The sequence below is a fragment of the Salmo trutta genome, chromosome 7, assembly GCF_901001165.1.
Source record: "Salmo trutta chromosome 7, fSalTru1.1, whole genome shotgun sequence".
In the NCBI taxonomy this organism is placed as follows: domain Eukaryota; kingdom Metazoa; phylum Chordata; class Actinopteri; order Salmoniformes; family Salmonidae; genus Salmo; species Salmo trutta.
Genome location: NC_042963.1, coordinates 46,480,503 through 46,584,042, shown reverse-complemented (window position 1 = coordinate 46,584,042; position 103,540 = coordinate 46,480,503). Strand labels below are relative to the sequence as shown.

The 103,540-nt window shown below is 43.3% G+C and overlaps 4 protein-coding genes across 6 annotated transcripts; 3 read left to right on the top strand and 1 right to left on the bottom strand.

Annotated features, from left to right (window-relative positions):
• Positions 1-3,680: 3,680 nt before the first annotated feature.
• Positions 3,681-37,740, top strand: LOC115197534 (leucine-rich repeat-containing G-protein coupled receptor 5). Its single transcript, XM_029759167.1, has 16 exons — positions 3,681-4,091; positions 18,481-18,552; positions 19,163-19,234; positions 19,321-19,392; positions 21,251-21,466; positions 21,681-21,752; positions 26,218-26,286; positions 26,376-26,447; positions 26,587-26,658; positions 26,785-26,853; positions 28,191-28,262; positions 28,413-28,478; positions 35,106-35,231; positions 35,375-35,466; positions 35,607-35,693; positions 36,088-37,740. Exons 1-16 carry the CDS (start codon positions 3,877-3,879, stop codon positions 37,068-37,070), a joined length of 2,427 nt encoding a protein of 808 aa, XP_029615027.1. The 5' UTR covers positions 3,681-3,876; the 3' UTR covers positions 37,071-37,740.
• A 135-nt stretch (positions 37,741-37,875) lies between these two features.
• LOC115197533 (zinc finger C3H1 domain-containing protein) lies at positions 37,876-60,030 on the bottom strand. Of its 3 annotated transcripts, none has more exons than XM_029759163.1 (35): positions 59,313-60,030; positions 58,405-58,884; positions 58,065-58,249; positions 57,001-57,343; positions 56,571-56,788; positions 56,190-56,316; positions 55,891-55,985; positions 55,612-55,806; positions 55,141-55,302; positions 54,220-54,366; positions 53,954-54,072; positions 53,589-53,732; positions 51,826-52,000; positions 51,258-51,395; positions 50,352-50,981; positions 50,027-50,136; positions 49,796-49,927; positions 49,552-49,673; positions 49,301-49,402; positions 49,041-49,163; positions 48,670-48,850; positions 47,829-48,015; positions 47,356-47,547; positions 46,922-47,159; positions 46,533-46,638; positions 44,595-44,793; positions 42,631-42,725; positions 42,366-42,473; positions 42,049-42,153; positions 41,513-41,678; positions 40,324-40,424; positions 39,938-40,039; positions 39,664-39,703; positions 39,058-39,120; positions 37,876-38,909 (listed from the first exon to the last, which is right to left on the bottom strand). In XM_029759163.1, the coding sequence occupies exons 1-35, from the start codon at positions 59,860-59,862 to the stop codon at positions 38,772-38,774; spliced, it is 6,318 nt and encodes a 2,105-aa protein (XP_029615023.1). In that variant the 5' UTR covers positions 59,863-60,030; the 3' UTR covers positions 37,876-38,771. The 3 variants fall into 3 exon arrangements, with proteins under 3 accessions (XP_029615023.1, XP_029615025.1, XP_029615026.1); XM_029759165.1 differs by having other exon boundaries at positions 53,589-53,729; XM_029759166.1 differs by having other exon boundaries at positions 56,208-56,316.
• Positions 60,031-76,952: 16,922 nt separating this feature from the next.
• On the top strand, positions 76,953-88,614 carry LOC115197530 (TBC1 domain family member 15). The gene is made up of 17 exons (XM_029759159.1): positions 76,953-77,067; positions 78,507-78,605; positions 78,683-78,757; positions 79,151-79,310; positions 80,002-80,209; positions 83,462-83,564; positions 83,769-83,975; positions 84,284-84,412; positions 84,710-84,813; positions 85,060-85,154; positions 85,563-85,679; positions 85,906-86,006; positions 86,204-86,303; positions 86,592-86,689; positions 86,890-87,006; positions 87,140-87,226; positions 87,346-88,614. The coding sequence occupies exons 1-17, from the start codon at positions 77,044-77,046 to the stop codon at positions 87,547-87,549; spliced, it is 2,028 nt and encodes a 675-aa protein (XP_029615019.1). The 5' UTR covers positions 76,953-77,043; the 3' UTR covers positions 87,550-88,614.
• A 5,438-nt stretch (positions 88,615-94,052) lies between these two features.
• tph2 (tryptophan hydroxylase 2 (tryptophan 5-monooxygenase)) lies at positions 94,053-103,298 on the top strand. The gene is made up of 12 exons (XM_029759156.1): positions 94,053-94,182; positions 94,314-94,509; positions 95,390-95,533; positions 95,617-95,800; positions 98,351-98,451; positions 99,197-99,264; positions 99,499-99,695; positions 100,015-100,150; positions 100,421-100,547; positions 100,689-100,784; positions 100,854-100,987; positions 102,999-103,298. Exons 2-12 carry the CDS (start codon positions 94,321-94,323, stop codon positions 103,171-103,173), a joined length of 1,551 nt encoding a protein of 516 aa, XP_029615016.1. The 5' UTR covers positions 94,053-94,182; positions 94,314-94,320; the 3' UTR covers positions 103,174-103,298.
• Positions 103,299-103,540: the final 242 nt, after the last annotated feature.

Genomic DNA, 103,540 nt, shown 5'->3' with positions numbered 1-103,540 from the left:
AACCAGGGTCAACGCCCTGCTCAAGGGCACATTGACAGATCTCCCACAAGGTCAAAAATGGGGACCCGAATCAGCGACCAATCAGCCACTGGCCCAAGCACTTAACCTCCAGGCCACCAGCCCTCCAAGATCTCCCCCACCCCACAGTTCCCAGAGAGCTGCTCCTCAACCATCTGAGACCTCACCTCCACAGCCCCCCCCCTCAGAAAAAAAAGTTATAAAATAAAATAAATCCATTCCCCACCCAAGACCCCACCCCCCAACAACCAAAAAAATTAACAAAAGAGAAAAAAAGAGAAAGACAAAGGAAAACAGAAAACAACAATACAAGAACTCCTTAGATATGACTAAGGAGTTCCTCAGTGCAATTTTTCCATAAATAGACAGGTTGAAGGATCTTGTCTATTTCTTCTAGTTTTCTATTTAAATTCATTGTGGAGAGCTCATTTATATATTTTGTGATATGAATACCAAGTATGTCTACTTCACCGTCAGCCCATTATATAGGTAAACTGCAGGGTAATGTAAAAGTTGTGTTTTTTAAAGATCCAATACATAATATTGTACACTTATCATAATTAGGTTTAGGTCCAGAGAGTCCAGAAAAGTGATCTGGATCTTCAATGAGACATTGCAGGGATCTAGCTGGCGGACTTAATATAAAACTTGAGTTATCGGCATACATGGTCACCTTTGTTTTTAAGCCTTGGATTTCCAATCCTCTAATGTTGTTATTTGATCTGATTTTAATAGCTAGCATTTCAATGGCCATAATGAATAGATACGGTAACAGCAAACACCCTTGTTTAACTCCTTGTCACTTATACTCCCTCTCCAGCCTCTAGGTCATCAGGCTGCTGATTATCCTGCACACCTGTCACCATCGTCTCGCGCAGCTGCACCTCATGACACTCACCTGGACTCCATCACCTCCTTGATTATCTTCCCTATATCTGTCACTCCCCTTGGTTCTTTCCTCAGTTGTTATTGACTCTGTTTTCATGTTGGTGCGTTGTTTGTGTTACGTGTTTGTTTCATTTATTTATTTATTAAAACACTCCCTCCCTCAACTTGCTTCCTGACTCTCAGCGCACTAGTTACACTCCTCTTGACAATTCAAACTCTCTGAGAAGTAGCCGTTATTTACTATTTTACACCTGGGGTTGCTTAACATTACTTTTACCCATTTTATAAGAGAGTCACCAAAGTCTTACTTTATCAAAGACCTTTTCAAAATCTGCTGTGAATACCAGACTGTTAGCATGCAAGGACAGAGAGGACAACTTCAGACAGTTCAGTGGAAAGACCAGCCCAAGGTAGACCGCAGATTTAGGATAAAATTACTCAAATCCTAACCTTAACCATAAAGGCAAAGGATGGTAAATAAATACTGCACAAAAAGAGTTTGTTTTTATGTTATTTGATCAAGAAAAATATTTAATTTGATGTGGATGTTTTGTAGCTTGGCCCATAACTTTGCACCTTTTGATGTAAATGTTTGAGGACAGGGTTTTGTTCTTTCTAGATTCCATTAGAATGACAATTTCAGAGAAAGGGGCAGGGCAACAACTCCAACTATTGAATTCTGAAAGATACTGTTCTTAATTCTACAACTACCTTTTGGAGATGCTGGAAAAAAAATGTTTTTGCTGCGCTACAGAGTCTATATCGGTCCGCTAATACTAATAAAAGCCCAGTGCACTACTTTTGTGAAAAACTTAGATTTTCAAAAAATAAATATATTTTTTATTCATTTTTTTTTTGTTGATTTTTCAGGGGGTACTGCAGCACCCTCAGCACCCCTACTTCCCACAGCTATGGTGATGGGTGGCATTAGCTGCTGTAACATCACTTCCGGGGCGTCATGCACCCATTATTTTAAAGGGGGCACGAAGTACATGAGGATGGAGGGTCTGTATTGAGCTGTCTGTATCCTCCTGACTGGTGTTTCTTTTTTTTAAGAAGCTGAATATGCTTCTTTGCATCTCTGCAAAAATCTCGGTAAAAGATTGAAAGGAAAGTGAGTCTTATTCATGACATTTAATAATTGCTAGGGGAAGTCTAGCAACCTTTTTGTTTTTGTCTAGATAGTTAGACAAGCTACTCTAACTTGATTGATAGCCTGAAATGGCTTGGTAGCTAGTTAAAATGTTGGGAAATTGGGAACCTAGCTAGCTGGCTAGCTAAAGCCAACGTTGTAAATGTGCTAGGTGGCTAGTATTACAGAGAAACAACAAAACAGTTTTGTTTGAACCTAGTCCTTGTCAATGACAAGCATACCCATAACATGATGCAGCCACCACCATGCTTGAAAATGTGAAGAGATCACTCAGTGATGTGTTGTGTTGGATTTGCCCCAAACATTACATGTTGTATTCAAGACATAAAGGTAATTTCTTTGCCACATTTTTTGTAGTTTTACTTTAGTGCCTTATTACAAACAGGATGCATGTTTTGGAATATTTGTATTGCATAGAGGCTTCCTTCTTTACACTCTGTCATTTAGGTTAGTATTGTGGAGTAACTACAATATTGTCGATCCACCTTCAGTTCTTTCCTATCACAGCCATTCAACTATAACTGTTTTAAAGTCACCATTGGCCTCATGGTGAAATCCCTGAGCAGTTTCCTTCCTCTCCAGCAACTGAGTTAGGAAGGATGCCTGTATCTTTGTAGTGACTGGGTGTGTTGATACACCATCCAAAGTGTAATTAATAACTTCACCATGCTCAAAGGGACCTTACAGATAATTGTATGTGTGGCGTACAGAGATGAGGTAGTCATTCAAAAATAATTGCAAACACTATTATTGGACACAGAGTGAGTCCATGCAACTTATGTGACTTGTTAAGCACATTTTTAATCCTGAATTTATTTAGACTTGCCATAACAAAGGGGTTGAATACTTATTGATGCAAGTCATTTCAGCTTTTCATGTTTTATTATTTTTAAAAATATTCATAAAAACTTTGACATTATGGGGTATTGTATGTAGATCAGATACACAAAATCTAAATTTTTATCAATTTAAAATTCTGGCTGCAATGCAACAAAATGTGTGAAAAGTCAAGGGGTGTGAATACTTTCTGAAGGCACTTTAATCGGATTATTAAAAAAAGTATAATCAGATACATTATCAGCTAAAATATTGTAATCCGATTACAGATACTTTTGAAAAACAAGATGATTACTTCTAGCCTACTTTAAATTCAGAAAGCATGTTTGCGAGAAAAAAAAAAGCATTATGACACCGTTCAGTTTTTTTCAATAACATTCAATTCAGCACTGAATAAAGGCCACGTTTAGGTTTGTTCCACCGGAGAGTCTGACCATTATGATGACACCAAATCAAATGTTATTGGTCATATACACATATTTAGCAGATGTTATTGTGGGTGTAGCGAAATTATTGTGTTCCTAGCTCCAACCAAATGAGTTTGATGGATTAGTAACTGTAACGGATTACATTTAGAAAGTAACCTTGGTGCTGAAGAGGATGAAGAGTGCAATCTCAGACTCACCTCCAGGCAGCTCTGCTTCCATCAGGCTCTACAATTCTTTGAGAGAGAAGGCCTGCATTAAGAGTGGGGTATTTGAATACACCACAAGATGGTAGCAATCTACAGAAGTCTACAGTAGCCCACACTGACACATGGTATTAATACTGTATCGTAATAACGATACAATGTGGACTCCTCCTCCCTACTCCGCCTTTTGCCCATATCTGTCTATTATTGAATGGACTTCGTCATGATGCGCCGTGCCATGAATGTTGCTTTACTCTAGCCAGGCAAGCCATTGCAAAGAAACCAAGAGGAGACAAGTCCAACACTAGTTAAACAACTGCAAAGTGTTCTCTGAAAAACATTTCTGTGTATGGTTATTATGTGTTTTCTTGCAATTATTATGCTCACTTTTCTGCTTGGAGTGGCGGACTGCGCGGGCACAGAACGGACCGGGGTTCTTGACACCGACACCGACTGCCCGTCGCTTTGTAACTGTGAAGACGACGGCATGCTTCTGCGCGTGGACTGTGTGGACCTCGGTCTCGCGGAGTTGCCGTCAAAATTGAGCGTATTTACTTCCTACCTGTAAGTTTCAATTATATTCATAACTTGTGCTGGCAACTGTTGCGAGTGTAACACTTACTGTATTATGGATGCTCTCCATACATGTTTGCACCTGTCTTTTCGGCAGGGGATAAAAGACTAAATACCAACGCTAAAACAAGCAACCCTGCAGGTTCTCTCAGAAGTCTGTAGAGTTCTACTGTGAGGACACTCTGACCCTATCCGTGCCAGCCTTGAGTAGGATTACTGTAATGGTTCTTGACAAGAGTTGAAAGACCAAAGGACTGACCTTTTTCTGAGCCAGGTCACAGACATGACATCCAAATATCAGAACATTCACGACATACTTTTGATTGTTGATGTGTGTGTGTGTGTGTCAGTGGCGATTTTAGCATGTCATTTTTGGTGGGGCAAACTCCCAGATTTTTTTTTAGATGCATGCCAGGAAATACACTACACAACACAACACAAAACAATACATTAATTGAACTATAATGAAGACAGGCGGTGCCCACATAAAGCTGTCCCATTAGAGCTTTCTTTCCAGCACAATGGAGTGAATCCTTACCGCGACTACACCTGGCTATCAGCGGAGCCTTGTCGGGCAGCTAAACAATTCATTCAGCCTTGTTTATTGCCTTAAAAAAAAACAGCTGATATGGCTAACTTACTTAAACAAATGTGGTTTCTACTGACAATTGAGATGTACAAACTATGGCATAAGGTAATGATGAGCGGATAAGAGGCATTCTGTAATTTCGATTAAGACATTAATGAGCTAGGACGATTCTGCTGCTCTTACAGTATTCACCCTGTACACCAAATCAAAACCATTGGATAAATAAAGGGGGCATATAAGCAGACAATGAAAAGCAGGCTACTAGTTGCTTTGCACTGCTTGCAGTTAGCCACTGATTCCTTCCAAACAACTCATTGTTGAATTTGCGATTTCCAAATTGTTGTGTAATCTTTATGTCCAATGGCCGATGAGCACCGTTACGTTTTATCTATAATTTCTCTTCATTATTTCTCTTCATATGACAAGGATTAAAAAGGATTTGCCAGTAGATTGTTGACTTGATTCATGATATTGACTGCTAGCTAAGACTTTGAAAGTAAGATGTTGACAGTCCAATCAAAGATACTGTACATATGACGTGATTTGATGTCATTTTATCTGTGGCCAATGATTTTGAGCCTTACTGGAAGAGCACTTGTAATCTAACTCTATGGCAGGACCCAAAGGGCTGAAATTTTGGATGTCTACCCTTACTAAGGACATAAACTTCGCAATGACATAGTGCCCCCATGAGTGACAGAACACTGAACCAATCACGGCGCAATGCTCCTATTTTTTGCTGGCTCACCCCACCACCACAGAAGCACTGAGCTAGGTTGAAACACCTGCATTTTGGGCCATGTGTGTATGCAGCTTTATTAACTCAAAGATACATATATATATATATATATATATATATATATATATATATATATATATATATATATATATATATATTATTATTTTTTATTAAATAAAAAAAAAAAATACATTTATACTTTTTTAACATTGTTTGCAAACTGATATGTGACAAATATTAATGCCAAAATAACATGCAAAACAGTCAAGCCCCCCCCAAAATAATATTTTTATATATAAACATAACAAGATTCAACAACTGAGACATAAACTGAACAAGTTCCACAGACATGTGACTAACCGAAATGGAATAATGTGTCCCTGAACAAAGGGGGGGTCTAAATCAAAAGTAACAGTCAGTATCTGGTGTGGCCATCAGATGCATTAAGTACTGCAGTGCATCTCCTCGTCATGGACTGCACCAGATTTGCCAGTTCTTGCTGTGAGATGTTACCCCACTTTTCCACCAAGGCACCTGCAAGTTCCCGGACATTTCTGGGGGGAATGGCCCTAGCTCTCACTCTCCGATCCAACAGGTCCCAGACGTGCTCAATGGGATTGAGATCCGGGCTCTTCGCTGGCCATGGCAGAACACTGACATTCCTGTCTTGCAGGAAATCACACACAGAACGAGCAGTATGGCTGGTGGTATTGTCATGCTGGAGGGTCATGTCAGGATGAGCCTGCAGGAAGGGTATCACATGAGGGAGGAGGATGTCTTCCCTGTAACGCACAGCCTTGAGATTGCCTGCAATAACAACAAGCTCAGTCCGATGATGCTGTGACACACCGCCCCAGACCATGATGGACCCTCCACCTCCAAATCGGTCCCGCTCCATAGTACAGGCCCCGGTGTAACGCTCATTCCTTCGACGATAAACGCGAATCCAACCATCACCCCCGGTGAGACAAAATCGCGACTCGTCAGTGAAGAGCACTTTTTGCCAGTCCTGTCTGGTCCAGCGATGGTGGATTTGTGCCCATAGGCGACGTTGTTGCCGGTGATGTCTGGTGAGGACCTGCCTTACAACAGGCCTACAAGCCCTCAGTCAAGCCTCTCTGAGCGTATTGTGGACAGTCTGAGCACTGATGGAGGGATTGTGCGTTCCTGGTGTAACTCGGGCATTTGTTGTTGACATCCTGTACCTGTCCCGCAGGTGTGATGTTCAGATGTACCGATCCTGTGCAGGTGTTGTTACACGTGGTCTGCCACTGCACAGATGATCAGCTGTCCGTCCTGGCTCCCTTTAGCGCTGTCTTAGGCGTCTCACAGTACGGACATTGTAATTTATTGCCCTGGCCACATTTGCAGTCCTCATGCTTCCTTGCAGCATGCATAAAGCACGTTCACTCAGATGAGCAGGGACCCTGGGCATCTTTCTTTTGGTGTTTTTCAGTCAGTAGAAAGGCCTCTTTAGTGTCCTAAGTTTTCATAACTGTGACCTTATTTGCCTACCATCTGTAAGCTGTTAGTGTCTTAAAGACCGTTCCACAGGTGCATGTTCATTAATTGTTTATGGTTCATTGAACAAGCATGGGAAACAGTGTTTAAAGCCTTTACAATGAATATCTGTGAAGTTATTTGGATTTTTACGAATTATATTTGAAAGACAGGGTCATGAAAAGGGACGTTTCTTTTTTGATGAGTTTATATATATTATATGCCCCACCTGCCCTGAATGACGGGTCACCACTGGTGTGTGTGTGTGTGTGTGTGTGTGTGTGTGTGTGTGTGTGTGTGTGTGTGTGTGTGTGTGTGTGTGTGTGTGTGTGTGTGTGTGTGTGTGTGTGTAAATACACACATGCTGATCTGTACGTGCTGCTCATACATACTGTGCTTGTCCATAATAAAGGGATGAAAAAGAACAGGTCATTAACCCATTCCCTGCTGGAGACAGCCATGCAGGAGCTAGGGGATTTTCATAGGAAATGCTATGGATTCCTGACATATGTACAACATAGCAGATGGTTAACTGAAAGTTGAAGGCAAAGGGGGTCTATGTCAGGGACCAGAGCAAACTATGTAGAGAGAGAAGAGAGAGAAAGAAAGAGGGGGGAGAGAAATAGAGAGAGGAACGAAAGAGAGAGGGGGGAGAGAGAGAGAGAGAGAAAGATAGAGAAAAGGGGAGAAAGAGAGAGAGAGAAAAGGAGAAAGACATAATCTGCCCCATGCCTCTCTGTCACCACTAAAAGCCTGCGAACAGAATGATTTTGTCAGTCATGTTGCCTGCTTCTCAAATTTCACCCTCAGCAGCACTAATGCAATGTTCCTCCAGTGCACATCCAACCATTTTGATGTACAGTAGTTCAATGTATATAAATGTTACGCCATCAAGTTTAAGATTGAAGAATTACGTTCTTTCAGTTCAGACCTGTATAGATTCTTGGTATATGATGTACATTTTTTACAGATACCTTGGCTTCTTAACATCGCACAGTACAACATTACATGTACGGCAGTGCCTAAAGCAGACAGGCTGTCACAGATAGATTATCTCTATCTAAATCGATCCATCCCCTCTGGTCCCAGACCATAAGTGTACTGGGGTACTGGCTCATTATGTTAGCTTTCTGGTTTTGGAATGTGCGCATGCATGATATTACATTTAAAGAACATTCTGGGTTTATGTGTTTTAGACTTGAGACTATTTGAAAAAGCTTGAAAAGAGATACATTGTAGTTCTAAAAGTTAGGTTCTAGACTTCTCTTTGGAAGATCTGAGAAGTCTAAAACGTTACAACTGTCTAGGGAGGAAGGGGTTAACAGGGACACGGTGGCACTGTAGTAGCAAGCTTTGCATCATGACACCCTTGCTGATGTCAGAGGGTCTTACTTGTGAAATGTTAAGGACTCCACACAGAATCAATGCCTCATCAACATCGTCCATCCTTTATCTAGAAAAGGGGGACAAGTCCCTCCTTAAATCTTTACACAGACACTGTCAGCTCTCATCCCCATGTCCAAATCTTTAGAGATAGTTTAGGCCTGCTGGACTGTAACTTCCAAAGACCACTGGTGTTGCAGTGTTTTATTACAACACATTATAATACAAGGAATTGAACAGAGAACTTTCTTTCTGCTGACATTCCTCTGCAGTATCTACTATTTTCCTAAGTGGTCCCAATTTCTAGAGCTCGTTCCTTAAATACGCCATTAAAATATACCATTTTATGACCAATTCTTACAAGATATTGACCAAATTATTCCATGAAATACATGAAAGAGGACACTGTGCAAATTGTCTTTAGAGGTCAGGGTCAAGGATCTCCTCTGGGTTTTCAAGGTCCCAAGGCTGCAAGGCCTGACAGCCAAAGGGACCCAAAACACCCTAGGGCTGGCCCCGACTAAAAAAACCTTGGTCGACCAAAAGTCGGCTGTTCTTTTTACCAGTCGATTGGCCGAAATGTTTAAACATGAATTTTTCCATATATAGACACACCCTATGTGTTTTAGTAAAATCAGCTATATGCATTGAGCTTGTCTGATGCTTAAATCTTAGGGTTTGATGAAATAAGACAAATGCCTCACAGGGCGCCAGAGATCTAGAAAACCAGAAGAAAAAAAACGGAACTTGACCCAACTACTCTCCTACCACCCCTGCTGGCTTTCGCAGATTCTGCTGTTACTCTCCTGAAGTTGCCAGTAATAGCCCAGTAATAGGCTACATGAGGAGTGAGGCAACCTTTCTCATGTGGAATTACAATTTCTACCGATCTGCGTGCCAGTTATGGTTTTCATATGAACATTTTCGTGAAAGTTTCATTTAATTTATTATAACGTCTTCATATCTCAAAATCATTGTCATCTGGTTACTCAAAATTCTATCCAAATCTAAATAAAAAATAATATAAACCTAAAAAGTAACTTATGTTGCCAACTATGTAAAAATAGCATAACTTGAAATATTGTATCAACTATTAATTAACTTGGGTCCAGCCTGAAGCTGGCTCTAGCAAACTTGCAACATTGTATAAAATATTCTGGGCCCTCAGAGTTTCCCGGGCCAGTGAATAAAACATTACTTTGAGAAGCTCCACAGGTCATTAGTGGTGGAGCGTTAAGCCAATCAGAAATACTATCAGATCCCCAAATGAGCACATTTATATGCCTACATTTGCGCGCAGGCCAGGTAGGCTATAGGCCTAGTTCTATGCGTGCGCATCCTTAATAAACATTAACAGGAGCCTCCAAACAAAAGACAATGACAAAATTGACAAAATTCTTAAATGGAAAGAATATGTGTAGCATAGATTGTGCACTCTGAAAACAATGTCTCCAGTCCAACAATGAGAACAGGAAGACTGGCATAATAATATTTAATGCATTAAAATAACTGACCGTAACCAAAGTAACAAACATTGTAGATTACAAATGATAGGAATTAAAGATAAATGTACTACTGGTGATATATGTAACGGGGAATTGATATACACTAACAATCAAATGCAAACAATTCACACAATTAAGTTATGAAACAATGAATGTGCACAAATTGGCGAGAGAGAGCACATTCTGGAGAAAGAAATACATTGTGCATCTGGACGCATGGTCAATCCGGCGTCTGCATTGGCCATTGTTTTGTCTGCTCCTTCTTCGGCGCTCTAGGTCACCGGGCTCCTGCGCCCCAGCCGGCTCGACAGGTCGCCACCGGTCCGCTCTTGATCCCCTGGATCCTCCCTTTTGTCGGCATCCTGCGGCTGAAGCCGCGCGTCAGGGAGGGGGTACTGTCACGTATGCTCTCTCTCCGGCCTCTAGGTCACCAGGCTGCTGATATGATATTACGCACACCTGTCAACATCGTCACGCGCACTAGCGTTTCATGACACTCACCTGGACTCCATCATCTCCTTGATCATCTTCCCAATATTTGCCACTCCCTTTGGTTCTTTCTTCAGGTGTTATTGACTCTGTTCCTTATTTTTTGTTCCATTTATTTATTAAACACTCACTCCCGGGGGGAACAAAATGGCGCCGTAGAGAGAACACGGTGTTTCAGCGAGCTCACGCGGTATTCGTAAATTTATATCCTTACATTAATCTCCTAGCTTGAAAAAGTGGTAGAATTGGCTTAATAAGTTACCCTACAATGAGTCTTGGTGACTATTTCTCAAAAATCTCCGACAACATGCCCAACAGAGCTACTAAGAAGTCGACCAAAACCGTCATCCCTGTAGAGGTGCAGGAGGAGCTAGCTAACGTTAGCGAATCTAACAACATTGCGGATCCAGGCACAATGGACCTGGTGATTCAAAGGATGACAGATAACATTACTAAAGTGATCGATATTAAGATAAGAACGGTCCTGGAAGCAATAGCAGACCATTCAGCTGAACTACAGAGGGTTGTCAAACGTGTTGATGAGGCGGAAGGAAGAATTGCTACTGTGGAAACTTCAACTACATCCATGGACACTAAGATAAAAGCACTTGAGAAGCAGGTGCGCGAAATGGCGGAGCACATTGACGACTTGGATAATCGAGGACGCAGATGCAATATCCGTGTTGTGGGACTCCCGGAAAATTCTGAAGGGACACGTTCAGTAAAATCTTTTGAGGAATGGATCCCTGGCTACCTACAAATGGACACTAAGGCTGGTCGTGTGAAGCTAGACAGAGCACATCGCTCTCAAGCACCGATACCCGGTCCCAATCAGCGCCCACGACCAGTGGTTATAAAGTTCCACAACTTTACCGACAAGCAGCGCGTCATGGATGCGGCTAGAAACATCGGTTCTGACGGTAGTCAACGTAAAGGTCCAAAGGTCTCATTCTTCAATGATTATTCCACAGCGGTTGTACGAAGGCGCAAAGCGTTTGATGAGGTGAAGGCTCGACTCAAGAGAATGAAGATCGACTACGCACTGCTGTACCCGGCCACATTGAAGATTATGGTCAACGGATCGCCTAAAAAACTCTACACATCTGAAGAGGCTGCTGCGTTTATTGACTCTCTCGGGTAAATAACCTTAAGCTGCACCTCCGCAGCATAGGATAACGTCTTATTTTATTTTGAATCTGATCATGAAACAGTGGTGTAAGTTCTCATGTGCTCCTGTTCAGTAATATTCGTATCGGTATTATTTTTCTTGCTAAAGTAACTGCCGCCGTAGCTCAGACTGAGATATGTGTGAACCTATATTGGTGCCCAGGCTTGGTTTTAGGTGGAAGAGCCTCAATCTTCTTCTATTGATTTTAATTTCCACATATATAAAGGATGAGGCTATTGAGTGGCAATGCGGACTTAAGAGTCTACATTGGAAAGTTGAAATCCCCTGCATGTTAGCTAGTGGGAAAACCCCCTTTTGGATTTTTACATGTTTATTTTTTGGGTTTTGTATAGTTCAAGTTCAGGGTTCATATCGTTTGTTTACGCTCAGTGAGATAGAGGAGAGTTCAACACATGGAAAAAGGTACCACCCCATTTTTACAGTAAGATTCAGTCTGGATATTGAATGGTCAAAGCGCAATGGCAGGTAACAGACTACGTGTATGTACATGGAACATTAGAGGGAGCCATAACCCCATTAAAAGGAAGAAGATACTATCCTTTTTGAAAAAAGAAAATATTGATATTGCCCTGTTACAAGAAACCCATTTGAATGATAAGGAGCATCTGAAATTACAACAAGGGGGGTTTGGTCAAGTGTATTTTTCATCATTTACATCCAGAAGTAGAGGTGTAGCAATTCTTGTGAAAAAGAACCTGCCACTTAAGGTCTTGAAGTGTGTGAAAGATAAATTGGGTCGCTTTGTTATAATTAATGGTACTTTACAAGGGCAGAGCATTTCCATAATGAATATTTACTTCCCCCCTGCCCACCCCCCTGACTTCCTCACTAAGGTATTTCTAGACTTTTCAGAATTAAACTCAGACACTGCAGTGGTCGGAGGGGATTTTAATTGTTTGTTGAACCCCCTTATTGATAAGCTTCCCAGTGGTATAGCCTCGCTCTCTCCTCAAGCTAAGTCACTTACAGCCATTTGTGATGATCTGGGGTATGCTGATGTTTGGAGAGCTTTTCATCCCTCCAACAGAGAGTTCACTTTTTTCTCTGCACCACATGGATGTCAGACTAGAATAGATTACTTTTTTATGCCCAGGACGTCGCTGCAGTCTGTTTTATCCGCTAGGATAGGAAGCATAGTCATATCTGATCATGCGGAGGTGATCCTGGAAATAAAACTCAACGGGGCATTCAATCAGTCAAGACATTGGAGGTTGAATACAACCATTCTTAAAGACCATACATTCACATCATATTTTATTACAGAGTTTAAAGCATTTTTCTCTATTAACTCTCAATCAACAGATAACCCCTCACTCCTTTGGGAAACCTGTAAGGCGTACGCCAGGGGTCTGATTATGTCATACACAGCCACTAAGAGGCGGAAAAAGCGTGAAAAGCAAAAAACACTAGAGGGTGAATTGGGAACTAAAGAGAAGGACTACATTAAAACTCCCACTCCTGCCCTATTAAAGGAAATAGCAGTCATTAGATCAACGCTGGACTCCCTCCTAACACAGGACGCTGAAAAGAAAATGAGATTTGTCAAGCAAAAGCTATATGAACATGGCGATAAGCCAGGAAAGTACTTGGCGTACCTAGCTAAAAAGAGAGCTGACTCACAGTCAATTGCGGCTATTACTGATTCTGATGGCAATCATTTATATGAAAATAAATTGATAAATGACTCATTTAAGACATTTTATGCAAATCTTTACGCCTCAGAACTGCCAAATGACGCACCCAAGTTAATGGAGAACTTCTTTTCTAAGATTGAGCTCCCTACTATCTCCGAAGAACAGAAGTCTCTCCTTAATGCCCCTATTACTGAGGAAGAGATAATGTCCGCAATTAAGAATCTGCAAAATGGTAAGGCCCCAGGACCGGACGGGTTTTGTAGTGAGTTCTATAAAGAGTTCCATGGCCTGATCCTTGAGCCATTGCGTGATATGTTTAACCACTCATTTTCAAATGACCAGCTCCCCCAAACGCTGCGAGAAGCCAACATATCACTTATTCTCAAAAAGGGAAAATGTCCGGAGTCTTGTTCCTCGTACAGACCAATTTCCCTTCTGAATGTGGATAGAAAATTGCTTTCTAAAATCCTAGCCACAAGATTAGAGGACTCACTGCCACTAATTGTGAAAGGAGACCAAACTGGCTTCATTAAGGGACGTAGGTCATGTAACAATGTCAGACGGCTCCTTAATGTAATTGAAGTCTACCAACAAAGTGCTATGGATGGTCTTGTGCTCTCCCTAGATGCTGAGAAAGCATTTGATCGTGTGGAGTGGTCTTACCTATTCTTTGCTCTAAATAAATTTGGTCTGGGGGACAACTTTATAAAATGGGTGAAAGTTTTATATGATGATCCTCAGGCTGCTGTCCTTACTAATGGACTACGGTCAAATAGCTTCTCTATACACAGAGGTACCAGACAGGGCTGTCCTCTGTCCCCCCTCCTATTTGCACTTGTTATGGAACCACTGGCCGAGGCCATCAGGGTAACGCCTGCTATACAGGGGCTGCTCATTGGTGATGTTCACCATAAAATAAGCTTGTATGCTGATGATGTCCTGATATTTATTTCTAACCCCGAGACTTCAATCACATCTCTGATTAACACTATTGAGTTATTCAGCGAATTCTCAGGCTACAAGATTAACCTAACTAAATCAGAGGCTATGCCACTTGGTAACCTTCACTCTGTACCTAACACTTCTCCCCCCTTCCCTTTTAAATGGTCTCCCTCAGGTTTTACGTATCTGGGTATATTTGTAACTCCTAAATTCCAACAAATGTACAAAGCCAATTTTGTTCCCTTGTTTGACACAATAAGACAGGATCTGGAGCGCTGGAACTCTCTTCCGATTTCATGGTTGGGTAGAATATCCCTCTTGAAAATGAACATTTTACCTAGGCTACTTTACCCAATCCAAATGATCCCAGTATTACTCTCCAATAAGGTAATAAAGGATGTAAATGGATGGCTAAGTTCCTTTATATGGAGTAAACGCAAGCCAAGACTTAAGATGGCAATATTGCAGCTGCCAAATTCTATGGGTGGCTTGGATCTACCCAATATCAGGCTCTATCAGTGGTGTGCCCACCTATGTTATATCTCAGACTGGATCACAAATGATGACTCCTCTATTTGGTTAGACATTGAGACTTCTCTTTCAAACTACCCTTTACAGGACCTTTTGTTTCTCACAAGTTTCAAGTCTGTAAAAGATCGCTGTAACAACCCCATTACACTTAACACACTCAAAGTATGGAGGTCAGTTCAACGTTTCCTGGGAAGGTCCAAACTAACCTCTGCTCTTACCCCAATTCTCAACAACCCAGATTTTGTCCCAGGATTGCTGGATGCTGGCTTTAACGTTTGGCTTAATAAGGGCATACGCAGACTAAATGACTTATTTGCGGATAAGATTTTATTGTCATTTGAGCAGATGGTCGAGAAATATCAACTCCCAAAGCAGGACTTTTTCCGTTTCCTACAAGTAAGACACTATATTCTGAAGAGCACCACCTTAATTGGTAACCCTGATATGTCTGTCATTGAAAGAATGCTTTTTTCCCCACAAAGGAAAATGTCTGTAAGTCTGTTTTATGATGCTTTAAGGTCCTTTTCCGCTGTCGACACACAGAGAGTGAAACAAGTGTGGGAGAAAGAACTGTCTGTTACCATTGACGAAGAGATGTGGGAGGACATTTGGAAATATGCAAAAACAATATCTATATGTAATCGTACTAGAGCAATTCAATTAAGAATAATACACAGATTGCATATATCCCCAAATCGCAGACATGCATTTAGCCCCGCTTCCTCCTCTCCTCAGTGTCTCAAATGTAAAACTGATACAGGCACCCTAACACATTGTTTATGGTCATGTCCCAAAATACAAAGATACTGGTCTGGTGTTCTGCAAGAGATTGAAAAGATCCTAGGGGTCGATCTAGAATTGGACCCAGTTTCTCTACTGTTAGGTCTCCCTAGTAGGCATGTAACTTCTGTGGGTAAGAGGAGGCTTTACAACATCCTCACCTTCGCAGCGAGAAAAAACATACTTTTACAGTGGATTAGTGATAAGGTTCCCTCTATTAAAGATTGGCATAAGATACTATTTGAATGGGTCCCGCTGGAATATCTGACATGTACATTGCACTCTAAGACAGATCAGTTCTACAAAGTATGGGAACCTTACCTAAATTACCTAGAACCTGAAGTATCAGCTATTATGCTGCAAGGATTCTCTTAGAATGGTGATCGATGTATTCCAGAATTACACTGTACGGTCCGTGTGAGGAACTCAACTTCTTGGTTTAAACTGAGCATTTTATTTTATTTATTTATTATGTCTTTATTGTTATTTTTTTTTCTGTTTATGTTTGTTTAAAATGTATGTATTGAGGGATGCAATGGGGGGGATGGGGTGAGAGAAGCGGGGAGAGGGAAACGGTGGGTGTGTGTGTACGTGCGTGCATACATACGGATATGTGTAAGCGAGTGCTGTTTCTTTTGCCTTGTCTTTGTTGTTGTATCTCTTAATATGGGTGAAAATTGTGAAACTCCAATAAAAAATACTGTTACAAAAAAAAAAAACACTCACTCCCTTTACTTGCTTCCCGACTCTAAGCGCATTCGTTACAGCCATGCCGCATTTACGGTGATATAGCCTCAGCAGAAGTCAAGACGTTGATACATCTTGTGCTTCGTGGAGCAGTGCAGAGCTGTTGTCAAGGAAGTGAGTTTGTGTTTTCTACAGGATGTACCACCCCCACCTACAGTCAGCCAATCATGTTAATGCGGAGCTATACAGAGCCCTCCGCATTGTTACAAAAGTTGGGAGGCGCATGGCGATGCGGTACAGAGCCCAATTTGGCCTCTGCATGACCTCTGGAGGTTCCGCAGTTACGTCTCACCATCCATATGAAGGCTCTGACCACATCTTCGGATCAAGCATACATTGGCTTTTAGTCTTGGCCTCCATAATGGATTAGTTCACTGAGATGGGCGCAAATATCAATATATTTGTTACTGCTTGACTAAAACAATCTCGGTCGACCAACAGCCTAACAACCAAACAATCGACCAGTTGACTAATTGGGGTCAGCCCTAATTCAGACCCCTTCACTTTTTCCAAATGTTATGTTGCAGCCTTATTATAAAAGGGATTTTTTTAAATTCTCTCATCAATCTACACACAACACCCCATAATGACTAAGCGGAAACAGGTTTAGAATTATTTGCAAATGTATAAAAAATTATAATAACAGAAATATTACATTTACGTAAGTATTCAGACCCTTTACTCAGTACTTTGTTGAAGCACCTTTGGCAGTGATTACACAGCCTTGAGTCTTCTTGGGTATGACGCTACAAGCTTGGCACACCTGTATTTGGGGAGTTTCTCCCATTCTTCTCTGCAGATCCTCTCAAGCTCTGTCAGGTTGGATAGGGAGCGTCGCTGCACAGCTATTTTCAGGTCTTTCCAAAGATGTGCGATTGGGTTCAAGTCCGGGCTCTAGCTGGGCCCCTCAAGGACATTCAGAGACTTGTCCCAAAACCACTCCTGCATTGTCTTGGCTGTGTGCTTAGGGTCATTGTCCTGTTGGAAGGTGAACCTTTGCCCCAGTCTGAGGTGTTGAGCGCTCTGGAGCAGGTTTTCATCAAGGATCTCTGTACTTTGCTCCGTTCATCTTTCCCTCGATCCTGACTAGTCTCCCAGTCCCTGCCGCTGAATAACATCCCCACAGCATGATGGTGCCACTACCATGCTTCACCGTAGGGATGGTAATGGAAAGTTGATGAGTGGTGCCTGGTTTCCTCCAGACGTGACGCTTGGCATTCAGGCCAAAGAGTTAAATCTTGGTTTCATCAGTCCAGAGAATCTGGTTTCTCATGGTCTGAGAGTCCTTTAGGTGCCTTTTCATGAACTCCAAGTGTGCTGTCATGTGCCTTTTACTGAGGAGTGGCTTCCATCTGGTCACTCTAACATAAATGCCTGATTGGTGGAGTGCTGCAGAGATGGTTGTCTTTCTGGATGGTTCTCCCATCTCCACAGAAGAACTCTGGAGCTCTGTTATCGGGTTCTTGGTCCCGTCCCTGACCATTGCCCTTCTCCCCCGATTGCTCAGTTTGGCCGGGCGGCCAGCTCTAGGAAGAGTCTTGGTGGATCCAAACTCCTTCCATTAAAGAATGATGGAGGCCACTGTGTTCTTGGGGACCTTCAATGCTGCAGAATTGTTTTGGTACCATTCCCCAGATCTGTGCCCCGACACAATCCTCTCTCGGAGCTCTACAGACCTCATGGCTTGGTCAACTGTGGTAACTTATATAGACAGGTATGTGCCTTTCCAAATCATGTCCAATCAATTGAATTTACTACAGATGGACTCCAATCAAAGTTGTAGATACATCTCAAGGATGCTCAATGGAAACAGGATGTACCTCAATTTCAAATCTCATAGTAAAGGGTCTGAATACTTATGTAAATAAGGTATCTGTTTTTTATTCACTTGCTAAAATTTCTCAACCTGTTTTCTCTTTGTCATTATGGGGTATTGTGTGTAGATTGCTGAGAATGTTTTTAAAAAAATCGATTTTAGAATACAGTTGTAACGTAACAGTGTGTAAAAAGTGAAGGTTTTTGAATACTTTCCAAATGCACTGTATCATATATATATATATATATATATATATATTTTTTTTTTAATTACACATTTGAAAAGTGGTGTTGAACTTCAGATCAAGAATCCTTCATCAATAAGGGTTTTGAGAATGATGTATATGGTGGGGTTTCCTAATGTTTTCTGTATGTCTCCCCCCTTCAGTCTTCCCATATCAGTCAGGAAGTAGGATGGCTTTTACTATGTGTGGAATGGACAGCTGGAGAGCCCAGTTGTGTCGCTAACACACCCGTGTCATGCTAACACACTGCTACTGTGTAACAAACTGCTACTGTTCTGTGTTCCTCCATCAGTGATCTGAGTATGAACAACCTCACCCTGCTGCCCAACAGAGCCCTTTCCAACCTACACTTCCTCCAAGAGCTGTGAGTATTAGTCTAGGACAGATGGCACCCCTCTTTAGTAGGAGTTTGAGAGTATAAGCTTTGTCCTTCCTGGAGATTAGATTTCTCTGTTGGAAAATGTATCTGGTCTGATGCTGACTGCTGAAGAGTATTACACTGGTCCCCAAATTGTCTGTAATAAACCCAGAGTTAGAGTCTGTTCACTGCTGAAAACCCCCTCTCTAGTCTACATGTAGTATGAACCAGACAGTAAATATGGGGTAAGAGACAAACACAAAACAGAAGGATCAATGTGGCTCGATAGATGTACTAACAGAATGGGCCTGGAGCCAGAAGCAGTAATGATGTTAATATTAGACTCCATTCTCTTTACTTGCCCATGTATGAAACAGCTTTTTGACAGAGCTGTTGAAAGGGAGTCAGGAAATTGAAATTCAGCAACAGCAGGCTCAGGTTACAGTTTATGGTGCCTGGTTGGCTTATTAATGAAATAAACTGGTGCCGGGTGAATCAGTGGAAGTTCAGTTGTTAAAAAAGAAAAATCTGTAATGCAGTAGTACAGTGTGTGTGCACATGTATTTCCCACACCCATATCATCATTTGTATCTTTCGTCTGCTTCTCACCCTGCAGACGACTAGCAGGAAATGACCTAACAGACATCCCTGAAGGGGCTTTCTCTGGCCTCTTCAATCTCAAAGTACTGTAAGTCATACATTACTAGCTCATACATTATCCATTTCTAAAAACCTGCATCTTTGTGAATTAATATCTTCTGTCTTTCTGAACAGAATGCTACAGAACAATCACCTAAAGCAGGTTCCCAGCAAGGCTCTTGAGAACCTGAGGAACCTACAGTCTCTGTGAGTATATCTGAACAACTGAACACATGCACTATTCATAAGCTACAAGATGACACTAGCTAATTCAAGACCCAGTTAGTTTTCTCTGTATGATGTCCACCTGAATATAGCCCCTCTGCAGCGCAGTTCGAGAAGGAGCTGAGCAGGGAATAGAGGAAGGAGAGGAGGAGAGAAATGCCTCCATATTGAGTCTCGACCATAGACAATGGACAGACATCGCATCATTGTCTGTGAGAGCACGGGCAGCTCCATTGAGACCATCTCCATTTTTAAGTAGTCCATTTTCTTCTACTACTTCTATGAGTTTGCAAACGAACTGAAAGGGTGCACACTGCCACGTAGAGTGTGTTGTTTGAACAGGTATAAGACATTTTTTAGCACCTGCCTTTATGGAATGTTTCCTCATGAGTATAATTCATTGGCTGATCCCTCCTGGTGACCTGGATGGAATTATGTGATCGTTCCTTAACCCATAGGATGTCCCACCCAGTTGACGACTTAAAATTGTCCTCAATGGTGCTGCCCATGCTAAAACTGTCCTCTAACTCTATAGTCTTGGTACATCTGTCCACAGTCTTAGCCTTCTCCAATAGCTTATTTTGTGTCATTCCATCTGAAAAAAGGGGCTCCTTGTATTTAGGAATTCTGACAGTCACTGATGATAGACAGACCTTATTTGACGCTAAGCTGAATTTTCAGGTTTATTTCATATGTTTTGTTTATGCTCTCACTGTTTGGAAGTATTATTCTCCAGAGGCAGGAAACACAATGCAACATTCAAGAAAAACATTTGTGGTTAAGGCCACTCAGAGAGCCACAAATGTAATTGTCCATGTCATTTGTAAACATGGCACAATGTTGGTAATGTGGGAATGTTTTTCTCTCTGCCACACACATACACACCGACCTTCTGTTACACTTAATATTGAAAGTTCAGTAGCTTTAATATGTTATAATTGAAATCATATAGAACCACGAAAAGTGTAATGGATTATAGCCACACACACATTTTAGCAGATGCTCTTATCCAGAGCGACTAGGGTTAAGTGCCTCGCTCAAGGGTACATTGACAGATTTTTCACCTAGTTGGCTCGGGGATTTGAACCACCGACCTTTCAGTCACTGGCCTAATGCTCTTAACCGCTAGGCTACCTGCCGCCCCACACACACACACGAAACTCACTCCGTCATTATCCTCTTACAAAATGAACGGTTGTTACACTGAGCCCTGAGGCATTCCTAAACATGTTTACCTGATCCTCTGTCCTCCACATCTCAATCAGGCTCGTGTTTGAACGCTCTGGCTGGAGTAAACAGCTATCCATGTTGTTTAGACATACCAATCTGAAGTTCACACGTTAGACAGACAGACAAAGGACGACCACAAGTAAGCTGTCTGCTTGTGGTGGTGCCAGGACCATTTGTCAGAGAGCTAAGTCCCTACAGCGAATGTCAACACCAGAAATTACTACCATGCACCCAAAGAATGCACAGACCTCCCTGATCGAGGATGTCTCTCTGGAATAAAAAGCAGCTTGGAGATGCTGTTTAATATGTGAAATGAATTAAAGCATTTTGTGTTTTCCAAACAACTTTATTTTCTACCTTTCAATATAAATGTTTTACATGAATTTATTGGACATGCATGCGCCATGTAAAATTATTTATAGAAGAAGTAGATGGTGCATGAATTTGTTTATGAAATTAATCTAAATGAACAGATAAATGTTAATGAATAAACATGTCCGCTCCAAAGAAATAACTTGATAATTCTTAAAAATGCACTTTGAATGTATTTTCAAGGAAAATCTGACTGAATGGGACACTGTCTCCGTCACTCTCCCTCTCTCTCTGTCAGGCGGTTGGATGCCAACCAAATTGCCAGTGTTCCTGAGAGCTCCTTTAGGGGCCTGGCGTCCTTACGCCACCTGTGGCTGGATGATAATACCCTAACGGAGGTGCCCGTCCATGCACTGGCCATCCTGCCAACCCTGCAGGCAGTGACCCTGGCCCTCAATAGCATCACCCACATCCCAGACCACGCTTTCGCCAATCTCACCAGTCTGGTGGTCCTGTGAGTAGCACGGTTGGATTGGTTGTTACATCATTTGTATTTGTTGTTTAAGGGCCAGCCTTGCTCTCTCCGTCTTTCAATGTTCTTTGTTTTCTACCTTCTCTCTCTTTTGCTCCTACGCATACCTACTTCCTTTCTACCAATGTGTAGAACCCTGCAGGGCGTTATTGGGTCTTCCCACTTTTTTGATATCTTTCCATGCATCTCTTCCTAGGCATCTCCATAACAACCACATCCAGTCGTTGGGTGATAGGTGTTTTGATGGGCTTCTCAGCCTGGAGACTCTGTGAGTTCACCTCTACCTCAAATGTACCTTCATCACCTTATGACTTGATTGACACAATTTTTTACGGTACAGAAATGACCAGGTATTTACTGAGACATTAGATTATAAAAAGCTAATGAACTAATAACCTACTAATTAATTATTTGATTCAAGATGACACGCATCACTACGCATCATCATATGTTTTTGCAAGTCTGGGCGCCAGTCTCTCTTTGCTTCAGCCAACGTTTTGTTGTTGAACGCATAGACACTGAGGTACCCAGGCTAGACACTGAGGTACCCAGGCTAGACGCTGAGGTACCCAGGCTAGACGCTGAGGTACCCAGGCTAGACGCTGAGGTACCCAGGCTAGACGCTGAGGTACCCAGGCTAGACGCTGAGGTACCCAGGCTAGACGCTGAGGTACCCAGGCTAGACACTGAGGTACCCAGGCTAGACGCTGAGGTACCCAGGCTAGACGCTGAGGTACCCAGGCTAGACGCTGAGGTACCCAGGCTAGACACTGAGGTACCCAGGCTAGACACTCAGGTACCCAGGCTAGACACTCAGGTACCCAGGCTATGGATTTGCATGCCAGAACAGAACTCTGAATTTGCCTTTTTTACAAGACGGCCACCACTGCAGTTCAAATGATCACTCAACGATTTAGTGTACCTCAGTGTGTGGTCGCATGATGCAGCACTCTACCAATTACCCTGAATCTAGCAGCACATGTTTCCTGAGTGTTAGCAGGGTAATAGCCAAACAACATCCAGGCTACCAGTACTGTATACTAACAACCCCCATTATACTACTGACCAGAGAAAACAGAGAGTCATGTTGGAAGATACAGCAGTAGTTCACAAGTTACTACTATCAAAAAGACAAACATTTTAAACATGATATGCATTTGCACTATATTTACAGTACTGACTACTGTATTTACAATGTGGGGGGGGGGTGCTTTAAATGCGTCAGGCTGAGATCTGAAATATTGCTAGATTGGCCCATTATTGCAGCCTTATAACACAGAACCACTTGCGGTCTGTGCACACATGAGATGAGCCCTGTATGAGTCAACTGAAGAAAATACTGTACCACCGACTCTATAATGACTGTAATGTGCAGTACAAGAGCCCCAGACTGCTATTCTGTTGCAATATTTTGTTTGTAGTTATTTTTGTCTCCCCCAGTGCCTTCAGAAAGTATTCACACCCATTGACTTTTTCCACATTTTGTTATGTTACAGCGTGCATTTAAAATGGTTTACATTTACATTTTGACAAATTAATTAAAAATAAAAAGCTGAAATGTCTTGAGTCAATAAGCATTCAACCTCTTTGTTATGGCAAGCCTAAATAAGTTCAGGAGTAAAAATGTGCTTAAAAAGTCACATAATAAGTTGCATGGCCTGTTTGCAATAATAGTGTTTAACATGATTGTTGAATGACTACCTCATCTCTGTACCCACACATACAATTATCTGTAGGGTCCCTCAGTCGAGCAGTGAATTTCAAACACAGATTCTTTGAGGGATTTCACCATGAGGCAAGGGTGACTTTAAAACAGAGTTTAATGGCTGTGAGAGGAGAAAACTGAGGATGGATCAACAACATTGTAGTTACTCCACAATACTAACCTAAATGACAGAGTGAAAAGAAGGAATGGGGGGCCTGTACAAAATAACAAAATATTCCAAAACATGCATCCTGTTTGCAACAAGGTACTAAAGTAATACTGCAAAAAATGTGTCAAAGCAACTTTTTGAGCTGAATACGAAGTGTTATGTTTGGGGCAAATCCAACACAACACATTACTGAGTACCACGCTCCATATTTTCAAACATAGTGGTAGTGGCATCATGTTAAGGGAATGCTTGTAATCGTTAAGGACTGGGGAGTTTTTCAGGATAAAAAGAAACGGAATGGAGCTAAGCACAAGCACCAACCTTTTCTGAGTTAAGATCACTTTCACAGTCAAAAAGCAAGCCACATTTTTTTTAACATGACTAAAATGTAACATTAACCTAATATAAACAGTTTTGTAGGAATGTGGTTTGTGCAGTAAGCCTAGTACTTTATCAGAGAATATTGGCTATATGCCTGGCCTGACAATATTTTTCTTCTCAGACCATTATTATATTTCAAAACTGGAGCTTTGATAACAAATCAGTTGGTGTAGCACTTGCGAGGCAGAGCTGAGCATACATTGAAATAATTCACTTTTTTATTTTACTGAACTGATGGTACCTGCATCTAATGGTCATGGTGCTTTTAAGACAACTGGGAACTCTGAACGAGATCAAGTCATGACCAGTGGCGATTCTAGACCATTTCAACAGGGGGGGCCAAGCTGGGGCCAGTTGTACTGTTAGAGGGGCCAGTTACATTTGACGTTATTGTTGTCATATCGTTTTCTTCACTGCATTGTAGGCATTAGCAGGCAAAAGACCATGTTCATAATCATTAGTGTTCCGCATAACGGATGTAAAAAAAGAACGATAGCAAAAATTAGTTATGTAAAAATTATTTCATACTCCACATTTAGGGGGGCCACAAGGGGGTCCAAAATTGTTGTTGTCCCCCCCTCCCAGAACCACCCCTGGTCATGATGTCAGTGATGTTCAGGTAGAGAAAGTAGGCGCTCTAGAAAGATGCCCGAGTTTGTGACTTGACTGAGATGGATGACCCTTCAAAATGATTTTTCCGAGTTTCCAGTTGTCATGAACGCACTGAAGTCGGAGATTTCCAGGTCCCCAGTTGTTTTGAACACGGCATTAGTCGCAGCGGAGGTAGGGAGAGAGCAGCAGAGGGTCCGCCCATCACGGTCCCTGCTCTCTCCTTCCTTTCCTCAGGTGAGACTGACCAGAGAGAGGGATTCGTGTCGTTCTCCTATGACCAGAGAAAGTTAAATATTCCTAGATATTAAAATAGACACGACGAGCTGCTAATAATAATACAGTTAACTGATACACTTGGCTACTCATTCATTGCAAGTGGAACTAGGCTGAAGCGCGTTTTATGTTTTGTAATAAATAGTGTTGAATAAAAACAGTGTTGGCAGTGCTAAATAAATACTTAGACATCAACTGACTCATAAAAACAGAAGCACTTTGCTGTATTCTTTGACAGTCTCTCTGGTCGGTAATGGTTTTTAAAATTATGAAATCTCAAGTAGACCAGTATCAAACTTTGATGTGGCTGGGGTCGTGGACGCTGTAGGCATAGTGATTTGAGCTATCCAATTGGCCAGTGCAGTAGGCGTACTCGATTTAGCCACAGACCTCCCGGTCCGCCGGGTAGGCGTATTTGTCTTTTCAGACAAATAAAATGGTTCAAAATGGGAACACTGTTCGCAACCGATGCACCGGGCTTCTGAATCAAGTGCACATACCGTCAACAGCGCAACACACACACACAAAAGGAGCGCAAGCCTTTATGCCTTTATTGTTGGCTTTTCAAAATAAATGGTGATCGACTAGGAATGCCCTGTGGTCGACTGGTTGGTGACCATTGTCTTAGAGAAAAACTTGCTTCAGTCTGCTTTCCACCAGACACTGGGAGATAAATTCACCTTTCAACAGGACAATAACCTAAAACACAATGCCAAATCTACACTGGAGTTGCTTACCAAGAAGACAGTGAATGTTCCTGAGTGGCAGAGTTAGTTTTGATTTAAATCTACTTGAAAATCTATGACAAGACCTGAAAATGGTTGTCTTGCAATGATCAACAACCAATTTGACAGAGCTTGTAGAATTTCTAAAAGAATAATGGGCAAATGTTGCACAATCCAGTTGTTGAAAGCTCTTAGAAACTGACCCAGAAAGAGTCACAGCTGTAACCGCTGCCAAAGTTGCTTCTACAAAGTATTAACTCAGGGCTGTGAATACTTATGTAAATGAGATATTTCTGTATTTCATTTTCAATACATTTGCAAAAATGTCAAAAAAATATGTTTTCCCTTTGTCATTATGGGGTATTAAAAAAGATTAAAAATCTATTTCATTCATTTTTAATTCAGGCTGTAAGACAACAAAATGTGGAATAAGTCAAGAGGTATGAATACTTTCTGAAGGCACTTCATGTCCTCACATGGTTCCAGGAACCCCCCCCCCCCTGTACTTGATGTGTGTAAATCATGTTTAGCAGTACAATAGTCCCCTGCCCACGAAGGAGCAGGCAGGTTGTGAACTACTGTAAATCCTCCTCACCCTCGGCCTGGGAGGCAATCCAGACCTGACAGTTCTTAGCATAGACCTATAGGTTCCTAGGCATCTAGTTTGGACAAACAGGAAGCAGCCTCATGTGAGAAAGAGGCTCTAATATAAATGGTGTAAACTCTGGACAGAGACAGAGGGTCTGAAACCTCTCTGTACCTCACTGCAGCCATGAATTCATGACAGGAAAGTAGAGTAAGGGAAGTTACTGTATCAGTGCAGACAACTGTAATAATTCATGTGTTCGTTTTTTCCCCCGACCCTCAGAGATTTCAACTACAACGACCTTGCCATGTTTCCCACGGCCATCAGAGCCCTCCCTAACCTCAAAGAGCTGTGAGTGAAACTCATTACACTCCAGTGCTGCCACTTATAGAACAAATCGCATTTTCAGTTATCTTAAATCTTAAATATTTGCCCCCAAGGAGTTTCCATAGCAACAACATCAGATCTGTCCCAGAGCAAGCCTTCGTGGGAAACCCGTCCCTCGTCACAATGTAGGTGCTTTTGCGTCAACGTCTTGATGTGAAGTTGATTGTGAATAAGTAATCAATCATTATGATCGATTCACAATGATTCGATGAGTGAGGTAATTTTGATCCCGCGGACAATCGTGCTCTATTTCCTCTCTAACAGATACTTCTACAATAATCCCATCCAGTTTGTAGGCAAATCAGCTTTCCAGCATTTGCCAGCGCTACGGATGCTGTAAGTCTCCATTATCCCTCTTCGCTCTGTCCTACCTCATTTGAGAAGAAGTAGATGAAAATTGAAGAAGAAAGCTAAGCAGGTGTGATTTTCAATTTTTTGTCCGTCTTTTTTGTTATTGTATAGATCACTCAACGGAGCCACAGATATCACAGAGTTTCCAGACCTCACTGGCACAAACAGTTTGGAAACCCTGTAAGTCTCAGTCCTCAAAAGTTCCTAAATACACTGAATACACCCCAGCTCTCATGAATCAGATTCAGCACATTAGCTAGGTTTCCATCCAATTGCAGACAGATTTTCATGCGAATATTCCAGAATCCACATTAAAAAAAAATTGCAGTTTCCACCAAATAGACTTGTTGCGGATAAAAACCAGTGCGTTATGAAGTAATGCACACTTAATGCACTTTTTTCACTTACTTCTGGATTTTGGCAATGAGGCCATTTACCTACTTCCCCAAGGTCAGATGAACTTGTGGATACCATTTTTGTCTTTGCGTGCAGTTTGAAGGAACTTGTTAACTAGCATATTAGCAGATACCAATAGACTTCCATTAATTGTGCTAATGCTAGTTAGCATTGGCTTACAAAACTACCTCTAACTTCTTTCATACTGGACGCAGGGACATAAAAATGGTATACATGAGTTCATCTGACTCTTGGGAAGCAGACAAAGGGCCTCCTTGCCAAAATCCCAAAGTATCCCTTTTAGTTTTAATGTACCAAATAAAAATAAAAAAGTTCAATGTATATCCATTTCTCACAAAAACTGTTGCGTTAAATAGCAAATGTGCCAACTCTGGTCTTGGCACGTGTGCTAATGTAACTGATGTGAAATGGCTAGTTAGTTAGCGGTGGTGCGCGCTAATAGCATTTCAATCAGTGACGTCACTCGCTCTGAGACTTGAAGTAGGGTTTCCCCTTGAAGAGAGGGACGGAACCTACACTGTTACACTAACAGCTCGCAGATACAGTGCGGGTTGGCTAGTCTACATGAAGAAATTTTTATGGATAAATGGCAGTCAAGCTTCGATCATCATGTCACCAGAATAAGACCCCCGAAAACCAGAACAGAAAATAGTAAAACAATAAATAAAAATACAAAAATGATAAGACCATCAATATTTATTGTAAAGGAGCGTCAAGCTCATCACTGTGCAAGTTCATCCTAACTTATTTAATCTTTAGCCTAATAAACTGCATGATTTCCCGAGTTGTAGTGGGAGGACCACACACCATATTATCGCGTGACTCCAAATTTACTTTGATGTGATGGCTATTATATAAAAATGTGCGCATAAAGTCGGGTCCACCGCCATTTCCCGCATAATTCATTTTACAGACATAAAAAATCTCACCATGTCGAACGAACAAATGATCTGTAGACATTTATAAAATTACACCGAAATGTCCTGTTTACATCACAGCTGTTTTTTAAAAATTCAATATGACTTTACTCGCATAAAAACTGTGGATGTAAACGTGGTTTGAGTCTGTCCTTTCTATGACCAAATTCTCTGTCTATTCAGAGCTGTCACAGGTACACACATCTCATCACTGCCAGGTACCCTCTGTGACCAGTTACCCAACCTGATACAGCTGTAAGTCCCTATACTGATTGACCAAATATCTCTTGATACTATAATATCTCTTGGTATTCTAATATCTCTTGGTTCAGTATCTTAGAAATGAGATGTTGTGTTATCCTAAACATAATTTTAAATAAACAATAATGAACACTGTACCTGCAGGGATCTCTCCCATAACCTGATCCAGCATCTTCCCAGCTTCAGTGGCTGCAGAAAGATCCAGAAAATGTGAGTGGTTTCGTTACCATTATTGTTAGTCCTCAACCCAGCCATAAATACAATCCAGGGGACAGTTGTGATGTGTGTTGTTGTATTTAGTCACCTCCATCAAAACCATGTCCACAAGGTTCCAGCAGACACTTTCCTAGAGCTGACTGAACTCAGAACGCTGTGAGTAACCTTCATGAGGTAGTCACCTGCAATGCATTTCAATTAACAGGTGTGCCTTGTTAAAAGTTAATGTGGAATTTCTTTCCTTCTTAATGCATTTGAGCCAGTCAGTTGTGTTGTGACAAGGTAGGGGTGGTATACAGAAGATAGCCCTATATGGTAAAATACCAAGTCAATATTATGTCAAGAACAGCTCAAATAAGCAAAGAGAAACAACCGTCTATCATTACTTTAAGACATGAAGGTCAGTCAATACGGAACATTTCAAGAAATGTTTAAGTTTCTTCAAGTGCAGTCGCAAACACCATCAAGCGCTATGATGAAACTGTCTCTCCTGAGGACCACCACAGGAAAGGAAGACCCAGAGTTACCTCTGCTGCAGAGGATAAGTTCAATAGAGTTAACTGCACCTCAGATTGCAGACCAAATAAATGCTTCAGAGTTCAAGTAACAGACACATCTCAACATCAACTGTTCAGAGGAGACTGCGTGAATCAGGCCTTTGTGGTCGAATTGCTGTAAATAAACCAATACTAATGGACACCAATAAGAAGAAGAGACTTGCTTGGGCCAAGAAACACCAGCAATGGACATTAGACCGGTGGAAATCTGTCCTTTGGTCTGATGAGCCCAAATTTGCCGCCATGTCTTTGTGAGATGCAGAGTAGGTGAATGGAGGATGTCCACATGTGTGGTTCCCACTGTGAAGCATGGAGGTGGTGGTGTGATGGTGCTTTGCTGGTGACACAGTCGGTGATTTATTTAGAATTCAAGGCACACTTAACCAGCATGGCTACCATAGCATTCGGCAACGATACGCCATCCCTGCTGGTTTGCACTTAGTGGCACTATCATCTGTTTTTCAATAGGACAATGACCCAAAACCCACCTCCAGGCTATCTAAGGGCAATTTGACCAAGAAGGAGAGTGATGCATCAATCAATCACATTTATTTATAAAGCCCTTTTTACATCAGCCGATGTCACAAAGTACTGTACAGAAACCCAGCGTAAAACCCCAAACAGCAAGCAATGCAGATGTAGAAGCATGGATGACCAGGCCTCCACAATCACCCGACCTCAACCCAAATGAGATGGTTTGGGATAAGTTGGACCGCAGAGTGAAGGAAAAGTAGCCAACAAGTGCTCAGCATATGTGGGAACTCCTTCAACACTGTTGGAAAAGCATTCCAGGTGAAGCTGGTTGAGAGAATGCCAAGAGTGTGCAAGGCTGTCATCAAAGCAAAGGGTGTCGACTTTGAAGAATCTAAAATAGAAAATCTATTTTGTTTTGTTATTGTGAAGTGTAAACATCTAGGAGCAACAACGGCTCAGCCGAAGGGGTAGGCCACACAAGCTCAAAGAACGGGACTGCCGAGTGCTGAAGCACATAAAAATCCTCTGTCCTCAGTTGCAATACTCACTACGAGTTCCAAACTGCATCTGGAAGCAGTGTCAGCGCAATAACTGCTCGTCAGGAGTTTCATGAAATGGGTTTCCATGGCCGAGCAGTCGCACACAAGCCTAAGATTACCATGCGTAATGCCAAGCGTCAGCTGGAGTGGTGTTAAGCTTGCCACCATTGGACTCTGGAGCAGTGGAAATGTGTTCTCTGGAGTGATGAATTACACTTCACCATCTGGCAGTCCGACGGATTAATCTGGGTTTGGCGGATGCCAAAACGCAACAGCATACAATGACATTCTAGACAATTCTGTGCTTCCAACTTTGTGGCAACAGTTTGGAGAAGGCCCTTTCCTGTTTCAGCATGACAATGTCCCTGTGCACAAAGCAAGGTCCATACAGAAATGATTTGTTGAGATCGGTGTGAAAGAACTTGACTGGCCTGCACAGAGCTCGGACCTCAACCCCATTGAACACCTTTGTGATGAATTGGAACGCCGATTCCGAGCCAAGTCTAATTGCCCTACATCAGTGCCAAAACTCACTAATGCTCGTGGCTGAATGGAAGAAAGTCCCCGCAGCAATGTTCCAACATCTAGTGGAAAGCCTTCACAGAAGAGTGGAGACAGTAGAGTGCAGCAAAGGGGACCCCAACTCCATATTAATGTCCATGATTTTTGAATGAGATGCTCGACGAGCAGATGTCCACATGATTTTGGTCATGTTTGATTGATCAAGATGGCACCGACAGAGATGGTCGCCTCGCTTCGAGTCCTAAGGAAATTAAGCAGTATTTTTTATTTTTTTATGTATTATTTCTTACATTGTTACCCCAGGATCAGCTGACGCTGATCTTAAGTCTTATTACATACAGCCGGGAAGAACTATTGGCTATAAGTGCGACGTCAATTTACCAACATTATGACCAGGAATACGACTTTCCCGAAGCAGATCCTCTGTTTGGACAATGGATCTAATCCCAGAAGTCAACCCAAAACAACGACGCCGCAGAAGGGGGAGATGGAGCGGCCTCCTGGTCAGGCTCCATAGATGTGCACATTGCCCACCACTTCCAAGTATAGTACTCACCAATGTACAGTCTCTTGACAACAAGGTAGATGAAATTTGAGCAAGGGTAGCCTTCCAGAGAGACATCAGAGATTATAACATCCTCTGTGTCACAGAAACATGGCTGTCTCTGGATATGTTGTCAGGAATCGGTTCAGCCACCGGGTTTCTCCATGCATCGCGCCGACAGAGATAAACACCTCTCTGGGAAGGGCGGTGGTGTAATCTTCAGGATTAATGACTCATGATGTATCATAACAACATACAGGAACTCAAGTCCTTCTGCTCATCCGACCTAGAATTCCTCACAATCAAATGCCGGCCATATTACCTCCCAAGAGAATAATCATCAGTTATCGTCACAACCGTGTACATTCCCCCTCAAGCAGACACCACGATGACCCTCAAGGAACTTCACTGGAATCTATGTAAACTGGAAACCATATATCCTGAGGCTGCATTTATTGTAGCTGGGGATTTTAACAAAGCAAATTAGAGAACAAGGCTACCTAAATTCTATCAGCAGATTGATTGTAGTACTCACGGGGGTAATACACTCGATCACTGCTACTCTGACTTCCGCGATGCATACAAAGACCTCCCCCGCCCTCCCTTCGGCAAATCCGACCACGATGTAATCTTGCTCCTACCGTCTTGTAGGCAGAAACTCAAACAGGATGTACCAGTGACTAGACCCATTCATTGCTGGTCTGACCAATCGGAATCTACGCTTCAAGATTGTTTTGATCACGTGGACTGGGATATGTTCCGGTCAGCCCCAGAGAACAACATCGAGCTATACGCTGACTCGGTGAGGGAGTTTATAAGGAAGTGCATTGGAGATATTGTACCCACTGTGACTATTAAAACCTACCCTAACCAGAAACCGTGGATGGATGGCGGCATTCGCGCAAAACTGAAAGCACGAACCACCGCATTTAACCATGGAAAGAAGTCTGGGAATACAGCTGAATATAAACAGTGTAGTTATTCCCTCCGCAAGGCAATCAAACAAGCGAAATGCCGGTTCAGGGACAAAGTGGAGTTGCAATTCAACGGCTCAGACACGAGACAAATGTGGCAGGGTCTACAGGAAATCACGGACTACAAAAAGAAAACCAGCCACGTCACGGACACCGACGTCACGCTTCCAGACAAACTAAACTTTTTGCCCGCTTTGAGGATAATACAGTGCCACTGTCACACCCCGCTAACAAGGACTGTGCCCCCCCCTCCCCGTGGCTGACGTGAGTAAAACATTTAAACGTGTTAACGCTTGCAAGGCTGCTGGCCCAGACGGCATCCCTTGCCGCGTCCTTAGAGCATGCGCAGACCAGCTGGCTGGTGTGTTTACAGACATGTTTAATTGCCCCCTATCCCAGTCTGATGTCCCCACATTCTTCAAGATGGCCACCATTGTTCCTGTACCCAAGAAGGCAAAGATAACTTAACTAAATGACTACCGCCCCGTAGCATCACTTCTGTCATCATGAAGTGCTTCGAGAGACTAGTCAAGGATCATAACACCTCCACCTTACCGGCCACCCTAGACCCACTTCAGTTTGCATACCGCCCCAACAGGTCCACAGACGATGCAATCGCCATCACACTGCCCTAGCCCATCTGGACAAGAGGAATACTTATGTAAGAATGCTGTTAATTGACTACAGCTCAGCATTCAACACCATAGTACCCTCCAAGCTCATTATCAAGCTGGAGGCCCTGGGTCTCAACCCCACCCTGTGTAATTGGGTCCTGGACTTTGACGGGCCACCCCCAGGTGGTGAAGGTAGGAAACAACATCTCCACTTTGCTGACCCTCACACCCCCAACTCAATCATCAAGTTTGCAGATGACACAACAGTAGTGGGATTGATTAACAACAACGACGAGACAGCCTACAGGGAGGAGGTGAGAGCACTCGGAGTGTGGTGCCAGGAAAACAACCTCTCACTTAACTTCAACAAAACAAAGGAGATGATCGTGGACTTCAGGAAACAGCAGAGGGAGCACCCCCCTATCCACATCGAAGGGACAGTAGTGGAGAAGGTGGAAAGTTTTAAGTCCTCGGCGTACACATCACAGAAATGGTTCACGCACACAGACAGTGTGGTGAAGAAGGCACAACAGTTTCAACCTCAAGAGGCTGAAGAAATTTGGCTTGTCACCCAAAACCCTGACAAAAATGTACTGATGCACAATCGAGAGCATCCTGTCAGGCTGAATCACAGTCTGTTAGGGCAACTGCACCGCCCTCAACCGCAAAGCTCTCCAGAGGGTAGTGAGGTCTGCATCACTGGGGGCAAACTACCTGCCCTCCATGACACCTACAGCATCCGATGTCACAGAAAGGCCAAAAAGATCATCAAGGACAACAATCACCCGAGCCACTGCGGGTGCACACCACTACCATCCAGAAGGCGAGGTCAGTACAGGTGCATCAAAGCTGGGACCGAGAGAATGAAAAACAGCTTCTATCTCAAGGCCATCAGACTGCTAAACAGCAATTACAAACTCAGAGAGGATGCTGCCTACATTGAGACCCAATCACTGGCCACTATAATAAATGGATCACTAGTCACTTTAAGCAATGCCACTTTAAATGTTTACATATCTTACATTACTCATATCATATACTGTATTTTATACCATCTATTGCACCTTACCTGTGCCGCTCGGCTATTGCTCATCCATATATTTATATGTGCATATTCTCATTCACCCCTTTAGATTTGTGTGTATTAGGTAGTTGTTGGGGAATTGTTAAATTACTTGTTAGATATTACTGCACTGTCGGAACTAGTAGCACAAGCATTTCGCTACACTCGCATTGACATCTGCTAACCATGTGTATGTGACCAATAAAATTTGATTTGATATAGTGTATGTTCACCTGCCCAGGGACTGCAGATGTAAATTAACTGTCAGCTAAATCTGATGCAACACATCACTTATTCTGAGATTTGTTTTGTTGTACATTGTCCCTGACAAATAAACGTAATAGAATAAATACTACATTTTGCCTATTCAGCTCAAGCGAAACAATCCTGAACCACAGATTTCATATGCAGTGCAAGTTATGATAGATTGACTCTCAAATCCAAATACAAAATTGACTCTCAAATTAGCCTGGTTTGATGGTTTCCCATGTGAACAGCATCAACACTTATGATGTAGGACCATAATGAAAGACAGAATGAAATTATGTGGCCATTTTAATATGAGATATTCCTCTCACACTGTACAGGCCAAACATAATGGCATTTGGTGTATACATGAGGAGGTATTGGAGGGGTGTCATGATGTTATGTCAGTGTTATCATCATGACTAAACCAGTTGGACATTACATGCATCTATGCCTAATCTGAATCCAAAAGAAACCCACCCTTCTTAGCAGACCTCTTTTTCTACACTTGACATTTCTGACAATACAATGTACAAATTCTAGCTTGGCATGGCAACAGGACAATAATGAAAGCCAGAAAGAAATAATTAATGAGGCCTCTTTACTGTGTGATATTTCTTGCATTTCCATGACTGATCAAAACTTGTTTTATCATGGCTCTCTCTTGTCCCTCTGCAGCAGACATATAGTGAGCAAAATGTTTGTAACACCGAATCACAGTATCGAATTCGCAATACGTATAGTATCAACACCTAAGAATCGTGATATGGTATTGTGAGGTCCCTGGCAATTCCCTATTACACATTTTTTGCAAGAACTACTGTAAAAGATGGGCGTTGTTGTGTGTCTGTGTGTATTCCCATGTAAATGATATTAAAGAACAAAAGAACAGTCTTTAAAACAGCCAGAACACTACACAGCTGATTCGAACAATCTTTGATTATTTGAGTCAGCTGTGTAATGCTAGGGCAAAAACCAAAATGTGCACCCATTGGGGTCCCCAGGACAGAGTTTGAGAAACTCTGACATAGACATGCCGACATACAATTGAAATAAAGTAATTTGTGTTTCTTAATCCATTCCCTCAGTGACCTCAGCTCTAACCTGCTGTCCTCCATCCCTATGGAAGGCTTTCAGGACCTCACACACCTCAGACTCGCTGGCAACACTGCCCTGAGACACACACTACCTGTCCAGAGACTTTCTAAACTCAGGTAGGGGACAGAGTTAACGATTAAACTGGGCCCCTTTAAAACTATTTCAACTCAAGGTGAGACAGCGTGTGAGTGAATGTAGTGCAGTAAGGGTTATGGGGTTGTGTGCAGCTGTCTTACCATAAGCTATGCATTGTTCTCAGGGTAGTGGAGATGCCCTACGCCTTCCAGTGCTGTGCCTTTGTACCTGGAGAAAACTCTAAGTCCCCCTACGTCTGGAAAACGGAGAACATCAGTAAAGATCTCGTCACCGGAAAGGAAATACACATCATAGCCAACCAAGGAACATACCTTCAAAAACTATCCTTGAAATATGTTTTGTGTTTTGGTTGATGTATTAAGTGAAAGTAATGATTACTTACCATTTGCTTATAGAGGATGCTAGAGACCAGAATAACTTCCTGGTGGAGAGTGAGGTAGACGCCAGACCCCAGCACTCTGTCCACTGTTCCCCAGCCCAAGGTAGGTCTGTGATTGGTTCAATCAGGTGTGTTAATGTTAAGCTGGAACAAAAGCCTGCACACTCTGTACCTCTATAGGACCGTAGTGGATTCCATGTCCATATACACTCTGTACCTCTATAGGACCGTAGTGGATTCCATGTCCATATACACTCTGTACCTCTATAGGACCGTAGTGGATTCCATGTCCATATACACTCTGTACCTCTATAGGACCGTAGTGGATTCCATGTCCATATACACTCTGTACCTCTATAGGACCGTAGTGGATTCCATGTCCATATACACTCTGTACCTCTATAGGACCGTAGTGGATTCCATGTCCATACATACTTCATTTAACACTGTCACAACTCTAATACTTGGGTAGTTGATTGACAACAGTTTGTCCCCAGGTCCGTTCCAGTCATGTCAGAGTTTATTTGGGAGCTGGCTGGTGCGAGTCGCTGTTTGGATTATTGTCATCCTTTCCTTGGTGTCCAACTCCCTGGTCCTGGTATCCATCGCCCTCTCCTCGAAGTCCCCGACCTCTCCTACCCAGCATCTACTAGGAGTCCTGGCCTGGGTCCACCTCCTCAATGGCGTCTCTAGCGCTGCCCTGGCTGTACTAGACGGCATTTCATTTGACCACTATACTGATTATGGTGCATGGTGGGAGGGTGGGCCAGGTTGCTGGATCTTTGACTTTTTGTCGGTCTTCTCCTCAGAGGCCAGTGTCTTCCTGTTGACGGCAGTTGTCTTAGATCGTGGATGTACTGTCCGTGACTCACAGTGGTCTGAAACTGAGGCCAGGAGGATTCCATTGGGGTGGGGGTGTGCTCAAGGCATCTCAGCTTTGTGTTGCTTCCTGGCTGGAGCCATTGCCGCCTTACCTCCCCTCACTATGGGTGAGTATGGGGTCTCCTCTCTCTGCGTGGCCTCTCCCTACGGACACTCTTCCCGTTTTGGCTTCAGCTACGCCACGGCCCTGGTGCTGCTCAACTCCCTGTGTTACCTCCTGATGACAGCCATCTATACCAGACACTACTGCCACATGGACAGAGACACAGCAGACAAAGAGGGAGTCCCTGTCCAGGACTACTCTGTGACCAAACTTATGGCCTGCCTCCTCTTCACCAACTGCCTCCTCTCTTTCCCTGTGACACTTCCCTCCTTCTCCTCCCTCCTCCAGCTCTCCAGCCCTAAGGTGGCTAAGGCCATCCTGCTGTTCGTGGGGCCCCTGCCCTCTTGTCTGGACCCCTTGCTCTACATGCTCCTCAGCCCTCATTTCAGGGAGGATCTCAGCAGGCTTCTCTATTGGACAACACACAGGCTAAAGAAAGGGCAGCGCCGCACCAGTTTGTTCTCAGTGAACTCCGAAGACATGGAGAAAAAGTAATGCGACTCCATGCAAGCCCTCGTCTCTCTCACACTGTAAGTGGAAGAGGACGCCTAACTCCTTGCTGGTGCTAGTCCCCCTGCCCACTCCCATGTGTAGTACACCTCTCTCCAGACTAACCCAGGTGGCAAGCAGTGTCACATCAGCACCAGTCTCAGGGGGACCCAGTGAAACAGTGATGGTGGTTATAGTGACACTGTTGGCAGGTTGGGGGATGGATAAGTCATGAGGTATAGATAACATTGAGGTGACCCTCAGATACATACACATGGAAGTGTTCTGTAACAGTGTTATTTTTAAGCAACTCTCAAGTACTTGAAATATCAGTACACAGTAACCGTCACCGTACTTCAACAATTATATGAACTATGTGGAATAGTTTGTAATGAATTATATTTTTGTTGCATCCCTTTTTTGTAGGTGAAAATATAAGTATTTAGAAAGATGGGACCAACTAGTTGATCTATGGTTTGTGAATCATCAGTTGGCCTATGTAGGAAATGTAATATTGTCAAGTCATTTACCAAAAATAATATAAAGCAAACACTAATGTAAGGACATGTTTGTTTATTCCTACAAGTTGAATGTTATTACCAAATGTCACAGTAAGGTCATACGTTTTAAATGTGGAGTGTTTGAAATGTGGAACGTATAAAGCTAATTATTTGGATCCTGTTTGTTATTTATGGTCTGACTCCTATGTGCTTGATGGAACATATTCAACATCTGTTTTCACTCCAGTTGACAAGGTTCCCTCTTTGCCCAAACCCAACCAAATCTTAAAGCAAATGAAGACAGAACAGAATAAATTAGAAAATTATTTAATATAAACACATTCAATTTCAACATACAAAAACAGTTGAAATACTTTCATCCTTGGCTCCTCTCAAATACTCAACCATTATAATATATTTTTACAAAAACAAAATTGCACATGAGAACATTTAAACTAGTAAATGTTTGACTATCCTCGCCTAGTGATGCGTTTAAAGGATCTTCCCCGCTGGTCGACTGGCGGAAAGGAGATCACAGCATTCAGCAGTCTGTGGCTGGCAGTCTCAAAAATAAACGTGTCAGTGATGATAGAGGCCAAATAGAAATACTTATGCAGGCAGCCATTTTGTTGTCACCATGGCTGGCCATTTCATGTGGTCACTTTTTTGTTTTTATCACTTAAAACAAATATGGAAATAAACGAGTCATTTCTCTCTTCCCTGGGAAGACACTGGAGAACACAGTTACACACTGTAGAGAGAGGCAGCGAGCGTTACTATTGGGGGAAAACATCCTTTAAAAAACACTCAAGACAGACGTACGTCAACATCCCTGTCAGGATGTCAGTCTGTCAACTCCTCCAACCCCGTACATAAAGGTCAAAATAAAAGCCAAATTAAAATTGACAGTAAGAAGAAAAAAAATAACATGTAAATTAAAAACAGAACAGCAAAGATGTCACTTAGTTAGCAGGTCTATACTTACGTACATGATGTTAGGTGATAGAACCCTGAGTGCGTGGCCCAGAGTTTGGACAGGGAGGAGGGAGTTCATTCATTGGCTTCAGGGATGACCGGACACCTCCCGACCGCCCAGGGAGAGTGCTACTGCGGGAGGGCTGCTAAGACAGCTAGCAGCAGTCTGCCCTTATCTGGCTAAACTAGGCAGTGGTCTGGTCTGATAGATTGAATCTAGTTTTTTTGATCCTCAGTGCTCCTCTCCCTCCGTTTTGCTCGAGCATAAATTTAGGGCCTCACTTAGACTCACTCCCACCTCTTGACACTTGTCAACAAGTTTCCTCAGTTTATCAGTTTTACCTCCCTCCGCAGCTTCAAACAGCAGGCGCTGGAAAGGGACAGAGAGGAGAGGGAAGGGGAAGGATGGGTAGTTGAACATGCGTGTATTATCTGCCAGGTGGAACAAAAAAGTAAAAACGTTTTTGTTGTTGCTGAGGTGTGTGTGTTAGAGAGATAGTAACGGAATGGGGAATTACATCTTTCCATAGGGTGGCACACAGTGGAAGGTTTTGCAGGGCTTGCTGATAAAGAAGCCGGACCTACAACAAAGGAAAACACCAAACGGGGGAGCCACATGTCAGTTTAGCGGAGGACAAGGACAAAACAGGAGAAAGAGCATGGAATAAGGTCAGTGGTTTTAGTGACTAGTATAGTTTTTACTCTCTAATACACCAAACAACATCCAACCATTCCATTTTGTCACCGTGGTCAGATGGAAGCCTTTTAACTGTCATACATTACATTGTGGCGAACACTGATAATAGCCTGTAGGGAAGAAATAGATTACAACAAAATGAAGGGAAGATCATGGGACAGCTGGGTCAAGGTAAATATGCAAAGTGTAACACCGACACACAAGAGGTTGTGACAGCAACACAGAATCATCAACAGACCAACATGCATCATTTACTTTCCATCCAAACCAGGCCCTGCTGATTTACAGTCCTCCCTCCCTCCATGTCAATATTCCTCTCCTAAACTACTACCTTCACCCATCCACTCCTTTAGCAGTCTATTACTCAACCGTCTCACTGCCCCTACTCCTTTCATTCCCCCCTGCCCACCCACCCCTACTAACTCACCTCGGAGCGCTCCTTTAGTTCCCTCTCCACAGCGATCACTCTGCCGAAAAACACACAGCACAAAAGCCTGTCAGCACTTGAATAGCAGGAATTGCCTGCTATTCAAGTGCCTGTGCAGCAGCTTTTCAAAGCTGCGATTGAAGTCGGACAGAAGCCACATTTTGTATTTGATAAGTGCATTAGAACCGTGAGAATCCATCTAGAAAAAAATATTCACCTTGTTGCCATACCAGCAGCACAAGTGCTGTTCAGCGAAGAGGAGAGTTGGACTTACATTTTCCAGTTGGCCAGACAGTTTGGAACGCTACTGCTCAACATTCTGGCTTGGAATTTCAGATGTTCTATGTTTCCATCCTGCCATTCTTGATGCAGCAACCTATACAACAACAAATCAAACCGTCTGCACATTACAGGCCCAAGACAAGAAATATTAGACCTAGCCATAACACTAACATATTCCACAGATAACTGCAGACATAACCATAGTGACTAATATACCCAGCAGTCTACAGTTTAACAATAACAATTCGCCAAAACATCATTCCAACTGGAATAGATTTCAACCTCCTATAACCCTCTGTCCATGTCCAAGCAAGCAGAACTAGTTAGCTACAATTGGCTCCTAGTTAGTCTGCTGTGTCTATCGGGTGCTTTGGGTACCTCAGGGCAAGTTCAGCATTGGTGGGCATGGTGTATCGTAGTCTCTCCAGGACATGAGGGTGCTGGGTATGAGGCAGACAGCTCAGGTAGTGGGAGACAACCTGCCGAGCACAAGTCTAGAGGTTTGCAAATATGAACACGTTTAAATTAAAGACGCAAACAATGCCACTAACCGACAAAAGTGAAACGCTATCAATTCAAGGAGAGTCAATTGCTGACATACGCAGGATCTGAGGGGTTAGGTGGATTTCTGGCAATAGAAGCTGGGGGGGGGGGGGACTATAGAACAGGCTCATTGTCATGTCTGGAATGGAATCAACGGAACGGATGTGGTTTCCATATGTTTGATACCATTCCATTCTAGTCATTACAATGAGCATATCCTCCTATAGCTCCTCCCACCAACCTCCACTGATTTCTGCCATCTGGAGTGATCTGGTCCATGGCATACGGTTAATGTAGGTGGACAAGTATGGGGAAGACAAAGCCCGTAGGCAAACTTTGCAGATCGGAATGAGCTGACATGATTGCTTATTTTACATTTCAGAGAGGTATGTTTGATCTACATTATACACCGAGTGTACAAAACATTAGGAACACCTTTCTAATAGAGTTACATTTTGCCCTTAAAACAGTCTCAATTCATCAGGGCATGGACTCTACAAGGTGTCACGCGTTCTACAGGGAGGCTGGCTTATGTTGACTCCAATGCTTCCCACAGTTGTGTCAAGTTGGCTGGATGTCCTTTGGGTGTTGGACCATTGTTGATACACACGGGAAACTGTTGTGTGAAAAACCCAGCAGCGTTGCAGTTCTTTACACACTCAAACCGGTGCGCCTGGCACCTACTACCATACCCCGTTCAAAGGCACTTAAAACTTTACACACTCAAACCGGTGCGCCTGGCACCTACTACCATACCCTGTTCAAAGGCACTTAAAACTTTTGTCTTGCCCATTCACCCTCTGAATGGCACACATACAATCCATGTCTCAATTGTCTCAAGGCTCACAAATCATTATTTAACCTGTCTCCTCCCATTCACCTACACTGACTGAAGGTTACATCAATAAGAGATCATAGCTTTCACCTGGTCAGTCTGTCATGAAAATATTTTTTGTACACTGTGTATATTTCTATCAGAACGTTCACAATGTTATTCCCTGCTGAACATGACCCAGTTACCTACCTTGTTGTGAAATCTGAAGCAGTTCCAGTACTGGGCCGAGCTGAACGGTACCTCAAGCCTAGACGGGACAGTTACTAGACAACGCTGAACCAGGTCTGATAACACCCGGAGCTCTCTGCTGTAGGAGGGGCTCCCAGCTAGCTTACTGCTGGTAAAGAGGAGATAACTGGAGAGAGAACAGTTAGACTGTTAGTTGGTTTATGTCTCTGGGCCTCCCCCACCTGGATGTGTGGACATGACATTCCTATGGCAGCCCCTCAGAGGCTAGCTGCTAACCAACCACACTGTGGTCTGATCAGATTAAATGTCATTCTGATTAAAGCTTGTACTACCTCGAGGCCCTTTTATTTTATATGTGCCTATCATCATTGCTATAAGGATCTTCCAATCTGGCTTGTTATGTATGGTTAGACCCTCTTCAGACGTGTCCCGTTCACCCCATGGGATGATAGTACTATCCTTATGGATGACAATGGTGGGTGAGAGGCTGAATGCAACGGACGCATGCTGAGGACTTGTTGTAAGACAAGACTCACTCTAACCACAGCTTGTGAAGAACATCTAGCTGCATTACGGCTCCGAGGGCTCTCTCAAACGCCTCCATCGCCTCCCCAACGTTACCGTGCACCCACTGCCACAGACTGCAAGACAAGACACCAAAAAGTGAAATATTGTCTAACTGTAAAACATGATTATGATCAGGAAGCCCAACTGTCGTCGTGTCTTCTTGTATTTCTACATTTTTAATCATCTATTCTAACCTTATTATAAATGTTAACGACGGTACATTGAACTGCCATAGAAGAATAAGAGCTGGGCTTCCGTGTAGTGCAAATCACGTCACAATACTTACCAATGGACGAGGTTTAGGTAAGGCATCTGGTGGCTAAGCTGCTCTTTAAGTTGTTTTTTGATAACTGGGCCTCTTAGGATATCCTCTGTTGGAATACCAAGGATGTACCTTGAAAAGAAGTGGAGATCACATTAATTCATGGAACATTCAACCGTATACCACTACAGAAAGGAAGCAACTTCGTTTACAAAAAGTCAGGTTGTTTCTGACGTTTTAAGAGTTAGGACATTCATTTCTGCTTAAGTTGGAGGAGAAAATTACTAACCGTAGCACATCCACAGGTTGCTGGTCACTTCTCTCCTCGTCACAGAAAGACAGGACGAACCCCCGGAACAGAGAAGCGATGCAACTGGACTTCTCCTGTTCAGAGATACATGAGACAGGCTAGCTACAGCGAGGGAAGAAAGTATTTGATCCCCTGCTGATTTTGTACGTTTGCCCACTGACAAAGAAATGATCAGTCTATTATTTTAATGGTAGGTTGATTTTAACAGTGAGAGACAGAATAACAACAAAAGAATGCAGAAAAACACATGTCAAAAATGTTATAAATTGATTTTCATTTTAATGAGGGAAATAAGTATTTGACCCCCTCTCAATCAGAAAGATTTCTGGCTCCCAGGTGTCTTTTATACAGGTAACGAGCTGAGATTAGGAGCACACTCTTAAAGGGAGTGCATAAAAAGACATCTGTCCACAGAAACAATCAATCAGATTCCAAACTCTCCACCATGGCCAAGACCAAAGAGCTCTCCAAGGATGTCAGGGACAACATTGTAGACCTACACAAGGCTGGAATGGGCTACAAGACCATCGCCAAGCAGCTTGGTGAGAAGGTGACAACAGTTGGTGCGATTATTCGCAAACGGAAGAAACACAAAAGAACTGTCCATCTCCCTCAGCCTGGGGCTCCATGCAAGATCTCACCTTGTGGAGTTGCAATGATCATGAGAACGGTGAGGAATCAGCCCAGAACTACACGGGAGGATCTTGTCAATGATCTCAAGGCAGCTGGGACCATAGTCACCAAGAAAACAATTGGTAACACACTAAGCCGTGAAAGACTGAAATCCTGCAGCGCCCGCAAGGTCCCCCTGCTCAAGAAAGCACATATACATGCCCGTCTGAAGTTTGCCAATGATTCAGAGGACAACTGGGTGAAAGTGTTGTGGTCAGATGAGACCAAAATGGAGCTCTTTGGCATCAACTCAACTCGCTGTGTTTGGAGGAGGAGGAATGCTGCCTATGACCCCAAGAACACCATCCCCACCGTCAAACATGGAGGAGGAAACATTATGCTTTCGGGGTGTTTTTCTGCTAAGGGGACAGGACAACTTTACCGCATCAAAGGCACGATGGACGGGGCCACGTACCGTCAAATCTTGGGTGAGAACCTCCTTCCCTCAGCCAGGGCATTGAAAATGGGTCATGGATGGGTATTCCAGCATGACAACGACCCAAAACACACGGCCAAGGCAACAAAGGAGTGGCTCAAGAAGAAGCACATTAAGGTCCTGGAGTGGCCTAGCCAGTCTCCAGACCTTAATCCCATAGAAAATCTGTGGAGGGAGCTGAAGGTTCGAGTTGCCAAACGTCAGCCTCGAAACCTTAATGACTTGGAGAAGATCTGCAAAGAGGAGTGGGACAAAATCCCTCCTGAGATGTGTGCAAACCTGGTGGCCAACTACAAGAAACGTCTGACCTCTGTGATTGCCAACAAGGGTTTTGCCACCAAGTACTAAGTCATGTTTTGCAGAGGGGTCAAATACTTATTTCCCTCATTAAAATGCAAATCAATTTCTAACATTTTTTACATGCGTTTTTCTGGATTTTTTTGTTATTCTGTCTCTCACTGTTCAAATAAACCTACCATTAAAATTATAGACTGATCATTTCTTTGTCAGTGGTCAAACGTACAAAATCAGCAGGGGATCAAATACTTTTTCCTCTCACTGTAAGTCATGCTGGAAACTGTGTACAAGCAACATGAGAAACTCGAGCGAAATATGGAAAGGATTCAGCTCTTAAATAGTACGGTAAAATGTCTTGTCATTTCAAAAATCTTCTGTGAATCCTGTGGAGAATGTTAGTTGAGAAGACACAGAATGACAGTTAAATGTAAATGGACTATGCCTTGCTTAAATTGGCCCTACGGGGATGGATACATAAAGTTGTATTAAAGTTGTATTAAAAAGGAGATCCACACAGCACACTGACAGGGAAACTGACCTGAGCCATGAGGAACTTGCAGGTGTGGTAGAAGACCTCTGCGTTGTGTGGACACTGGGACAGTGCCCGTAGCCACACCCCAACACCCTGCTCACCGTCCCCCTTCCCCACGTACAGGCCTGACAGGGCATCTAACAGGGCACATGAATGCGGGCACAGTGCCAACAGGGACTCACACAGCTCCAGGCCTGCATCGTACCTACAGGGTGCAAGTCAGTTTGATTACGTTTCTGTTAAGACTAGCAGAAACATTAGTAGAGTTCAACGACAACCACAAAAACACACACTAACCTTATACACTCGTTGGAATTTGCCTATATGGATAGTGGTAAATTGAAATGTTTCTTACAGAAGAAATATGAGCTATTGAAAGAGAACAGTTTGGAGCTATTGGGAAAATGATTAGACCAAAAGGTGAGTACACAGTTTGCCTGACAAGACTGAATCCAAACAACACTTGATTTTATGAGCATTTTAAAAAAGCATGCACTTTTTACCACATTTGTTGATAACAAAATCAGAAAATATTCTGGATACATTCATTAACATAAAAATATTCCTGGAAAATGTGGGGTAGGTGCAACACAACAACAAAATGACAAGGTTGAGGGAGAGGACTAACTGGTGTCTACAAGTGGCCACACACCTCTCCAAAGTATTCACAGTTCCTAAGCAATTTCAATGCGCTTATGACAGAGTCATTACTCGATAAGGTGCTTTGATGAGCTTGCCTAGCAGTGCCATTGAGGAACTAGAACAAGCCATCACAATTACTGTTGTTTACGCAATCCAAAAACGCTCCATTGTAAATCGCAATCTAGGTCAGGTGGGTGTGGTTTCAAAGCCAGTATGATTTTTATTTTGTCCCATCGCTGCAACTCCCGTACGGACTCGAGAGAGGCGAAGGTCGAGAGCCATGCGTCCTCCAAAACACAACCCCGCCAAGCCCACACTGCTTCTTGACACTAAGCACGCTTAACCCAGAAGCCAGCCACACCAATGTGTCAGAGGAAACGCCGTACACCTGGCGACCGTGTCAGCGTGCATGTGCGCAATGGGAGAAGGACATCCCGGCTGGCCAAACCCTCCCCTGCGTCACCTCATGACTGCGTGTGTGTCCACAGTCGCGGCCGGCTGCGACAGCCCAATATCGAACCAGGATCTGTAGCGATGCAGTGCTTTAGACCGCTGCGCTACTCGGGAGGCCAATATGACTTTTATAAGTTATAAAATACTATGATGCGGTGTTAGGCTTTCACAAGGCAATTCAGAGCATTCTGGCAATTCAGAGAAACAGATCGCAATTCTGGTGCCCAAAGAAATGAGTCCTGAGCTCATTCAGGTACGTGTGCCGTGGCAAATGTTCATCACAATAAACAAACAAGCTTATTCTGTTCAGAACAACTCAGGGTATGACGCCATGTCATCTTGTAACTGTACATCAAACATAGTGATCATAAACGTTGACACTATATGACATGAGTTTTATGATGTGGAAACGTGAAGTGCACATTTGGACTCCCGGGTGTTTGGCTGCTTGTATGACATCAAAGTGCTATTTATTATAATCCTCAACATCTCATCTTTCAAAATACATTAAGTCCTCTTAATTTACAGCATTTCACTCAGACAACCATTTTTTTCTTCTAAAGTTGCCAAATTAGCCGGAGGGATGGGGGAAACTTCTTGTCGTGTGCGGTGCTCAAGTTCAGAACGGTGAAGCACAGAGGCTGAGCTCTGATGTCATTTCTAGCACGTTACTGTACAGCCACTACGTTCCAATTTAACCACTTGTTCGTGCCCAGATCTGCCCTTTCTAACCTGTATACAGGTACGAATGTAAAGGGTTAACACCTTGCATGCCCAAACACACAAGCCTGAATTTATTGGGTTCGGCGCGCACACACACAGCTAGCAGAATGCCAGCGTTGAGCTTACCTTCCCAGCAGGCTATAGGCAGTGATGAGGTTAGTGTGTAGAGGCAGACAGGCCAGGGTTCTTTCACTGGGAGGCAGAGTCTGGTCTGTGCACTGACGCAGTGCATCTAAAGGGTAGAACAAACCAGTATGAAATCAATGCCCCTCGCTCTCAGCTGTCCACTACATTTACAGATCTACTGTGCCAGAGAAACTGAAGCCTACTGACTGAGCAGAAATAGAACTATTATTCTTCCAGTTGTGCTATGTCCAAATAACCTACAAACTGCCATGAGCAACTGTGGAAAAAGTCTACATAATTGTGTGAAAAAGCTAAGTAGGAGACCTGGAAAAGCATGGACAGTTTCTACGTGGGTGTAGTTGAACCCCGTGTCCATGGTGACGGCTCACCTTCGAACACAGCGATTAGTGTGTCAGGCTCTGTGCGGACATCGAGCGGTGTTCTCCAGGGGAGGGCGAAGGCCTCGATGCTGACCACCCTGGAGGGGTTAGAGTTAGCCGGGTCGTACAGACTGGCCGGCAGGCGGTCAAACTCCGTCAGGTGGATGAAGGACAGCCAGACCAGGCAACGGTCACTTATGGTCAGGTAATCAGCAATGCACCGCTCAGTGACTGACTTCAAGGCATTCTGAAATGAACAGGTTATCGTTCACCCTTGAGCATCTTGGGTACATTGTGCATTTTGTATAGCAGCAGCTAATCTAAGAGGCATGAGTTTGTTTGGCCTGATTGTAGCAGTAAGGTGTCATATGGCTTGGAACCGAATATTGATGTATGCAGCTATATTGGTGGCGCTCAAGACTGACTTTTTTGCAGTCTCTTACCTGTAGGATGGCCAGGGCATTCTGTAGCCGACCTGTGAACACACTGAGTTGGACCCTGTAGAGTAGAGACTCCAACAGCTGGAAGGACAGCCTCTCAGAGAGACCACTAGTCCCTGTACAGTCCAGCAGGCACTGCAGCAGACGACCACACACATAGTCCTTCCCCTCAAACAAGCTCTCCGTGGTTAGGTACTAGGGAAGGGGAAAAGACAGCGGTTACATCCAGTCCTGCTGATATTCCTCTGTGCTATTTAACAAGGGACTCACTTCTACCTGGGAGACCAGATGTGTGGTCATCTTCAGCCAATCAATAACATCAATGTCCAAGGGAAATAAAAACCATCAGGACTGTGAAACCAAAGGTCCTGAATTATGCGCTCTACAGCCAAGCCTCAGAGATGGACACACAAAGCCCTGTAGAGGAAAAGCCCCACAGTAGGTCGTCAGAGGGTTGGTTGGACATGAGAACTTACACTCCACCAGACTTGGTAGTCGGGGGCGTGCTCCACAGCCATCTCACACATCTCCTGCACCTCATCCCTCTTCCCTCGGCGGGAGAACAGAGACAGGTAATAGCACCAGATCTCTGGGTTGTCCCGGTTGTCTTCCAGGGCCCGAGACAGAGTGTTCAACGAAGCGTCCAGGCACTCAGCCGCTGACCTACAAGGAAGCAACATAACACATTATATTGCATATCACATCATATATGCATGTCAATCTCTCCTGGCTGAAAGTGGAGGAGAGATTGACTTCATCACTACTTGTATTTATGAGAGGTATTGTCATGTTGAATGCACCGAGCTGTCTGTCTAAACTACTGGCACACAGCTCTGACACCCATGCCACCAGAGGTCTCTTCACAGTCCCCAGAACAGACTATGGGAAGCACACAGAGCCATGACTACATGGAACTCTATTCCGCATCAAGTAACTGACGCAAGCAGTAAAATTAGATTTTAAAAAACGGATTAAGAAAAACCCGCCTTATGGAACAGCGGGGAACGTGAAGCAACAAACATATACATACATGGATTTAGTACTGTAGATATGTGGTAGTGGAGTAGGGACCTGAGGGCACAGTGTGTTGTGAAATCTGTGAATGTATTCTAATGTTTTTTTAAAATTGTATAAACTGCCTTAATTTTGCTGGACCCCAGGAAGAGTAGCTGCTGCTTTGGCAGCTAATGGGGATCCATAATAAATACAAATCCATTTGCATTTTCCATTCAGCCTAAACCAGGTTAAGGTTAAAAATACACTCAGTGACGCAACTTAACACACCAGAGGGTCTGTATTTGAGGGGCATCCACTTACGCTTCCTTCTGGCTGAGGTATTTGAAGGCCAGTTTGATCCAGAGCTGTGTGTTGCGGGGGCTCTCCAGGACACTGGTCTCCAGGTTAGATATGTCGTCAGTTTCACTAATGAAGTAGCGCTTGTCGTCTGGGGTCACACACACATCCAGGGCAGCAGACAGACTTCTCTTGGAACAACCATCTGTGACAAGGAAGGAAACAGACAAACAGCAGAGGTTAAAGGTCAGATCTCCAGTTCTGCACAACTGAAGAGAAGCGACCACTGTTAGTGCTGCTTCCATTATTTACACCGTGCTTCAGATGAGTTGTAATTCTGCTTGGAAGACTGGCTTGTTGCTAGGAGATGAGCCTACTGACTAACCAGTTCTCACCGTATTTGACTGGACCAGTGTCTCTACTCTCGTCCCAGCTGTCGTCCCCTGTGTTTGGGCTGGCCTGGTGAGCGGGCTGAGGCCTCCACCTCCTGAGATCCTTACACGTGGTGAAGGGAGGGACTAGACAAAACACAAGTTGAACAAGTCAGAAGGGTTCTATTCTTGAACATTTTCTAAAAGAGATCAACTGCTCCATAGTGTGTTCAACCCTAACTGCTGAGTGTAACGATAGAGTAGGAATGTTATGGAAATCTCACCATGTCTTTTGCTTTCGTTCACTTTGCTGACAAGTAGAACAGCCTTCTGGTCCATCCCCATGCGATCGTTGTTAGACCCAAAGAGCTGTTTTATATACTTCTCTGAAAATAGGACAACCAATCAACCAGTCAGTAAAAGCCTCATGTATTTATCATGAAATAGTGAATTTTGGAATCTATCAATCACCAATACATACATTCTAAGCTCAGTGGTATTTAAATATTGCCAGGTGGCAGTGTGGTTCTGTTACCTGTGGCAACATTGATGACATCAGTAGTACTGCTCTCAGAGCAGCCAATCAGAGCCAGGTTGTAGGACAGGATATCCTGGAACAGCTGGTTTCCACCAAAAGTGCAGTTTCTCATGTGCTGCCTAGAAACATAGATCAGATCACCCAAAGGGAGAGGTTGGTTAGTTATAATGAAACAGACATGAGTCTATATTCACATGCCTGTTTACACACACACACACACACACTAGGAGGAATGACTTACCACTGGCAGTCATCGTCATTGCATGTGCCCGTGAGGTCAAAGCGACAGAAACACTTTTTGGGCACTACAACATTACTGTAAGACACAGAACTGAGTGATAACTTCTCCTTGGTCCGAAAGTATGGACTGAACCTGAAGAAAGGGACAAGATGAAAAGGTTTGATTGATGGCAGGGTGTTGTTCTTGACACTAGTAATTGGGAGCAACCCTAGCAGTGAACCAGCCACCTACCGATAAGACTTGAAGACCAGGAGAGGGCTGCGATATGGTCCAAACGGGACCGGCTTCAGCTCGGCACGGCCTGATTGGGCGACCATGGTGTCCACATCCTCCGATATCCCCTGCACATCAAAGTAATGAACAAACATTTCAGTCTCTCAACCATGGAGAATAAATGAAAAACCGTTTTAGACCCGACAAGTGTGCTGTATGCTACAGTAACTGCACATATCAACCAAATAAGAAAACTGTCAAGACAGCATTTTTTAAACCACAACGAAAGGGAATTTGAATTCAGTGTTCGTGGGGCCAGTTAAAGTGATATATTATGGTTTACCTTCCCAGAAGGGGGTTTCTCCACAGTGCCTCCTAGTGCCCGTAGTTCCCCCAGCAGCAGCTCTCCCAGCCTGGCCTGCTGCTGGTCCCTCCTCTGCAGGGCCTCCACCTCTATCCCCAGGAACAGCTCCCCGGGACCCGAGGCCTTAACCCTGACTGGCTTGGCTGGACTATCCTTGACCAGCACAGTCCCACCAGAGTCCAGCTTAGGCTTGGTGAAGGAGCCGGTCTCTCTGAAGGAGCGTCTACGAACACTCTGGGCCGAGGGCCTGGCTGTGGCGGTAGGTTCCAAGTCGCTCTCCTCCGTCTCGGTGGGGTCTTCGCTGCTGACCAGGGTGAGTTTATCCTGGGTGAGGTCATGCAGGGAGGGCTGGGGCAGGGGGAAGGGGCTGGTGGGGGGAATGCTGGGGTGGCGAGCCCTGGGGAGAGGGGTGGAGGCGGCCTGGGGTGGAGGGGGTTCAGGGACCGCCCCTCTGTTGTGGAGGGCCTGGGCCTCCTTTAGTTTCTGGATCTTGAGGGCGTATTCTGACTCCAGCTGCTGCAGACGCTGCTTCTGGGCAAGGAGGTCTGCAAAGTGCCTTTCTGAGCCACGGGGAGCGACGGAGACTTCCACACACAGGCGTTTCACAGGCTGAAGAATGGAGGGTGGGCAGAAAGATAGATTAGAGAACTCCAGCCTTTACTTACAGCTGGTTGGTGTTTGGTAGAAAGGAAATGGGAATATACATTTTGAAACAGAGGAAGTGTTAGAACAATAAGTCCAATAAGAGTCATTTTCCGCTTCAAAGCAATTTATGATGTTCCCTAGTCGACATGTCCTTGTTGAACACATTTCTGTGCTTTATCAATCAACAAGGGCCCTGGCATGATAAAGTGCGGGGTCGGTAAGATGTGGTACGGTGCTCACCGAGGAGTGGCTGATGTCCGTGCGTCGTTTCTGACCGCCTGGCTTTCTGCCTGCGGCGGCCTGGGCTTGGACCAGCACCTCCTCCAGCTTCAGGCTGTGGTTCTGCTTCACTGACACGCGGTGCTGAACACGATGAACCTACAGGGTGGGAACATGCATGACAGACTTTAAAAGGGTGGTAACAAATGAGATGTATACATACACATACCTCATCAGAACCTTGGTGAGCTGAATCAGGTGTTGAGTGAAAGCCAGCACACCGAGTATCTCTCCAAGGAGGAGGGTTGGCATGACCACACCTGCTATATACACTTCCAAAGGCAACGGAAAAAAAGAACAGAATGAAATGTCTTGTCCTTTACAGACATTCCTTTAGCTTGGCATTTTCCCCAAACATTACCAGGAGAAACAACTCCTATTCATCACTCAGCTTCCACTCTCAGCCATCTGACTCATTGCTATAAACATGGCCACCCAGGCGCAAATACTTCAGCTAGGAATTTACTTCACAGCTCATTCCCATTGAGTTTCATTCCCTCTGGGTTCCTTCCTGGCTCTTAACTCCCACCTGTTCCTGGAGTCTGTTGAGGAGGGTCTTGTTGGCACTGACTATCTTCTCTGAGGCCAGGAGCTGTTCTTTGAGCTTGGCCACTTTGGCCTCAGCTGCCTTCAATGCCTCCTCCTTCTTCTGCTCCTGCTGTAAGAGCTGCCTCAGGATGGCCTCATCCTTCAGGAGCAGGTTCCTGAGAGGAGGAGGGGTAGAGTGAGCGGAAGGGAGAGAGATGGAAAACCATAAGTCCAAGTAATTCCCTAATATGAGACATTTACTTAACCTGTTAGGGTATAGGGGGCAGTATTTTCACGGCTGGATAAAAAAATGTACCCGATTTAATCTGGTTACTAATCCTACCCAGTAACTACAATATGCATATACTTATTATATATGGATAGAAAACACCCTAAAGTTTCAAAAACTGTTTGAATGGTGTCTGTGAGTATAACAGAACTCATTTGGCAGGCAAAACCCTGAGACAGATTCTGACAGGAAGTGGATACCTGATGTGTTGAATTGACTTTAAGCCTATACCATTGAAAAACAAAGGGGCTGAGGAATATTTTGGCACTTCCTATTGCTTCCACAAGATGTCCCCAGCCTTTACAAAGTGTTTTGAGTCTTCTACAGTGAGATCTGACCGAATAAGAGCCATGGAACGTGATGGCCCATTAGACACCTGGCGCTCGAGTTGATGGTGGGTACTCTCATTCCGAAACGTTTTAAAAGAGAACCCAATGGTCCGCCTTGAATTTTATTCATGTTCTGGTTAAAAAAGGCCCTAATGATTTATGCGATACAACGTTTGACATGTTTGAACGAACGTAAATATATTTTTTCCGTTCTTGAAGTGAAGTCCGGCTGGCTTAGATCATGTGCTACAACACGGAGGTTTTTGGACATAAATTATGAGCTTTTTTGAACAAAACTACATTCGTTATGGACCTGGGATTCTTTGGAAGTGACATCTGATGAAGAGAATCAAAGGTAATGGATTATTTACATAGTATTTTCGATTTTAGATCTCTCCAACATGGCGGTTAGTCTGTATCGCAATGCGTATTTTTCTGGCGCAGTGCTCAGATTATTGCAAAGTGTGATTTCCCAGTAAGGTTAATTTTAAATCTGGCAAGTCCATTGCGTTCAAGAGATGTAAATCTATAATTCTTTGAATGACAATATAATATTTTACCAATGTTTTCTAATATTAATTAATTATTTTGTTGTCATGACTTGACTGCCGGTATTGGAGGGAAACGATTTCCTGAACATCAACGCCATAGTAAAACGCTGTTTTTAGATAAATATGAACTTGATAGAACTAAAAATGCATGCATTGTCTAACATAATGTCCTAGGAGTGTCATCTGATGGAGATTGTAAAAGGTTAGTGCATAATTTTAGCTGATTTTATGGTTTTGGTGACGCCTGTCTTTGAATCGACAATACACTACACACAGCTATTGTCAATGTACTCTCCTAACATAACCTAACTTTATGCTTTCCCCGTAAAACCTTTTTGAAATCGGAAAACGTGGTTAGATTAAGGAGATGTTTATCTTTCAAAGGCTGTAAGTTAGTTGTATGTTTGAGAAATTAGAATTTTTACATTTTTTTGGTTTCAAATTTGCCGCTCTTGAAATGCACCTGCTGTTGATAGGGTGCGCCACGGGTGGCACGCTAACGTCCCACATAGCCCCAAGAAGTTAAAATACCATTGTGTTTGGGTATCAGACTTCATCTAGGTGTTTTTTCCCTTCTGGTGTTTGAGGGCCTCACCCGTGTTTGGTCAGCCTAGTCTCTGCCTCGGTCAGCTGCAGCTCGACCGCTGCCTTGGCAGCGAAGTCCACATCGGGATCAGAGCCTGCAGGAGAGGGCACACCTCGGGGACTGTGGTCCTTCAGAATCTTCTGCTTCTCCCTACTTACATCAGACAACAAATAAAACAGATTGTTTAGATTTCAGTGAATGCAGTCCACTCTGTTCCATCAGTGACATTTTAAAGAAATACCCTCTCTCACTTTGGTGCCATTAATATTGCACTGAATGTTAATGAATCGTTAATGAATTTTATACCCATAGACGATGCTTGAGTGGAAAAACTACATCTCACTTTGTCAGACCATCCTCTTTAAAAAATATACCTGGCTATTTGTTCTTTGAGCAGCTGATACTCCGTCTTCTTCTCTTGTGATAGAGCCTCCGGGGTTCTGCCTGGCTTGTTCTCCTTCTCAGGTCCTGAAGTCGGTTTGGGCTTCGCTGCCTGGAAGTTTAGAGAGAAAGAGAATTACAGCCATCACCCTTTAACCACATACAATTTATACATCTCAAATTAGGATTCTGCTACTCATATATAAATTGAGAGGTCGTCCTCAGAGGCCAAACTGTTGGGACACACACAAGTACCTACCTCTGCATTCCTGCGTGCCTCCTTGATCATGAACTCCAGGCCTCCAAAGACAGACTGTGTCTGTGTAGAGCTGCTGCAGGCCTCCATGTCGGAGTCACTGTCGTCTGAACCGTTCAGTTGTACCACCACCGCCTTGTGCCGTGGGAGCTGGGGAAACAATAAAACGGATGATTTGAGTTGGCACCGACTTCACAACTCAAAATCAATTAATCTAGGATCAGGTCACCTCTGTCTTATTATGATGTGAAAGGCAAAATGAATCCTACATCAGCCCTCCTACGATGAGAAGCTTTGTGAATACGGACACTGGGATACAGTCTAAGGTGAGCTTATTGTTTATGGGTGAGAAACCAGAGCGCTCTGGGAACAGAGGCCGGGTGTCATTGGGCACACGTGCTGCTGTAATGTACTGGTCTTAGGGACCCACCCGTGTTGCCTATGGCAGTATCAGAGTGAGTGCCAACTCATTGTTCTCATAAGACGACACTACATGGAGTTACTGAGCACAAAGATACCCATGGCCTCAAATCCCTGTTTTACACAGTTCAGCTGAAAAAAAGTAGAATGTCATTGTTGGAAAATATGACTTTGAAGTTAAAATCTTTCAAAAGAGCATATTTTAAAAGATGTTTTCAGCACATGCAAGACAAGACAGTTTTCCCATTGAGAGAAGAATCATTCACAAATCCACTGACATTTTCTGCATATTTCCATGAGTGTTTGAAACGGTTTGGAATATAGGTCAACAAATGGCACCAAATGAACTCTATTCCAGAAAATTGTGGTTGAAAGAGTGAAAGCTCTTCAGGACGTAAAGGAACGTGAACTATTTGGATCTCTAAGGTTTCTTCGCCTGGCTAGGAGGGCAGATATGTGGCCATCACTCAATGTTTAGATTTCCTCCTATGGTATTATCCTTACCATCAGTGGTAGCCTGGGAAGGTGGTGTCCTCGGCTGAACTTGTTGCTCCAAGGCTGGGGTGCCGTGTTGAGGCTGACCACACTAGGGTTGCTCCTGGGCACTGGTTGGACCAGACTGACCAGGAGGGAGGGAGAGGGGGGGCTGCTGTCAAGGGTCATATCCTACAGGGGAGAAATACATTTTTAAAGCCAGATTCACCAAGTCCACTGTTCAAAGACAAAGTGTTGCTGTAGAACTGGAAAATGACATGACTGAGTTTCCCATCTGATATATCAGGGTACCGAGATACGTTTCAACATTGTTTAACACTTGTAAATTAACAGAAGAGTGAAAAATATGCATCTTCTGATGAGACAAATTAACTTTCCAGAGGATGACTAGGACTTAATGGAACCCTCTACTCCTAACACAATACAGATAACACAGGCATGGCACTTTGTCCTCCTGTGGAGCCATCTATAGTGTTATACCTCGGGCAGTGGAACTTTCTTGTTGGCCATGGACATGAGGCAGGTCTCTCTGAGCAACATCTCCTCTTCCTCTTCCTCGTCGGCAAAAGGCGGCTTTGGGGGCGGCTCCAGCTCATCTGGGGGTGGGGGCATTGGGGGTAAGGGTGGTGGGGGCGCAGACGGAATGACGGACAGGAAACGCGGCTGTCCCAAATCCTGGAAAGAAAGAGGAAGCTTGTTAGTTACCCCTAAAACAAATGCATAAAACAGTCCTTGTTTAGAGTTTGGGGTGGAACATACCATTCTGCATTGAGTGGGGGAATCCATACGGAAAGGCATGGGCATGTGACTGAAGCATCCTGGGACCTCAAATGGATCATGTACTGGAGAAGACGCTGAAAGAGAAAATAACTGAATATTAGACAATCAGACTCAGCCATAGAAATAAAACTGTCAAACATTGCAACAAGAGGCCTGGATTAATGGCCATGTCCTTAGCTATAAACAATCCTTTCACCATATTGGATGGGTTCTATAAAATCCCTTCAGATATGTTCAATAGTGCAGTGAGTGCATTGGCAGGTGAGCTGATTGCTCACCTGGGGAATTGGTCTCACTATCAGTATCCATGGCAACCTCATCGTAGTTGTCGTACTGGTAGAGGTTCCCTGAGGTGTCCAATCCCTGTTTACCAGAAGACTTCCTGGTGTGGTCACTGTCCTTGGACTGAGATAGACAAATGACATTTCAGTCTCTCACATGCTCTCTTCTTCAATCGTGTTGCATGTCCATGCTACTGACAGTAATGTAGGAGAGCTCTATTCCAATAGAGTTAAGAGAAAGAACCCCACATAACACATTGCAGGTGTTAAGCAGAGACACAGTTTAAAAAAGGTTCACATATAATTGAAGGAATCAGATAACCTAAAAGGAAATGCCTTGGGAGTGGGGCAAGGTCTTTCTCTCCCCGTCCGTCTTACCTTGCTCCGGTTGCGCGGTGGCTTGGACCCGCCCACCAGCTTCATGAAGCGGTTGTACTGCTCGTCCTGATTGGAAAGGTCCCGGATCTTGCGGATCTCTTCCTCCCTCCGGCGGCGTTCCTCCTCCTCCTGTCTACGCTGCTCCTCCTGGTCTCTCTCCTGTTGGAGCTTCCATGTCCTTAGCTGCTGCTTTCGGAACGCCTGCTTGGCTGCTGAGCCTAGGGGATCAAAACCCATTTACTTTACTTAATGGCAATCACTTCAGATCACTAAAATACATAAATATTTACAGAGATAAAATACATTATTAAAATACACAAGCAGCAAAATGTGACCAACATTTCCAAAACCAGAATGTCATTGTGATGGAACGCTTGGTACCAACATTGAGGACAGTTTGGATCTGAATAAGCAGAAAGACCCTGCTCACCTGGGCTGACCGTCTTCCTCCCTGGATACCCCTTAACTGGAGCTTTGCCCTTCTCCGCTGGAGGCTTTGCCCCAGCCTTGGTCTTCTCCTGGGGCTTGTTGGCCAGAGCTTTGGCCTTCTCCGAGGCAGCAGAGGCAGACCTGGTGGTGACTCTGCCCCTCTCTGGTGGTTTGGCACTGGAGGTCTTCTCCTGGGAGGGCTTGGCCTTGGTGATCTTATCTTTGCTCTCCTTCATCACTTGCTGTTCTTTCTGCTGCCACTTCCTGCTGGCTGACTGCAGGGCCAGGAGACGCAGCTGCAGCTCAGACAGGTCCTCATCTTCATTACTCCCCTTCACTTCAGGCTGCAGGGAGACAGTGGAGGAGGGCCGGATGACCCAGATTCCAACTTGACATACACACAACTCAAACATTGTGTCAATCGACATTTGGACAAACGTTCAAAAGAGCTGCAAACACACATCTCAAGTTAATATTTGTGCCTTGAATCACTTACTCTTGATCCATGCCTTGAGGGGATAGTTCGAGATTTTGGCTATGAAGCCATTGTTTTTTTTTTATATATAGTTTTGTTTTTAACTTACCTAGAGTCAGATGAACTCATTAACCATGTTTCCATTCACAGTTTTTATGCGAGTAAAGTCATACTATATAAAAAAAAACAATCACGACAGCTGTAATGGAAACAGGAAGTGTCGGTTTAATGAACATATTTTCTTTTAGAATAGTCACATGAAAATCTGTCGCCAACTGGATGGAAACCTAGCTACAGACACCATTTTTCTACCTCTGTGTGTAGTTTGAAGGAAGTTGAAGTTAGTTTCTGGAATTACTAACTAGCTTTAGCGCAATAACTGGAAGTCTATGGGATCTACTGGCGTTAGCACAATCAGCTAGCTGATCCCATAGACTTCCAGTCATTGCACTAACGCTACTTAGCAATGGCTCCAGAAACTAACCTCAACTTAATTCAAACTGTATGCAGAGACATAAAAATGGTATCCACAAGTTCACTTGACTCTGGGTAAGTAGAAAAAGTATTTGCCTTTTTTAATAGGTTCATACCTTGACAGGGGATTTAGCGGAGTCCTCTGATGATTTGCTGCAGCACACACAGCACACTTTTGTATCCTTCTCACCTTCTTTCTTCAGGGAACCTGATTCCCTGCCACAGCACAAACATATTTTTGCATCCTTCTCCCCCTCTTGTTTGTCTGCCTCTTTCTCCACACCATCTTTTTCCTCCTCTCCTGAAAGACAGAACACAACACACACAGGGTGTTAACACTGTGGCTAATAAAACAATACATTATTGATTATAGTCCAGTCAAATCTGCTTCACGGTGTTGCCAGTTTGTGTTACCACATTGCTGCAGTGTTGTGTTATATAGTGGTTGTTACACACCTTTGGGAGTAGCAGCCGGGATAGCATCTGGTTCAACTTGACCTTTTTCCATGTCACTGTCTTCCTTCTCTGAATCTTTCTTTTCCGTTTTTGTTTTGAGCGCGTCAATTTCTGCAGGAGTGAGGAGTTTCTGACGTAGAGGTTTGAGATTGAACGCCTGAAAACCCCTTTTCTCCTCCGTCTTCTCTGGGCCTGGAGGGTCCTCTGCAGCGGCTTCATTGGGAATACTGTTAGCGTCGAGTAATGGCTCGGTTTGGGGAATACTTGCAGAGACCTCAGACTGGTTCTGAGCAGGCAGGTCTTTGGGCTTCAGAACCAGGTTCTCTTCTTTTCTAATACATTCCAGCTCCAGCTGAATCTGTTTGTACTTGGTGAGCAGATCCTCAAAACTCTCGTCAAGCCCATTCTCGATTTTGGCAACATTGTTGTTGTGCATCATCTGTTGGTTTCTTACCTGATTCCTCCCCATCATTACCTTCTCTATGGTCGGGGAGTGAAGGAAAGGCACGATTATGAGTTTGATGACATGGGTAGACTACAGACTTTGACCCTAATAGCAAAATGTATTTCAATCCAAAACCCATTTCCAGCTCAATAACACTGGGTATGTTGTTTTTGATTAATAAAAAAAACTATTAATCAATTGAGCCTTGATGATAGGGAGGGGAATGCTGTCTAATGATCAAAAGTCATGGCAAAATGGCAGATCTATTTTTAGTTAGATGCATTATGACTACACTGAAATCGAAGGCCTATATGACTACACTTAAATCAAGGCCTATTCAAGGCTAGAAGCTACAACCATCCAAACAAATGTTACAATGTGTAGTTACAATGTTAAGGTAAAAGCCTAACAAATGTATCACACTTTACAATCACATAGATGTGAGATGAATGCCAAAAGATACGTTTGTTTCTCAAGGGAGATTCTTTCTTGTTACTGTGATTCTCCCCGGGCCCATAACGACCAGGGGGAGGCCTACCAGCCTCTCTCCCTCCCCCACACCCGTCTCCCCAGGCTCCTCGTCCCCAATCCCCGCGACCATCATCTAGTTTCCCCCGGTGCCTCAATCGATCCAGGGCTGTGTGACTTCGTTCCCAGAAGCTGGAACGCGGGCTCTGGTCACAGCGTGGTCCCAGTGGCGGCCGGTCGGGTCCACTTGGTCCGCCTTGCTGTCTGTGGTTTGCGGTAAATCCGGAACTGTGCGAATGAGGTCCGCGGTTGTATGGAATTAAAAGTCGAAAATCTGTAGGCTGGCTACCCACGACAGGTAGTAAAGTTCGTGACGGTTGTTTCGATTTTCGTGTATTCCGTGAGGAGTTGCTGTTATTCATGCTACTAGGCCTCTTTTTACCCTGCTGCTGCGCAAACACCTTTTCCTCAGTGTCATCATCGCAGATCTCTCCGTCTTCGAGCTCCCCTTCTCTCGGAGACCGATTGATTGACTTTGAATCCATTGTGTAGTGTGACAGTAGTTCGACTAATACTTAGGCTCTCAACATGTTTATAATTACAAAATTGGATTTCTAAATCGGATGTTATGTAAATATTAACGAATATAAAGCTTGTTCGCTAACTAGCTACGCTCTTCCTCTTTCCCCTTCTGCCCCGCTGATCTCGCGATACTTCCTATTCCACTTGAACAAAGATTATTCTTCTTCTATGAGATCATTGCAGTCCACAAACAATCGTTTATGTGCATGCCGCCACCTATTGTCCTGGAAAGTACGATCAATCATGATCTGCCCAAATCTGTTCTACCATGAGAATAAAAAAATAAATCCATACTAACTTCTACCACATCCTCAAAACCCTCCCCAACAATTGGCCGAGCGTCGCCCGGGTTAGGCGCCATTGTAAATAAGAATTTGTTCTTAACTGATTTGCCTAGTTAAATAAAAGGTAAAAAAACCAAAAAAAAACCTACCCCATTAAACTTTATCTACATCATGCTGAAACACTCCATCCTTAGGATTGTCAACAACCATTTCAATAGTAATTTTTTGTTTGTTTTACCTTTATCTAACTAGGCAAGTGTTATTTACAATGACAGGCCTACCCCAGCCAAACCCAGACAACGCTAGGCCAATTGTGCCTATGGGACTTCCAATCGCTGCCAGTTGTGATACAGCCTGGAATCAAACCAGAGTCTGAAGTGACGCCTCTAGCACTGAGATGCGGTGCCTTAGACTGCAGCGCCACTTGGGAACCAATCTGTTACCCCCAATATCTCTTTTGCTGTCTCAGTGGAGGCTCCTCAAAGGAGGAAGGGAGGAATAAAAATGGTAAAACATTTAAAGTTATCCTTTTCAGATTAAACTATACTAAATATAAATTTAAATTTTTTACATTTTACGTCATTTAGCAGACGCTCTTATCCAGAGCGACTTACAGTAGTGAATGCATACATTTCATACATTTTTTTTTTTCTGTGCTGGCCCCCCGTGGGAATCGAACCCACAACCCTGGTGTTTCAAACACCATGCTCTACCAACTGAGCACCAAATAATTAATTAAAACACACTACTTTGCAAAGGTCTACAGTAGCCTCAACAGCACTCAGTAGGGTAGCGCCATGGTGTAGCCGAAGAACAGCCAGCTTCCGTCCTCCTCTGGGTACATTGACTTCAAATTAAAACCTAGGAGGCTCATGGTTCTCACCCCATACCATAGACTTACACAGTAATTATGACAACTTACGGAGGACGTCCTCCAACCTATCAGAGCTCTTGCAGCGGGAACTGACATGTTGTCCACCCAATCAAAGGATCAGTTGTTTAGTTCATATTCATGCCAATCTCCTTTGCATTAGCGTAGCCTCTCCTGTAGCCTATCAACTATGTGTTGGTCTATCCCTGTTCTCTCCTCTCTGCACAGGCCATACAAACGCTTCACATCGCGTGGCCGCTGCCACTCTAACCTGGTGGTCCCAGCGTGCACGACCCACGTGGAGTTCCAGGTCTCCGGCAGCATCTGGAACTGCCGGTCTGCGGCCAACAAGGCAGAGTTCATCTCAGCCTATGCTACCCTCCAGTCCCTCGACTTCTTGGCGCTGACGGAAACATGGATTACCACAGAAAACACTGCTACTCCTACTGCTCTCTCCTCGTCTGACCACGTGTTCTCGCACACCCCGAGAGCATCTGGTCAGCGGGGTGGTGGCACTGGAATCCTCATCTCTCCCAAGTGGACATTCTCTCTTTCTCCCATGACCCATCTGTCTATCTGCTCCTTTGAATTCCATGCTGTCACAATCACTAGCCCATTCAAGCTTAACATCCTTACCATTTATCGCCCTCCAGGTTCCCTTGGAGAGTTCATCAATGAGCTTGACGCCTTGATAAGTTCCTTTCCTGAGGATGGCTCACCCCTCACAGTTCTGGGTGACTTTAACCTCCCTACGTCTACCTTTGACTCATTTCTCTCTGCCTCCTTCTTTCCACTCCTCTCCTCTTTTGACCTCACACTCTCACTGTCTCCCCCTACTCACAAGGCAGGCAATACACTTGACCTCATCTTCACTAGATGCTGTTCTTCTACTAATCTCACTGTAACTCCCCTCCAAGTCTCCGATCACTACCTTGTATCCTTTTCCCTCTCGCTCTCCTCCAACACTACTCACTCTGCCCCTACTCAGATGGTATTGCGCCGTCGCAACCTTCGCTCTCTCTCTCCTGCTACTCTCTCCTCTTCCATCCTATCATCTCTTCCCTCTGCTCAATCCTTCTCCAACCAATCTCTTGATTCTGCCTCCTCAACCCTCCTCTCCTCCCTTTCTGCATCCTTTGACTCTCTATGTCCCCTATCCTCCCGACCGGCTCGGTCCTCCCCTCCTGCTCCGTGGTTTGACGACTCATTGCGAGCTCACAGAACAGGGCTCCGAGCAGCCGAGCGGAAATGGAGGAAAACTAGCCTCCCTGCGGACCTGGCATCTTTTCACTCCCTCCTCTCTACATTTTCCTCCTCTGTTTCTGCTGCTAAAGCCACTTTCTACCACTCTAACTTCCAAGCATCTGCCCCCCTAGGAAGCTCTTTGCCACCTTCTCCTCCCTCCTGAATCCTCCTCCCCCCCCCCCCCCCCTCCTCCCTCTCTGCGGATGACTTCATCAACCATTTTGAAAAGAAGGTAGACGACATCCGATCCTCGTTTGTTAAGTCAAACGACACCGCTGGTCCTGCTCACATTGCCCTACCCTATGCTTTGACCTCTTTCTCCCCTCTCTCTCCAGATGAAATCTTGCGTCTTGTGACGGCCGGCCGCCCAACAACCTGCCCGCTTGACCCTATCCCCTTCTCCCTTACCTCACCTCGCTCATCAACTCATCCTTGACCGCTGGCTATGTCCCTTCCGTCTTCAAGAGAGCGAGAGTTGCACCCCTTCTCAAAAAACCTACACTCGATCCCTCCGATGTCAACAACTACAGACCAGTATCCCTTCTTTCTTTTCTCTCCAAAACTCTTGAACGTGCCGTCCTTGGCCAGCTCTCCTGCTATCTCTCTCAGAATGACCTTCTTGATCCAAATCAGTCAGGTTTCAAGGCTGGTCATTCAACTGAGACTGCTCTTCTCTGTGTCACGGAGGCTCTCCGCACTGCTAAAGCTAACTCTCTCTCCTCTGCTCTCATCCTTCTAGACCTATCTGCTGCCTTTGATACTGTGAACCATCAGATCCTCCTCTCCACCCTCTCCGAGTTGGGCATCTCCGGTGCGGCTCACTCTTGGATTGCGTCCTACCTGACAGGTCGCTCCTACCAGGTGGCGTGGCGAGAATCCGTCTCCGCACCACGTGCTCTCACCACTGGTGTCCCCCAGGGCTCAGTTCTAGTCCCTCTCCTATTCTCGCTATACACCAAGTCACTTGGCTCTGTCATATCCTCACATGGTCTCTCCTATCATTGCTACGCAGACGACACACATTTAATCTTCTCCTTTCCCCCTTCTGATAACCAGGTGGCGAATCGCATCTCTGCATGTCTGGCAGACATATCAGTGTGGATGACGGATCACCACCTCAAGCTGAACCTCGGCAAGATGGAGCTGCTCTTCCTCCCGGGGAAGGACTGCCCTTTCCATGATCTCGCCATCACGGTGGACAACTCCACTGTGTCCTCCTCCCAGAGTGCTAAGAGCCTCGGCGTGACCCTGGACAACACCCTGTCGTTCTCCGCTAACATCAAGGCGGTGACCCGATCCTGTAGGTTCATGCTCTACAACATTCGCAGAGTACGACCCTGCCTTACACAGGAAGCGGCGCAGGTCCTAATCCAGGCACTTGTCATCTCCCGTCTGGATTACTGCAACTCCCTGTTGGCGGGGCTCCCTGCCTGTGCCATTAAACCCCTACAACTCATCCAGAACGCCGCAGCCCGTCTGATGTTCAACCTTCCCAAGTTCTCTCACGTCACCCCGCTCCTCCGCACACTCCACTGGCTTCCAGTTGAAGCTCGCATCTGCTACAAGACCATGGTGCTTGCCTACGGAGCTGTGAGGGGAACGGCACCTCCGTACCTTCAGGCTCTGATCAGGCCCTACACCCAAACAAGGGCACTGCGTTCATCCACCTCTGGCCTGCTGGCCCCCCTACCTCTGCGGAAGCACAGTTCCCGCTCAGCCCAGTCAAAACTGTTCGCTGCTCTGGCACCCCAATGGTTCAACAAGCTCCCTCACGACGCCAGGACAGCAGAGTCAATCACCACCTTCCGTAGACACCTGAAACCCCACCTCTTTAAGGAATACCTGGGATAGGATAAAGTAATCCTTCTAACCCCCCCCCAAAAAAAAAATATATGGATGTACTATTGTAAAGTGGTTGTTCCACTAGATATCATAAGGTGAATGCACCAATTTGTAAGTCGCTCAGGATAAGAGCGTCTGCTAAATGACGTAAATGTAAATGTAATCAGAGAATACATCTAGTACTGAAAGCATAAGCTACAGCTAGCTAACACTGCAGTGTGAAAAAGGTTGTTGAGTAGTTGACTCAAAGACAGTAGTTGAACAATTTTATTTATTCCAAAATGGAGAAGCAAGAGAGAAATAAAGTGTCATTTTTTTTCACTTTCAGTTTGATTTACTTAGCTAGCAAATGCAGCTAGCTAGTTTAGCATACTGAAAACCCCTGCTCAAACAGAGGGATGCTATGTTAGCTAGCTGGCTATGACTTTCCAACACAACACTGGAACTCTTCCAAGTCAAGGTAAGCTTTTGGTTTGACTCATTTTTTTGCCACCGGGGCCCAGGGGCGAAAATCTGATATCAACTTTGGAGGGGACAATTACATGAAATTTTCTCAAGAGAAATTCCTGAGGGGGACACCAAAAGTAGTGCTGTAACACATAGCCTACATTGTAATATGGTAAATGTATATTGAGGAACCAAAGAAATAAGGTGTTTGCTGTACTCCTAACTACCGGTACCCAAAACTACAAAACTAATCACAACAGCAATACCATTGCCTTTAACAAATCTTAGTTCAGTCACCAGTTTAAGTTGAGAGTGGGGGTATCCATGGCATTTTCCAATTATGTTCCTATTTTACAAGTCAAAAAAATTGAGGACCTTTCATAATGTTGCCAAACAAAGACTCAACAAACTTACCTGAGACTCCCTGTCTCTGCCAGTCTGTCCCTGCATATCTGTCCCCAACTCTGCTGTCTGTGTCCCATCTGTTGCCTGCTCTGCCTAATGACATCATTGTGAAACATTTCCATTAGAATTTAATTTCTTTCTTATGAACATTTTATCAACTAGTCTTTGAGATATTAGGCTACTAGGGTTCTTACTTTGCGTTTTGGTGTATTGAAAAATACTCTGATGTCCGTCTTTTATTTTTCAGCCATTTTTCTACCTGGCTGGCTGGCTACACACACACACAGTGTGTAGGTTATTTACAGTAGGAGATGGGCTTCTATCATCTTATCTTTTATCATTCTATTTGGGCTTCGATCTAAAAGGTAGCTAGCAAATGTGAAACGGATTAAAATGACAAGAGTTGACAGCTGTATGAGTTCACCATTTACACAACATATGCTGCAACCTTTTGTAATTTGAATAGTTTGTTTCATATTGGCTGGCTTCCAACAATAGCTGAATTTGCAAAGCTAGCGAGCACCAATTCCGTTTCAGTGGTGTTTGCTATAATCTCTGCTACCTGGGTTAAATAAAGGTGAAATAAAATAAATAAATAAAAGTTCCCTTGCGACAATTTAGCTTTTGCAACGAGACCATTAAATATATTTAAGACAATGGTAGAAGAGAGTGTAGTTCTGTTCAGTTTGGACTTCAGTTTATCGCTAACCTTATCACAGGGACTTTGAAGCACTAACTTACATCATCTGCATGCTGATCTTGGAATAAATTGACGATAGCAAAGATTCCATCTTTGACGAGGCCACATAAATGGAATAATTACTAGCTAGCTTAATAGTTAATATTTGCCCGCTAGCTCTGCATATTCAGCTAGTGTGTGTGCGCGATTGACTGGATTAACCTCACGTCAGTTACGTTCATTGAGTGCCTTTCAGACAGTGGATACCACCCCTCTGTTACCTTGCCAACTAAGGAACTGGCAGTGGATCAAACCATTGTGAGGCAAAGGGTGGGGGGGTCGCAATCTTTTGAAACTTAAAAATGCGCTATTAAGTGTCTATAATCAGCACAATTGCTTTCATTGCGTATTATTAATATTATTTAAATTACATAGTTATGTTTCAGTGATATATTGGGGGGAACAAATCATATTTTTCCCAGGATAGGGGGGGTCGTGTCCCCCCCGTCCCCCCCGGGATTTCCGCCCCTGCCGGGGCCCACCGGTGTAACTGCTTACTGACTGTACACTAACATTACTGCATGATTGTAGCGGGTTTACTAACGAGTTAGTTCTATTAGCTATGATGACTATGACGTTACTTTAGCTAATATGGTGACAACGATGTAGGCTGTGTGTAGCGGTTTGGCTTTTTCGCCTGGTCACATACAGCTGGTGTGTTGTGCATTGAAGTCCACAAGTGAAGGGACAAGGTGAGAGGAGGAGAGCACATATATGCAAGAAGTAAAACAACGTGGCTGCTATGAAAGTGAACTGTGTTAACACGTGATCAGGGGTGTATTCATTCCTCCGATTCTGTTGAAAACATTTCTTAAATGGAAGCAAACGGAACAAAACAGGGATAAACATACCTGAATTTGTCCAATAGAAACTTGTTTGCAAATGTTGGACTAATGATAGGGAAAATTTGAGAATCATGTAGTAGCCTAAACTTATCGCTTTTACATTGAACTGGGTGAATGAAATATGAATCCAATATGCAGTAATAGAAATAAGGCCATGCTCATGAAAAAAATGTGTTTTGTCTTCCCTCATCTTAAACGGCACTGACCACCACTGGTCTCCACAATAACCTTCAACCTGGCATTTCTGCTTTCCACAACCCGAGTAATATTGTTAACACCAGCCCGACATTAGGTCCACTTACTACAGGAGCAGCCATGGAAGCTCCATCATTCCACACTGTAGTTCCACCAATCTGTCTTACAGCCTCTGCATACGATACATCATGTATTACGGCTCAGGAAAAGACCCAGATGCAGACAGTTAAAATAATGGACGATTATTATATAAACAGGGGGCAGGCAAAGGACAGGTCAAAGGCAGGCAGGGGTCGGTAGTCCAGGGCAGAGTCCCTAAGGTACAGAGCGGCAGGCAGGCTCAGGGGCAGGCAGAGGTCAGTAATCCAGGGCAGTGGCAAAAGGTACAGAACGGCAGGCAGGATCAGGACAGGCAGAAAGATCAAAACCGGGACAACTACGAAACAGGAGTACGAAATACACGCTGGTAGGCTTGACAAGACGAACTGGCAACAGACAAACAGAGAACACAGGTATAAATGCACAGGGGATAATGGGGAATATGGGGCGACAAGCACAAAGACAGGTGAAACAGACCAGGGTGTGACATGATTAATTCTATACCTCTGAGCCTCTCTCTGCTCCTGGCATCCACCAAACGCTGCACTATGTCCCCCCCACAATTACAACACCTTCACATTGCTCCCACATTCACCATAATCATGTTACCCTCCACACTTGGCACATATTTTCCTTTACATTGAACAGCTACATGTCCCATAATTTGGCATTTAGAACGCTGAAATGGGGATGGGACAAATTCTCTGACATTGAAAGTAAGTAATCCTACCTGTACTTTCCCAGACATAACCTTCTCAAACCTCAGCAGCACTGATAGGCTTTCACTTATTTGGCCTTCTTTTCTACTGATCAACCTTTTGGCCTCAATCCCTATTCCTCCCTTCACATGTTCTTCAATATCATCTATGGACATAGATATCGGGACACTAGTGATGACTCCCCTCAATCTAGCATATCCACCAGGGAACTGGCTTTTAAGCTTTTTCATTTTCATTATCTTCTCTTGCTGAGTCTGGCTACCACAAAATATTAACAATATACCATTTCCAATGAACCGAGCTAATTTGACTTCACCTACCTCCTTCTCTACGGCATTAGTTAGTCGGACAGGGTCTAAGTAAGGCCCTGTGGTCTCATTAAACACTAACACCCCTTTCCACTCCAACACATCATTGCTCTTGCCTCCGGGATGACCAGGGATGTTCTCTTTTTAAGTGCGTGAATGGAACATTTTCCTGTTCAAAATGTAACAAGTACTTTTGCATGTCAGGGAAAGTATATAGAGTAAAAAGTACATTATTTTCTTTAGGAATGTATTAAAGTAAAAGTAGTCAGAACTATAAATAGTAAAGTACAGACACCTCAAAAAACTACTTACGGTTTGGGTATTTTTACACCACTGTTCATTTAGAAGTGCAACAATTTATGTAGCAGCTGCTGATTGCCACTTTAAACCATTTTCAATTTTGTTAAATGTCGTTAATTAGCATATTGCGCGGAGTAGTGCGGACGAAAAGGAGAAAAGGTTGGTGAAGCAACAGCTGTGCTGGAATGCGAACAATATGGGTGTCAGTTCTGATAGTATGGAGCGGGAGGGTGAGGGTCAAGGAACCGAATGGTCGGTAGTGGAAAGACAGGAAGAACAGAGATTGTGATACAGAAAGCAGTGGAGCGTCTAGTAAAGAAAGCATAAAGAGGGCCAAGGTAGGAAGCTCTGATCTGGCGGATCACTAAACATATGCTTCATTTGTAAATTGTGTCTGAGTGTTCCCCTGACTATTCGTAAATAAAAATAAAAACAAGAAAATGGCACTGTCTGGTTTGCTTAATATAAGGAATTTGAAATGATTTATACTTTTACTTTTGATACTTAAGTATATTTAAAACCAAAGACTTTGAGACTTTTACTCAAGTAGTATTTCACTTTCATTTTCTATTAAGATATCTTTACTTTTACTTAAGTATGACAATTGGGTACTTTTTCCACCACTGTAAATTAATGATATATACCCATTGATTCTTGAAGAATATAACTTATAAATGTCTCATGAGCTTAGTTCAACTGTCGTACCACATCATAACCCAAAATATAAGCTTGTTTTACTCCAATGTTCGTAGACAAAATACATGTAAACAAACACTTATAACCTCAAAACATGGTTAAAACTATAATTTTGATATAATGTATGGTCAGGCTTTGCATCCATAGCTCTGTCTATGAATTTGAAAAGTGGTTACATTTCTCCATCCCCATCCCTTAGCTTTTTACAGAAACAGGGGTAGGGAGTATGTTTTGTTTTTGTTTCTACTGCTGATTGCCACTTTAACCATAATGCTCTCTTATCTCACAGAACAATAATGATGTAGAGATAAGTGACTCCTCAGGCTTCTTGAAACCTAATTGGGAATTCCCCATTCCAGTGCCCCCCACCGGTCAGCCTAGGGCCATGTCAGGACAGCACCATCACTACGCCCAACACCCTTGTGTCCTACAGCCAGCTCTGGATAAGTTGGAGATACTTGAGGCAGTGGAAAAAGAGATGGAGAGGAAATGGAAGGAGTTGCAGAGGAAGTCTCCAGCACATACTGTGCCTTTGGAAAGTATTCAGACCCCTTGACTTTTCCCATATTTTGTTAGATTACAGTCTTATTCTAAAATTGATTCAATTGTTTTTTTCCTCATCGAACTACACACAATACCCAATAATGGCAAAAAATGTTTGCAAATGTATTACAAATAGTAAACTGAAATATGACATTTACATAAGTATTCAGACCCTTTAATCAGTACTTTGTTGAAGCACCTTTGGCAGTGATTACAGCCTTGAGTCTTGGGTATGACGCTACAAGCTTGGCACACCTGTATTTGGGGAGTTTTTCCAATTCTTCTCTGCAGATCCTCCCAAGCTCTGTCAGGTTGGATGGGGAACATTGCTGCACAGCTATTTTCAGGTCTCTCCAGAGATGTTCGATCAGTTTAAGTCCGGGCTCTGGCTGGGCGACTCATTCAGAGACTTGTCCCGAAGCCACTACTGTTTTGTCTTGGCTGTGTGCTTAGGGTTCTTGTCCTGTTGGAAGGTGAACCTTCACCCCAGTCTGAGGTCCTGAGAGCTCTGGAGCAGGTTTTCATCAAGGATCTCTCTGTACTTTGCTCCGTTCATCTTTGCTTCAATCCTAACTAATCTCCCAGTACCTGCCGCTGAAACACATCCCCACAGCATGATTCTGCCACCACCATGCTTCACTGTAAGGATGGTGCCAGGTTTCCTCCAGACGTGACACTTGGCATTCAGGCCAAAGAGTCCAATATTGGTTTCATCAGACCAGAGAATCTTCTTTTCCATGGCCTGAGAGTCTTTAGGTGCCTTTTGGCAAACTCCAAGCAAGCTGTAATGTGCCTTTTACTGAGGAGTGGCTGCCGTCTGACCACTCTGCCATAAAGGCCTGATTGGTGGAGTGCTGCAGAGATGGTTGTCCTTCTGGAAGTTTCTCCCATCTCCACAGAGGAACTGCAGAGCTCTGTCAGAGTGACCCTTGGGTTCTTGTTCGCCTCCCTGACCAAGGCCCTTCTCCCCCGATTGTTCAGTTTGGCCGGGCAGCCAGCTCTAGGAAGAGTCTTGGTGGTTCCAAACATCTTCAATTTAAGAATGATGGAGGCCACTGTGTTCTTGGGAACCTTTAATGCTGCAGAAATGTTTTGGTACCCTTCCCCGGATCTGTGCCTCGACACAATCCTGTCTCAGAGCTCTACGTACAATTCCTTCGACCTCATGGCATGGTTTTTGTTCTGACATGCACTGTCAATTGTGTGACCTTATTTAGACAGGTGTGTGCCTCCAATCAAGTTGTAGAAATATCTCAAGGATGCTCAATGGAAACAGGATGCACCTGAGCTCAATTCGAGTCTCATAGCAAAGGGTCTAAGTACTTATGTAAATAAGTTATTTCTGTATAGAATTTCTGCGCAAAATTTTCTCAAAAGCTGTTTTCGCTTTGTAAATATGAGGTATTGTGTGTAGATTGCTGAGGAAATGTTTTTATTTAATCCATTTTAGAATAAGGCTGTAACGTAACAAAATGCGGAAAAAGTAAAGGGGTCTGAATATTTTCCGAAGGCACTGTATAATCCAGAAAATGGAGCAGGAGATGTTAATGAAGACAATAAATGAGGAGAGGGAGAACCACAGGGTCAGGATATTTGAAACTGTGGAAAAAATGTCCAAAGATGCAGAGCGCAGGTGAGAAGGGATATAACAGTGAGGAGCAATTGACAGAAAGTAGTTATCAAGGAAGAGAAAAACAGGGAAGAACAGGAAGAGAACAAATTGATAGAACAGATGAAAGAAAGTCAGAAATGTCTAGATGAAATGAAGATAAAACAGGCTGAGGGATTTAAGATTGGCAGAGATAAAGAAAGGAAAATAGAGGATGAAGATGTTGGGGAAGGAAAAGAAAAGGAGGAAAAACTCAGGTTGGATGGAAGAAAAAAGAAAGAGAAAGAGAAGATTAAGAACCTAGAGAAGGAGAGGAAATAAACAGAAAAGGAGGAGAAATGTGAATTGGAAGAAGAGAAAAAAGAGAAAAGGAGATATTGAAGATCCTTGAGAATGAGATTAAGGAACAACAACTGGATGAGAAACTTAGGTTTGAAGCAGAGAAGGAGAGAATAAAGAACCTGGAGAAGGAGGAGAAATTAAAAGAAAAGGATAAGAAAAGTTTGGCTGAAGCAGAGAAAAAAAGAGAAGATGAGAAGAAGCGCCTGGAGAAAGAGAAGAAGGATAACAAAAAAGCTGAGAAAAGGTTGGCTGAAGCTGAGAAAAGGTTAGCTGATAAGTGTCTTAGAACCAAGGCTAACTGCTGTGTTTGCGTTACAGTGATTTGGACTGAACTTCCCAGAAATGTTGGATGATGTCGCAAGGAGAAAAGGAAATAAGAAGGCAGAGGGGGAGAAAAGTAAATAATAAAGAGGAATAAATGGTGGGATGTGGGGGGTGCAGGGGGAAGAACATTTTTAAAGAAGAACCTAGGGGATTCAGAGGGAATAAAAAATAAAAAAGGACAACCACCACCCGTTCATGTCATTGGCTCGTTGCTTTCTTCTATACATATTCTCATTTAGTTTGATGCCAAGTTTCACGGTTATTTGCCATCAGCTTCCGATGGCTATTCTGCTGCAGCTCCTCATCCTTCTGCTGTTTCTTCTGTCTCTTTTTGAGCTGAACCATCTTGGCTTCCTGGACACTCTTGAGGACTTTGATGACATTGTCCATCAGAGTCACTTTCTCTCTGAGGAGAACCACATTCTGAGATTCGGTGGGTGCCTCTGAACAAGATGTATGGAAGGAGATGACCTTGTCAAAAAGTAAAATAAATGTACTTTTGAACCAAATATTGTTACATACAATTGCACAATGATGATGAAGCTCAGAGCTTATGAAATGTATATATAGTAATTCATTCTATATCAAATTAAATTCTGCGAAAAATTAAGTTCCTACTGACAGTAAGGAGTCCTTGGACCAGGCATACACTCTCCTTGGACCAGGTCGTCCTGTATGTGGACAACCTGTTGAGGCAAAATAAAACAATCAATATATAGCCAAAATCATTTACTTTACAATATATTAGACAGATTTTGTTTGAGACAAAGCATCTAAAGATTTAACTTACTTATTCAAAATATTAAATGGCAAATAATTCACACATTTCACAGTTAGTTATACTTCTTGAACAGCTGTATGCAGGGCCGGCCCTAGCCTTTTGGGAGCCCAAAGCAAACATTATAGTGGCCCCCCTCTTGACAGCGGAGAGAAAAACAAATACGTTTTAGAGTTAATTTCCTGCAATTCTACACATTTTTCCATGACTTTCCCAGTGTAATATGATATCTGAGTGAGTGTTAATTAACCAAATTTATAGGGGCCCCCTGGCAGTCAGGACCCCTGGGCACATACCCTGTGTGCCCGGTCGGTAATTAGACCATGATTACTATGGGTTTAGATAGCTGGCTAGACTAATTTACCAATCTAAAATGTTTTTGCTGACATGGGCCAATTGAGTGACTGTCAGTGACTGACATACATGTAACAAGATAGAAACTGCTGATGCACACCCACATTTAAAAATTTTACTTGATGTATTCTACTATTATAACTCTCAACAGTAAGTTGAGACCCCGACTGAGCCCCCCCCCCAAAAAAAATACAAAATGTAAAAAAATATGGTCGGGCACGTGGGGCCCTAAGTGGTCGCTTATGTTGCTTATGCCTAGGGCCGGTCCTGGCTGTGCTACAGCTACTTTTCTTCTGAAAAGTCTAATCTTTTTGCAATCCAACACAACATGCTCCTCTATGATGGAACAGGATCATGTTGATTATTTGTGTCCTTTTATTATGACAGGACACAAATACACGGAACAAAAATATAAACGCAACATGCAACAATATCAAAGATTTTACTGAGTTACAGTTCATATAAGGAATAAGTCAATTGAAATAAATTGTTGATCAGGCTGTTGATTGTGGCCTGTGGAATGTTGTCCCACTCCTCTTCAATGGCTGAGCGAAGTTGCTGGACATTGACGGGAACTGGAACACGCTGTCATACACGTCGATCCAGAGCATCCCAAACATGCTAAAATCAAATCAAAGTTTATTTGTCACGTGCGCCAAATAAAAACAGGTGTAGATCTTACAGTGAAATGCTTACTTATAAGCCCTAACCAACAGTGCAATTTTTAAGAAAAAAATAGGTTTTAGGTAAACAATAGATAAGTAAAGAAATTTTTTAAAAAAACAGTAAAATGACAGTGAAATTAACAGTAGCGAGGCTATATACTGGTGGTACTGGTACAGAGTGAATGTGTGGGTGCACCGGTTAGTCGGGCTAATTGAGGTAATATGCCTTGCAAAAGTGTTCATCTCCCCTTGGTGTTTTTTCTATTTTGTTGCATTACAACCTGTAATTTAAATGGATTTATATTTGGATTTCATGTAAAGGATATACACAAAATAGTCAACATTTGTGAAGTGAAAAAAATGAATTCAAAAAATAACAAATGTAAAAGTGGTGTGTGCACATGTATTCACCCCCTTTGCTATGAAGCCCCTAAATAAGATCAATTACCTTCAGAAGTCACATAATTAGTTCAATAAAGTCCACCTGTGTGCAATCTAAGTGTCACATAATGTATCACATGATCTCAGTTTATATACACCTGTTCTGAAAGGCCACAGAGTCTGCAACACCACTAAGCAAGGGGCACCATCAAGCAAGTGGCACCATGAAGACCAAGGAGTTCGCCAAACATGTCAGAGACAAAGTTATGGAGAAGTACAGATCAGGGTTGGGTTATAAAAAATATCAGAAACTTTGAAAATCCCACAGAGCACCATTAAATCCATTATTAAAAAATGGAAAGAATATGGCACCACAACAAACCTGCCAAGAGAGGGCCGCCCACCAAAACTCACAGACCAGCCAAGGAGGGCATTAATCAGAGAGGCAACAAAGAGACCAAAGAAAACCCTGAAGGAGCTGCAAAGCTCCACAGAGGAGATTGGAGTATCTGTCCATAGGACCACTTTAAGCCGCACACTCCACAGAGCTGGGCTTTACGGAAGAGTGGCCAGAAAAAAGCAATTTCTTAAAGAAAAAAAATAAGCAAACACATTTGGTGTTGGCCAAAAGGCATGTGGGAGACTCCCCAAACATATGGAAGAAGGTACTCTGGTCAGATAAGACTAAAATGTAGCTTTTTGGCCATCAAGGAAAACTTTATGTATGGTGCAAACCCAGTACCTCTCATCACCCCGAGAACCCAGTGAAGCATGGTGGTGGCAGCATCATGCTGTGGAGATGTTTTTCATCGGCAGGGACTGGGAAACTGGTTAGAATTGAAGGAATGATGGATGGCGCTAAATACAGGGAAATTCTTGAGGGAAACCTGTTTGTCTTCGAGAGATTTGAGGCTGGGACGGAGGTTCACCTTCCAGCAAGACAATGACCCTAAGCATACTGCTAAAGCAACACTTGAGTGGTTTAAGGGGAAACATTTAAATGTCTTGGAATGGCCTAGTAAAATGCCAGACCTCAATCCAATTGAGAATCTGTAGTATGACTTAAAGATTGCTGTACACCAGCAGAACCCATCCAACTTGAAGGAGCTGGAGCAGTTTTGCCTTGAAGAATGGGCAAAAATCCCAGTGGCTAGATGTACCAAGCTTATACATACATACCCCAAGAGACTTGCAGCTGTAATTGCTGCAAAAGGTGGCTCTACAAAGTATTTACTTTAGGGGGGTGAATAGTTATGCACGCTCAAGTTCAGTTTTTTTGTGTTATTTCTTGTTTGTTTCACAGTAAAAAATATTTTGCATCTTCAAAGTGGTAGGCATGTTGTGTAAATCAAATGATACAACCCCCCCAAAAATCTATTTTAATTCCAGGTTGTAAGCCAACAAAATAGCAAAAATGCCAAGGGGGTGAATACTTTCGCAAGCCACTGTATAGGTAAAGTGACTATGCATAGATGAATAACAGAGAGTAGCAGCAGCATAAAAGAGGGGGTTGGCGGGACACAATGCAAATAGTCCGGGTAGCCAATGTGCGGGGGCACCGGTTAGTGGGTGACACATCTGGTGAGTATGCAGGCCATGGAAGAACTGGGACATTTTCAGCTTCCAGGAACTGTGTACAGATCCTTGTGACATGGGGCTGTGTATTATCATGCTGAAACATGAGGTGATAGCGGGTGAATGGCACGACAATGGGCCTCAGGATCTCATCACGGTATCTCTGTGCATTCAAATTGCCATCGATAAAATGCAACTGTGTTCGTCGTCCTAGCTTACGCCTGCCAATACCATAACCCCATCGCTACCATAGGGCACTCTGTTCATAACGTTGACATCAGTAAACCGCTCACCCACATGACGCCATTCACGCTGTCTGCCATCTGCCCGGTACAGTTGAAACCGGGATTTAATCTTGAAGAGCAAACTTCTCCAGTGTGCCAGTTGTCATCGAAGGTGAGCATTTGCCCACTGAAGTCGGTTACGATACCGAACTGCAGTCAGGTTAAGACCCTGGTGAGAACGATGAACACACAGATGAGCTTCCCTGAGACGGTTTTTCAGTTGTGCAAACCCACAGCTGTCTGGGTGGCTGGTTTCAGATGATCCCGCAGGTGAAGAAGCCGGATGTGGAGGTCCTGGGCTGTCGTAGTTACACATGGTCTGCGGTTGTGAGGCCGGTTGGATGTACTGTCAAATTCTCTAAAACGACGTTGGAGGTAACTTGTGGTAGAGAAATTAACATTCAATTCTTTGGCAACAGCTCTGGTAGACATTCCTGCAGTCAGCATGCCAATTGCACACTCCCTCAAAACTTGAGACATTTGTGGCATTGTGATGTGTGCAAAACTACACATATTAGTGGCCTTTTATTGTCCACAGCACAAGGTCCACCTGTGTAATGATCAAGCTGTTTAATCAGCTTCTTATTATGCCACACCTGTCAGGTAGCTGGATAATCTTGGCAAAGGAGAAATGCTCACTAACAGGGATGTAAATACATTTGTGGACAAAATTTGAGAGAAATAAGCCTTTTGTGCAATAGAACATTTCTTGGATCTTTTATGTTTCAGCTCATGAAAGATGGGACCAACACTTTACATGCTGCATTTATATTTTTGTTCAGTATATGTTAGCAACATGGTCCTGTTCCTTGACATATCCAACACTTTACAGGATTTGACCATTTTATGGCCAATGGTTGTGACTGTCACCAAGTTTAAGGCAGTGGCGGCTGGTGGGAGGAGCTATATGAAGACTGGCTCATTGTAATGGCTGGAATACATGGAACAGAGTCAAACAAATGGTTTCCATATGTTTCATATGTTCAATGTTTTCCCATTCCAGCCATTACAATGAGCTCAACCTCCTATAGCTCCTCCCACCAGCCCCCCTTGGTTTAGGGTAAACCAGAGCTTTATATTCCCTCATATTGCCTCTCCATCTAATCAAGAAAATCCAGAACAAAACGGGCACTTTTTAGATGGTCCCTTATTTGGGAATTCCGTCTGCGTGGTAACACCCAAGCCAACTGCGCCTGCGCTGCTACGGAAATGCGGAAGATGACTTGTCACTGTTGTTGTGGAAGCTGTCAGGCACGTGAGCTGTGCTACGTCCTCGTAAGTGATAATAGGCGATATGTCGGCTGATACTCCTCCCAAGGTACTGAAAATGCACAACTTGTGGAATATCTTTGCGTCAGTTTTTTCGTATTTAGATCTATCAATAAATGTGAATATAACTGGATGGAGTAGAGTCCGTTGATACAGACGCTTGATCTTCCCCACTGTTGGTGGTTTCCATCAGCTGTTTTTCTTTCTTTCTTGCTAGCTAGCTAACGTAACGTTAGCTGGCTTACCGCCCATAATGCCACGAAAACATATCAATATATCTCGGTAGTTGAATATATGACCTCGCCTGTGTTGTACTATCAGTTTCCGGTTTCAAGCTGCAAAAAACATCAATTAATCGGCCGAGTGTTTGCTCAATTAGCATCTTACTAACGTTACCTAGCTAGCTCATTGCTGGTCTATAACACTAACTAGTTACAGTAGCTTGTTAGCTAAACTGGCTGGCTATTTAGTTAAGTTATGGATTCCCTAGCTAGCCATCTAGCTACCCTCCCACTAAAATGACTGGTTTTCGAAATTGCTCTTAGTAGTACATTTTATACCGCACTGTTCTTTCTGAGATCGCTACCTCTCTGTCACATGAGAGCCTAACTGACCAATGAACGGAAACGTCAATAATGATGTTTCAGTGGACATCCGTATCCAACTGTCTCGTTGTAGTTGGCAAGTGCACTTGGATGTAACGTGTTACTATACTGCTAGACAGTGGTGGAAAAATGACCCAATTGTCATACTTGAGTAAAAGTAAAGAAACTACTTGAGTAAAATTATTTGGATATAAATATACTTAAGTATCAAAAGTAAAAGTATAAATCATTTAAAATTCCTTATTAAGCAAACCAGGCAGCAGCATTTTCTTGTTTTTTATATTTACAGATGGCCAGGGTCACACTCAACACTGACATTATTTAATCAATAAGGCACGAGGGGGTGTGGTATATGGCCAATATACCACGGCTAAGGGCTGTTCTTATGCACAACGCCGCGGAGTGCTCGGACACAACCCTTAGTCATGGTATATTGGCCATATACCAGACCCCCTCGTGCCTTATCGCTTAAATAATGGCTGAGTGTCAGATCAGAGGCAGTAGGGATGACCAGGGATGTTCTCTTGATAAATGTGTGAATTGAAACATTTTCCAGTCCTGCTAAGCATTCAAAATGTAACAAGTTCTTTTGGGTGTCAGGGAAAATGTATGGAGTAAAAAGTACATTATTTTCTTCAGGAATGTAGTGAAGTAAAAGTTGTCAAAAATATGAACAGTAAAGTACAGACACCCCAAAAAACGACTTAAGACGTATTTTTAATTGAGTACTTTACACCACTGCCAACTGTTGTTGGCCAATATTCTTAGTTATAGTGAGGAAGAATAACATGTAGAATGTCAATGGTAGGCTTTTAAGGCAATATAAGCTGTTTGGAAATAATGTCACCTATTCATATTCCTGCTGTATTGTCTTTTTCTTCAGGTGTTATTTGAACATGAAGGTGTTTTCATTCACGCAAATACTGAAGACAGTGAAGAGCAAGATCTGCTTGTTTCTGGGTTCCTACGGATTATTGATAAGGTATCAGTTGTTGATTGTATTTATAATATTTAATTGCTGGTTGCATGATTGCTTATTGTGTTTTTAATGATTACCAGGATGGTGAAATCATGGTGGAATACAAACCCTTGGAGGACACTGTTGATCCATCCAACATGCTCTGTGCTGGCAAGGTTTGACATTTTTCTTTTTTTAAATGTTTTACTCACTGAAATGCTACCCAGTTGTTCAGCAGCAGTGTACATTTACCACCATGTAAATTGGATGGAAAACCGGTAATGCGTTTCAGATCACAAGTATTAAGGGTATTATCTGATGCGTCTTTATAGAAGATTTGTGTGTATTTGTCAAAGTTTTCAACAATGGCTGAAAGGGATAGGCTTCACAAACAGCTGCCTTTCAATAACTATTCCATTAACATTCTTTACGATTCAGCAAATTCCAGAACTCCAACAGTTAGCAGCACCTTTCACACATCTGTTTTAAGATTCTAGAATTTGAATGATAATGATATGTAAAGGCTTGAATCATGTTATTAACGAGGCAAATCCATTCCATTCCCCCAGGATTCCAGCTCAGTGATGGAGTGGGCCTATTGTCCTGGGGAAGAGAGGTCATCACCTCAGCAGGCCGTGGTGCTGGAGCAGCAGCAGAGCTACGAGACCGAGTGGGACATGATCAACGCAGTCTCCTTTCCCAAGAGGAAACCCTGCTCCAACGGAGAGGGTGGGTGGACAATTGGGTGCATTCGTTGTAGCTCGCCCGGTACCACGGATGGAATGCAATACATCCTACATGTAACGTGAGCTTTGTTGCTGAGGCTTCGTTCAGACTTATTCACTCAACACATGAGTTCATTTACAGCAGAAGTTGACTAAGTAGTGTGAAGTGGGATTGATATGATATTAAAGTAATTTGGGGTTTGCTTATATTTGTCCTATAATAGTGAGTCACTCAGTAAACCACTACTCGAGTAAAAGTCCAAAAGCATTTGGTTTTAAATATACCTAAGTATCAAAAGTAAAAGTATAAATCATTTCAAATTCCTTATATTAAGCAAATCCGGCAGCACTGTTATTATTTTAAAAAATGTTTTATAACAGATGGCCAGGGTCATACCCCAACACTCATACATTATTTACAATTATAAACTGTGGTTCGAGCCCTGAATACTGATTGGCTGAAAGCCGTGATATTTCAGGATGTCATTGAAATGCATTTTTTGTATATCCCTCTGATATATATATATATATATATATATATATGAAAGAATGATAAGCTCTTGCCAAGGTTTTGGCTTTCCTTTGTCAATCTCCACTTTTGGTTTATTAAGGACTGAACCTAGTTTGAATTGCATGTTGACTTAACAGTTAAGGTTAGAATGAAACTGTGGATTCATTCTTTTGCTTTCTTCCAGGTGCATTGAACCACACGCATGAGAAAAGCAAGTGGTCCTTCACCTTCAGTGTGTGGGACTTGAGGTCTATCACAGTGAAGGAGGAGGGCTGGTCCCGCCTGGTGTTCGGAATGAAGGAGCCACCCACCTCACTGCCATCCCTCCACTTCCACCAGGGGGGTAGTGAAGGCTTCCTTGACTGCCTGAGGAGATACATCATAATCACAGAGTGAGTCTCTCAGTGTCTGGTCTGCTAAACTAGTCTGCATGGTCCAACTGGCTCTGAAATGGAAAATAGTGGTTTGACGATTAATCAATCAAATTGATTTATCAGCAGTTGTCACAAAGTGCTATATAGTAGACACCAAAGAGCCAGCAGGAGCAGATGTGGTCAGTGAAAAGTTGTTAGAAAGAAGAGACCTAGAGAGGAAAAAGGATCAGACGTTAATGTATTCTGATTCCATCCTTTACCGTGGTTATTGCAGGAGTACAATTTTGTTTCTAAGTGGAATCGTGGATGCTAAATGATCTCTGACAATGTTATGTAGGCCAGGTAATGTTACCGTAGTGGATGCAGTGTAGTGAATCACCAGAAGAGGGAGCTTCTGAGCCCATTTGAATCACAGGTTGATTATGTTCTTTATTACTACTCCAAAGGACAGTGAATGAGTGACAGTGTGGACAATGACTCAGTATAAAGACACTGTATGAGTGTGTATGTTTACAGACAGTCTAAGAAAACAGTAGTTATACAGTAGCATCAATCCTATTTGTGAGACTTTCTTAGACTGGATTACAAAAAGAAAACCAGCCCCGTCGCGGACGTTGACGTCTTGCTGCCAGACAAATGAAACAACTTCTTTGCACGCTTTGAGGACAATCCAGTGCCACCGACGCGGCCCGCTACCAAAGACTGTGGGCTCTCCTCTGTGGCCAACATGAGTAACACATTTAAATGTGTTAACCCTTGCAAGACTGCCAGCCCAGACGGCATCCCTAGCCGCGTCCTCAGAGCATGAGCATACCAGCTGGCTGGTGTGTTTACGGACATATTCAACCAATCCCTATCCCAGTCTGTGGTCCCCACATGCTTCAAGATGGCCACCATTGTTCCTGTTCCCAAGAAAGCTAAGGTAACTGAACTAAATGACAATCGCCCCGTAGCACTCACTTCTGTCATCATGAAGTGCTTTGAGAGACTAGTCGAGGATCATATCACCTCTACCTTACCTGTCACCCTAGACCCACTTCAGTTTGCTTACCGCCCCAATAGGTCCACAGACAATGCATTCGCCATCACACTACACACTGCCCTATCCCATCTGGACAAGAGGAATACCTATGTAAGAATGCTGTTCATTGACTATAGCTCAGCATTCAACACCATAGTACCCTCCAAACTCATCATTAAGCTTGAGACCCTGGGTCTTGACCCTGCCCTGTGCAACTGGGTCCTGGACTTCCTGATGGGCCACCCCCTCAGGTGGTGAGGGTAGGAAACAACCTCTCCACTCCGCAGATCCTCAACACTGGTGTCCCACAAGGGTGCATTCTCAGCCCTCTCCTGTACTCCCTGTTCACCCATGACTGCGTGGCCATGCACGCCTCCAACTCAATCATCAAGTTTGCAGACGACCCTGCAGTGGTAGGCTTGATTACCAACAACGAAGAGACGGCCTACAGGGAGGAGGTGAGGGCCCTTGGAGTGTGGTGTCAGGAAAATAACCTCTCACTCAACGTTGACAAAACAAAAGACGTGATTGTGGACTTCAGGAAACAGAAAAGGGAGCACCCCCCTATCCACATTGACGGGACAGTAGTGGAGAAGGTGGACTCAGTGTTCATATCACGACAAACTGAAATGGTCCACGCACACAGACAGTATGGTGAAGAAGGCACAACAGCGCCTCTTCAACCTCAGGAGGCCGAAAAAATGTGTCTTGTCACCGAAAAAAACCCTCACTAACTTTTACAGGTGCACAATTGAGAGCATCCTGTTGGGCTGTATCACCGCCTGGTACGGCAACTGCACCGCCAACAACCACAAGGCTCTCCAGAGGGTGGTGCGGTCTGCTCAACGCATCACCGGGGGCAAACTACCTGCCCTCCAGGACACCTACAACACCCGATATCACAGGAAGGCCAAAAAGACCATCAAGGGCAATAACCACCTGAGCCACTGCCTGTTCACCCCGCTTCTATCCAGAAGGCGAGGTCAGTACAGGTGCATCAATGCTGGGACAGAGAGATTGAAAAACAGCTTCTATCTTAAGGCCATCAGATTGTTAAACAGCCATCACTAACACAGAGAGGCTGCTGCCTACCTACAGACTTGACATCATTGGCCACTTTAATAAAATGATCACTAGTCACTTTAATAATGACACTTTAATAATGTTTACATATCTCGCATTACTCATCTCATATGTATACTGTATCCTTCACTATCTATTCTTTACTATCTATTGCATCTTAGCCACTCTGTCACTGCTCATCCATATATTTTATACTTATATATTCTCATCCCATTCCTTTACTAGATCGTGTGTATTAGGTTTTGTTGTGGAATTGTTAGATATTACCTGTTCGATACTGCTTCATGGTCGAATCTAGAAGCATTTCAATTCACATGGTTAGCAGATGTTGTGAGTGTATGTGACCAATACAATGTGAATTGATTTTGAGGGATAAATGCCAAAATTACCTCTTGTAGCAATGCCCACCATTACACCAGGGGTTAATTGGTAGGTACAATTGCTTAAGCTACCTGTGTTTTTCCTCTTTTTGCTCTGACAATGTTTTTTTTTTTTTTTATCAGTTGAAACACTGTTGGACTTTTCATGGTGTTTCTTATCTATATGCTAATTCTAGTGATTTGCATAAGGTGTATAGCAAACACTTGGTTTCCCTCTCCTGGTCCCCTCTTCTGTCTGACTGACTGATGTTGGGGTTAGCGGGCAGTTTCTTCTCATGAAACAGTCTGGTTTTCTGTTTGAGGCAAATATCACAACAGATAATTCCCCCTATATAGAGGCACTGTGCTCCTCTATCGCAGTCAGAGCAGATAGCTGTTATTAAAGTTCTTATCGTGGCTTTTCATAATGAAATTGTTTGGATTAAGTGCCGGCCGGCCATTTTCAGCCAGGCGTCTGGTTAGAACTGAAAACAGGAGATGAATGACATCACATCCTGTACCATGCCTTGTCTCACATTGTATATCTTATTTTTGTATGATTAATCCTTTTATTAATTGATGTGAATTTGAATAATATTGAGGCTTTCATGGGCTTTGCATGACAAAGAAATCCCTCATCAATCAGTCACGTTTTTGAGGTATAGGGTATATGTTCTGTCCCTCTCCTCATATAGAATGGCTTTATCTGAAATAGAGCTCACTTGATAGGGATGGATCTCTACTTATAGGCTGATGACGACAAACACATATTTTTTTTTAATTCTCTATTTCCTCATATGTTTTCAGGGCTCCAGATGATGAAACCTGCCTGCTGGTCAGCACTCCCAACCGAGCTCTCTCTCAGTCCTTCGAGAACCTTCTGGACGACAACAACTACGGCCTTGTTACTGTAAGGGGCTACTATGTGTCGTGCATGTACCTGTTATACGAATGGCGCTTACCTGTATGGAAAAAAACTTACTGTAGCAAAACGGTTTGCACAGAATTTAGTTTTTGTTATTAGATAAATTCAGGTAGTACATCTCTGTTTCAGTGAGTTTTTTTTTTATCTCAGTTTGGTTGCCTAATTATTTTGACCCTGTTTCCCCAACAGAAGCTGAAGAAGGATCCCTATGTGACGACGTTGGGCGGCTTCTCCAAGGTCACCAACTACATATTTGATGCATTCCGCGGCCCTGAGCTGGAGCAGCGGCAGCCCCATGAGGAGGTAGCTGACCTGGACATCCTGGGACTGGGAGAGGTCATCCCTGGCCTGGAGATCAACCAGCAGGAGGAACCTGGCTTTGAGGTTATCACCAGGGTGAGTAGTACATAAAAACTACGGGAGCATTCTATGTCTATATTATCTTTATTTCATGACTTTACTTGTGTCTTGCACCTGGACGTTGCTGTATGTACGTACACTACATCTGATGTGAGTAGGGGATCCCCTGGTCTGACTATGGCTTTATCTTCCGAGGCAAGCCAGCAGCTGGATGCAGGGTGTAATGATAATGGCTGCTGGCACAATAGGTGTCTGGTCTTCAGCTGGGGTTTGTCTTTTAACGTGGTTACAGTGCAGAAGAGTGCATGGTCTTATTGGTTGGCGTTCTGTTCTGTCTATCTCAGATGGACCTGGGCGCCAGGCCAGAGGTAACACGGAGGGAGCCACTGTCTGCAGAGGACTGGGCTAAGCACCAGGACCAGGAAGGAAGGGTGAAAAATGTCCCTCAACTCAAGAAAATCATATTCAAAGGCGTACGTTGAGTTTTGAGTGGATTTGTAAAATTACCAGAATGATGAAGCACCTTCTCTAGTAAATCTCCAGCCAAACTCTCTGGGACAGTTTCCCAGACACAGAATAAGCCTAGTACGGGTCTAAAAGGCACTTTAAATAGAGAATCTCTGTTGAACCTGCTGTTTAGCCCAGGGCTAGGCTTAATGTGTGTCTGCCAAACTGACCTTCTATATACATTAGTGTGGTAACTAACTATCCATAAAAATTCTGGGTATGTCTGTAAAGTGATTCCTGTCAATGTTGTGCTGATCCTGCAGGGCTTGTGCCATGCGGTGAGGAAAGAGGCCTGGAAGTTTCTGCTGGGGTATTACACCTGGGACAGCACCTATGACGAGAGGAAAGGCCAACAGAGGAGGAAAACGTATGTGTGCTTTACCAAGACAGACATATATGAAACGGACATGTTTTTCTTATAAGACAGGAGTAGCCAAATGCAGATTTTGAGCGGTTTCATTACCATCAAAGTGGCTGTTCTTACCATTAAGGTCTTTGTTGACATTTTCCTTTGTTAACCAGCAGAGCCATATGTGATTGTGAAATATCAGCAAAGTAAAATATAATTCTGAAGATATTCTCTTCACTCTCTTGCTTCCCCCTGGTGAATAAGGGATGAGTACTTCAGGATGAAGCTCCAGTGGAAGTCGGTGAGTGAGGAGCAGGAAAGGAGAAACTCCAGGTTAAGAGACTGCAGGAGCCTGATAGGTAATATGTCTACCCTGCTGCCTACCCTGCTGTCTTAGGAGAGTTGTTGATGATTCATTTCAAATCAAATGTTATTGGTCACATATACGTGTTTAGCAGATGTTATTGCGGGTGTAATGCTTGTGCTTCTAGTTCCGACAATGCAGTAATATCTACAAGTAGTATCTAACAATTTCACAATATATACCCAATGCACACAAATCTAAGTCATTTTAAGCCTATTGGCTTTTGTCTGTTTCATCACTTGCGTTGTTTTTACTGTTAAATGTGTTGTGATTTTAAATGCACTTTTAGATACATTTTGTTCAGGGATGCATCTGTAATGACTGCCTTAGCATGGTGTACCTTTCCTGAACTAGGCGTAGTATGGTTCTTTATTTATCATCTGTGAATGTGTTGTCTTCTCAGAGAAGGACGTGAACAGAACAGACAGAACCAACAGGTTCTATGAAGGCATAGACAACCCAGGCCTGGTGTTACTACATGACGTCTTGATGACGTACTGCATGTATGATTTTGATCTGGGTAAGTTATAGCATTATTGCCAAGATGTGCAGCAGAGATCATCATTTATATGTGAATGAAAAGGTCATCTGATTGGCATAGATGCAATCGATGTCCCTTATTAAGAAATGATTGTAATTTACCTGTGGTAACAGCAATCATGAGCTGATAACTGCATATCAGTGCTATTTTTGTTACGTTCACCTTAATTAACGTTGTGGGAATTTTTCCTTGTACTTGTCTCCAGGTTATGTTCAGGGTATGAGTGACCTCCTCTCCCCGATCCTCTATGTGATGGACAACGAGGTGGATGCCTTCTGGTGTTTTGTCTCCTTCATGGATCAAATGGTGAGTAATCAGATTAGCTTTGTTTTGTCTGCTGCTGTTAGTTTAGTTTCGTCAATGTTAACTTTGATATGCCTGAGTGTGACCCTTGTATGACTCAACCATAACGTGTGTGTGTGTGTGTGTGTGTGTGTGTGTGTGTGTGTGTGTGTGTGTGTGTGTGTGTGTGTGTGTGTGTGTGTGTGTGTGCGCGCGCGCAGCACCAGAACTTCGAAGAGCCGATGCAGGGCATGAAGACTCAGCTGATCCAGCTCAGTACTCTGTTGAGGCTGCTGGACCTGGCCTTCTGGAACTACCTCGGTACGTAACACACCTCAAACATTCACCTGTTTAGGACCGACTTACAAAAATATAAAAGACGTATATAATACATTTTTATTTTGCATGAAGCCATAAAGATTGAGGCAAATCCTGAAAAGAAAACAAAGCAAATATGCAGATTATCAACCAATACCAATAGTATTTTATAGTTTAAATTTAGTTAAAGTTAAAAACAACAACCTATCTTTAAAAAGGAAGTAGCGACTGACTACCATCCTTGGTCCCATCTGATTTCTTCTCATCATTGTTTTGTTTTGGTTCCTCCAGAGTCACAGGATTCAGGTTACTTGTATTTCTGTTTCCGGTGGTTACTGATCCGCTTCAAGAGGGAGCTCAGTTATCCAGATGTCCTTCGTCTGTGGGAGGTGAGTGCTGTTCATCCATCGACCTATCAGCGTAAGTGTCTCCCTTGTAATTTAGGGGGAAGTCAATCTGTCAGTCTCGCGCTTATGAGATTTATTTAATGATTCAAGTTGATGCTTTTATTACTTTTCCTTTTGACTTCATGGTTTATCTTTATGCATTCTGATGGATCTTGTTAATAAGACTTCCTGGTTCTGCTCAGGTCATATGGACTGGCCTGCCCTGCCAAAACTTCCATCTGCTGGTGTGCTGTGCCATCCTAGACTCAGAGAAAAGGAAAATCATGGAGGAAAACTACGGCTTCAATGAAATCCTCAAGGTAACAGCTGTTATTTGGAAGTTTCAACTGGTTTGTCAGTTTTTTTTAATCAGACATATTTTCAAGGTGGGTTGTTTGGAGTGTTTTCTAAGTTATTTAGTTTTAAATGTCATTGTTTTGTATGTTATCACAGCACATCAATGACCTATCAATGAAGCTGGACATTGAAGAAATCCTTCAGAAATCAGAGGCTATTTGTATGCAGATCAGAAGTTGTAAGGTACAGTATGTTCAAGGATTGCTATTTATTTATACTTTCAATTAAGTCATCAAACTGCAGATTCATAATTACATATTGCTTGTATGTAATCTACATTTTCTTATTTCATTTCCTTTCAGGATTTGCCTCATTCAATAAGTGAGATCCTGGGATTCAACACAGAAAGCGAATTTCCCAGATTAGAAGGGAGGGAGTTTGGGACTCTTGATTCTCCTCAGTCCCCCATACCCACACAGAGACAGGAGGTCTTCTCCAATGGTCACAACAGACATTACAGAGAACCCCCTACTCACAACGGCTGCAAAGTTTCCTTCATATCATAGTGAACATTATCATTCACACAGACTTTGCAATGTCCACATACCAGAAAGAGTATTTTGGATTCAGTTATTGAATAAGTTGGTAACTGAAACCAGTTTATCAAGTACCTATAAGAAGAAATTTGACGAGAAAAGAATGTAAAAATGATATAAAATTTTCAAATTGTATTGTTTTTGTAATTTCTTGTACCATATTGTCTTTCATTGAAATGGTCAGTCATTCCTTCAATCCTTGCTAAGGATATTTTGTAAAGACGGAAAGGTGAGTTTGCATTGTAAAGTAGTAATGTGCTGTTTTTTATTTAAACTATAACCTTTTCCTGAGTCATGCACACAAGTATTAAAATCTAGTCCTGGGATTTCAATGTTTATTGATTCAAATTTGAAAAGTTAAGGATAGGCCTACAGAGTTAAGGTTTGTCCGAATATTAATTTGGTAGTAAATGACAAAAGGCTGTACAATATGTGTTTTCTTGACGCTCTCATAATAAGACACTTTTGAAGATTAAAATATTTAGAACAAAACAACAACCAACATGTCCTTGTTACTCAGCTTTCCCAGTGAATTAAAATAAAAATATAGGTTTTGATTGTGTACTCAAACTCCAGTACTAATGCATTTATTTAGGTCCATAAGATTTGACCGTTTCCTAGTGATGAAAGATTTCTTTTAACTCTCATTTCATATGTATCTGGTACCGTATTGATAGCCTCTTGAATAGAAGGATCAGGTCCCACCTCGGAGACGTGGCCCAAAAATACTATTTGAGCAAGGTTGGGTCCGGTCCACCCACATCACTTGTACGTAACGTTTTCCTGTAAGACTTCCTTTGACCATATTTGGCAAAAACTTAACCTGATTTTTGGGCTCTAAAATATCAATGATATTACAATTTTGTTGACTGTTTATACCATCATTTCTTAATACTATGTTTTGCTTGTTTTCCATCATGTTGAATAGTGGACTGTCTGTATCTGGCCCAGGAAGAAAACAGTAGTGAGTTCTTTAGAACCTATTGAGTTGTGGACTATTACTTAAGGCAATAAAAGCAATCCTTTTAAGATTTATTTCAATCTATCCTGTTGAATATGTGACTGATCCTGTTGCTTATTTTGTCATTTCCCAACTTTCTTAGCCAAATTATTAAGAATAGGATCTATTTCTACTGTTTTGAAATACTCTTTTTAGTGATTTGGCTACACATTTGTCATCTTATCGTTCGATAATGCACTTGACCTCGGATTAAGAATACGTCTCTATCTTCCCTTGAAAATGAATAGTTCAGTTAAAATGAATGTACAGTAAATTATGTACACACTAAATTATTAAGAATAGGATATATTTCTACTGTTTTGAAATACTCTTTTTAGTGTGTGCACTGACAACAGATCTGTATTTACAAGAACTGTTTCCTGTCACTTTTGTGTTCTTGTTGTGTTGCAAGAAAACCTTAACCTGTTGGATTTTTTTGTTGCAGTTTTCCGTAATGTCAGCAATCTGCATTAGCCTTTGTCTCCAATATTTATATGGTATACGCCCTTTTTTATTCAAATGACTTCTTCCAGTCATTCAGGAAGTTGTGCAGAAATGTCACACTGTGAGTCATTTCACTGCTGCTTGAAGTATCAGTCTAACCCACGTCTTCCCCCATAATTCCACTTAAAATGCAGGCCATGCACAGCTTCCAAGTGGCATTTCGCCCTTTCAAGTCTGATAGACGTCAGGACGTGACGTTCTTCAGCCTTGATGACAGTTCACAGCGATGCCTGTGTCTTTGATGGAAGACATTTGGAGATGTCTCAGACATAGAATGAGGGTCTCAGACTGGGAGGGAATGGGACGAGTGAGGTGGAGGTAGCCTGCCTATCACAACGATCTGCTCATAATGGGCAGGCAGTTAGAACAAAGCAGCAGCACCCCGGCCTCGGCTCCTGTCTCCCAACGCTCTTTCATTTCCTGTCCCACAGGAAATTGCCTCAGTCAGCCGATAGCTTATTGCCCACAACTATGATTTATTTATCTGTCATCTCCCTGGGTTTTCATTAAAGAAGAGTCTCAGGCTGCTTTGTGTTGACTGACAGGTGCTTACTCACCTATCTGTAAACATTGGGGTTGATAGTGACTGAACGGGCAGAAAAAGTCGGATTATTCAGAATGGACAGCACAATTTGTTGGGAAGCCAAACACACCCAGTCTCATCAGTTTCGGTGTGAATATACACAATATTAGTTAATCCAATTGTCACCATAGCTCATGTAAATTGTATATGCAGATGAGAATTTTGTCCATTACATTCACCGTCCATGATTGTCTCCATAATGTCATTTCCAGAGGTATGATGGAAGACCACACCTTATTGGATGGGGACAACAGATGTTAAACAGTATCTGAAGTACTCCATTCCCTTTTTCCTTTGATCAAATGCCAATCATGGTTTTGTAGATCAGGTTTAAAGTACAGTAGGCCAATACCAGAAGAGGCTGGAGGTAGGAGCTATAGAAGGACAGGCTCATTGTAATGGTTAGAATGGCAGACATGAAATGGCATCAAGACCACAATGGAAGTATGTCCCAGACTTACTGCTGGTGTCCTTTACAAAGAAGGAGAGCTGTTCTGCGAGTGGTCTAATAAAAAAGTCACCAAAAGTAGATAGAGGGGCCGTTACTGCATCAATGCCCACTACAATAGGGGCCGTTACTGCATCAATGCCCACTACAATAGGGGCCGTTACTGCATCAATGCCTGTACAATAGGGGCCGTTACTGCATCAATGCCCGCTACAATAGGGGCCGTTACTGCATCAATGCCCGCTACAATAGGGGCCGTTACTGCATCAATGCCCGCTACAATAGGGTCCGTTACTGCATCAATGCCCGCTACAATAGGGTCCGTTACTGCATCAATGCCCGCTACAATAGGGGCCGTTACTGCATCAATGCCCGCTACAATAGGGGCCGTTACTGCATCAATGCCCGCTACAATAGGGGCCGTTACTGCATCAATGCCCGCTACAATAGGGGCCGTTACTGCATCAATGCCCGCTACAATAGGGGCCGTTACTGCATCAATGCCCGCTACAATAGGGGCTGTTACTGCATCAATGCCCGCTACAATAGGGGCCGTTACTGCATCAATGCCCGCTACAATAGGGGCCGTTACTGCATCAATGCCCGCTACAATAGGGCGCCCTGGAGGTTTTGTAACATTCTTGTGTAATTTTGGCAAAGTATAAAAAGTGGCAATTTTACGGTGTTGAATAGCCAAAAAGTGGTGTTCTTTTTTGGTTATCTGACCAGAACTTAAATACCCATCTAGGACAGTAAAGATCGTGTTCTGAAATTGGGCAGTGGGGTCACTTCTGTGTTTCTTGTAAAAGGTGTTGTCAACCAGTTGTCTATGACACTCATTTACATAAACTGTCCTATCCATGAGTACAACTGACCCACCCTTATCAGCAGGGCGGGTAAGGACTGACGTATCGGATGTTGTCAACCAGTTGTCTATGACACTCATTGTACAACTGACCCACCCTTATCAGCAGGGCGGGTAAAGACTGACGTATCGGATTGTAAATCAAGCAAAGCTTGTTTTTCATCCTTAGGTAAATTATGGAAAGATAAGTACTCCTGTTTGTTCTTAAGGAGATGAACAACATATTTTTCAACAAGTCTGCAATATGTCTCAATAGAGTGATTGCGATTGGCTGGAGGTACAAAATAACTTGTACTTCTAAAAGGAGTCGGAGTATGTGCATGTGAGCAACCTACATGTTCAGTAGAAATATCACGATTGGGGGAGCTAAAGTATTCCCTTAAACGGATGTTTCTAAAAAACTTTAACATGTCTACCTTAACATCAAAATCGTTGCACTGAGTTGTAGGCACAAAAGATAACCCTTTATTAAGCATTTAAGATATGGGCAGGGCTCAATATCTTGCTTGATAAATTAAAAACACTCAGTCCCGTATCCTCCATGATTTAACAATGGAAATACGTCCCAGACTTGGTGTGTTATCCTCCATGATTTAACAATGGAAATACGTCCCAGACTCGGTGTGTTATCCTCCATGATTTAACAATGGAAATACGTCCCAGACTCGTTGTGTTATCCTCCATGATTTAACAATGGAAATACGTCCCAGACTTGGTGTGTTATCCTCCATGATTTAACAATGGAAATACGTCCCAGACTTGGTGTGTTATCCTCCATGATTTAACAATGGAAATACGTCCCAGACTTGGTGTGTTATCCTCCATGATTTAACAATGGAAATACGTCCCAGACTTGGTGTGTTATCCTCCATGATTTAACAATGGAAATACGTCCCAGACTTGGTGTGTTATCCTCCATGATTTAACAATGGAAATACGTCCCAGACTTGGTGTGTTATCCTCCATGATTTAACAATGGAAATACGTCCCAGACTTGGTGTGTTTTCCTCCATGATGTTACTCATGTGCATGTATGGCTTTTTCAAGTTTGATGTGTGCTTGTTTTTTAAAAAGGTCAAATGAATCAACTAAAACAAAAACTAAAAACAAATGGAAACCACGTTTGACTGTTCCATTTATTCCATCCCTGCCATAACAATAAGCCCGTCCTCCTATAGCGCCTCCCACCAGCCTCCTCTGGCCAATACAATTATGATATACAATCTGATATGTCACTTAAATTGAGTATTCCTATGTATGGTTTGGCTCCTCTCTCTGGTGTGAATGAGTGTATATTGAGAGTCCCTCTATTCTGTTACCATGTTTGACTGGTGGATTTGCATTCAGACAGGTGGATTAATACAGTGAACGCCATAGGCTGCATTTATATATAATGCAGCCTATGGCGTTCACTGTAGGCTGCATTATGATATTTTTCAGAGCTGATCTTATTGGTCAGATTAATGGGTTCACCATAAAATGTACACTGCTCAAAAAAATAAAGGGAACACTTAAACAACACAATGTAACTCCAAGTCAATCACACTTCTGTGAAATCAAACTGTCCACTTAGGAAGCAACACTGATTGACAATAAATTTCACATGCTGTTGTGCAAATGGAATAGACAACAAGTGGAAATGATAGGCAATTAGCAAGACACCCCCAATAAAGGAGTGGTTCTGCAGGTGGTGACCACAGACCACTTCTCAGTTCCTATGCTTCCTGGCTGATGTTTTGGTCACTTTTGAATGCTGGCGGTGCTTTCACTCTAGTGGTAGCATGAGACGGAGTCTACAACCCACACAAGTGGCTCAGGTAGTGCAGCTCATCTAGGATGGCACATCAATGCGAGCTGTGGCAAGAAGGTTTGCTGTGTCTGTCAGCGTAGTGTCCAGAGCATGGAGGCGCTACCAGGAGACAGGCCAGTACATCAGGAGATGTGGAGGAGGCCGTAGGAGGGCAACAACCCAGCAGCAGGACCGCTACCTCCGCCTTTGTGCAAGGAGGAGCAGGAGAAGCACTGCCAGAGCCCTGCAAAATGACCTCCAGCAGGCCACAAATGTGCATGTGTCTGCTCAAACGGGCCGCACAGCCCTCTATGTGCTCGCCAGAGGTAGCCTGACTGCCATTAGGTACCGAGATGAGATCCTCAGACCCCTTGTGAGACCATATGCTGGTGCGGTTGGCCCTGGGTTCCTCCTAATGCAAGACAATGCTAGACCTCATGTGGCTGGAGTGTGTCAGCAGTTCCTGCAAGAGGAAGGCATTGATGCTATGGACTGGCCCGCCCGTTCCCCAGACCTGAATCCAATTGAGCACATCTGGGACATCATGTCTCGCTCCATCCACCAACGCCACGTTGCACCACAGACTGTCCAGGAGTTGGTGGATGCTATAGTACAGGTCTGGGAGGAGATCCCTCAGGAGACCATCCGCCACCTCATCAGGAGCATGCCCAGGCGTTGTAGGGAGGTCATACAGGCACGTGGAGGCCACACACACTACTGAGCCTCATTTTGACTTGTTTTAAGGACATTACATCAATGTTGGATCAGCCTGTAGTGTGGTTTTCCACTTTAATTTTGAGTGTGACTCCAAATCCAGACCTCCATGGGTTGATAAATTGGATTTCCATTGATTATTTTTGTGTGATTTTGTTGTCAGCACATTCAACTATGTAAAGAAAAAAGTATTTAATAAGATTATTTATTTCATTCAGATCTAGGATGTGTTGTTTAAGTGTTCCCTTTATTTTTTTGAGCAGTATATTTCCTAATGTATTCCCATGGAGTTTCCTGCCTCTCCAAATAAAGGGAAGAGATGGCTCTTCACACACACACACACACACACACACACACACACACACACACACACACACACACACACACACACACACACACACACACACACACACACACACACACACACACACACACACACACACGCACCCCTGCCTGGTCTATATGCATGTCAACAGCAGAGAGAGGGAGGGGATGCCTTACCCCCTTTGCCTCCATCACACTATTTAAAGGAGCTTCAGTGGTGCTGGCTGGCAGAAGACGAGCCTAGTGTAGCTCAGTGGAGGAGGAGGCAGTAGTAGCTATTGTAGAGAGTAGAGACAGGGTAGTACTGTAATAGTAATTATAGTAGACACTAAACAGGAACTCTGGATCCGGAACATCCTCTCCAGTGCATTGGAAGGTAACGCGTGACTCTCCATTATAAAGTTTAGTAGAAATAAAATATTGAAAACATACTGTGACGTTTGGGTCTACAAAGAGACCGTCATCAACCTTCAACTTCAATTTGATCAGAACATTCTCTCTATGCAGGCAGCCCATGGTGATGGCGTCGTGCCAGCTGAGGAAGCGGGGCGGCGGCCCGGAGAAGAGGGGTGGCCCAGAGCCGGTGCCAAGAATGCAGCCTGCCATGATGATGTTCTCCAGTAAGTACTGGTCCCGGCGGGGGCTCTCTCTGGACTCGGCCATGTTCGACCAGCAGAAACAACACCATACCGGGGGACAGATGGTAAGTGAAAGGCTGCATGGAATGAGATCTAGTGTCCTCTGCAATGGATGGGTTGGCTGGTTTGTTGGTTGGTTGGTTGGTTGACTGATTGGTTGACAGATTGGTTGACTGATTGGTTGACTCATTCATTTAAACTGTCTGCAATACATGGATGGCTTGAAGAATGGTTTGATTGATTGATTGGTTGGTTGAGGTTTGAGGCTCTCCTGATAACTGCATGAACTGCAAGTTCTATTTAGTGCACACCGTTTTATTTATTTTTCCACTGGACTGTATATTGCTCTGGACTTTCTTTTCTGAGTGAAGCACACTTAATCAGTTTTCTAGGCAACCATATCTTAGTGTCCATCACTCAACCAGGGGAAGGAAATCCTCTTTCTCATGACATGTTCTTATGGCTAGCTAGCTCATCTCTCTGGTCATGTCAAAGATAAGAAGGCGAGTTAGTAGAACGGATGGTTTAAGGCACTGAGTAAGTATTGATTGAAATACTCAGGCTGGTTTTAATGTGGCCTACACTTGGGAAAATGGTTTGGTAATCAACATTCTATCTTCATGCATCAATCACTTATCAGATCTTGTATGTGCTGTGTTGACTCGTTTATTGTGTATTAATAATTGTGTTAACAGGTGGACATGTGCTGGTGTAGCGACGATGGTTCAGTGACCTCCGCTCGCATGATGAGTAACCTTGCCTGAGACCTGAAGACTGTTTCTGTCTGAGCTAATGCCTAGCTAGGGTTTAGCTCAGTGGGTAATCCAGTCTTGCAGCGGGCAGACAACCCCTGTCTGAACCTGATCAGTCACATTGAACCTGATCAGCCACATCTGGTCATCTGTATCGACATGTCTGTGTCACTTTCTGTTCCCTGTCCGACAGTCGCGCCGGCCCTCCTTCTGTCCAATAGATGAGAACCCAACCGACAAAGAGATCAGAGAGAGCAGGGAGTCGGGGAAGACGGCTGTTGTTTTCTCTCTGAAGAACGAGGTGGGCTGCCTGGTCAAAGCCCTACGCCTTTTTCAGGTGAGTATCTACGGTCCTGCTCCACCCCATCTGCCCCAACGGCATTCTCTCCTCTCCTCATTGTCTATTCTCTGCTCTCCTAGGAGAAGCATGTGAACCTGGCTCACATTGAGTCACGGATGTCCAAGCGCATCGCTACAGAGGTGGAGATCTACGCTGACTGCAGCTGCAGCAAGAAGGAGTTTAACGAGCTGCTGGAGCACCTCAAAGACCACGTCAATATCATCTCCTTCAACACGCCCCAAAACCAGTGGTCTACAGAAGCAGGTATGACCCAGGAGTTTTGTGGTAGGCTTTCAGTTTGATAGTTTTTCAGGACATAAGCCACAGCTTATTTTGTTCTCAGTTCAACATTCACATCTGTATGGGCATATGTGGAATACTGAGTGACTTACAGCAAGAACATGAGGACATTTTGCTTTTGTTCATGGTTCAGAGTGAATGTACACATCTTATCCATATCATCTTATGTTCTGTTTGTTGTCTCATCTTGTAGGAGTATAAATGTATCTGAATGGAGATCTGTGAGTACTGAGTGACTTTTAACCAGACAAAATGTGCTTTTGTTGACCATTTCTTCTTTGTACAATTTAGTGCTAGTGAAAACTATTTTGACATTTTATTGAATGAGAGTTCATCAATGACTACTTGCTGTATGTGAAATTCTCAGTGTGGGTAGTGCTTCAGTTGAATGTGTGTAATGCTTTACCCTGTGTATATATGATGTGTGTGTAATGCTTTATCCTATGTATATATGCCTATGTATATATGATATGTGTGTGTGTGTGTGTGTGTAATGCTTTATCCTGTGTATACATGATGGGTGTGTGTGTAATGTTTTATCCTGTGTATACATGATGTGTGTGTAATACTTTATCCTGTGTATACATGGTGTGTGTGTAATGCTTTATCCTGTGTATACATGATGTGTGTGTGTGTAATGCTTTATCCTGTGTATACATGGTGTGTGTAATGCTTTATCCTGTGTATACATGATGGGTGTGTGTGTAATGCTTTATCCTGTGTATACATGGTGTGTGTAATGCTTTATCCTGTGTATACATGGTGTGTGTGTGTGTGTGTGTGTAATGCTTTATCCTGTGTATACATGATGTGTGTGTAATGCTTTATCCTGTGTATACATGGTGTGTGTGTAATGCTTTATCCTGTGTATACATGGTGTGTGTAATGCTTTATCCTGTGTATACATGATGGGTGTGTGTGTAATGCTTTATCCTGTGTATACATGATGGGTGTGTGTGTAATGCTTTATCCTGTGTATACATGATGGGTGTGTGTGTAATGCTTTATCCTGTGTATACATGGTGTGTGTAATGCTTTATCCTGTGTATACATGGTGTGTGTGTGTGTAATGCTTTATCCTGTGTATACATGGTGTGTGTGTGTAATGCTTTATCCTGTGTATACATGGTGTGCGTGTGTGTAATGCTTTATCCTGTGTATACATGGTGCGTGTGTGTAATGCTTTATCCTGTGTATACATGGTGTGTGTGTGTGTGTGTGTGTGTGTAATGCTTTATCCTGTGTATACATGATGTGTGTGTGTAATGCTTTATCCTGTGTATACATTGTGTGTGTGTGTGTGTGTTTGATGCTTTATCCTGTGTATACATGATGTGTGTAATGCTTTATCCTGTGTATACATGATGTGTGTGTAATGCTTTATCCTGTGTATACATTGTGTGTGTGTGTGTGTGTGTTTGATGCTTTATCCTGTGTATACATGATGTGTGTAATGCTTTATCCTGTGTATACATGATGTGTGTGTAATGCTTTATCCTGTGTACACTAACGTTCAAAAGTTTGGGGTCACTTGGAAATGTCCTTGTTTTGAAAGAAAAGCACATTTTTTGTCCATTAAAATAACATCAAATTGATCAGAAATACAGTGGAGACATTGTTAATGTTGTAAATGACAGACACCTCACAAGTCCTCAACTGGTAGCTTCATTAAATAGTGCCCTCAAAACACCATGAAACTGGTGTTTTGCGGGTACTATTTAATGAAGCTGTCAGTTGAAGACTTGTGAGGTGTCTGTTTCTCAAACTAGACACTCTAATGTACTTGTCCTCTTGCTCAGTTGTGCACCGGGGCCTCTCACTCCTCTTTCTATTCTGATTAGAGCCAGTTTGCGCTGTTCTGTGAAGGGAGTAGTACACAGCGTTGTACAAGATCCTCAGTTTCTTGCCAATTTCTCATATGGAATAGCCTTTATTTCTCAGAACAAGAATAGACTGATGAGTTTCAGAAGAAAGTTCTATGTTTCTGGCCATTTTGAGCCTGTAATCGAATCCACAAATGCTGATGCTCCAGATACTCAACTAGTCTAAAGAAGGCCAGTTTTATTGCTTCTTTAATCAGAACAACAGTTTTCAGCTGTGCTAACATTTGTGCTAACATTTGTGCTAACATTTGTGCTAACAGCTGTGCTAACAATTGCAAAAGGGTTTCATAATGATCAATTAGCCTTTTAAATGATACACTTGGATTAGCTAACACAATGTGCCTTTGGAACACAGGAGTGATGGATGCTGATAATGGGCCTCTGTACGCCTATGTAGATATTTCATTAAAAATCAGCCGTTTCCAGCTACAATAGTCATTTACAACATTAACAATGTCTACACTGTATTTCTGATCAATTTGATGTTATTTTAATGGACAAAAATGTGCTTTTCTTTCAAAAACAAGGACATTTCTAAGTGACCCCAAACTTTTGAATGGTAGTGTGTATATATGATGTGTGTGTGTGTAATGCTTAATTCTGTGTATATATGATGTGTTTGCATCCTTAGATGGGGAGGAAGTTCCTTGGTTCCCCCAGAAGATTGCAGAGCTCGACCAGTGTTCTCACAGAGTGCTGATGTACGGATCAGAGCTTGATGCAGATCACCCAGTAAGTTAGTGTATTTACTGCTGAATGAACAAAGGTAGTAAATAAAACTTAGATACATAGTGTTTTAATGTATACTGAGTACACAAAACATTAAGACCTGCTCTTTCCATGACATAGACTGACCAGGCAAATCCTGGTGAAAGCTATGATCCCTTATTGATGTCACTTGTTAAATCCACTTCAATCAGTGTAGATGAAGGGGAGGAAACCGGTTAAAGAAGGATTGTTAAGCCTTCAGAAATTAAGACATGGATTCGGTGTGTGTGCCTTTCAGAGGGTGAATGGGCAAGACAAAATATTTAAGTGGTGCCTTTGAACGGGGTATGGTAGTAGGTGTGTGTCAAGAACTGCAACACTGGACCATCAAGAATGGTCCACCACCCAAAGGACATCCAGCCAACTTGACACAACTGTGGGAAGCAGTGGAGTCAACATGGGCCCGCATCCCTGTAGAATGCTTTTGACAACTTGTAGAGTTCATGCCCTGACAAATTGAGGCTGTTCTGAAAGGGGGGGCAACTCAATATTAGGAAGGTGTTCCTAATGTTTGGTATACTCAGTGTACAACTAATGATCATAATTACATGATTATATATATATAAAAATACATTTATATTTGGGCTGATAATAGTCAAGGAATTCACAGGAACTACAGTATATCACCACTGTTGGCTGGTTGACATGACAGATAACTCTGTGTGATCCTGTTCTTTATCTAACTTCTGGTCCCCTGCTCTGACTCCAGGGCTTCAAAGATAACGTTTACCGCCAGAGGAGGAAGTACTTTGTGGAAATGGCCATGAATTACAAATAGTATGAGTAGTCTCTTCTCTTCTCTTTCTGTTGCTTTACTGTGGAAACACTCTGGTAACCTGTTATTTTCTTACACTAATACTGTTATACTAATTGCAGTGTTAGTACACTATTTAGTTGGTATTACAATGTAAATACAGATAACAAATAACAGCTCAGTGTGCATATGATATAATACAATAGTGTAATATAAGTGTGGTTATATCCTTATCTGCGTCCACCTCCATTCCCCAGTGGCCAGCCTATCCCCCACATCAAGTACACCCCAGAGGAGGTGAGGACCTGGGGCGTGGTGTACAGGGAGCTCACCAAGCTCTACCCCACACACGCCTGTAGAGAGTACCTGAAGAACCTCCCCCTGCTCACTAAGCATTGTGGGTATCGGGAGGACAACATCCCCCAACTGGAGGACGTGTCCCTGTTCTTGAAAGGTATAGGCTGATGAATACCTCTAACAGCCCTGATGACCGTAACAGCACATTGTTGTCACCATTATCAGTGTACAGTAGAACCATAACACATTCACTCATAACAGCAAGACGGAATCAGCCTCAGATAGCTTGGTAACACGTTCATCCTCACTGACACTGTCAGTCTCACCTGTGTAACCTCAGGCTGACCCTAAAAAACCACATCTGTCATTGAAACTTTGGTACAAAGAAGAAGACATTTCCTTCCTTCAAAGTTCCCTAAAGGCATTGGCCATAATTATCATATTTTGATCCTGTTGTTTGTGTGTGACTGTTTCAGAGACGTCTGGGTTCACGGTGAGGCCTGTGGCAGGATACCTGTCTCCTCGGGACTTCCTGGCCGGTCTGGCTTACCGGGTGTTTAACTGCACTCAATATGTCCGCCACAGCACTGACCCGCTCTACACACCCGAACCGTGAGTACATCATCACCAGAGGTATAACATGTTTCGAGTTTCACAGCACTTGGCATCACATTACTTGTTCAAACTGAAGCGCTCAAAATCAAAGTAAAATAAACGATTGTATGATTATTCGAGAGGGAGCGAGAGATGGATAACGATAACAGGAGAGAAAGAGAGAGGGGATAACGATAATGTGGAGTTTAGTCTGTAGCATAGTGTTAGTTTGCATTTCACTAGGCCATATCTAATGATCTCTGAATATGATCTGATATCTGGATACAGGGACACGTGTCATGAGCTGCTCGGTCATGTTCCACTCCTGGCCGACCCCAAGTTCGCCCAGTTCTCCCAGGAGATAGGCCTGGCATCTCTAGGGGCATCTGACGAGGACGTACAGAAACTAGCCACAGTGAGCACAACACCCTGATAATGCACCTAATGCAGGGTGATTTGTAAAAAATAATACAAAAATAAGCGTGATTTGGATTTTGTTACTTTGATTTTTTTTTTATAAAGGCTAACTGACTGTTTCATTCTATGCTGTTGACAGTGTTATTTCTTCACCATTGAGTTCGGCTTGTGCAAACAAGACGGCCAGCTGAGGGCCTATGGTGCAGGTTTGCTGTCATCTATTGGAGAGCTGAAGGTAAAGCGTGCACACACACACACACACACTGAGTGACACCTCAGTGACGGGCTGATTATTTCCTCACAGCATGCCCTGTCTGACAAAGCCTCAGTGAAGATGTTTGACCCTGGGACCACCTGCTACCAGGAGTGCCTCATCACAACCTTCCAGGAGGTCTACTTTGTCTCTGACAGCTTTGAAGAAGCCAAAGAGAAGATGAGGTAAAACTAAGGGCAACCCAATGGCTTAATGGATAACAGTTTATTTTTAAGGATTGGGGCAGTACCACTCCTCTCACAATTATTTGTTTGAAACCCATTCTGCAGCGATATATGTGTTCTGGAGGCAGCGACCACCCTAGGACATGAAGGTTGTGTGTTTGATTCCCACATGGGCCACATATACTGAATATGAGAGTCTAGAAATCAGGTCAAAGTTATTAAAATTGCTCCTAAAAACTGCATGCTCTGGTTTAGTAGGTTACATGTTGACGAGACAGGAGTCCACTGGTTTAGTAGGTTACATGCTGACGAGACAGGAGTCCACTGGTTTAGTAGGTTACATGTTGACGAGACAGGAGTCCACTGGTTTAGTAGGCTACATGTTGACGAGACAGGAGTCCACTGGTTTAGTAGGCTACATGTTGACGAGACAGGAGTCCACTGGTTTAGTAGGTTACATGTTGACGAGACAGGAGTCCACTGGTTTAGTAGGTTACATGTTGACGAGACAGGAGTCCACTGGTTTAGTAGGTTACATGTTGACGAGACAGGAGTCCACTGGTTTAGTAGGTTACATGTTAACGAGACAGGAGTCCACTGGTTTAGTAGGTTACATGTTGACGAGACAGGAGTCCACTGGTTTAGTAGGTTACATGCTGACGAGACAGGAGTCCACTGGTTTAGTAGGTTACATGTTGACGAGACAGGAGTCCACTGGTTTAGTAGGTTACATGCTGACGAGACAGGAGTCCACTGGTTTAGTAGGTTACATGCTGACGAGACAGGAGTCCACTGGTTTAGTAGGTTACATGTTGACGAGACAGGAGTCCACTGGTTTAGTAGGTTACATGCTGACGAGACAGGAGTCCACTGGTTTAGTAGGTTACATGTTGACGAGACAGGAGTCCACTTGTTTAGTAGGTTACATGCTGACGAGACAGGAGTCCACTGGTTTAGTAGGTTACATGTTGACGAGACAGGAGTCCACTGGTTTAGTAGGTTACATGCTGACGAGACAGGAGTCCACTGGTTTAGTAGGTTACATGTTGACGAGACAGGAGTCCACTGGTTTAGTAGGTTACATGTTGACGAGACAGGAGTCCACTGGTTTAGTAGGTTACATGTTGACGAGACAGGAGTCCACTGGTTTAGTAGGTTACATGTTGACGAGACAGGAGTCCACTGGTTTAGTAGGTTACATGTTGACGAGACAGGAGTCCACTCTGGTTTAGTAGGTTACATGTTGACGAGACAGGAGTCCACTGGTTTAGTAGGTTACATGTTGACGAGACAGGAGTCCACTGGTTTAGTAGGTTACATGTTGACGAGACAGGAGTCCACTGGTTTAGTAGGTTACATGTTGACGAGACAGGAGTCCACTGGTTTAGTAGGTTACATGCTGACGAGACAGGAGTCCACTGGTTTAGTAGGTTACATGTTGACGAGACAGGAGTCCACTGGTTTAGTAGGTTACATGTTGACGAGACAGGAGTCCACTGGTTTAGTAGGTTACATGTTGACGAGACAGGAGTCCACTGGTTTAGTAGGTTACATGCTGACGAGACAGGAGTCCACTGGTTTAGTAGGTTACATGCTGACGAGACAGGAGTCCACTGGTTTAATAGGTTACATGCTGACGAGACAGGAGTCCACTGGTTTAGTAGGTTACATGCTGACGAGACAGGAGTCCACTGGTTTAGTAGGTTACATGTTGACGAGACAGGAGTCCACTGGTTTAGTAGGTTACATGCTGACGAGACAGGAGTCCACTGGTTTAGTAGGTTACATGCTGACGAGACAGGAGTCCACTGGTTTAGTAGGTTACATGCTGACGAGACAGGAGTCCACTGGTTTAGTAGGTTACATGCTGACGAGACAGGAGTCCACTGGTTTAGTAGGTTACATGCTGACGAGACAGGAGTCCACTGGTTTAGTAGGTTACATGCTGACGAGACAGGAGTCCACTGGAGCAACTCTTCTTTGCAGTCAGGTATATTCCTTCTACCAACAGGGAGTTTGCCAAGACGATCAAGAGGCCGTTCTCAGTGTACTACAACCCCTACACCCAGAGCATAGACCTGCTGAAGGACACCAGGAGCATCGAGAATGTGGTGCAGGACCTTCGCAGTGACCTCACCACCGTGTGTGATGCCCTGGGCAAGATGAACACATACCTGGGAATATAGCAGTTGTGTATCTTGGGTATATACTTAACTTGGAAATATGTTGCTTATCTTGTTGAATATAACACCTTTGTGGAAATGAAACAGACATGACCTGTACAGTGCACAGATATCTCTTAAAATAAAAATAGATAAAATAGTAAATGTTACACTTAAAACATAAATAACATGTTTGAAGTGACATGAAAAAGAAATCAGATCTATTTTCCACTCAGAGTTTATTGTATAGAGCAGGGGTATTCAACTCTTACCCTACGAGGTCCGGAGCCTGCTGGTTTTCTGTTCTACCTGATAATTAATTACACCCGTCTAAATCAGTCCCTGATTAGAGGGGAACAAATAAAAAAAGTGCAGTGAACTGGCTTCGCGG

Bases quoted from the DNA above. Each gene is read 5' to 3' on its own strand.
- LOC115197534 (XM_029759167.1), top strand. From the start codon at position 3,877: ATGGTTATTATGTGTTTTCTTGCAATTATTATGCTCACTTTTCTGCTT. The intron at 21,467-21,680 runs GTGAGTAGCACG...ATCTCTTCCTAG, and splicing joins CTCACCAGTCTGGTGGTCCT to GCATCTCCATAACAACCACA. The intron at 28,263-28,412 runs GTAAGTCCCTAT...CTGTACCTGCAG, and splicing joins TTACCCAACCTGATACAGCT to GGATCTCTCCCATAACCTGA.
- LOC115197533 (XM_029759163.1), bottom strand. From the start codon at position 59,862: ATGGATTCAAAGTCAATCAATCGGTCTCCGAGAGAAGGGGAGCTCGAA. The intron at 54,367-55,140 runs GTAAGGATAATA...TTGTTTCCCCAG, and splicing joins TTCCCAGGCTACCACTGATG to CTCCCACGGCACAAGGCGGT. The intron at 52,001-53,588 runs GTGAGGCCCTCA...TCCTCCTCTCAG, and splicing joins ACTAGGCTGACCAAACACGG to GAACCTGCTCCTGAAGGATG.
- LOC115197530 (XM_029759159.1), top strand. From the start codon at position 77,044: ATGTCGGCTGATACTCCTCCCAAG. The intron at 78,758-79,150 runs GTTTGACATTTT...CCATTCCCCCAG, and splicing joins ACATGCTCTGTGCTGGCAAG to GATTCCAGCTCAGTGATGGA. The intron at 86,304-86,591 runs GTACGTAACACA...TGGTTCCTCCAG, and splicing joins GGCCTTCTGGAACTACCTCG to AGTCACAGGATTCAGGTTAC.
- tph2 (XM_029759156.1), top strand. From the start codon at position 94,321: ATGGTGATGGCGTCGTGCCAGCTGAGGAAGCGGGGCGGCGGCCCGGAG. The intron at 94,510-95,389 runs GTAAGTGAAAGG...CCTGTCCGACAG, and splicing joins ACCATACCGGGGGACAGATG to TCGCGCCGGCCCTCCTTCTG. The intron at 95,801-98,350 runs GTATGACCCAGG...TTGCATCCTTAG, and splicing joins CCAGTGGTCTACAGAAGCAG to ATGGGGAGGAAGTTCCTTGG.